Source organism: Simochromis diagramma, unplaced genomic scaffold (assembly GCF_900408965.1).
Source record: "Simochromis diagramma unplaced genomic scaffold, fSimDia1.1 OVJJ01000026.1, whole genome shotgun sequence".
In the NCBI taxonomy this organism is placed as follows: domain Eukaryota; kingdom Metazoa; phylum Chordata; class Actinopteri; order Cichliformes; family Cichlidae; genus Simochromis; species Simochromis diagramma.
This window is the reverse complement of record NW_024386985.1, coordinates 5,835,014-5,945,966: the sequence shown is the minus strand read 5'-3', so window position 1 is coordinate 5,945,966 and position 110,953 is coordinate 5,835,014. Positions and strand designations below refer to the sequence as shown.

Below are 110,953 nucleotides of genomic sequence, written 5' to 3'. Positions count from 1 at the left end.
CAAATATAGAACTAGCTGTAGATGCAAGGACGGCCTCGTACAAAAACCACTTGTCTTTGCAGATCTCTACAACTCTGCAGGGTTTTACTGTCCTTCGGCTCATTGTTTTGGCTTTATGGTCAGAAATATTTTCTGCTTTCATTCATTCTCACTGCTAGTTTCAAGTAGCAGCTCTAGCAACTGTTTACAAGTAGGCTTTGGTAAATCCACTGCAGAACACCTGCTTACTGTTTAATGAGAGACCCCTGGCGAGCTGGTGGAGGACAAAAACGGAGCTAAAAGTAGAATTTTTTATAGATATTTCTATTAGCTGGGCGGAAATAGCCTACCTTAAATTGGATGTTGTTTACTACATCATAAGAAGTTTAGGGTATTGCCGAGGAAAGCGAGACTATAGTTTAAATACATGAAAATAAAATAAATAAATAAAAATCTTAACCAAACACAAACTGAATAAATCAAATAGTAAAATATTGTAGTAGAAACGAATAATTTTGAAATGTACTGAAATGTATTTCATCATTAATACATTTCAATTCAGCTGAGGTGGGCTGAATTTCTAAGCAGGTGACTCTTTTCCGTTTTTATACACGGAACGTGAATGCAGCGCAAAACTGCCAGAGTACGAGAGCGAGAGAGAGAGAGCAGATGAGCCCCAATGATCAGAAGCCGGGTCTTCTTTCAAACACACACACTCATACACACACTTCGCTCTACATCCCTCACACACAAATGCCAGCACACTCACACAAACGCGATCCAGTAACCACAGCTCCATCAGTCCAACCCGCTCGCTAGTGGCTGCCTTCGCCGACACGCAGAGCTGTGGCAGGAGCTCCTGCTGGCTCTGTAGCACAAAGCAGAGGTGAAGGGGAATCCGGGGACTCAATTTGGGTGGCAAGAGATAATTCCGCGACATTGCTGGGAGGAGCAGAGAACGGTGAGGGAAGGTGAGTGAATACACTTCGGTCCAGCTGCTGCTGCTGCTGCGGGAAGAGGAGGAGGAAGAAGAAGCCCAGCATCTGGAGAAGCTGGAGGACCAACACTGTAACATCATCCTGCACAGACTCGGAGGAGACGGCCAGCGGAGACCAGGGTACCTCCAGGCTCAGATGTGGAGGGAGAGCCGGTCAACTTGTACTCCTGGGTGAGTCAAGTACCCATCTTTTCTTGCAATCAAACAAACACTTTTCCCCCACTCTTCTGTGATCCATTAATGTGCCACGAAACGAGACCGTGCACATGGCGTTTATCATTTGTGTCCCTCTTCTTTGCTGCATGTGTCTTTCACTCGTTCTTCCACTTTGCTATATTCAACTCTCACCTTAACAGACAACCTGATGAGCCCACGGCTGCACCTGTAATCATCCACACATCCCATCCCCTCAGACACTTCTCACTCTGTTATGGTGCATTCCCGGCTGATTGATTTGCTCTCTAACTCAGTTGGACATCAGGTCTCATTATCTCGTGCTTTTCTATTGTCAACCTCGGGATGGTGTGCTAGTGCAACCATGCAAGCAGAGCCACTGTGTGTGTGTCATTGGTTACCATTTGTCAATTAGGTTTTGATGATCTAAACGAAGGAAGGGGGGAGGCAGCCTTTGATCGATCCCTGCAGTTGTCTCGGTGTGAGAGGCTCGGTGCCTGTCCTCCGCCTGGCATGTCTTAAACCCTCTGTCGGTGTTTGCTCAGCCCTCTCCCAGCTCTGTTTTTACTGCGCCTCTGCCCTGTTCTTAGTGCAGTCTCTGGAAGACGGATGATTATTTTAGGAAAATTCTGAATATAGTTTTGCTTTAATCTCTTTCCTCCTCTGGTCCAGCAGTGCTTGCATACATACTGTAACTGGCTGCTTTGTTGCTGAAATTGCACATTTGATGTGTTTCTGTTTTTAAGATAGTACAGGAGGGAATTGTAATTCCTGTGAGTTTGATCATCTGAGTATTTTGGGGGTCACTTGTTGACAGAGGAGGATAATGAGATGCAACAAAGGTCCCTGAAAGTACTCGAGTCCAAGCCTTTCGGACTACCCTGTTTTTATACCGTGACATTCACATCTCTCAGCCATAGGCGCACATTTATTACATTGATTCAGTCAGTCTGAGACTGGCCCTTTCAACGATTTTTAACCGTAGTGTCACTGCATGCTTGCCCCAGTTAATTGGTCACCGTTAAACCAATAAGAGGCGGGTAGAGAGCCGCAGAGTCGGTAATTTCACCAACATTCAAATGGAAATCATTTCAAACACCATGTTCCCTCTTTTCATGCGCTGTGACTGAAGAATTATGTTTGGTGTCCTGCAGTGGGGTGCCTTAGCTTTTGTTCAGTCACTGGCTGCTTTCGACCTGTTGAAGTGTCCTTGGACACTGGGTTCATGTTCGTCACTGGGTTCATACAGTAAGGGTCACATTGCAAATGCTTAATCTGCTTAAGGTACTCTAGGTGCAGTTCCTTTAACATCTTACATTCTTATTAATCCCAGGATTATTACTGGATTTATGCTGTGCATTTCGTGCCTCCGTGTGTCATCTTATAGATCTCTGCTGAGAGCAGTTACTTTAAAAAAAAAAATCAAGAAAAAACAGCAACTAAAGTGAAGGCAATTATGAAACAGCTCTTAATGGTACCCGAGGTGCCACTTAGCCTCCTTATTTGACAGATTTATGTGTCAGTAATGAAATGTCTGCAAAGTTCCTCAGAGTGCGTTATTAAAGCAGGCCTGTTAGCCTTGTCCTTTACTACGCCTACACTTACCTTCTCATTTTGAACCTTTCTGTTGCACATAAAGCTGTCATCCAAGCTCAACAGTCACATTGGCTCAGCTTAACAGTGCCTCATTGTTTTCAACTCCACAGTATTTATGAGGGCAATAAAACAGAGATGCATCCACTGTCAGCAAGATGAGGGCATCGCTGCTCTTACAGGGAGGAGAGTGCAGAGGGAGGAAAAGGGAGGAGGAGGCATGCGATGCGGGACTGAAAGGAGAGAGTGCTCCTGCGAGTGGCTGTCCGATACCTGCAGGCAGGCTGGCGTGTCATCTGTCTGCGTTAAGATGTCCAGCTGGAATGATCGTCGGTTTGCGTCCGCTGGCTGGCCTCCCACAGACTACTGTAATGCCATTACAGACATTCAGACGGGGCTGTAACCTTAATGCAGAGCTTAGAGAGCACGTGGGCGTTACAAGTCTTTTTTAAAAATGAGATTTCTTCATTTCGCATTTGTTGTGACATTAGTGCCTGGTTGACCTCGTTATCTTAGAGCAGTAGTCCTATTTTGCCAGATGGACCACAACAGCCCTGTCAGATCAGTCCAATCGCGTCCTCGAACTGAGTGCAGTTGGGATAAAATCTGACCAAAAAGATGGATTTTATTCACCTTCTAGTTGAAGGGAATTTTATCAATTTATCTGTTACTATTAGCTAATTCTGTACTCTGTCAGATGGCTAATCCTTTATTTAACATGTTAAACCAAATATTCCAGCTGCCTATTGCCACTTTTAGCTATTTAACTAATATTTATAGTAGGGATCTAATGATGTAGCTCGGAGATTAGACCTGCTAGTGCTCACAGAGTACTGGCTAGAATTTAATGAAACTTACACACAATGATCAAGGTCAAGGTCATTCTGCTTGTCACAAAAACCACTCCTCCTCTTAGAGTAATGCTCAGCTTGTAGTTTCCTGTGTGTGACTGTTTGCAATCCTCCTTGACTTTTTAATAGATTTAAATTTTCATTAGTTTATAAAATACCTCCAACCAATGACTGCGAAGCCTATTACTTTCTTTCTGTACCTCACACATTATAATGACCTGTGAATTGTGATGATCATGAGTCGGACGAGCTACTACATCAGTGACGTTCTGGTTTAATCATTTATTCATTACTTATAGAGGGTAAGATTTCCTTTATTCATCCCTGTAGGGAAGCTAGTTCTCGTCTTGTAACCCATCCTTATATTAGTAGTAGTTGCCAGCCACCGTGCCTTGTTCGAGAGCACATGACAGGAGAAAAAGTCCTGTATGTTTTTTTGATGCTGGGGGAAACTGGAGCTCCTGGAGCTATGCATTATAATATTTCACTGTTTATATATTACATTCAACTAACTATTTTAAGATTGCTCGAGCAGCTTGACAGTCTTTACGTAACCGTGGTTGCTGCAGAAACACCTGTGTCCCCTGGATGGCAATTACTGATCTCAATATATCACCTTATGAATGTGAACTGATCTTCAAATGGCATCTAGAATAATTTAGTGAAATTAGACTCTTGCATGTGTGTGAGTGTGTGTGTGTACCTTTTTCCAGGGCTTAATCAAGGCCAAATGTGAGCGTTTTTATTCAAAATTATGCTCCCTGACCTGCGGAAAATAGGCTGAAGCTTTAGACGAATTAGTACGGCAGTGCAGTCATGAAGTGCCACACGCTGCAGTTTGTCATTGCAGGGCTGCTTATTTATGTGACTCTAATGGAGCCGCTAGTAACTACAGAGGCTTTCGTTTGATTTTTTTTAAAAGCCATAGAATCAAAGCCAAAGAAATAAATCAACCCAGAACAATACAGATGCAATTTCTGTCACGGCCCACTCAGAAAATATATCTACCTTCAGTTTAAAACTACATTAGCTAATGTATTTTCTTTTTATTGCACAGCCTATTTATAATACCTCAACTTCTTGTATTATCTGTGTACTTTTGAAATTTTGCTCGTTTAAGCTGATGATGATTTTTCTAGAGTGACTTTGGAGGACACAGGCGAGATCCAGAGAGGAAGCGATGGCATGAGAGAAGTGGTTTTTGCACTCTGGATGCTGCATATTTTATGTTTTCCGCGGCCTCTGGATGAAAGAATGTGTGATGAGACGATCTTAGTAGTTACGTAAATAATAAGAGGAATCAAATGAGTCTCACGAGTGTCTGATTTTACACAGTTAAGAGGAGTTCAGAGATCACACTTTGTCTCATGCTTCTTGCATGAAGTCAGTTTGTTTGCCCAGCGCTCCTTAGGATGAGAACGTTTGTGGCGATGAATGCTTGACACCAGACCAGCTGGATCTAAAAATGAAATCATCTATAAAACAACACAGAACAGACAGATCAACTATTTAAACCTCTAATGTGTCTGAGCTGATACTGAACGTGTGTGTCAGAGAGCAAAGAGTCTCCATCACTGAGCTGTGCTAGGGCTTGAAGAGGAGGGTTTCTGGGGAGCTTATATACTTGTCAGACTCTCCGCCTCATTTCATTTTATGTATTTCTGCTGCTGCTGGCAGCTTAAAGTGGTGCGACCGGACGGCTATAAAACAAAATTTCTCAATATGGATCGACAATCATGGCTGAGATTGCTGGAGAAAATGGAGTTCAGGGCTCCTGCTCGGTGTCTCATCAGAGATGTTATCCTTAATAGCGTAAGAAATTATTTAAACAGGACTCCGAGGACTGCATATGGCAGTTCCTCAAAAAGAATCTCCTTAAATCAAGAATAATCCATCTGTCCAGTCAAAAATAATACATGATATATCATTAGCATAGCATTAGCAGTCTTGAATAAACTAATAAGTGACACAGATAACTGTTTATTCAAGTTTTAAATTAGGTTTTAAATTGTATGCCAACTTCGTTCTGCTATTAAAAACGTAAAACATGGGCTCACTGTTGTGCCATCTTTGGGCAGTCTGGTATGAAAACTGTCCTTTTACATCTGAGATATAGATTCGGCATTTGACATCACTTGTTATGAGTTATCAGATGAAATGCATGCAAAAGGAAACAACTAACCAGAGTAAATGTAAATGTATACTGTAATATTGGTTAACCGTCCTTTCTAACTGCTCAACCACCACCATAACACTTTATTCTCAGTCATAGCACTGAGAATAAAGTCACAGGAGTGATCAGCCTACCAAAATTCTCTCAGGAGGTCACAGAAGAACCAGAACAACATCTAAAGACCTGCAGGCATCGTCTGGCTCTGTTAAGGTCAGATGTCATGACTCAACCATAAAAATGAGACTTGGCAAAAATGGCCTCCGTGGGAGAGTCCAAGGAGAACACCACATCTGCCAACAAACATCTGGATGACCTCAGAGACTCCTGGGAAAATCTTCTGACTGATGAGACAGAAGCTGAACTTTCTGGAAGGTTTGAGTCCCGTTACATCTGCATCAGACTAACAGCGTTTCATAAAGAGAACATCCCAGCAGCAGTCAGACACGGTGGTGGTAGTGATGGTGTGAGGGTCTGGGCTGCTCGGTTTCTTCAGGACAACTCGCTGTAACTGAGGGAACCATGAATTCTGCTCCATACCAGAAAACCCTGAAGGAGGATTTCCGCTCATTACTTCATGTCCTGAAGCTCAAAGGCACTCAACAGTGACAAGTCCACCACTGATTGGCTCAAACAACAAATGAATGTTTTGGAGAATCCAAGTCAAAGTCTGGACTTAAATCAGACTGTGCTGCTTCTGCGTGACCTTAAAGACGTTCATATTGGAAAACCCTCCAATGTGTCTGAAGGTATCACAAACATTGCAGTTCTTGCAGCCAAGGGTGGAATAGCCAGTTATCAGGTCCAGGGGGTAATTACTTTGTACACAGTGCAACGGTAGGCTTGGATAGATTATTCCATAATAAATACATCTTTTTGAATTTTCATTATTTATTTACCTGTGTTATCGTTATGTAATATTAAAATTTGATGATAACCTGAAGAATGCCAGTGTGACAAGTAGGCAAAAAAAGAAAGAAATCAAGAAGGGGGCAAACACTTTTTGCGGCACTGTAATTCAGTAGCATGGAAACACTCATCTCTGAAGGGCACCCGGTTGTTTTCATCTCACTGCAGAATCCTAAAGCATTATTTGTCTCCTTTGTTCAGGACGTGTTGAGAAACGTTTTGATTCTTCAAATGAAAAAGTACCCAGACTGTAAGAGATGTTAACTCTCTGAATACAACTTGTTTTAAAAGCTGCCTTTTATCTATTTTACCCGTAACTCTCACATCATAAATTCACATTTAGCCCAAAGTAGAGTTCATGTTTTCAAAAGGATTTCAGAGTGTTTTTCTAAACACATCAATGGAAAATAACTTGCAGATAAAAATGTAAATTTACCTTTTCTACTTTGTATAAAGCGACTGATAGATTCCAGAAATATTATTACTTCACGCTTCGAGGGGCATCAGTCATCCCAGCTCTGTCATTAAACTGCATTTGCAGCAGCTGAGCCAGGCGGTCGCGGCTTACTGTATCTGGGACCACTGCGTCAAGCCAGCTGTGTCCTATGGGCTGACTCAAGTTACACATATCTTTCATACCACAGACCCCGCACATGAGATCGCTTCATAATCAGCTCTCTTAAATTATGTAACTACGAGCACGATTAGATTAACGCATGAGTGTTTGCAGTCGCGACGTTTTCCCATTTTTCTTGCCCTCACATGCATTAAAACACATCACGATTAAACTGCAATACCTAATTAAACTTCCGCAGCTTTATCTTCAAGCACACCTGCACACCCTCATCCAGTCAACATCATCCACTAATTAATATTTAAGTGCTTAATCAAATGTACCTTTTTTCCCCCCTTTATAGTGTTCCCTCAGTCCAGATACGGTTGATGACTTTGGCTTAATGAGACCTTCATGTGTAGTGGTCAGAGTAGAGTATCAAGGAAGGGATTAATTAATCAGTCTTCAAATAGGTCCTGATGTTCACAATAGTTAAGAGTGTGTTCGATCCAGCTGATCTCTGAAAACACTCAGTTAAGTGTTTGTGCGGTGATGCTTATCTTTATATATTTAAATAGTGGCAATGCACATTAATTAACACGAGTGCTTTGGTACATCATGAAAGATTTGGCCACAAATGCTTATTTTCATCTACAGTCCCTGGCAAGTTGATGGCACATAAACATCCATGCATCTGTATTCAGTTCAGTTGCATCTATATAGCACCAAATCACAACAACAGTCATCTCGAGGCGCTTTATATTGTAAGGTAAAGACCCAGCAATAATAATGTTAATGTTAATAATAACGTTCATCCATCCATCCATCCATTCGCTTCCGCTTATCCTTCCCAGGGTCGCGGGGGGCACTGGAGCCTATCCCAGCTGTCATAGGGCGAGAGGCGGGGAACACCCGTACAGGTCGCCAGTCTGTCGCATAACGTTCATACATGTTTATTCAATTCAGGGCTGCTAAATTGGATATATTAATATATCCCGGCCGGCAGTGAGGGAGCTATGAAGAAAGTAGCAAAGAGCTAAATCGAGAAATATAAAAACAAATAAGATACAAAAGCTGAGATGATCAGGAATGGTAAAACTGTGGCATAACCATACGACAGTTAACAATACATTGAATGAAGGACATAAGCACAATTACTAAAGCAAAGACAAATTATCATCGAGTCACACGGATGTTGGTTTTTGGATAGTATTTCAAGACAGAGTGTACTTTCTGTAAGCAGTATTTACAATTCTCTGTAGAAAATGATAAACGGTTCTTTTCTTCTCGAGCACTCAAAGCTCTTTATACAACACGGCTCATTCACAGAAGCACTTTCTTTCTACGTCCAAGTGATTTCTGTCTAACAGTCACACTCCGATAAGCAACTCTGGGTTCAGCATGTTCCCCAAGGATACTTTGGCATGCAGACTGGAGCGTCCAGGGATCGAACCACCAACCTCCTAATTAGTAGATGACCTGCACTACCGCCTCTCCCGAGCCACAGCCACCTGCTTAAATACTTAGTAGATGTGTTTAATTTTGCTCAAACACTTGGATATCTGCACGTTTGGCAGCGTTTTCCCAGTTTAATGTATTATATTTTGTTGAAATTGTAAAATGATGATGCTCATTCTTATGTAACGAGCCTTTTTGCAGATTTTGATGGGGTCCGACGTTGTTGTTTCCAGCTGGTGAGTCCATAGTGCATATCGTAGCGTAAAATTGTTCCAGATGTGTATAAAGTTTGCCAAGCTGAACTGGATTCAGTTGACATCTTGTGTTTTTCACAGGAGCTATGAATCTGTTATTATGCCTAAGTGATTGCATCACTGCAATAGATGGCTTTCTCTCTGCTACTTCAACATCTTGGCCCGGATCAGCTAATTTTGCATTTATATCAAGATCAGTCGTGCAGAATATGAATACTCCGGCGCATCGCTTCCATGTCTACTTTTATCCGTGGAGCTTTTTTAGGTATTGTCTGTTTCTCTTACTCATCCTCATTAAATAATTGTTCTTTGAACCTACTAAAGCTATTTTAAATATCCGACTGAACCGTCTGTATAAATGAAGACTAAACACTCACGCCTCTTTGCATCTTCAGCTCACTCCACGACCTCCAACTCTCCTCTCTGTCTGCTCCGCGGATCACGCTGACAGAACTAAAGCTGACTTTTATCTCCTTTTCAGCTGTTGAACATAAATCAGATAATCAGTTGATCAAATCATTTTCCTGAAGTGGAGATCAGTGGAACAGGGAGATGAGATTGAACTGCGCAGTCAGGCTGCTCTTTCCTTTTATCCTCGCTTCACTTGCCTTATGTGTTGCGTCTTTTGTAGTATATTTTTGCTAGCTTGCGTGCACTTTAGTTGCTCCCTATAGAAACAAGAAATGGGAGCATTCGAACTGTAATTTAAACCTTGTTTATGCATGATTTCAAATCAGTGAACTTCACTTTCGGAATTGAATAACTGTTCATTCACGTGCTCATTGGATGATCCCATTTCCCGAGCTGATGAATCCTTCCTTCCAATGTGGAAACATTTTATTGTCCAGTTTTCGTTTAAATAGTGACTCGGAAATGTGTGTAATGTTTCATTTCAGGTTGTATTTTTCAACACCTGCCGAGGACCACATACGTTTTTCTATTATGGCTTTATACGTAAAACCTTAGAACTGAGAGAGGGTGTGCTTTCTTTTTACTTGATTACTTCTGGTCTGGGAACAATGAGTCTCCAGCAGTTTGCAGGTTTTGTGACAGCAAATTGGACACAGCAAAGCTAGCGGCCTCCCCCTGTTTTCAGTTAATGTAACCTGATGCTGCCTCCAGCTCAAACAAAATTAAATATAATTCTCAAAAGAACCTAAAAGAAGCTTTCAAGCATTTTTTTAAATTGAAATTTGGATCATAATTAGGAAGTGTCAAATAAAGGAATGGATTCGTGGATACAACTCTAACTACTGGCTAACTTCTGCTCCCTAAATATATTCAAGAGACTCCTCATTTTTCAGATTTTGATCACCAGAGGTAAAAGAAAATTATTCCTCTTTAATAAGTCAAAGGAGGTGACACTGAAGTCAAGTAAGACATATCAGACGTTACTGTGTTCATTAGAGCGTTTGAGCTTGTAGCTCGAAGGTGTTACGGCCGTGTGTCAGTGTAATACATAATTATGGAGATGTTAGTTTGAGCTGGTTTCCTTTTTCAAATAGTTTAACAAGATATAGAAATACCTCCACTTTATGAAAATGCTGAAGCTTTTTATAATGCTGAGAATTAAAGGTTAATTGATTTTTATTTACGCATGCCTTGTTAATATTAGTCCACTTAAAACAGCAGCTGTAGCAGAGTCCATAAAAGATGACCCTACTTGCCGTGCACTGAGAAGCAAGTGTGTTATTTTCATGCAGTGGCGGAGAGAGGGACAGTATATTTATAGGGGGGAAGCTTTTTTCCAGGCTGTCATCTGAAAGGAAGAAAATCTCTCCCTGTTTTCTTCCTGCCTGATTTGAACTAATAAATGTGCAGCTGTAAATGTCCGTGTGTAACCGTGACAGATGGGTGTGATGAGATTGGGCTTAACAGACTGTGGTTCCTCTCATCTTCCCCCCCTTCCTTTGTGGGAGTGTACGGATTCGGTTTGCCTGTCAGACGTGTTTGATCAGAAGTAGTCTGCTGAGATTCTTTGCTTTGAACTAAATCACAGCTGTGGCAAGTTTCTTTTCTGTTGTTTAGGTCAATACCTTATGGAGGCTATACTCTACTCACAGAATAGCTGGAACATGGTGGGTACATTTTATATGTGGAGGTGGATTTCATGCTGCTTCTTAGAATTATGGGGTTATGTTTGTCGGTATAGATCACAATCTGTAGATCTGCGTAGCTATAAATATCCGTCCATGCGACTGTGCTGCTGCCTATGTACACAAGTGCATCGTTGCTCATGCTCTGTCACATTTTCGAGCTCTGACAGGTGTACTCTCTGATGTGTGCTGTTTGCCACACTTTCGGGCGAAAAGGACAAGCCGGTTCTGGACATCAGGGGAATGTTATGAATTTATTATGCGAGCCAGACGACTACTGTTGCTTTACCCGTCTTCACGAGCCTGTCGCTCGTCTGTTTTGAATTATTCATCTTTTTTTTTTCTTGGAAAACATTGATCACAGAATCAGGGATCAGCTCGCCTGCCTGACAACACACTGTCACAGCCTCTTTCACCTATTTCAAAGGCAGCCCTGCCTGCTTCCTTTTGCCTCTGTCAGCCTATTGTATGCATGCATACTGTCGCTTTCCTTCAAAGAACTCCTCTGCATCTCACTTTTGTCCCACAATCAAATCCTTCACAACCAATCCCTCATCAGAACCACTTTCAGTTTATCTCTCGACTGTCTCAGTGTGAGGAATGCAGCATCTGCATCCCAGAGTAAACAGTTTCAAAAGAGCCTGTGAATAATTTGTATGTCTGACTGTAGCTGTGGTTCAGTCTGTTTGCACGGGTGAGGTTTTTATCTTTTTTTCTTCTTCTTCTCCTTCTTTTTTTGGTGTGGCACAGTGTGTGCCTCTTACTCCATCCAGCATGCTGTTTCATCCCGGTACATCCGATGCTGAGTTCCTGTGTGATGCCAGAACAGATCTATGTTTAATGTGCAGGCAGGACCCAATTACTGGGTGCCCAAAGCTATGCCTAGAGACTTTAAAGAGGTCCCTTTGCATGGCAGATAAAAGGCCACGATGCCGTAATCTGCCTTGGACTTGGTGAGATGGCGAGGCATGGTGATCTCCTTTAAGGACACTCATTGCTCATCCTTCGCGCTTGTACCGTGAACAGTTGTTTGTTTGCTTTGGGGGTAAATCCCCAGCCCCCAGCCCCCAGCCCTTTCTCTCACTAAGCCTTCATCACAGGTGCTGACAACCTGTGTCATTGTTGATGCCATAGAAAGCCTCATCTGAGAGCCTGTACATGGTTTTTTTTTTTTTTGCAGAACTTATGTGTACCTTACAATTTCATTGTCAGTATGTAAGTGTTCAATTGGGTGCTCAGAGCGGTTCTATGGACAACGGCAGCAGCAGCACAGTCAGTGACAGATTCTCTTTTGAGTTCAGATTTACAACAGAGCGATAAGAGAGTGTGGCTGTCAACCACACACACACACACACACACACACACACACACACGGTTGCAGTCCACGTTCCTCTGAAGTGCCTCACTTTTGACAAATCCATTTCTAAGGCTCTCTTTCTTCTGTGGCTCTGTCAGGATGTATAATCCCTCATCACCTTCCCTAAACCATTTCACATCTCTGCTTTCTGTTTTTATCTGTCACCCTGTAAAAAAAAAAAAAAAGAAAACTAAAAAGAAGAAGCTCTTTTATTTCTATTTATAATTTCTTCTTGCGCACTCCTCTGCTTTCCTGTGCTCAATAACTGCTTTTCTTTCCTCTCGTTTCTCCTCGTTTTCTTGACTGCTTTGTTTCGTTTCCCTCATTGGTCAGCGCCTTCTTCTCTTTCCTGCCACTTGACTTCTTGAGTCCTTTTATCAGGCAGCTTGCTGCCACATTAGTTAATCTCTCAGAAGACGTGGCACAGATACTGAACATTCTGCTTCTTCTGCTTCAGCTCAAAGCTATAAACAAGAGTTTCTTTCCAGACTAAACATCCCCTCCTAGTGCGCACAAATCAAATAAAGGGATGAGCGAATAAATTTGGGATTTAACTTATGAATGATTATCGCCACAAGTTTTGTGCAGGGATTTGTGTGTTAGTGAAGCTTGAAGATTAATCAACAGCTGCTGTGAGACTCTGCGCCATGCAGATTCAGTGCCAGCGTCGATGCTCAAGATCCTCATAATTGCTTCCAAATTCTTACTGCAATTAGCGCTCTCGGATAATTACACCAAAATCCCAGACCACGCTATTCTCAAATTATTAGACCTGGCACAACAGGAAGGAAGACATGCCACTCGCTCACAGCTCCAAACGGCACACAGTCGTTTTTTTTGCTGCTGTTTTCATTCATGCAAAGACTGTAAATTGTGGGCAAAATAACGAGATTTAGTTAAAGTATTTTTTGTTTATCAGAATCAAAAACACACTTTAACCGAGGCTGCTTTTGACTGTCAGCCATCCCCTACTTTGGCGCTCACCATCACCGTCTTAGCCGAAGTGAGATTAAAGCTGAGTGGAGGAGAGATGGGAAGGGGACCAGGCGGCGTGGCAGTTCCCATCGGCACGGGATTAGAGGGTGGGACTGCGAAGTAGGCCATACAAACAGGCTCAGCTGAAATATGAACAACAGGCCATAACATAGACAGAGCTGGATGGCCCAGTACATTTCATCAGCATGTCATTACACTGTAATCCCGTTCAGGCCAGCGGCTATTCCTGCTGCATGTGTGTCAGACAGGGATAATTACTGGTCAGGAACACTTGTGGATATTTCTGTGTCATTTTCACCTTAATGTAGACTCACACTGATGTCAGAGGTGCCCTATTTTATCAGGAAATGCGTTCTGGAGCAAAATCGCTTTGCTCGTGTCAAATATCTGAAAGAGAAGTGATCAATTCTAGCGTTTGTTTGCATTTAAGGGAACAAAGCACTGACGGATAACAGCTGTGGAGATGTCACCGGTCTTGGTGTATTTTTCTTTTTTAAAACAAGGCTAGCTGTCAACGCTCTGTTTCTGCAGCACGGGTTTGTGTTGTATTCATTACTGAACGTAAGACGAGAGTGAGAGCTGGGTCTGCTCACTGCTGTGGAGTGAGCTGCGTAGAAATTCTTTACAGAAAACGATATTAATATAGATGAGTGAACTCGTGGTTACTTCGGATAATCTCTCACATTCAAGGAACGAGACGAGAAAGATATTCAGCTGTATTTTTGTATTCAAATAGGCATATTAAGATGATCTTCCTCAATGTAGTGTGAAACGATAGCAACACTGAAAATATCCAAATTGGCAGAAACAGGAACTGAGATTGTGGATCCTTAATTTGAAGCAGATGTTAGTTATGAGCTGTTGATTTGGATGCTGATGACCTTTTATGACCTACCCTGCTGGAGCAGCAGCCTAATGAGACTCGTTACATGGAACAGCAACATCTTACAAAATATCAGTGACAACGATGAGCCGGTGCAGTTTAGAAACAGGGAGGTCAGGAATGCCAGACACATAGAAAAAACCTCCTGGTTGCAAATTATTGTTCACCTATGGTTTCAATGCCGTATTTCACATAAGCCACGTCAGCCTTATGACTAATCTGTAAAAATGCAATTAGGATATCTACAAAGAGCTGACAAAGCACACGGTGCAGTGAGCTTTACTCTGGAGGTAACCTAATATATCACATCTTTAAGTTAGATTTACTCTGGGTCTGTCTTTGCGTTTTCCAACATCTTGTTCCACTCCTGCTTCGGTAGTCCCAAATAAAATGTAAATATATAATAAAATAACATCATAGGAAGCAAGCTCAATGCCACTCTCATGTCTATATGCTAAATAAAACAGTAATGGCAGCAGTCTGTTAGCCTGACTCAGCACAAACATGAGAAACCATATAGCCATAAAATTATTTATCATTATTATTTATATTTATTTAAATATATTTACATTTTATAGGAAATTTGCGATCATGACACTTAAGATGTTATTGTCACTGATGACACACTACCTAATTTGAAGTGTGAATTTGGTGCCAGCTCAGTAGAGAGTGGAGTAGAGTGGTTGCCCCCATGATCGGAAGGTCGGGGGTTTGAATCCACTGAATGGCTACCCTGAGGTACCCCTGAACACTTCTCCCCGGTCGCGGGATTGGTGGCTGCCCACTGCTTCACTGAGTGAATGGGTTAAATGCAGAGTAATTTTCCCATGGTATACATTACTACTATTATTATTATTACAACATAAGTCAAATGTAAAAGTATCCTTGGTGCTTACATTTTTACTGTAGCAATAACTAAATTAACCACCTTGTTACTCTTTGGGGCCTGCACATTACTGTCTTAACATTCACTTTTACTACCATGTTACTGCATCTGTAATTTGCATCTACTGTTTGCTCTTCCTGTCATATGGAGTGCAACCATTGAGCGCTCAAGCAGTGCTTGACTGAGTCATTAGTTTAGTTTTGGGTCGCACATCACCAGCTGGCCTCCCTTCGTGGCCTTGTTGTACTCCACAGTGTGTTTTTGTTGTTTGCACCTCTACAAACATACTTTTTGTTTGTATACTTTTTTAAAACATATTTTGCATTGTACTTTATTGATTAGAGGTTGTTGAAGTAGTCCTGGGATGCTGACGCTGCTCTCGCTCTCAGACATGTCCAGGCTTGTTTTGCTGTTGCGTGCACTATGGAACCTAAGCACAATAACATTCCAATACAACACTTTTTTAGCACACAAAACTTTATGAGAGTATTATCATGACACAGGCACTATATGCCATCTAGTAGTTCACCACATCGCATCTTTTAAAAGTCCTTCCTTCTTTTTCTCACTTCCACCGTGTCCTCAGCATCAGGACCGTGTGATGTCAGAACTTTAGGGGGGCAGCCAACATCTCTGACAGCCAAAGTCACCTCCACAGTGTGCAGTAGGCTCAGTGTTGTCACTATGCAAACTGCGCATCTTTGAAGATGAGGACATGTCACTGAACTTCTGTATTCAAGGTGAAGCCTCAACACCCTCTGAGTGTAGCTGTTTTCAGGGTTTCGGCATGTGAATTTGTTTCACCTTTTCCTAATCTCTTTTAGGTAAAGCAGTGCTGAGTGTCTAGGGTCCACAAGCTGTCTGAGTGTCTGTCATATGTCTGTCATCATCATCAATCATGCTGACTTGCTGTTGCTGTCTTCCAAAAAATGTCAGCATCAAGCTGCTATAAGGATTTATGCATCTGTCCCACGAGTGAATTAAATCCTCAGCTGCAGTTATGCTCATGCGTTAGATACCTAATTTGAAAAGTGATGAATGATTCAATTTATTTCAAAGAGTTTATCACAGAAACAGCCCAGGGAAAAGTGACTTTTTTATATCATTGAAATAAACTCATTTTACCCTGCCGAGTTTACAAGGATAAAAGTGATGAAGCAGCTGTGACTTATGTTTTTACAATAACAAGGGATTAAATCATCTTTTTTTTTTTTTTTTATCAGAAAATACAAACCCGCAGAGAATTGCAGTGTGATTTGGCAGTTCCTCTGAGTCCGAAGTATCCTCATCGTGTGTTTTGGATGACTGCATTAAACCTGGAACCCGGGAAAAACTTGTGATTAAACATTATTCATCTAAATGATTTTACAGCAAAGGTTTTTAGATATTTTCATGAATGTTGGAGGAAACTTAAAGAGTCAGAGAAAAGTGAATATTGAACTTACCAACCACAAGTGTCTGCTTAAAATGTTTAAGCTTGTTCTGAAAATGTGCTACCAATTATTCCTTTCTCTCGCCCTCGGGGTTTAGTGTAGCAGTTTGACTCCTTTCTGGTCAGGAAAAACTTGAACGCTCCAACTGGAGGGAAACTGGTGCCTTTTGTGAGTGATGCTTGGGTGCTGTCTAATTAGGCTTTTGACAGTTCATATTAGACTGGCAGAGGCTCAGTCAGCTGCTCTCCTCTTGAAAGTTGCGGATGGATGGCTGTAGGAGCTAACGCGGTGTGACTTGCAGCTATCGTCTCCGTCTGTCTCTCTGCTTATAACAAGCGCGTCCCTCACCTGGGACGTTCGGCAACACAATGGCTGATCTATGTGATTCTGTCAGTGCCTTTCAGAGACGTCTCTTCTTGCTTTATTACACATATAGAACAATCTTCACCCCACTGCTGTTGAGTGATGAATTATGAATAGACGTGAATCCAGCTGCACTGCTGCCCAGGTCTGAGGATTACTTTCAATTTGCACACCGCCCCCCTCGCCGCCTCGCACTGGTAGTCAGACTTCGTTTTCAAGGGACCTCCAGGGTATTAGATGGCCATCTGAAACTCTAACCCAATCACATAAAAACTTTAAGAAATTAATCTCCATTACAGATGAAACTAATTCACTAGTGGGTGAAAAGTAAGAAAACACAACATTGATCTGTGTCTAAGTGTGCGGCACTTGATGCTTCTCATAACACTACAGATGGAAAAATGGCAAATTATTCTGTTGAAGTGTACAAATATAGAAACCACCTCTGCTTTGCTGAGTAAAGTCCAGGTGTGCTACTCAGCAGTTAATATCTTGCTCCAGGCACGTCGTTACAAGCCAGTTTCAGCTGACACAGTTCACAGATTTTTCATTTCCTAACTCAGACTCTCTTCACCAGTCCTGCAGCCCGGGCTAGTAGCAGCTGTCTGCTTAGCATCTACATTTATAAAATATGAACATTAGGCTGCCAACTAGCAAAGGACATTACTGTTTAGACAGCTAGCGACTAGCCGTGCACGTGTTCTGTGTATGCTGGATATAGTTACACAATATATATACACTGCATTTCGTTGCCCTGTACCTGTGCATGTGCAATGACAATAAAGTTGAATTCTATTCTATTCTATTCTATTCTACAATATGCTCCTTATTTTCTACACAAGTGGCATCACTGCTTACACGACATCATTTCAGCCTTTCCGTCTGGAAAGAGGGAGCTGCAGTGCGTATGTGACCCCTTTCAGATAGTTCTTGACTCCTGATCGTGCTTGTAATTGGCCCACTTGATGAGCAGGCGGCAGGCAGTGAAAGGAAGTTGAGAGGACAGGGATCCTTTTAATGAATCCAATGAGAAGGACATGGAGAGCCTGCAGGCTTCAAGAAGGATTAAAGCAGGCGCCAGCAGTTTTTTCCCTCATGATGCTTCCACGAGTCTCTCAAACCAAAGGGGAAAAAGATCAGTGTTGAAGTATGTACGATTTACATCTTTTATAGACACCCCACATTTGCCACAACTTGATTTTTAGCTGCTTTCTATTCAGCGTTTATGTTGTAAACAGGGTTGTTATAAAGGTCAGCATCCCTTACACACTAGCCTTTTAAGATACAACTCACACACACTCCCCTGCAGATCGAGGACAGTGGGAGCGTGAGTGAATATGCATGCATGTCTGTTTTCGTATCTCTGTGCATTCGACCATTTTCGTGCGTAAATTGGAACACGCAAATCTCTGCGTGTGTGTATGCGAAGTGCAAAGAACTGCAAGCGTGTGATGTGTGATGCCAGCCTAAAATGCCCCATCTCTGCCTCTCGTCTCTGAATGTGGCAGGCAGTGTGAGAGCGACCGAGAGCCGAGCCAACTGGCATGGAAAGAGCCTGGATTGAAGTGATGGCTGGTGACACTGCAGACAGGCCAGCCAGTCAGAAAATAGATGCCAACAGAGACACAGATCACACTCACCTCCACCTTCTAAGAACTTCTGGCTCTTGTCTCTTTGTCCTCTGTAAAAAAAACAACAAACCCAAAAACAGGCAATATAGATTATACAGCTTTAGTTTTGCATTTATGGGAGAAATGACCTCAAATTAAGGGTCACAGTTAAAGTCTGCTGCCAACAGAGTAGCTAGTAATAATTTGAGCTTGTGAATATTACTCTTATTAACCTTTGACCTCAAGTTTTATTCATGCACAGAAGGAAAAAAAAACCTTTTTCCTGAGGGACTGGAGTCTGCATCATGATTTATTACTGCTTACTTACTTTTTTGGGGGGATGACGGTCCTGAAATTACCCAGGATTTGTTTATTTCGCTGTGAGAATAGAGACCAAGTGATGAATTGTCACTGTTTGTACAAGTTTACAGGCAGAATCTGCTTTATGTGATTTAATTGGTAAAGAGGGGGAAAAACCCCAGCAGTAATGCTCGGCGTTATATTGGCCCAGGTTCTCTATTTCACAGCATAATGGAAACAAAAGAGAACGCTATACAGTAATGGGTTGCATGTGTCATGCATACTAAACAGTCAAACTGGAGCAAATGACAACCAGCTATTTACTCTGAAGCTACAGAGAGACAGTGGATGTTTCCAAGTCATTACGTTTAGCATTTGATCAGGGAGCTTTCAAGGACATGAATCTCATAGTTAAATGGCCCGTGACGTCTTCAAACCACATTGTCTTATTGTATCAACTTACTAGTAATTGCCAGATACAATCAGGGTGCTGACCAAATTCTACTCATGTATTTTTTAAAATGTAAAAACAGTCGTGAAAGATCTGGACAAGGACAAATTAACGTTTTTGTTCTCCTCGCTGAGCACAAACTGTTAGTCCTCCCAATTATGTCTTCTCTTTCCTGGTGGTCTGTCACTTCTCATCCCTGCTGAAGTCGTGTAACTAGCCCGAGAGGCTGCTCCAGGAGGGGTACTGCTGGTTGACTGACACAGTCTGATCACGAGGGCTTAAACAGAGGTTGGCCATTTAATAGGCTAGCTGCCAGTGGCAGCCTGCCTATGCGGAAAGCAGGCCGAAAAGACAGACGGGTGACCGACCAGTGTCGCTCCACTGTGAAACCCATGTCTGTTGCTGGAGAACAGCAGAGCCAGAGGGGTTCCAGATGTCTCCATCATTTTTTTCAGTTGTGTTCATAATCACCTTTGTTGATCAATAACACAATCACGGTTAGAAGAAGATTCAGACAATGGGAGGTTCATTTGTAGATTTTTAAGTAGACTGATATCATGTCTCAAGTTAAGCTAAGCCTGAATTTAAGTAAATTTGAGTTACTAAGCAGAGTTTTATTTATATTTCAAATGATTATTATTTTTGTTTCCAGTTTTCAGTATTAGTTTTAGTTTTTATTAATAATGAGGAGCACATTTTTCAGAATTTGTACAGTAATTGAGTAATTGTACACTTTTTGAAGGTATTCAGTGTTTTGTTGCTATAACAATGTTGATTGTTCAATAAACCTCAGCCAGCTTCATACAGTGTGTATGTGACCGTAGCAAAGCATGTCCCTCTGCATTACAGTGATGGCCTGTGGCCTCTCCGAGCTTGGCATCGAATTTAATGTTCTTTGGAGCCACAGATCCCTTTGTGTTAAATCAAAGTGACTGCGCTCGGAGGGCTCAGATTGTGTGGGAGTGTTTGTGTAGGGACCCCAATATTTGTTTTAACCTTCAGCTGTGAACATGCCTCAGTACAAACTGATAAGATAGAAAACCGGGTCAGAGCCTGTCACGATAGTGTGTTTGTAAGGCATCGTGGCCCCCACCTGTTCTCTCATCTAAACTGAAAAACATCACAGAATAAAATCTCCGTCAGTGCAGTTTGACGTATAATAAAATTAGAAAAAGATGCAAGTCCATTTTGTTCTATGCTACACTTTGTCCTTTGTTATGTAAATAAACAACCAAAACTTTATTATTATGCGTCAGTAGACAAAGGAAATACAAAATGCTGTCATCCGTTTACTTAATACATGGACCGAGAAGCAGGTTGCTATAAGGTATTTCTTTGAAGCTAAGATGTATCATTAAAGTTTAACTATTTTTATATCAGCTGAAGTATAAAACCAGTAACTGACCAATAATAATATTTTTGTTTCTCTATGTCTTTGGATATGTAGCTATTTTAGCTGCAGGTAAGGTCAAAGTTTCCATGTCAGTGGGTCATGACCACGCAGCATAACGTCATCAATTATTTAGCTCCTGGTTGTAGAAGCCTTTATGTCCATAAGCCCTGAAACAGGTCTCTCTTATTAAAGATTCATGGCACACATTCTTAATCACCCCTTTGTGTCCTTCGGTTTCAACGTTCATGCTTTGCATCGAACAGAAATGAAATTTAAGAATCTCCCTGGAACCCATTATAATAATGAGAGTCTTATTTGACATCTTTAGACTAGCGTTTCATATCAATCTGCATCAGATGCTGAGGTGCAATGGAAATATTCGACATAACCGATCAGTTTGTAATGCGGTGCCCGGGGATGAAATCGCTTTAAATAGCTGTTTGTGTACCATTTCTCTCATCCATTCCTTTTTTAGCCTCAGTGTCCACAGAAAGGCCGTGTGCTCGAACACGAAGAGGCGTTTACTCGCGTAAATAAACAGCAATTCTTCTTCCTAAGTTTGGAACTGCTTTTATATGAATGTCACAAATTCTCCACTCCAGCTTTTCTTCTTCGTCCTTGGCTGTGTCGGGTAGCGCGACCCTCCCGGTAACAATGATCCATCACTGTACTGCAAGGTGGAAGTTACAGGAACATTAGAGGGAACAAACAAGTCAGTCGCATTTATCCCTGAGCTTGTTCTTGCTTTCCGAGTGTGTGTTTATTTGTGCGTTCCTTGGAACTTGCACTGCCATGGTCTTCAGGGTTTCCCTGCACAGACTGATGGACACTGACGAAGGCTTCCCTCAGTGTAAATGACTAATGTGTTTTCTCTGGAGGACACTTTCAGCACATACCACACACACAGAGAGAGAGAGATCTCTGCTTATATAAACCGTAATGAGTGGGCACGGTGAAAATCAGCGAGCGCAGCCATTTGAGGAGCTTTTGTGGATGTTATGCCTCGGCCTGTGTGTCTTTCTGGAGGGTGCCTGCTTACACCTACACACTCCAACACGCTTCCTGCTCATTTGTCAGCTGTGTCCTACACCTGCAGATAAGTCTGCCAGTCTCATCCTCTGCTCTGCTTCAGCTGGTTCTGATTCAGGGCCTTGCTGTAGGCAACACAAACACACACAGACTCTTCTTCTGCTGCAGCAAGAAGGACAGTGTTTACATAATGCCAATCAGCTTAAGTTGCTAGTTTTCAAGCTCTGATTGCTTTTGTGTATAGAGAGACCAGGGAGGAGATGAGTTGGCAGTAAAGATAGTAAGTGAAATAAATCATGTAGTGGTTTCTGCAAGAAGAGGTGGTGGTGGGGTTGAGAAGTGGCAGAACATCTCAGCGAGCCTCCCCGCTGCTGTGGCCTCTGCCCACTCTAGTGTCTAATTATGGCGCTGTTGCTAGCTAACCTGCATTTGGTTTTTTTCGAGCTAAAAGCCACACATCTCCTGCTACACCCCCGCTCTCTGGGTATGTGTGATGTCTCAGATGGTAACTGGGCCGGAGTCAAAGAGCACATGAATTCCAGGTCGCCTGCTCCGTCATCTGCACTTTAGAGACTCAGAGCTCAGGGGTTATTTACCACAGCTACGCGTACTAGAAGAAAACAACAAAATCTATCAACAAAAGCAAAACAGGCATGATTAATAAGAGCTAATGGATTCCTGGACATAGACTAAAACAGTGTTTTCAGTGCAAACAACACGCTTATTATCATCCTGATATTTGGTAATTTGAACTAAACACATACTAGAAGTGAGCCTGCTGAGGGTCACATCCTGTGATCCACATATCTGGATCAAAATCAAAAAGTTCTTAAACTCCATCCTGTGGTGATGTGTTAATAAGTTTTAAATCATTAATATTTGTTCAAAATGTTGTAAAACATGCACCCGAAAAGATGACATACACCATCAGGATGTCAGACAGCTGGATACCGCACAGTCAAATTTGAAACGTTTAATTAGTTTAATACTAATTAAATTTGAGTTCAGTATAAAAATTAATTAAGTGTGGGAATGATTCACCCTGAGAACTTAGGGGTCTTAGGAAGGTAGAAATGAAATTTTAATAACACCACATTCATTTTTGTCAGCTCCTGACTAAAGTCTGCTTAAAGCTGATTCCATCCCATTAGACAGACATGTCCTGAATATTGTAACGTGGCTCTTACGAGGCTGTGGTTAATTCATGTGTGCATTAGGGTGCCCTGGGTTCCCCCAGAAAGTTTAATATTACATGTACCTTTGGTGCTCTTAAACATCAGAAATGATAGCTAGTTTCTAGAACTATTTTTTCTTTTTTTTTCTTTTTGCATTTTCAAACAACACAGTGCAGAGCAGCACAGGATTAAGCCATCGTCTGATTTTTACTTGCCTTCTGTATATTCCGCTTTCATGGCAGCACAGTTTGACTGTGTACTCATGCTTTTCATCTCCACAGGGACACTGACACGTGTGTTGATCTTGCATAAGCAAACTGCTGGTATTTTTCAGGTAATTTTTAGTCACAATTAACAGATCATTCCTACAGTTTCCCACATTCCTTTAAAAATATTCAAGTATTAGTTAAATTCAGATCCAGGTAGAGGAACACTCTGTCTGCCTCTTGAATTATCCATAGTTTGACATATCAAAGTAGAAAAGACATGCATGAATACAAAAGATTTAGCCATCATGTGCAAAATCTAATACAAATTGCATGCTTTTGTAAGCTTAGATGTCCAGAAATATAAAGCTGCTGCAGCTAACAGTGCAGCGTTCTCAGGAAAAAAATAAAATAAAATGAGTCCATCCCCCATGCATTTAAACACTGAGTCAACTCTGGAGTAGAAAATGACTTCAGGCAGTGAAGCTTTTTTTTCTAATAGCATGTGCTAAATGTTGCCTGGCAACAAAAATAGTAAAACAAAAGACAACTGACCACTTGTCAGTGCTATGAATGTGTGCACATATTGCACAAGCAATGTGTGAATGTGACAGGCAGTTGTGATGGTGGTAAGTAACAGGAAATGGGACCTAAATGCACCTACACCAAGCAGGAAGGGGGGGGGGCAGAAAATTCTACAGGTATGAAGCAGAAAGGATGTCCTACACATCAGCAACAGCACAGTATAATTGAGCTTAAAATACTTGTTAATAATTAGCAACATTTATCAAAGAGCTAATGAGCAGTGTCTCTGTAAACAGGAACAGCCGCTAGGGGCGGGAAACTTACTGAAGCTATCTGGTGGACAGGTGCATTTGAGCTTGATATGACAAACAGGAGACTGGGAAGGACAGCGTTTCAAGGATGGGTGGAGGGAGATGGTGCAGCTGTTGCCACGGCAACATTAAACACCTACAGTATTGTCCTTTGGAAGCTTTGCGGTTCATATCAGAGCTGCATATTGATTCTGTCTGCGAGGCGTAGCTGATGTATCTCAGCTTGTTGAACATCCTCTGACTTCACAGATGAGTGTTTACATAACTGAACTTTACTGAGCATCTCACTGACAGCCCACGTATCCCATGGACCGGGTATTTTAGACCCTTCAGTTACTTTACTGACTCTAAAATAGTTAAAACTGGGACACGATCACGTTAGCACCGCTGTTCACAAGTTGTTTTTTTTTCTCTTCCTTTGGCGTCCGCTTTTGGAAGTCCTCCGTCCTCTTTAAAGTTTCTGTTTCACTAGTGTCGCTATTAATGACTCACGCCAGTACAATAGTGATCAGTTTTACAACTTGGCTGGTGAGAAACCACAAAATGTTACTCTTTTTAAAAATTCAGGGTGAAGTGAGTTATGAGTAACGAGGAAGAGTTGCTGTCAGTCACGGCTTTGTCAAGAGAAGCCACTCTTTAGCCTGAGCAGCAGCTTCACTGTAGCTCATTGAAATAGCCGAAGGTCAGCGGGGAACATAATAGTGCATAATCAGAGAGATGTGACACTGACTGTGCTCGGTGACTTTATATTTAAAACTCGTGGCATTACACAATTACTGCTATTAAAATAGAATCTTTTACATTATAATATTACCTATAGAAAAAAATAGCCTGTGAGAGTAAGTTTGTGTTAATAAAAGCAAACACTTGTGTGTTTCCTGCTGTTCATTTACATGTGAGTGTAGTAGCTTTACCTCATTGGTTAATAATGATCTCCACCACTGAACAACCATGACAAAATTTCACTTTAGCCACAAAGCTAACCATTGCACCATCTTCATTATACGGAAGGTTCTTAAAAATAGAAAGCAGAGCTCCTTAGCAGCTGACAGGCATTTATTATCACCCAGCAAAAAACCATGCTAATACAGCCACAGTGTAAAGGCCATGCTGTCTGCCCCTAAGCTAGCTGACCTGACTGGCACTCCTATAGGTCTGGGTACTAGTGCTGTGCAATACTGCAAATTTTGATATCGAAAGTAAATACAGAGCCATTATTGCAAATATCAATACCGATACTTTTTTACTTTTATTTATATATATACACACACACACACACACACACACACACACACACACACACACACACACACACACACACACACACACACACACAGTAGAGTGCACACTTCTCTATCCACCTGCTGTTGACTTATGGTGCATTCTCTGGCCAGGGGCCTCTGGGCTTATTAGTGAATGTCTGCTACCAGATATGGGTTTGTAAAGCATGGCTATGTGACTGACAGAGAAACTGGGGACATTTTAAAAGCAGAGGACTGAGGCCAGTAGGACTCTAGGGAGGAAGTTTGTGGCTAATACTCTGGTGGTGAATACTGAAAGAAATATTTTTACTTGTGCAGACGAAGTGAGTTTTTACTATTTTACCAGCATGACCCTGGGTCACACAGTCAAAACATGTCAGACCAACTAAAGACATGCTTGGCATGACATAAAGTCCTTGAAATCATGCAAACAAGTTCAGCAATTCAATTTAGAGGTCTATATGATGTATATTTTCCCCCCCCAAAAAGCAGTTCCCTTCTCGTCAGCAATGGAAAGAATGAAATAAGAAATAGAAGCATCCTTCAGTGAGTGCTTTCCAACTTAAAACGTCATATTCTCTTAAGTTTTGTAAAGATCAGAGTCGAATGTTGGACCATCAAATGAAGTAAGATGATTTGCATTACGTTAGCGGTGCTCTATTTTAAAACGGCATTGTTTATGTCTGTGCCTTGGGAACATCTGCTTTGCCAGGCGACTAAATCTCTTAATTCTTTGCCATTTTCTTGCTACCAAACCATCTGCTGCGATTTGTTTTCCATGCACAAAGTCTGAGCCACAATCTAAACACTACCCATGGGTGCAGCGCGAGTTCTTGCTCCAGTGTCTACTGAGCCTTGTTAGATCGCAGTGAATAACACAAAATTTCTGGGTCGACTGCAAAAGGCTATGTGTCAGGCTGTTGCGTGTGGGTGAGAGTGTGTGGGATGTTTGGTATATCGCTTTCTGTCACAGCGTCTTTGATGGTGGCTCTCGAAAAATCAGTGTCATTAAGTCAATTTTAAAAACAATGTGCTCATTTAGCCCCGTCTCTTATCAGAGCTTTCTATGCACATTTTCAGGTGTGTAACTGTATTTAGTGGCAGGTGGGGTATTGGGAATAATCATCTGTCAGCTAAGATGCATTGTAAATTTTCCAAGAGGAAATAGGTATAAATAATAGGTATTGTTTAAATATGCAATTGATAGCGTGGCAAACTAAAGGTGGCTTTTGATCGTCTCTTAACACACAGTTAGCGTCACAATCAGGTACTAAAACAAGGTGAAATATGGAGTTAATTTCCATCCTACTTGTTAGTCTTTCACAATGGGTTTATAAAGGATTGCCAATCTGCTGTCAAAGCATCAGCAGATAGAGACGTTAGGTGGGAGAGAGGGATTGTGCACGTGCATGTGTGTGTGTCATATGAAAACACTTGCAGATCAGCCTAGACAAGCTCCTCTCATGATAAGCCTCATGCCTCAGAGACTCGTGCAGATGATGTGATGGGAGTTATACTGAAGCACCCAGTCGTGGCCTTCTTCTGCAGTGCGAGACAGTGTCGGGCTTGTACTCAAAGACTCTGGGGTGGATGTACTGTGCTTTATGTCTATTGATTATTCAGTGTCGCTTTGATGTTTTAGTCACTCTGTTCACTTGCTTGTGTTTTCTTCTACAAAGTGTTAAGTATAGCTGTTAGTGTTCTGTTTCACAACATACGCTTTATGTGCACCATTTCAGGTATTTGCTGTTAAAGACTTTTGAGAGCCCACAATCACTTTAGCTTTTCATGCATTTTAAGATTTCTCACACGGGGTGCTTTTAATACAATAGGTTGTCCATTTCCCCGTTTTCATTTACAATGCATGAGTTTCATACAGACAGGCTGGGGAGCAATATACCCTAACCATCATATATCAAATTGAGTCATGGCTATTAGAGGTTTTGTGCCACGGCAAGTGATTATAAAACCAGTAAGCTTACAATGCACAGTCGGCCATTGTAAGCCAAACTGTTTCAACTCAATGCCGAATCAGTCCTCTGAGGATTATCTTGGCGCTCTGGCTTTAATTTCACTGCTGTGTCGGGTCAATTAGAGTTTGTAATTGTAATTCCGCTCATTTAGAGTGTTTGATTGCTGCTGTTTAAAGAGAGCTGACGCTAATGAATTTCTCTCACTATCTGTCTTTTTGTCTCCCCTCTCTTTCTGTTCTTGCCTTATTGGTTTTTTTTCTGTCTAACTCTTTCTATCCCTTCTTCTCGTTTTGCAGGTGTCTGCCCCAGTGATTCGACCCCAGACAGGAAACGAAGGAAGAGGAAGAAAGGATGGCCACGAGGGCGAGCCTGGGTCAGGATGTAGGCTGGCTGCTGCCTTTCCTTTTCTTGTTACTAATGATCACAGTGTCACCTGCCCAAAGCCAAGGATGTCCCCAGCGCTGTGAGTGCATTGCTAAGCTCAAGACTGTGTCTTGTTATGGTAAACGCTTGTCTGCACTGCCCGATGGAATCCCACTGGACACCAAGATCCTGGACTTGAGTGGGAATAAACTGCGTTGGGTAGAACACGGAGACCTGCTTCCATATTCACGTCTCGAAAAGCTAGACCTGAGTGAGAACATGATCAGTGTCCTGGAACCAAATGCTTTTTCTAGCCTTCAGAACCTTAAGTCGCTTTCACTGAGGGGTAACCAACTGAAGCTGGTCCCTATGGGAGCTTTCTCACGTCTCTCCAACCTAACTTCATTGGACCTTAGTGGGAATAAGATTGTAATTCTTTTGGACTTTACTTTCCAAGACTTGAGAAGTTTAAAGAACTTGGAGGTCGGCGACAATGATTTAGTTTATATCTCTAACAAGGCCTTTCTGGGTTTGGTGGGACTGAAGGAGCTGACAATTGAGAGGTGTAACCTGACTTCGGTGTCCAGTCAGTCTTTGTCTTACCTGCATAACCTGGTGACTCTGCGGCTCCGCTATCTCAGTATCTCTGCCTTAGAGGACCAAAACTTCCGGAAGCTGGGAAACCTGAGGGGCCTGGAGATCGATCACTGGCCCTTTTTGGAGTACATCTCTCCTCACAGCCTGCAGGGTCTCAACTTGTCCTGGCTGTCTATCACGCACACCAACATCACCTCTGTGCCCACCTCTGCCCTGCGTAGTTTGGCTCACCTCACCAGCCTCAACCTATCTTACAACCCCATCACTGTGTTGGAGTCCTGGGCATTGCGGGATCTCGTAAGGCTGAAGGAGCTGCATCTAGTCAAAACCAACCTGGCAGTAGTGCAGCCCTATGCGCTCGGTGGTCTAAGGCAAATCCGCCTTCTTAACCTTTCCTCTAACAGCCTGGTGACCCTGGAGGAGGGAGCCTTTCAGTCTGTCAACACTCTGGAGACGCTGCGTTTGGATGGAAACCCTCTGGCCTGCGACTGCCGCTTGCTCTGGATCCTTCAGCGCAGGAAGACCCTGAACTTTGATGGTGCCTCCCCGGTGTGTATGACACCTGTTGAAGTGCAAGGACGTGCTCTCAATGCTTTCTCTGATTCAGCTCTCTTTGACCACTTTACTTGTCAAAAGCCCAAAATCCGCAACCGGAAACTGCAGCAGATATCTGCCCGCGAGGGGCAGGTAGTGTCATTTATTTGCAGAGCAGAAGGTGAACCCATACCGGTGATATTCTGGATTTCTCCTCAGCGCCGCCGCATCACCACAAAGAGCAGCGGCCGCCTTACCGTGTTACCAGAAGGCACGCTAGAAATCCGCTATGCCCAGGTCACAGATAGTGGGACGTACATTTGCATAGCCAGCAATGCCGGTGGAAATGACACATATTTTGCCACACTTACAGTGAGTGGGCTGCCGCTGGATGCAGCCCTCATGGCCAACCGCACCTACTATGCTGGGGATCTTAATGACACAAATCTGAATGATACCAGAGTCTTCTTGAAGTTTACTCTGGACCTCAAGACGATCCTCATATCTACAGCCATGGGCTGTATCATGTTTCTGGGGGTAGTCCTTTTCTGTTTCATTCTGCTGTTTGTGTGGAGTCGAGGGCGAGGGCAGCACAAAAACAACTTCTCTGTAGAATATTCTTTTAGAAAAGTGGACGGGCCTGCAGCCAGTGGAGGACAAGGTGGAGCACGGAAGTTCAACATGAAAATGATTTGATATGTTTTAGTGTTCTCTCCTCAGTGCTGATTATAAGCACACATCAAAGTGGACTGCTGTGCTTGAAGAGCATCAACGTCAAATCTTTGTGAGACCTTGATATATTTCTATAGCTCTTTCTTGTGTATTCACATTATTGTGCAGAGAAAAGCTATATTATCATCGAATATGTTTTAAACTCTTGAACAGACTGTTAAAAGACCAATCGGCAAAGTCCCATCTACACTATCTTCATGCTCCGACCAGCTCAGTTCGAGGAATTCTCCCCCGTTTATCTCAAAAAGAATACACCCTTCTCCTCCGTCTGCTCTGTCTACAAACCGGTGAATACATAATATTAGGGTGGTGCTCAATAAATGCCAAGGACATGCCAATATGTATTTTAGTAGTTCCAGCTATATACTGCATATTTAGACTTATTCACAGTCATAAGTTGAGCGCAACAATATATTCGCTCTGCTTGAAGACATTTTGCTGATGGTGGGTTCGTACAGAATATATTACACTTAGAATACACTCTGCAACACTGCCAATTCGACCGGAAAGCACCAAGTAATATCACTGTCAGTCCAAAGGGACGGCAAAAAGAAGTTTCACATCAATAGTTACGGCTGGAAGTTGTTCAAAATAACATTCTACAGATTTTTAGCTACAGTGGGACCTGGTGCACAGTAATGTGGTGACAAATCAGCACATGCCAATACACGTTTGCTAGTCAGATTTCCCATTGTTGTTCAGTAAAGAACTACAGCTTCCTCCTAATCTGCAAACATGTGTATAAAATGAAATGCATGTACAGAGTTGGCTTCTTACTTTGAATAACTTGTATTATTTGTAAAGGAAACACTCATAGGGGTGCATAAGATGTATTATATATTTTGTAATTACTGACCTTGAAGTTCTTGTGGTCGTTTATAGTACTGTTGAGTGATTAATAAGGTTTTAATGTTATGCTGTTATTAAAGTGTTAAAGTCCTATTCGGAATGACTCATAACAGTTCAGTTAGAAGCGTTTTTATTGTTATTTCGTTTCGACTGAAACACAACCCACTCCCTGAGCTCACTCACTCAGCAAATCATGAAGGGCATTTGCATCAAGTTTCACTTCGTTTACCTATTTGTAGCTGTACAAATAACACGAAGGCTTGTCTGACCTGTGGCTGAAGAAACTCTAATTGCGTTTGAGGCATTCAGTGTGAATGTTTTTTAAAAAAATCTTTGCAAAACTCTAAATGACACCAGCCAAAGTCATTTGAGGAAAGCTTCATGATACAATCAACAACAAAAAGCTGCATGATAACTGTGACTAACATTGATGCCTAGATGCTGATAACAGAGGTCACCCGCATGCCGTTCTGCCCTCAAGCTCTATCTCATGATCTGTGGGTTTAGGGCTGGGACCCAATGTCATCATCACAAACCATTTATTTCTGTTTGGCTTTGACTGCTGATTTCTAACAGTGTTGTTCTGCTGCCCTCTGTTGACTAAGACGAGTATTGTACTTTTCACTATTTCTATAGTGCAAGCAGGGTTTTACTTAATATTAAGTAATTTTTTTAAATTTCTCAAAAGGCAAATGTGGAATTCAGCAATGGTCGACCTAAATCAGCGCTGGAATTAAAAATGAATTTATTGTTGCTCAACAGTATACCCTGCCTCTTCAAACACACAAAACTGAGTCCCGTGTTTCAACAACATAGACACCGCACAACTAATTTTACAAACAAAGTTATTAATACTGAACTTTGAATACATCCGTGGACCGATCTCAAATCAGTTAGCCTTCCTGTTTGTATTTTTCAATATGTAAACACTTTGGTTTCAGTTGTAATTTTCTTTTCCTCCCCCCGATCCCTCCTGTAAATATGGAAACAACTGTGTATGGAAATTGTGCTATACTGTTTTGTACTTTACTGTTTTATAAATAATGAAGTACACTGTTTATAAAGCATGTGATATTATCTGCTACAATCATGTCTTGTCCCCTGTTCCATTTTAATAGCAGCTGGCCAGCGAATCAGTCTGTATGGTGGTGGTCTCAGGAGTGTATCGATAGACCTGTGACCCACCCCCCAAACCCCCATTGAAATTTGTTTAGAAGATTTTGTGCTTTTATTTGCTTCTCTTTCCCCAGGAAGTGCTCATATTTTAATTTCAAAAGAAAGTTGCATCAGAAGGATTGATGTGCTATCAGCACCACAAGTAAAGATATAGAGCTCAGCAGAAAGCATTCTTGTCCGGACTTGATGAATGAGTAAGCATGATATAGTGTCTGGGGAGGGTTATTACTGTTCATTTTCTATGCATTCGTCAAAAGTAACAAAAAATAAATTCATTTTTGTGAGCAGATAAAGTCAACTCTGCATTCACACTTTCAGATGTGTCTGTTGTGGGCTTTCAAGATTGTCTGTGAAGGTTCTCAGTCATCCAGGTCATCGTAGTCAAAGGAGCTTGCAAAGAAAAGCGTCTGGACTTCTTTAAGTTACTTGAAGACGTTTCACCTCTCATCCGAGAAGCTTCTTCAGTTCTAAGGTCAAATGGTGGAGAGTCCCAGATATAAACCTAGTGGGAGTAACCCCCCACAGAGGGACAAAAGGACCCCCTGATGATCCTCTAATCGCCTGAGCCAAGGTGTGAAACTGGGTGTGGGTCCCAATCAGCCAGAGTTTCGGGTGAGTTCATTGTGAAACCTGGCCCCACCTTATCATGCGAATTCCTGAGATCAGATGGCCCAGGATGTGAGTGGGCGTTAAGGCATCTGGGAAGGGATCTCAAAACTGGATTATAGATGGCAGAGAGTTGGTGTCGTAAACCCCCGCCTCTGTTCAAAGATGGTCGCTCACAGTGGACATAGATGGCTTCTTTCACTCCTCTTTCAAACCATCTGTCCTCTCTGTCCAAAATGTGAACATTGGCATCCTCGAAAGAGTGTCCTTTATACTTAAGATGCAGATGGACTGCTGAGTCTTGTCCTGTGGAGGTGGCTCTTCTGTGTTGTGCCATGCGCTTGTGAAGTGGCTGTTTGGTCTCTCCAATGTAGAGGTCTGGGCATTCCTCGCTGCACTGTACAGCATACACCACATTGTTAAGTCTGTGTTTTGGTGTTTTGTCTTTCGGGTGAACCAGTTTTTGTCTGAGCGTGTTGCTGGGTCTGAAATGCACCGGGATGTCATGCTTGGAGAAAACTCTCCTGAGTTTTTCTGATACACCGGCTACATAGGGGATGACAATGTTGTTGCGTCTGTCCTTCTTATCCTCCCTCGCTGGTGTCTGGTCTTCTTTTCTGTGCCTCTTTGCTGACTTTAAGAACGCCCATTTAGGATAGCCGCACGTTTTGAGTGCTTCCTTTACATGTGTGTGTTCCTTCTTTTTTCCTTCAGGCTTAGAGGGAACATGTTCTGCCCGGTGGTGTAGGGTCCTAATTACTCCAAGTTTGTGTTCCAGAGGGTGATGGGAGTCAAAGAGGAGGTACTGGTCCGTGTGTGTGGGCTTCCGGTAAACTTCGATGTTGAGGTTGCCATTCTCCTCAATGTGCACAGCGCAGTCCAGGAAAGGCAAACAGTTGTCCTTTGTGTCTTCCCTGGTGAACTTGATGTTTTTATCCATAGCGTTAATGTGCGCAGTGAAGGATTCCACTTCTTGTGTCTTGATTTTGACCCAGGTGTCGTCCACATATCTGTACCAGTGGCTGGGTACTCTTCCTTTGAAAGAGCCAAGAGCCTTCCTTTTCACACGCCTTCCAGTTTCACACCTTGGCTCAGGCGATTAGAGGATCATCAGGGGGTCCTTTTGTCCCTCTGTGGGGGGTTACTCCCACTAGGTTTATATCTGGGACTCTCCACCATTTGACCTTAGAACTGAAGAAGCTTCTCGGATGAGAGGTGAAACGTCTTCAAGTAACTTAAAGAAGTCCAGACGCTTTTCTTTGCAAGCTCCTTTGGCTTTCAAGATTGTTACTCCTTAATCGTGTGGGTATGATGACTTAATCCATGGCAGTGAGTTTAATATAAAACAAAATCAAGCCCTGTTAGTGTTCACTGGGTAAATGAATTAATTTTGTACTGATATGACCAGTTATCTGACTGATAACTGGTCATATAAATGACACTTAAAGTTCTCAGCATTTTAACACTCAGTATACAGCTTCATACTCATTAACAGTCCCATCCATTTTCTTCTCCTTATCCAGTTCAGGGTCATGGAGTGGAGGGATCAGGGGCTGAGAGGCATGGTACACCCTGAATAGAAAGCTAATCTGTTGGAGGGTTGAGAAAGAGACAGTCTCATATTCACATCTGCAGCCAATTTAGAATTGCAGGTTAGCCTAGCCTGTGCATGTTTTTGGACTGTGGGAGGAAGCCGCAATGTTTGGAGAGTACCCACGTAGGCATGGGTGAGAACACTGAAACTCCACACAGGACCGTGTGAGGCAACAGTGTGAACCACTGCCCCGTTAAAATCCCCGTGCATTAAAAGTTTGTTTGAGTTATTTAGTTAAATTGCTTCCTCATCCAGGAATATTTTAGCATTAAATTTCAATGTTACTTTATTTATTTCTATAGTACCAAATCAGAAGAACAGCTGTCTCAAGTTGCTTTATATCGTAAGGCGAAGACTCTACAGTAAGACAGAGAAAGCCCCAACAAACAGACAAACCCCTATATATATAAGCACTTTTTAACAGGAAAAAACTCTGGGCATAACCAGGCTCAGGGAGGGGCGGCCATCTGCTGAGACCGGTTGGGAGGGAAGGGAGAAAGATAGGGGAGCCAGAGATTAATATTAAATAAAGAATAAATGCAGAGAGGTGTATAAACACATGGTGAGTGAAAAAGAAACACTCAGTGCATCATGGGAATTCCCCGGCAACTTAGACCTACTGCAGCATAACTAAGGGTCACCTGATCCAGCCCTAACTATATGCTTTAGCAAAAGGAAAATTTTAAGCCTAATCTTGAAAGTAGAGATAGTGTCTGTCTCCTGAATCCATACTGGAAGCTGGTTCCACAGAAAACTGAAGGCTCTGCCTCCCGTTCTACTTTTAAATACTGTAGGAACAACAAGTATATTTATAAATTTGATTTTAACACGTTTATGTTCAAGATCTGTGGTATCATTGCTAGTCTGGAAGCCATGAGGGTTTCAGTATTTAAATTACACTGATGTCACGTGGAAAGCTGAAGCCTGCAGTACACATATACTGAAACTTTCAGTGATGTAAGACACATTTTGCTTTTACTCATAGGCCTGTATTATTTTCTATCAAATTTTCCTCTTTTTTTAAAACAAATAGGGTCTCAAAATATATCTGGAGTTCATCTGCAAAAAATCAACAACAACAAAACTATAGATTTTATTTTGTATAAAGGTGAGCAAACAGGTCATAAGATCCCACATTTGCAAACGTGTTGACAAAAACACGCCACACGTTTACTGCCCCTTAGCCCAGATGACATCAAGGTGAGCATTATCTTTCAAAAGCTTTTCCCATAAACGTGAGTCCAAAATCACCCACAGGTATTTATCATAATCGCACCATGTTTGTGCCCCCAACTGTTGAAACCACTCAAACCACCACAAAATGTTTGAAAATGTGCAGAGAAGAGAAGCGTTCCTCAGAACTAGACGTATAAGCAATTTACCCCCAATGCATATCAGACATATCCATCCCCTGGAGGGGGGGAGGTGGGGGGGGGGGTGTCATTCACACTTTAAGAATTTTTCTGTGTTTACCAGTCTAACACTTGGCTACTTATCAAGAATACAGACTAGAGTGACTCATCTCGCCTTATAAGGTTTTTTTTTTCATACCTCTGAAGGCACATGTGAAAGTGAATGGTTTTTGCACCTACAATGACTCTACAATGAGTCACCTCTGATCGTTACGTTCTTGTTAAATTTTGATCATCACATCTCATCCGTTTATATACTAGGAATGAGAATACCTTTACCGCTCATCTGTGTCACACGTGTGGAAGCCTGTGCATTTGTTATGACTGTCCCCTCTTTCTCTCAGGTCTTTCTAGTGATGTCTCACCTATATACACCTCTTAGCCTGACGCAGGGGAAGATATCTGAAAAAAGTGACCATGAACAAGAATTTTGGTATTTAATAACATTTTTAACAACATTTTTTTCTTTTTATAGATATCGAGTAGCTGATTATGTAGGTACTGTATGTAAAAGAGAAAGGACTTATTGATAATTAGCTTTTTATTCTTCAAGACACCTGCTGCAATCGAATCAATAGCGTTTATGCGAATAGATAAAAACAGGCTTCCGTGTTAAATATTATTCTGCTATTTACAGTCAAGATAGGATTTTAACAAAACCTTGTTGAAATTGAATTTTAAATTGTTAAATTTTCTTTGAAAACAAATTATTATGACAGTTTTTTTTCATTTGTAACTTCAAAGTAATATACCTGAAACTCCTTCCGCCTTTGCTGAGCACTGACTGTGGCTACCTATGCAGATTTCGGCGGTCTCTGAAGAGACATAACGAACATGTCAGATGTGTCATCACCTGCTTTAGATGCCAGAATTAGTGTGAAATGACATCAATACTCAGTTGGGTCTGCCTTGCATTTATACCATTTATTAATTTATTTGGAGTAGACAAAAGTGGCAAAATGCAGAGCGTGTTAAAACCCTGCCCTGAACTACCTTCTTCATTTGGCTGCCAGAGGAAATGATGTCAGAATGCACTTTAACACAGAGATACCCAGCTTCTGCTTCAGCAAGGTTATTTCCATCCGTACCATGGGAACAAGCATAAAGTGGCTGAAATGATGTAACACAGTGGGTGTGTGCATGTGTGTGTGTGTGGGGGGGGGGGGGTCGTAATCACACGTTTGTTTGCTACCATGTTGTTGAGGTGTGGTGGTCTAAATGGGAATGCAGTGGTTAGCAGTTGTTAAAAAAACAATTCACCTGCTGCGACATGTGCGCCGCTTTTCATTTGCTTGCAGCGCTTCTGATAAGCTTTTCAAAAAGCACACCTGCACTATGCACCTGTTAATTTGTGCGTAATAAATATGTATTTGCATTCATTATCCAAATCCTGTGCCCCACAAAAAGTTTCAAAGGTTGCATTTCACACAAGTTTAAGGCAAGATCTTACATCTGAATCATTAGTTTGAACAAAGACTGCCGATGTACAGTGTCTCCTGCCACAGCTGCTCATTGGTGAGGGTGAGGGTGAAAAAGAGGAAAGTAACAATTTGCAAGCGCAGGTTCTAGTTTAAGTAGAGAACAAATGCAGGGCAGCTAAACTGAGCCTAGTTTCTTGCTTCAAAATCCCCAAACCTTCACACATGTTCTGATAAAGAGTTTCTCAAAAGTTTAATAGATTACTGTTGATTACTGAGCTAGCATATGACTGAGAGTTGAACAAGAAAAGTGTGCAAATCAGTACTAGTTAGTGTTTGCAATGTGTCATCTCAGAGTAGTGATTTGTCTTGGGAATTGTCATTTTTGTACTGGTTTAGATTTTAACTAGTAGTGAGATGACATTTATTGACACCTGTGTTTGTCAGTGTTATGATGATTTAGTTTGCTACTGTGACTGGAATAAAAAGTCTACGATCAAGTTCAAACAGTTCAAATTGTTTTCAGTTATATCACAACATAAAGTGGTTAAAGTAGTTGTAGATTAGCACGCTCTTTCACACCAGCAGGTCGCACAAAGAATTACCAGCAACCACCGATGGCTACATGTCGAAAACTGTGGTTCTAATATGAATAATACAGAAATAAATCAATAAAGGAAACGTGGAAAAATACACACTGAGATGCAAATAAAAGAACACACTTAGATGCATATCATTCATATTGTAGTCATACTACAAAAACAACACAGCTGAAACATTTCCAATGTGTTTTGAACAAAAATGTGTTCATTTCCAGAAATTTAGAACTGTGGGAGGGAAAGGTGTGTAATACTTCAAAAAACATCCTCTGGAATATCTCACTACTAACTGAAGTTAACTGTCAGTGTCAGAGGGATGGAGTTTCTGAGAACTAAAAGGATTTCCCCGTGCTGCAAAAACACTGTGTGGGCATGAGTTCAGCAATGTATGACAAGGCCTTGTCAACATAAAATTGGTGAATTTATCATCTGTGATGCTTAAACGACTCAAAGATTCTAGAAAAACTTCTGAACACAATAGACAAGGTCAAAAACCAATAAAGGAAAAGATACGTGTGTATAACATGACGCGACTAATTGATTCTGTACCACACGGGCTCGGGAACGTCAATCATCTGACCACAGAACAGCTTTCCACTGAAGCCCAGCCTTAGTTCTGGTCCAGAGGAGACAGCAGCGTTTCTGGAAGTGTTCACGAGCCCGTGCACTCATTCAGAATGACAGAATCATCCTTGTTTTTATGTAGTGCTGCGCGAGGACCCAAATATGACAGTGATCCAGTGCAGACTTTCAGCCGTGTGCCTCCTGCACAGAGATTTCTCTAAATTCTCAGAATCGTTTGAAGATGTTATGTACTATAGATAATCAGATTTTCATTATTTTAGCTGTAAAATTTCACTTTGAATTTGTACATAGAGAAACATCCCTCTAAAATAGTTCTGTTTTTTCCAGATTGCTAAACTTTTGCCAATCTTTATACCCAATCATGTTGTTGACCTGCTGCCACTTAAACTAAATAGCTGCAAAATGCTCATCCAGTTTTCTCTTCACTTAGTTTTCTATTTTTAGTTAGATATGAAGTTGAAATGATGGTTGCTCATCCAGCACTGTTTTACTTTTAGGCTACAGTCTAATATGTTACCTTTAAAAAATAATAAAAATGTAACATGCACAAATATGAAGACCAAAAGCCATTTTCTCTAAAGCTATTGAAAAATGTATTTCAGGCTATAAATATGGTATCACTGACTGCTGGATCAGCACCTAAATGTGAGACTCAAAATTTACGCTAAAGAACAAATAAAGATAAATAAGGTCGAATGCAGAGAATATAAAAATCCAAAATGGGGTAACTAAGCAGGAACACACAATGGCACATTGACAGACACCCGGAAGAAGGAAAAAGGGAAACTGAGGCTACGCATAAACACAAAGTAATCAAGAAAAGTACAAGCAGCAGGGTAACAACGCACAGCTGAAACAAATTAAGACAATAACAAGGAAAGACAAACCAACGGTGAGGCACAAGAGGCTAATAACTAACAGAAGAAAACAGGAAGTCACTAAAAGGGGAATCACATAACATACAAGAGGGTACTAAACACAAGGAGTCGAACAGTAATAAAACTCCAGTCCAACGAAAATACTAAACAAGACACAAAATGTCAAACAGAAGCTAAACCAAAGAGCATAAACTAAAACTCGATGTGAGAAAAATCTACAGACAAATGGAAACTAATATGCAGCAAATATGCTTATAAAATATAGCCTACAGCATTTCAGTATGTCTCTGCTAATTTTATATGCAGTGGTTCTGTACATGATAATTATAGAAGTTAATAAATAGAAAATAAACAGTGTCTGCTCTTTATGTTTGAGAGGCATGAAGTCTCACGGGAGCCTGTCTGCCACTGAATAAAAACAAACAAACAATATAACCCAGATATAATTCTGCACTGTTTTTATATGTACCGGTAGTAGTATTTCAGTATGCCTGACTGTGATGACAGTGTGCAAATGGAAAATTCTGGGCCTTTGAGTTATTGTGTTGGACCAGTCTAATGATAATATACTGATTACTATATTGATATGTAACCAGTACAGAGAGGAGAAATAATTATGATTCATTCATTGCTCATTATTCTTTTCAAAAGATCAAACTGTCATACAGCAATCAGATCTCTGTTTAGAGCACTTGCTCTGGCTGGGCTGACCCAGCGAGGCTGTGATTGAGGTCACAGCTCGGACTTTGTCTGCAGTTGCGGTGACACGTATGATGCTATATGTTGCTTTACTGTAACTTGCTTGCTTTCATTTGATGTAACTGAAGTCACCAGTATATCTCAATCAGGGTTTCACCAAATATAAACTTAGGCCACCCCCACCTCCCTCCAGCCCTTGAAATTGAACTTGCTGTTCTGGTCCCTTGACCACTATAGCAGTGCAGCTTTGCTGTAATAGTTTTGTGTTCATACAAAACTATTTTTAGAAAGCCAAGTTTTATTTAGTGTTTTTTCTGATCACTTCAATTTCACCACTACAAAAAAGAAAACAATATATCATAAACTAGTCTTAATAACAGAGACGCATAAATCTCATAGATCAGAACCACTGGTGGTCAGCTAAAATATAACCCTGGCTGTGTGTAGCCCAGAGGTAAAACAAAGTTATTTAGGAAAAAAATCCCTCCGGTGCTTTATTTTTTATTTTATTTGTTTAATCTAATGTCCACAAATGCTTAAAGAGCACCACGAGTACTTCGGCAGCTTTAAAAACCTGTAAGTGCATCTCACTCTGAAATTACCACATTTTCTCTGTTGTAACTACATGGAAGTTTTGTTTAGCCACCAGATCAGTAGCTTCCTGCGCTGCTTAAGCTCACTGGGATGAGTCGGCGACCACAATGCCGTATGGCTGAGGGCGCGTAAAAATAATTTGCGGCATGCCTCCCCCCTCTTTCTGTCCACTGTTCCTATTTGAAAAAGGCTAAAAAAAAAATAGCTTATAGCTTGCTAGCTGTCCGTCAGACTCCTGTTGGCTGTACTCTTGATGAGAAATATAACCCAGCTAATAGCTTAAAGGGAATAACAGCTGCCTGTTATTTCAGTTGGATGTCTGCTGATAACAAAGTTAGGCGTTACCCGTGAGAGACAATTATGACAAATAAGAAGCAAGCAAACAGGTGGGATTTCTATTGCTCACTCTTTATTGAATGCAAATTGTTTCCGAACATAGTCCAAGTTCCAATTTACTTTTGCTTATCTGATGTTGCTTCGTAATTGATGTTAAATAGCTGGTTAAGTTATTTTAAAGTAGTGTGATATTATAAAAAGAGTTCATCTGCAGTCAGCTGCTGTCTTTCTGTTGACACTGAATGTTTCTTTGAGTTTGTCTTTGAGCCACTGGGACTGGCTGCCTGCCTGGCCAACAGCACTGTCAGGCAATGAGCCAGCAACCTGCTACAGCCGGGGTGGCTGGCTGCTGACTCAAAAACACACTGAAACACAAGCCAAATCCAAGAAAGGGGTCACAGCTACTGTTTTTGTAAATCCTATGCAATAGTTCTGTTTTTATCTCTATGAGGTTAGACTGTCACACTTTATTAGCAAAGCCCCAAAAACCTTAAGCATGGACACAGAGGCCCAGGGGTGGGCAATCTTCATGGTTCAAGTCAGAGAAGTGTTTTTTATCTTTGTGAGCACTGCGTCAAAGAATAAAGCAAAGACTTTGTTCAAAATGCTGTTATTCATCTGTTTTAATCAATTTTGCGTGTAAAAATATTAAAAACAATGTCAGGGTTCTGAAGGTTAATGGAACAATAAAAACAAATTGTGGGCACAGTATGGAAGAACATGACTACATCTGCTCACACGGCAAAACAGATCATCTTATACTTCACTCTTTCCGTTTGGAGGCAGACTGTGGCCTACAGTTTGTAAAGGCAGTGTGTGATATGATGACAGAGAAGTTTAATTGTAAATTCTGCATTAACACCAGTGAACCATCGTGACACTGGACACACATCTGTAGCTCAGTCACAGTTTTGCATAACATTAACAGATTTCTGAAGTGAGAGTGGTGGGCAAAGGTGAGCGTGTGTTGTTATCGTCACTGACCCACATGTGGCTACCCGCCCAATTCTGTGTGCGTTTTATTCTTTGTATACTTTCTCAGGAAAGTACCAAACAGCGAACTGCACAAACACCACAGCATCGTGTTCTGTGAAGTTAAACAGCATGAATGGACTGTATGGAAAAAATTGTACTCCTACTTTAGAATGTTCTTTATGTGGCTGCAATGGGAATGGTCAGCAACTTAGAGCTGACAGCTGATTCTGTAGGAACAAAAAGTGGAGAGGGGGGGAGGTTTGCATGCTGCACACACTTGAAAAGTTCTCGTTTTGAAAGGGCTGCGCACCTTGAGCCGTTAGTTCCCAGCAATAACGTTACATCGTCAGCAGGCATGTATGACAGTACTGAAAAAGAAATAACACATTTGTTTCTTGGTCGATGAAGCTGTACGCTAGATTCGTCCTTCTGTGTTTCACAGTCAGTCAGACATGTATTGTCTTTGTGGAGAATGGGCTCTGCCTGCTCTGGCGATGATTTTATGAGGCGGAGGTGGGCAAGACATGGACAGCAGCCCTGGAACCTGCTGCTCCTCCTCTTCATCTGAGGGGGTTCTGGTTGCCATGGGCTTCAGTAGAGGACCTATGGGATGAGGGGAATGGGTTGGCAGGAGATTTCGAGGAAGCACAAGGGGCTTGAGGATGCCAGAGCCGCTAGTAGCTGGTCTGTTGAAATACGAATAGCCTCTCATCGTATGAAGGGCGTATGCAGGGATCAGAAAGGAGTTAGAAGGCTGGTGACTGGGCAGGACAGAAGAGTCTCTACCACCCCAGTAGTAGTTTCTCTGCAGGGATTGTTGGTGGGTGCTGGTGGTGCTTACAGGCTGGCTGCTGCTGTTGAAATGGCATTGCAGTGGATTACTTTGTTGGCCTGTGTACGCTGCAGGGTGAACCAAGCCAAAGTGAAGCTTGATGGCCATTAACTCAGCACTGAGCCTGGCGTTTTCTTCTTTCAGAGCCATGAGATGAGTCTCCAGCACATAGTCATTCATCCTTCTCTTCTCCCGTGACCGCTTGGCAGCTTCGTTGTTCTTGCGACGTTTCTCCCAGTAGAGCTCATCCTTCTTTTCTTCAGGTATGAACTCCCTCTTGCGACGGGGTCCTTTACGTACCAGATCGTTTTCCACGTGTAAAACATGGTTTTCTTGGCCCCCGTGAAAAGCTAGCGGTAGGGACTCCATGCTAAATGAAGAGCGAGTCACAACAGAGACCTGAAATCGAGTAGAGGAGAGCAGTTAGTGGAGCTGAAGCGAGCAGCTGAGTAAGCAATGAGTTCTTTATCAGGAAACGAATCTGCAGTTTTTTAATGAATAATGAGACAAATTTTAACGAACTGTCAATGTGACACCACTCTACACTCCTGCAAAGGTTGGTCAGAATTCAATAAAAACGTTTTGAAATATCACGTTTACAGAATGACGCACGTGCAAACGCTACTAAAAACGTCCTTGGTGGAGGTAATTATAGATATAGCTTTACATTAAACAAACAGGAACCACAAAATATTTATGCTTTGGGGTTCTTTTCAAATAACATGACGATTTCCTGTATCCTTACAGCTGTACTGTGCGCTGTCAACATATAGAAAGTACCGTGTGAAGATTTAAAATATGTCACATTTGACCTCTGACCTCTCCTTCAAGGTAAATAGATAAGTCGACGTGATAATAATGCTGCGTAGAGCTGTTTAAAACTGTTTCTAATTACCGTTGTTTATATTGACAGCATAAGGGAATATGAGAAATGATATAGGGGGATTCAAAATATTACTTTGGACTTCTGACCTCTTCTTCAAGGTCAAAATTCAAAAATTCTGCTGCCTCTGTTTGTCCTGACAACATTTAGGAGATGATTGTGGTATTTGAGGATTCTGAGTATCGTTTGCATCCAAATATCACGTCACATTTGACCTCTGATCTCACTTTTAATTTCATATCTGCCTTTCTTTCAAGATGATCCTCAAATATGTTAAATATTTAAAGAAAGCATCGTCAAGAGAGAGAATGAGCTAATCAGAGATATGCTGCAGAATATAGTTAGTTATTTACAAATCAGTACCCGTTATCCATTACATATTTTAAATGCATTTTAAAGGAACGAGGAAAACAAGGTGAACATACACCAAATGCAATCCTATTCCCTTAAAAGGAAGTCGCGCGCACAGAGAGAGCTGCCTCGGTGAAGGTTTGAACGCTCTGAGTGATTCTTGTCATTAAACACATTTATAATCTGAATATGTCTTACATTTGGATTCTTACACTTACGGATGCAGTTTCAGGGTCTGCTTAAAGAAAACAGCAGACACTTCTCCATATTTTTGTCACATTGTTAGGGCAAGCTGTGTAATCGCACCACTGAGAAAACAGATTAGCTGCTGATGACAACGGGATGCTGTTGCAGTGCTAGTCCCTAATCTTATAACGTGTTGAGTAATAGAGGCACATATACTTTGTGTATTTGCAACTTTGTGTTTGTTTGTCTCGCTTTAAGCATATAAATGGCTAATGTTCAGATATAAAGGGCTTTTTAAAAAATCGGATATAATTGTATAAAATACTGCACGTGCCTGTAGAGGCTGTCCATGTATGGCAGACCATTTTCATACCATTATGTTTTTTTTCCTCTCCAAAAATATTTAGAGGCTATTACAGTTCAGTACTTTATTACACTCTGTCTAGCACCTCGAGACCCACAACCCCCTTTCCTGAACTAGCCTCACCACCTACCTGTCTCAAATGAAACATATGAAAATAATAAGGCTGGAAACAATACATAGAATGGCAAGATTGTGGCTTTGTGTGTTAGCTCCATATTCCATACTGAGTCATCAGCGTGCTTTGTCTGCATCATGGCTGATGAGGAGCCAAATTAGAAGAGTTTGCATTTGTGATTTTACAGATCTGTGTCGTCAAAACCAAATAAAAATACTCGTCGAGCCTTTCTCTTTTTACTTTTATATCTGTGAAACCAAATAAAACGCTTCTTAACGGAAACTTTTCACGCGAGGTTTTACGCGACCGAGAAGATGCTGTCGCACCAAGCGGCTTTTAGTTCAGCTGAGGTGACCTAAGCTCGGCGTATGCAAATTACGCATAGGTATCTTTAGTTAACGTGAAGTCAAACAATGCTTCATGTTTCTCACTTTGTCTCCCCCTCATCTTCCTCTTTGATCGCCTTGTCCTTCTAGTCACTGCTTCCCCTCTCCAGCACTTTCATCTTTGTGCGTCACTTTGTTGCGTGAACAAACGTGCAGCCAGTAAGAGTTTGTCCATTTTGCTGTACATCTACCTCGAATCCTTCTTTAAATGAACAGAATAGGAGGAATACTGACTGCTGCTAATGAATTTTCTTTTATTCACGTGGGTTTGTGGGTGGTTTTTATGGGAAGCTGTGCAAGATGGGTGAACAATGTGTTAAAAACCACAGCCAGCCTCCTGTACGTGCAATCAGAAACACACATAGACTCATACATGCTAGGCTTACACTTATCTCTTTTAACTCATTGATGTTTCATTCACACCTTATTCTTGCTCACAATATAATACCTGATAAGTGTTTTTTTTAATCATACACTGCACAGTACTTTATGATAGTAGTCAATTGTGACACCTCATAGAAGAGCTGCAAAAAAAGCTGTCACTCAGGATGTCACACATATAGCATGCTCTTAAATGCAAACAATAACTTCACAGCTTATTACTTACTGTGCAATGCCCTGAAAGGCTGTAGAATGGCCTTTTTTTATTTCAGTTGTACAAAATGAAAGTACTTTCTTAGCATGTCGAGTGACCGTACAGTCAGACTTTGCCAGAGGCAACAAAACTGTAGTTTCAAAGAGGCCATGTACCGTGTGTGTAGTGGTGAGAGTACACATTGGTTAAAAATATTCAAACCTTTGCCCAGAGAAACCCCGTGTGTTTCTGTGTGAGAACGTGCACACCTGCAAACTGGTGTCTGACACAAAAACTACTTGTTGTACATTAAAAAAAAAAAAAAAAAAGCAACAGCAGGAAGAGAGAAAACAATAATCACAAAGGAAGACACAGACAAAGAGAAAATAAAAAAAGAGAGGGTTCCTGAGTGAAATCTCTCTTGAGGCCAACCCCGCTCTCTACTCTGCTGCACATTTGCACCTGTTTCTTATCGACTAATTATAGCCCGCCTGCTTTTTAGTAAGGAACTCTCAGACTTCTTCTTTTGGTGTCTATCCGTTTTCTCACACTCTTAACATCTGTTGTTGTGTTGCTCTGTACCCTGCCAAGCTTTGTTAAAATAAGTGCTCATAGGAAAAGTTGGTCAGTCCATATTCTGTGGCTTTCCACCTCAATGTACTCTATTCACATCACCTTGAAACTGCCATTAGTATGAGAGAATTCCCTGTTGGGTGGATAAAGAATTCGCCTCCGTTCTTGCTTTTAACCGTCTTGTAATGCAATGCATTTCTTGATGAGCAGATAAAATACAAACTACCATCCTCACAATGCTTTGCATGCAGTAAATATGTTCCGAAACATCAGGCGTTCTGCCTTTTTTGTAATTTTCCTGACTTTACGTGAAAAATATTATTCCCTCATTGTTTTGTCAGCCATACCGACATAAACATTTTATTATTCAAGTGTCACAAATTATGATTCGTATCACAAAATAAACATTTAGCTTCATGACTGGCTATAAAATTTGCATAAATGTGCTAGACTTGTGATCGCACTACTTTTTGAAACCTTTTGGATTTATACTTGTTACTAGCAACGCTGCTACCAAAGTGCTTGACCTTTATTTACTTCTGAGTGGACAGTGAACCTTCACTTACTAGTAAAATCATTTTATGCTTTCATAAAACACACTTTCACTTTCTGCAAACTTGTGATGTTTGCAGCTCCGATCAAACTCAGGCTTCATACGGGCAAAATGTCCCAACTATATCACGTGTAAAATATTACTAAGTGACCAAGACGCGGGTATCGTCATTGCAGTAAGTAGAATTTTATTAAAAATGTTCAGCTTCGGGTGAGACCACTTCTTAGTCTGAGAAGTATGCACGATGATGGATTGGTAACTTATGAATTAATAAATGTTTAAAAACTCCCATTTTCTCATATCTACAGCACAGCGCAGCATCTAAGAGCGGGCCAAGACATTTTCCTCCACATCACGGTTGAATTGATTGGATCAGAAGCGATTCATTCGTGACATTGTTTTTGAGAACATCACGATTAGTTGTCCCATTTTTTTAAGACTTCAGTTTGATACGGATTTGCTAAAATTGCACGAAGTATCCAGTTTCGCCTTCCCTCGCAATGGTAAAGAATCCCTCCAAAAATGGGGATCTGCATGCGGGGCTAGCTCGGCTTCAAAAGTCAACGATCTCTGAGTTGGGCCGAGCCCCACGTTTGGTCATTTTCATGCAAATCCATCCCGGACTTTTTGAATAATTCCACTAGCAAATAGAGAAACATACAGATACAAACTGAATTACTCACATAAACACAACTGCAGGGATGACATACAACAATTCACATGAGCTATAGATCATCCAACATCATATCTGTTGTTCTGTGCTCTATTCTAACTTTGTATATCTTTTCACCTTTCATGAAACAAACGTTCGTTTTTTCTGAGATAGCTAAATAACCTTCAGAGCGTTCGTATTCTGATATAACTGTGAGGTCATTGCAGAACATCAAAAAGTATTTTTTATTCCTAACCTTGGTAGATTATTTAAAAAAATACAGCTAACAGAAATATGTCATTTGCTGTAGAGAAGCTCCATGTACACAACTGTGCTCCTCTTGCGCATAGTTACACAGTGCAAACACTTCCTCTTCCTCAAACAACTGTCACCAGATAATAGAATATAGAATAAATACCTGATTTAATTTTGAATTAAGAAAATGACACTTTACAAGTCTGGCTGCTTAATTCTGCTTTTGGTCGCGAGTGAAGTGAAACGATTCAAAGGTTTTCTGAGCTGACAATTTCACAGAATACACAGTTATGTTTTGCTGTGATCACAGCAAGACCAGTTGTGCACGCGTTGATAAATGTCCGTCCCTCGGTCACTAACACCTCAACCATTTCCTTCATTCGGTCTTTTTACTTTTAACATACATGGTCAGTGCCAGTATATGTGAGAAAATGCGCTTCAGGCCTTACCTTCTGCAAGCGTATCCACAAGATCTGCTGCCGTCGAGCTGCCAGTGAACTGTTTCAGAGAGGTCTCGCTCTCGCCCTAATGTACAACTTAGAGTGCCGAACTCTTCTGTTAGACACTGTCAAGCAATTAATGCACATATGAGTCGAGTGGGGATCATAATACTTTGTTGCTTTCAGTCCTACCCACTCACCTCTCTCTTTTTTGCTTTGCTCTCAGCCTTTTTTAACGCGCTGTTTTCCTGTCTTTAACTCTGGCTGTCCACCTCTGTTGTCGCATGAAAAGTGTCTGACTGCTTTCCTTGATGTCGATCATATTGTGGTGGTAGTGGCTTGCCCACACAGGGGTCTCCCCTGTATGATGCTGCTTTCAATTTTAGGCATATTTGGTCGATAGCATGCCAAAACTAAATGAAAACATGCATCTAATGCCCTAGAGTTTAGTAAAGCTATATGATTTTTTTTTAAATCTCTAGAGTAAATGCATTGTTAGCGTCTTTACAGCATTTTGTTTGTACTGCAGCTGTACTATGATACTTTGCTCAGTGAAATGTTTTAACCACATGTTAAAATTCAGTCACATACCTGATGTCTCGTTCCAGAAAAGCTTGGGCGCAGCAGTAGTTGCGGCAGTCTTAGTAATATGAGACGTTTTAGAGATAAAAGCCACAACAGCCAGGTAATGATATGACCATCAGTTCTGTGTTGTTCAGATATTTAGTGTAAAGCATAAGTGTGAGGAGACGTGACTAAAACTTTATGTGTGACTTTTAAATAAATCTTTGGCACCTCAGATTCGCAGAAAATGCAGAAGTGTTTGTGACTTATGAGAGTGTATTTCAAGCCTCTGCTCAGTTAATCTTCTTCTTGTCCAAATTTAGAATCCTTTGTTATAATATAATAATTCCTGTGTCAAAGTCATTTTGACACAGGAATTAAAATGCATGCTTTTGTCGTGACTGGAAATTTTACTTCAACGCCCATTTCTATGTATAGCCAGTGTCACATGTAGACAGATTTTTGGCTTCCTGTTGTGATGCGTGTAAGTCCTTAATGTTAGAAAAATAAGCACGAGAGGTCCACGTGGAGGCAAAAATGCTTTCTTTTTCAAAGGGCTGAAAGAGAGTTCCTTTTATGCTAAAATGTTATTTTCTAAACTCGCACGTAAACTTATTTTCAGTCCATCTCTCTGTGTCGGATGGACGAACACTGAGACGCACTCAGTTTGTCAAAGCTGGAACGTGTCTTACACAAAGACATGAATTTGACATCACGAGCCCTGACGGACGAGTTCCAGTACGTTAAACAGGACATTTAGTCATCGTTTTTTTCTGTTTTTAACTTTAACACCTGGGATGCCTTAATTTAGGCCGTCCCTTTTCAAGAAAGGAGGTCAAGCATTTATTCAGGGGAGAGTAAAGTTCAAATCCATGATTGAATTGGGTCGACCACATCCAAACAAATTAAATCTGGGTCAAAGGATATGATTTTGTCTGACAATATAGGTCATGTCACCAGTTTGTCATTTATGACATATCCCATGAAAAGAATTTAACCCATGACACACAAACGCACAAACTATACAGGTCACAGTTTGGGCACTGGTCACAGGAAGGTTAAAAGTTTGTTTTAATGATGAGCTTGTCTTCTTACATTTTTTTAAATGTGACTAACAATAAAAAACCTTATTGCTATTTCAGCTGCTGCTGTGCCTGATACTAATCTTTGGGTTTTAATAGGGATGCATCGGCACGTCTCTTTTTTAACCACAAGTTTCTTCAAAGACTTATGTGTACTGACTTTTGTAAACTAAAACCACTCAAAATGTGGAACAGTGTCTGAGTGTGTTGAGTTTCAGGAGAAGGCATACAAATGTCACATAAGCTCACATAAAATAGAACATCCGGTCTCCTTAATTTAAAATAATATTCTTTCTTTGAAGTCTGAATAAAAATATGCGATGTGAATATATTGGTAGCATTAATATTAGTTTACGTTTACTTTATTTAGTTATTTACTCTAAAACCGGTGTATGTTTGAAAAATGCATACATACTACTGGAAAGGCAGAAATTATTCCACAAAACGAAATCCATCTGCCACACCGTTTGTGTTGTAGCGCCCTCTGCTGGAGGCTTCGAGATCGTGCATGGGTATTTAAGAGCCGATTGCGATGGCACTGCGTAGCAGGTCAGAGATGACATGATGCTCCATTCGCCTAACAAGTGAAAGATCCTGTTGCGAGAGGATACCCGGATCTTTTTTTTTGGGGGGGGGGGGGATTACATCAATAAGGGCATAAAAAGGGATTAAAAAATACAAATAAAAAAGAAATGAAGCAGGCAGAGCCCCCCTGCTGTGGTGACGCTTTATAAGAAAGGGAGCAGCCGAAAGTACTTCTAATAGCAAATCTGCTGTCACATAATCATATTTAAAACATTTGTAAAAGCCAACCATAACTCAAAGAGTGGATTTGAGCTTAAATACCGAACAGAAGCTTACGAAGCTTTCTAAGCACTAATGTTAGCATATTTAATACCAAAGTTATGAGGCTGGAAGGATTATAGGTGGATTTTTCCAGTGAACGTTTTGACCTAAGATATAGACCTAAATCAGAATGTTCCTGATTGTTTATTTGCCTTTACACGTTAACGGCCTGACTTTATATCCATATTTTAAAAATAAAATCTCAGATGTAATTTACTGACCCTTATGAATAAATCATTTTCCCAAGAGTGCGTACTAAATATAGATATTAGTTAGACAACTAAGTTTAAAAGTATTACTTTAAGTATAAAATATACTTAGTGTGTGTGTGTGTGTGTGTGTGTGTAAGTATATTCTTAGAGTTTTATACTTACTTTTGTTCTTAGTGTATATATATATATATATATATATATATATGCACACACATATATACACGACAAGTATTTTATACTTAAAGTATTACTTTTATACTTGGTGTGTGTATATATATATATACACACACACACAGACACACACACACTAAGTATATTTTATACTTAAAGTATTACTTTTATACTTAGACAAGTATAAAAGTAATACTTTTTATACTTAGAGTATATTCTAAGTATATTCTTAGAGTTTTATACTTACATTTCGACTTAAAGCATTACTTTTATACTTGACTGTAAAATGACTAACAGGACTATTCGAATGCATGGATATACATTCATATATTAAAGACCCTATTCTAACAAAAGCATAGCATTTAAAGATTTAAACATTACCCAGATGTGGTGTCTCACTAAAATGTGGTGGATTGTGTCTCACTGAGCTGCTGACCCACAAATAAACGGTTCAACGTTCAGTTTTCCATCGAGTCGAATTGTGCTGGGAAATCACGCAGTGGGGATAAAGGGGAATACCGAGTCAGCACGCACAGTTTCACTGGTGCAGTCGCTGTGTTTTTCTTTTTGTTTGTTTGTTTTTCATCACGGGCAAAGGGTAAAAATGTACAAGAAATACCTATACTGCAATGAAATTAAATAATCTGAATGAAAAAGAAAAGTCCGGAATAATATTAAAAAACAAAAACAAAAAAACAGCTTGTGTGTTTATTACATTATACATTAATATTTCATTGTATAAAACAAATGCAGACAAAGAGCGGGAGCGCAAAAGCTTCATTCAAACAGAATAAAACCACAGAAAATCGTGCCGTGTAGCTCGTGGTAAAATACATTGTTCATGGCTGATCTTTCGGGGAATATAGGCCACGTGAAGGCTGTTTATTTCGTTTTTTAATTGTTCATATTTTCATTATGACCCACTGCACACGTTTCATTCTTTTTGGACTGCATATTTACTGGCAAACAAAAAAAAAAAAACCAGCTGCAAAAGCCTTCACCTCACATCTCATTTGGACGCATATGGAATCACGTTAAGTTTGGGGATTTTTAAAAAACGTCTTGTAAGTTACACCTTAACAGTTAAACTGTCCAGTCAGCGTCCCCCAGAACTGAGGTGCATCCCGAGCTGAGACAAACCAGGCGTTGCACTGCTGAACCGACTCTTCAGCCCCCTCTGAATGTGCGCCTCCACACCGACACCCTGGCTTTGCCTTTCTTGTAAGTGGAGAGGCAGGCCGGAGTAGACGGACGACGGAGCCAGGTAGGAGGACCTCCAGGGCAGAAGAAGATTATTACACACAGCCGAGTGGTTCAGCTGGGGCACCAGCCAGTTTTGGGGTGGGTACGAGAGCGCAGAGGCATGGTGGAGAGTGTCAGGAGAGGACATGATTGCTGAGAAGGAAGAGACGGGTGGGGAAGATACACTGGGGGAGATGGGGATTACATCGACGGAGGAGACCTGGCGCTGGGCATCCACTCCTACCTCCCCTGACCTTCCGCTCCCTAAACTATCTCGGAGCGAAAGGACACCGGAGCCGGTGAGAGGAAGGATGCCTGGCTGTGTCCCACAATTGCGATGGCTTAGTGGATTAAAAAGACCTCTAGTTGAGCCAAAACAAGGGAGCTTGGACTCATACTGGTTCAGTGCAGTTTCCTGTTGTCGCACAGCCCTGATCCCTGCCTGGAAGAGAGAAGGGGTGTGGGGAGGTATGGGCGACAAGGGCAGAGTGGGCGCTAGGACAGGCGCAGTTGATGTCGCAGAGGGAGAGGGTGCTTTGGTTTTTTCTATGCTCAGGGTACTGATGTACTGCAGGTTAAGGACTTGAGCCCGCAGCTGGGCGTTCTCCTCGCTCAGAGCCAGTAACTGGCCCTCTATCATCAGGTCATTCAGCCTCCTCTTCTCCCTGGACCGCTTGGCCGCCTCGTTGTTCTTGCGTCGCTTGTCCCAGTAGCTGGCATCTTTCTTATCGTCTGGGATCATCTCCCTCTTCCGGCGCGTAACGGGGGTGAAGTGGCTACTGTAGGCCTGTAAGCGCATGAGACGTCGAGCCAGGAGGGAGGACCGAGTCCCAGCCAGGAGCCGAGGCTCCGTGTCCGTGTACCCACTGCTCTCAACTGAGGAGGAGGGCTGGCAAGGAGCATCTGTCCCGGCACCGTCAGGGCTTTTCGGGGAGCTCATGACACTATTGGAGGGAAACAAGTGTCAGTCAAGCAGCATGCATACATCCATACATCAAGCATAAATCTGACCCCGTTAGCTGCACCTGAATCACCTAAAGCAATGATTGCTGCATAAGTTTCGATTCATAACTAATGCTGAGAAAAATCTGCGTGAATGAAACTCGTTTACGTTTATTTTGAGCATTTGAGTTGAATGTACTTCAGACATTTGACGAAACGCGTAGTTTACTGACGTTGAAAAGCGAGTTAATAATCTGTAAATTCAATGTGCATTAATCTAAACAGCCTTACTCCACCACAACGTTAAATGATGTCGGCACATACGACAGTGGCGGTGCCTTTTCATTTAAAACAGTTTCTAACCTTCTTAAGATTAAGACAGATACATTAAAGTTAGCCTCGAGGGAACTTTACGCGAGCATACTGAATGTGAGCGTTCACGTTTTAAAGCCTTAGAATTAGACAGCGTCGTAAAGTTGAACTGACACTGACCTGATTGGAAGGATGACACCTGTGGGACTGTTAGAAGCCGGGACTTTGAGCGTCTCTTGCAGCTCTGCAAACACACACACACAAGAAGAGCGACATACAGTTTTACGCGCAGCACTGGGAAAAGTGACTTAATCTTTTTTAAGTTTGTGGGTGTTACATGGGGTGAAACAGAGAAAGAGCTGAACTTACCATTCACTCACAATCAGCGGTGATGTGGAGAGCAGAGCTGCTGGGCGGTGCACACATATAGGCCACACGGATAGCCAATCACACTGTGCTGTCTGTTTCATTCTGTGGAAACCGATCTGGCAACTTTAACTTGGAGTGCGGAAGTCCAAGAGAGCTGTGTGTGGCCACGATCTAACCAACAGGTGTTACTGAAATGAGTCGATTTGGATCAACCGTCCTACTTATTACTTTTGTAAAATTACAGCACATCGGTCGACGTGTCTAGAACAGTCGCACGGTGACACCACTGTTCAGTAAGCTTTACTCATTAGTAGAAAACATGGTTTGGTTTACGACATGATTGTGTTTGACTTTGAGATTTTTTTTGACATGCATTTATCTATTTGTTTTGAATGACGTGATGAAATGAAATAAAACACTGAAACAAATCCCAGAAAGCACGAGCTATATTTAGAGAGATTTAGAGATTTTTTTTTCTTTGTTTTTCTTTTTTTTTTTTTTTCATTAAAAAGTTCGCTCCACATCACGGTGTTGCTCAGCATGTGGCGCATCTTCTCAAATGGAGACTGCGGGAACTGTAACAAAAGCTTTAACTTCTCATGGATTTACCTGCGCCTACTTTGCACCTGTAACTCCTCCTTAAATGAAGGTTATGGTGCACATAACTGCTAATCACGTGCTCACAGTTAAATTTCAGGACGGACTTTGAATGGGTCCAGTCATCCACTAGTCCAGCCTCAGGAAGGATGCAGGGAATCACTAAAGTCCAGATTTGTAATTTAGCGTTCCCTGTATCTTTTTTTTTTTTTTTTTAATTAGACAAATCACATTGAAGGATAAATTGCCGGTCAGTTCAAATTCCTTTTTGCTATATTAAAAGGAAAATTTCAAGAGGCAATTCCTGCTGAATGCTTCAGATTGTGGGAATTTCTTTTCCCATTGCTGGATTTGCTCATTCCAGCCATCTGATAAAGCAGGACTTTAGAATCTGTAAGCACCATCTGTGCCTTGCAGTGTTAATGTTTTATTCTAAAATGTCAGGACGTTGTGGTCATGTTCACATGACCACAATACACACACAACTCTTGTTCACTTCCACACGTGTCTACAAAAATAGGTAGCTGTACAGTGAGTATTTTACACATACAAATCTACTTTAATAAATGTGATTCGTTAAACCCTTTTTTGTGCCTTTGGCGAGTCTCTCCCCAGTATTCATCTATCCATATTTAATTTAGTCACATGGTGTGGAATTCCATTTAGTTATGCGCCTGGTTTTTATTCTAGCTTTTTCAATGTCACTAATCTTCACTGGTGCAGACGTGATTCCCCACATCTCTCATTCTTCTCCAGTTGTTCGTTTGTGTTGTATTTTTCAATTTAAGAGTGGCAAATCCACCTGTCCGTCTATTGGTGAAAAAAACAAAATGTTTCATAACACAACCAAGAAGGCTGTTGTTTGAATCCTGCCTCACCCGAGCTGCCAGAGATGAATCACTGTCTGCAGGGGACAGGGGCAAAGTGCACCAGGGTACATTAGGTTGTCTGTGAAGAGCACTGAAATCTCCAGCCTGGCAGCTGCCTAAGCATTAACAAGTTTGAGAAGCACAGGTGAAACCTAATGATCCACCTCTCCTATTCTGTTCACATTCTAATTGTAGTCTGGGTATTCTTTTGAAAGGCTGCAAAAGAGCAGCTTCTCGCGAGAAGACACAGAAGCCGAACAGCAACCAGAATGGAAAACCACACTGTACAACATCACTCTTCTGCAGTTTGTGCTGAAGACTTCTTTGTAGCGTGCAGAGTGAGGGGGCTGTCCATATCACAGGGGGTGTCCTATCAGATGTGTGTTTGTTAAAAACTCCAGTAGAATTTTCTGTCTGACTCATCATAACCGCATCAGCCACAGTCGCTCATGTTCCAACAGTCTTCTTTTAGTAAGAAAGTTGTCTCCAGATTTTTAAAGACATAGTACCTGTCAGGTTGTATTGGTTCCCAGATATTAGTTTGATGGCTTTGAAAAGAGACAAACTATCATGCACAGAAAACACAGAAACAAACATGCGCACACACATATACATATATGCAGGTGAAGACTACAGTGTAGCCTCAACTTGTAGCAGTAACAGGAAGCAGGTGTTATAAATATGATAGCATCCAAATTATTAATAAATACAGGGCTGATTTCTTTTTAGACAGACAGTGATCCGATTTACTCGACTGTGTCTCTCAGCACTGTGTGAATCTGGACCTTTTCGAGGATAGTTTATTAGCACTGTTAAAAAAAAATACATGCTTAGAAAACATTGTGATATGAAGGGCCTGCATAATTTGTTGCACTCCCACGTTCGTGTGTGGCAACACCCACATCCTGACTGCATGTTGCAGATGATTCTTTTATGTGGATTACTCAGCACCAGCAGTATAAGTCCTGTTGGCTTTATAATGCTTCAGTGTCCAATTGAGAGAACACTTTTGAACGTTTGACCATTATCTGTATTTCTTTCGTACCAGTGATTGCTCGACTGACATCATGCTGCCGGCAGCTTTGATTTTTATCGAAAATATGGATGCGGAGGGCCTTCAAACATATGTTAAAGGCTGTATTCCTTTCACCAATAAATCTATTGAAAAAGCTAATGATTTAGTCATTTCCAGGTTTTAATTACCCAGCCTGTGCACCACTAGTACATTTATCCTCACAGACAGGATTTCTAATTAATTTCGTAAAGGATTCATGAATTGTTTAGACAGCTGGCTGCAGGCTAAGAAAGAAGGATTCTCAAACAGATGTTGATCACATCCGATGATTGTGACAAAGAACACCAGTTCACCTCTATTCCTTATTCTTCTTCTTTCAGCTGCTCGCTTTAGGGTTTACCAAAGAAGATCATCTGCCTCCATTTCCTCCTGTCCCAGCATCCTCCTCAATCACACCCACCCTCTGCACGTCCTCCTTTACTACATCCATGAATCTTCTCTGAGGTCTTTCTTTTTTCCTCCTCCGTGGCAGCTCAGTCTTTATCATCCTTTATCCAATATATCCACTCTCCCTCTTCTGCACATGTACAAAACATCTCAGCCTTGCTCAGCTTTTCTTATTTTGTCTCCAAACTGCTCAGCCTGAGCTATCTCTCCTGATCGCTTCCAACAAAAATCTTCAGCTCTGCCACCTCCAGCTCGGCCTCCTGTCTTTGTGTCACCGTCACCATCTCCAAACCATACATCACTGCAGGTCTCACTACTATCTCCTAAACCTTCCCTTTCCTATTCAACCCTGCCGGCACTCCTTTCTTGACCTCTCTCATACTCTCTCTGTTGCTTTGGATGGTTGACCTCCGCCAACATTCCCAAAACAAGAATCTGTAGGGCTCCTTCTTTCCTATAACATGGTGTGACGCATCAGCTTTATCCATCTGTCCAGCTCTGCACATCACCTTTGTTCTTGAAAATCTGTGCTCACTCTCTAAGATTGTGTTAAGCAGTCTGGTTAAAATGTCCACTGCCCTCTCTCCAAAACACCTCCATACCTCCAGAGGTATGTCATCTGCACCAACTGCCTTTCCACTCTTCCATCTCCTCATAGCTGTCCTCACTTCCTCACTACTAATCCTCTGCACTTCTTGATTCACTAACTGTCCTCTATTCATCCATCCTACTTTCTCATGTTCTCCATCTACCAGCTCCTCAAAGTGCTACATATATCTGCACGCATATGTTTCGTTTTCATCATGGCACAAATCTGAACACATGCGCTAATGTTAACATGCATGCACAAGAATATGACAGCCCAGTCTGCGTTCAACTTTGTGAGTTGTTCAGCTCACTAGAGAATTCCAGTCTTACCAAATCTGTTTTTAATGCCTTGTAGATTAGAATTTTGGGGTACCACTCACTACAAAGCCCTGTAAATCACAAATACACTGCGGACAGATAGAGATTATGATCTTAGTGACTAAGAAAGAAAGAGAAGTAAATGTTCTAAAAGTGTGTTTACACTTTGCTAGTGTTCACCAGGTGCCAAATGCATCTTTCCACAAGTGCAACAAGTGTTTTGCACATACGTGCCTCCCCATCACTCTCCTTGTCATATGTCTAAATGAGGTTGTGAAAAACACAAAGACAAGTGACCTACTGTCTAAATAAAAGAATCAGTGAATTTGAGCTTTACTACACTGGCCATGCGCACAGCAAAAAAGGAAGTGTGATGACTGATGTCTCTTTTGTTGTTTTTGGCACATTATGCCACAAAGAGAAAGTTATTCTGCTTGTTTTTGTCTTTGAATTTCTTTACCTTGTGCATTAAAAGTGTATATATGTATATATTCTTTCTTCCTCATACCCACTTTAAGTGTTACCATGACCTTTCTAAATGCCTCAGACAGTTGTACATAGACATTAGTTTTGTTGGGAGAGCTTGAGTTGTGTTTTCATCTTCATGGTAAATGAACTGACTCTTATATAGCACTTTTCTACTTGACCTAAGCACTCAGGGCACTTTAAACTTGCGTCAAAATCCTCACTCCTACAGAACCAGCTCCTTAATCACACTGTTGCCTCATCTTAAAGCATACTCTGCCTCATTGTCCTTTGTTTTTTACACTATTTACAGAAATGAACATTGTGCTGTAGTTACCAAATCTGTAAGCTGGTTCACTGAGATCATTAACCCATCAGGAAAAAGATTTACTGAGTCTGGCGCTGTTTTTCTGTAGACTTACACAGTTTACCGGCTAGAAAGAATGCCAGTTTAAAGCACTTCTGTATTGTTTTCTATAATGGAGGTTAGGGGTTCCATTACCCTACTCCTATATCTATATAAATGCAGTGGCTCAGGAGTAGAGCAGGTCAACCACTAATCAAAAGGTTGGCTGGGTTGGGCAAGAGCCCCATGTTACAAAGAAACACTTAAAGATCGGAAAAGGTTCTTGTGTGGATGGACGTGACCGGGTGCGTGAGGGTTGTAGAAATCAGTCCGTTCCCAATACGATTCATAGCATAAGCTAAAGAAAAATCTACACATTTATTGTTTGCGATTGAGTTTAGTTAATATTTTTAAGCATTATTCAAGCGATACCCGTAGGAGGTGAGGAATCAGAGACGGAGTGGCTATCCTTCCTGTGTTGAAAAGAAAACTTTACCAGAACTGCAAGTTTGTTGTAAACTGTAGTCTTCACCAGTGTGTATGTGTGCGTGTGTTTTTTGTGCATTAATATTAGGAGCTCAGTTACCTCATGGGTAAATTAGCATGAAAGATAAGGAGAGTTTAGTCAAGCTATTTTTAATATATGTAATTACTTAAAGCATACTGCTTCTGATATTGAATTAATTATAGAAATTTGTACAGTGTATATAAATAAATATCTATTGAAGTCACGCTTGTTTAAAAGTATTTTTTTCAGCATTGTGTCTCTTAGTTTGAACTCAAAGCGTCTTCCAGTGAAACTGACATCATTACTTTTCAGATCACCACTCTGAGTCTCTCAGGTGCTTTTGGACATGTGTGATAACGTGTGATAAGATATCAAATACATGTGTCCAGGATGACATGAGGAGTGTTTTTAACTGTAACTCGTGGAAGGCTAGTTTTGTGTGGCCAGCGAGTAAAATTTGGTGTTGGAAATGAGCATAAATGGTCTCGCTTATATATCGATGTGTTTATTGGTGGTTTGCAATAGACAGGCAGAAGCTAGAAAAAAGGAAAGTGACCTGTGATGTCATGCTGGGTTTTTTCATCTGCTTGTGAGGGTGTTTATCAGCTAGGTTAAAGTAAGCTAAGTGGGGTTTTTCTCTTGTTGTTGTTGTTGTTGTTATTATTGTACAGGAATAATAATATGGAGATTGATATGAGTATAATAATTCCACTTTAACTCAGGCACAACTCATATTCCTTCGTTAGTGTCTGTCAGGACGGCTGTCTGAATATGCAGGCAGCAGAATTTAGCCAATGCAGAGGTCAAGGAGATCCCTTTATGTGCAGTCCTAAGAAAAAACGAGTTGTATCTGTTATTCCATGGCAGGGGCTAAGCTAATCGAGGGTGACTTGTGATTAATGCTGAAACACTCGAGGATTCCAGGGCACACAAGCGATGATGTGTCATGCTGGTGGAAATTTCAATAAAAGGTCATCTTTATCATCAAAGTCACTCAAACGTCACTCAGAGCTAGTGCCCAGATAGATAAGATGTAGAAAAAACATATGGCTAGTGGAACTGTTTACCACTACTGATTCGTTTAGACAATACTACTGTAATAACTTTGTCATAATGATGAATTGAGTAAATCGTTGGACACGTGGGCCTTTGTCTCAAAAGTACTGCGAGAGAGAATGGAAATTTTTTTTTTACAGTGTTTTTACTTTGAGGGAGTCACAGTACAAACTTGTTATATTATTTGGTTGTTTTTCAAATCAGCTCTCGCCCAGGTACCCCTACTTTAAGCAGCACCCTCCAAACCACAGTTTTACCATTACTAACGTGTTTCAGTGCACCCACACAGTTCACTTCACTGTGATACCACCAGGTGAGTCATCACTGGGGTGGTTAGTTTAATCAGTTTGTTCCTGTAAACTTTGATGTCGTTGTTGTTGTTATGTCAGCCCTACTCCCCGCACACCCCCATTCCCCTCACACACTCACACACACGCAGACACACACAGATGTTTTGCTTTTAACAAACTCCTGTCCCCTTTGCTTTTCTCTGGTTCTAACCTGACCTATTTAAGGTGAGTTTGTATGTCATATCAGACCCCATGTCTTCTGCAAACCCCTCCAAGGAGGTAATTTGTGAGATTGTTGAGGTTGATGTTTGCTGGCCTGATTCCTACTCCTTAATTCACAGCTCAGCTGTTAACCACTTTTTACAGGAAGTTGAGCCTCAGCGAGTATGAAGAGGATATCGCCTCCTCATACTCGACTGCAGTGTGACTTTTGTACAGCGTCACATGACAACTTTACAGTAGTAATGTAGGCCCCTGAGAAATAAGGGCATTGTGTAGCTTCCCACAACATGGGGCTTTCTCACACTTACTGTGCTGTTGATACATGAGTGGCCTGAGGATCATGCACTGCTGAGATCCTGTGAGATACAGTAGAAGATGAGAACACACATAAGCTCATTAGGCATGTAATAAAAGCTCTGGGCGTTTTTCCCCCCCGACTATTTGATAAATAGCGCAGTGATAATGAATGTGTCTGTTTTGCCACCTGTGGTTTTTACTGTCAGTGTAAGATTTGTATAAAGTTGTAACTGTGATGTGTTTAAAATAAAAGTCAGCCTAAAACAACCTATCACTTTGCACCCTTGCTTTGTCAAGTAGCAGCAAAGTAACTAACTTATTTAAAAGTATTTCAGTCATAATCTGCCATTTTTAGAGCTCAGCACGTCAGCCATTATAATCTCCTGAAACGAGTTGTGTGTTGATTGCTGCGGTCGTTATTGCAGTGTTTAGCCCCCTTCGGGTTTAGCAGTTTGCATGTTTCCATTTTGTATTGAGCAAGATATGAGGAAGTTAAACTTGTCATCTGTTTTTCTCACTAACTACCGCAGTAAGACTGTGAATCTAACAAGATGCAATCTAAATAGGGTTTTTTTTTAATATTAAGTGATGTCTTTATCTATTGGTCACTTCTGGGTATTTAAAAGGTGTTAAAACAAATAAAGGGATCACTAATGTTTGCAGAGGCTGGTTCTTGTTGGCAGCTAGCATGCATACATACATGAGCAATACCCCATAATGTGCTTTTTGTTTATTTTTTATTTTTAGCAGTCCAGCTCTATCAGTGACCACTAAGTGACCTCCAGTCTGGTATCAAGGCCTCATCTTTGCGTAACTGGCAGTGTTTTTACCAATGTGAAGTTTAGGAGAGCACGTTTCTGCTTAAAATGTCCACGTTTCATTATTTACTTTGATGATTTTTGTAACATAAGCTTTTGTGTTGCATGACTTTGAAACGCTGTAATTTCTAATATTCGCGTATTTTGACATATTGCCTTGAACCTTGACCAAACCCGCAGGCTCGAAGAGACAAATCCACTTTTCGTTAATGGCTCTGAGGTTTGCAGCCGTGTTGGCCAACGGTTAAACTGTTGGTGGGAACAGTCTGGCCTATTGATTGTCATTTGTTTGTGGAGGCCTTGAAGCACCCATTCCACACCACTGGCACATCACCTTAACCACTCTGCGTTGCAGCCCAGCTGTAAAAATAGATAGGAAAGATTGCCCTAGATATGCACACGCACTCACATAGAGACACATATAAGAAATAAGATACACACACACCTTCAGGTGTAGATGTGTGGCGTTTGTGGGGGGGACCTCACTTAGGAAAGAGCAATGGAGACAAAGAGATATGAAACCACAAAAAGTGCATTTAACTGACATTGAGTGAGCATCAATTCAGCAAACTGCCTTTTGTTCGGGGTTGCCACTGTTTATAAATTCACCCCTTTTGACCTTCAATTGATGCTTGATCTGCAGTGGGTGCTCACCTCCACCAGGTGGCATTAGATTCATGAGGAAGTTCAAAACACTTGTTAGAAAGGCCCTAAATAAGAGGAGGAGACAGGAGAAGACTGGTGTATATCAAATCATTAAAACGTTCCTTTACTTACATACATTAGGTTTTCTAAACTATCAAAGAAAAATGGATGAGCTCATACTTGAGCTGGATTGCTTAAGATCCAAATACATACATATGCAAATATCAGCAAAGGCAATAAAGCTTTAAAAAAAAAGAAAAAGAAAATCTGCTTATAGAGCATTGAGCAAATACTCAAGGCCAAGATTCACCAAAAAAATCGCTAATTCAGCCGCTGTTTAAACTCAGCATTCGGAGACTGACACCTGTTTAATTTGTGTGCACATTTAACAGTATTTTGCAGATAGAAAGAAAGACTGTGTGTCGGCCGTGCCTGCCTTATCTGAAAGTTTCACAGCGTTCACATTCCTGTAAACTGATACTCCCACTGCTGAGATAATGGCCGTACTGTCATATCCTCATGAGAACATTCTGGCTCATTCAAGTTATTTGGCTTAGATTCTTTTAAAATCACTAATTGTGCTTTACTCACATTTGTGATTTAAACAGTGATCTGTTATGCATGTGAGGGTTTAATGCCCCTCCTACGTTACCTTCTTTTTCCTCAGGTACAGTGCTCGGGGAGTACAGTCTGTTACTGGAGTCTTCACATGGGAGAACGAGAAAGGTGGAGTCATGTTGCACAGGGATAAAGGAGGGAGACAGGTAGCGCAGATTTGAGCTATGTAAAGCAGCTGAAGAATGGTTGTGAAAACACTCGTGTTAATGTCTGGTCGTGGTCTGTGGAGTCAGTATTAATGACTAAGCTAAACAGATGTTTGTAATGTTTTTTACACAGGCTCGTGGACTGTGCAGCAGACAATGGAGGTAAATTTGTGACTTAAAGAAAACTGTATGTTTATATGTTATTACTTAAGAATGACAGAGTTACTGTTCACAGCAGTACAAACAGGATTAATGATTAGTCAAAAGAGTTTAATATTCTCCCAGGCTTTATGTTATTCTTATTTTTTAAAAGGCTCAGACGGTTGTTTCTTAGCAACAGGTAAAATTTAGCATACAAATCTTCTGTTGATGAGTCTGTTTTGTCTTTGTTTTGGTAAAACTTTGCAGATTTAATGCAGCTGGTTGGATCTGAAAATCCTCGCGCCTCTCTCACCAGGACTGCTCGTTAGCTTCCAGATTCAGCAGGAAGATCAGGTACTCGTCTCAGTATTTTATCATACATGTGTCAGCCTGCTGTTGCCCTCAGGTTGCCTTAGTAACCTGTTGTTTATGTCAGAGGGTAGTTAATCAAGTATGAGTACGCTTTACAGAGAACTGTCTTTTTAAATCAGCAGCAGGGATTTATAAGTAACATAACACAGTGTAAGTACACAACTGATAAACCAAGAACGTACTACCGAAGGGTGTGAACGTCCAGCACATCTCCCGTATCCAATCCAGCCCATTGGTATCTTTGTAAACAGTAGAAATTGCAGAGATTTCATTAATAATTCAAATGATTTTACATAAAATAAACATTCCTACTGTGGCCATTCCAGCACCATTGCGCAAGAATGGAAAAGTAAGCAAAGGCTGAAGTATTCATAGATCTTGACAAGTTGCTTGAATAATGTGGTAAAATACTCAGTGTGAATGTTTTGCCTTAGGAGATTCACTGGGTTCTATAACATGTGATTTATGTGTAATAAGGGCAGGTAGACTTACTCTTAAAAACTGAGGTGTAGAGTTAAAATTTGCCTTATTTTTCTTGAGACATCCCACAATGTTTATCATCTGTTTTGTAACAAGGTGGTTCATTAAACATGTTTTCACACAGTGTAGTGGAATGGTGTCAGGTGTTGTGTATATATTATGCTTTTTTCTCACAGATTTCGATTCTATTTGTGGGATTGGCAGTGTTGTGACAAATAACATTTCCAGTGAGTCTTCCGTCCTGTGGATGAACTGTTATTGGTTGCTCTTGTTGTGCTTTCCGGCCTGAGATAGTGGCAAATGAACCAGTTCCTGCTGTTAGTTCTGTTAGAGTGACCCTCCAGAGAATAACAAAGATTATAATCATGAAATCCAGCCCAAGATGAGTCTGTCTTCTAGCAGGATGAGATACGCAAACACCTGAATAACAGGTGATGGCTGAAGCTTGCTACATAAACGACCTAGCAAGCTGGTAAGGAACACATGAGCTGGTTAGCGGCCACCAAATGTCCAAAAAAAAGACAAAATTATCTGCTCATAGTTTGTTTCCAGGATTTCAGAGTTCACAAAAGATAAAAAAAGACAAGTTGTTTCTTATCTTCTTCAAATTAAGTCAATATTGCTAAAGAATCATGGTCATGAGATGGCAAATTCTACTAAATTTAGTTATTAATTTTTTTTGTTATGTGTTTTTTTCCCCCCTGGAAATAACAGTGTTTATTGAAAAAGGGTTCCTGTTTATTAAACTGAGAATTTTTTTTAAGCAATAAAAGTGCTTTAATAGATTTTTAATGACATGCTTTAATATGAGACACTACTGAGGCCCACAAGTGGAAATAGTCGGTGTTCCTTTTAAATAAGCAAGTATGTAATTTGTACTGTTCATAATTTCAAAGTGATATTTTACAATTAAAAGCATATTTTACGTCCAAATCTATATGAGAACCTCACTTTTAGGGTTCAATTTTGAGTTTAAAGCGCTGGACTGCAATTCAAATGTTTTTTACAGGTTAAAAATGAGAGTTTTAGAATATTTCACAATAATCAACAATGATGTAAATGAAAATACAGTACTGTAAATGAATACACAACACAAGCGTTTTTAGCACAAATACAGAAAAAAGTACCATAAAATAAACTGCAGTAATAATGCTATAGATGAGTTCACAGTTAAAATACTATAATCAGTGTCAGTGGAAAATACAATAAAAGTGCAGTAAAAACATTAGAGTAAAAATACTGTAAATGAGATTACAGTAGAAGTACTGTGAAAGATATTAGAGCAATACTCTAAATGGAACGTACAGTAAAGTACTCCTTAATTTGTAGACAAGTTACCTGTAACTCTGTGAGTGAGGAGCAGTTAAACGAGTTTAACATCCTCCCAAACTTTATGGCTTTCCAATTTTTTAAATGGCCCAGATGGTTGTTACTTAGCAACAGGTAAAATTTAGCATACAAATCTTCTGTTGATGAGTCTGTTTTGTCTTTGTTTTGGTAAAACTTTGCAGATTTAATGCAGCTGGTTGGATCTGAACATCCTCGCGCCTCTCTCACCAGGACTGCTCGTTAGCTTCCAGATTCAGCAGGAAGATCAGGTACTCGTCTCAGTATTTTATCATACATGTGTCAGCCTGCTGTTGCCCTCAGGTTGCCTTAGTAACCTGTTGTTTATGCCACGGTGTAGTTAATCAAGTATGAGTACGCTTTACAGAGAACTGGGTAGTCTTTTTAAATCAGCACATCAGCAGTAACAAAGTGTAAGTACACGACTGATAAACCAAGAATGTACTACCGAAGGGATTGAATGTTCCACAGCACATCTCCCGTATCCATTGGATACACAATAATATTCAAATGATTAAATAAAATAAATCATAATTCCTGCTGTGGCCATTCCGTACCATTTATCATCTCCTCTCTAACTGGGTGTTTTTTCAAGTGTAAATATGTTTCTGTTTTTGTGTTTTTTCCGCTAAAACATGGTGAAAGAAGGTGAAAGAAGGTGAAACCTACTTTTCCAATAGGTTATTTTGATGAGCTCAGCCCTACTCAGATCAAATTGCTGCCTGTGTGGTCACTGAACTGCGATGAGTTTGCATGTCGGCTGATAAAACATATTTCTACTTTGTGTAGCAGCAAACAGGAGTCTACAAGCGTCCAAGTCTTCATCAACATCATGGTCAATGAAAGTGCTGAATCTGGTACGTCTCTTTTGATCTTTGTACTTTATTTCAGACACCGTATTCATATCTGTGTTCATAAGATCCGTCCAGAAAGGAATGCAGTTGGCTGTCAGTTTTGATTTGCAACCTTCACATCCACGTTGATTTTTTTTCTTATAGTAGATAAAGTTTCTTTAGCAGATGTTGTTTGAGTATTTTTTTTTTAACTTTCTTAAGACTCTAAGTGGGGGATATGAGGAGAGGACTGACAGAGGTACTATACAGCATCCACCTGCATGAAAACGCACAGTGCAGGAAATTCTTTGCATCTGTAATCACTGTTAAAAATGACTCATAAAAATCACTTTATGTAAATGTTGTCTGAGATCACAGAGTTTTTCTGACAGGCTTCACATGGGAGGTGAAAGCAAACAGCCGCCACTACCACAAACCAAAACAGAAGAAATCCTTTCTTTGCTTCCGTTGGGGGAGATCCGCTGTGAGTCAGCCATCCCACACGAAAACCTTACACCTGCTGATACATTCAGAGTCAGGCTGATGCGCTGATGTTTGCATGTGTGTCTTCTTCCTGCCCCTCTCCATGGCTCTCCACATCGGTTGCCAGGACAATGTGGTGCGCAGCTACAAGTACACCCCCTTGACGTTCCTGCCCCTGACGCTATTTGAACAGTTCCAGCGAGCAGCCAATGTCTATTATCTCCTCATCTTGGTGTTGCAGGTCAGATGAAGGCTCTGCTGTGGCGTCTCGCTTTGTTTTTACATGCTATGAATCCAAAAATCCTGCTTTTGAAGCTTTTGCTTCTGTCAGCTCAGCTTTAACAAATGCATAATTTAATATGCTGACATTTTTACATTTTACACCTGATATAGCCTGCTGCTAATTTTCTATAATTCACTTTTTTTTTTTCTTACTAGTGAGCGTGATCACAAACCAGCTCGTATTTGGTTAATGTAGCTTGTCAAAATGAACTTAACTCAGCAGACATTTGCAAGCATTTTGCATAGTTTATAATAATGGTGGAGGAACTTTATCTGGATGATGTGGCTGACGCGTGCTTGTGTTTGCATGTGGTTTCAAGTGTGTCCCTGCCATCTCATCAGTACCATGGTACATCACCATCATCCCGCTGATCTCCATTCTCTCACTGAGAGGGCTGAAAGACCTCAGCAACGACATGGTGAGGCTGCCCGTCCCTCTCTGAGCTGCATGTTTCCACTCACACAGATGCAGGAGTTTGAATATAAGTATGTGACCGGGCTCACGCATGCTTTTATGCCCATGCCACTTACTTGTTTCTCTCCTTCACTGTCCTCATTGACTCCTTGTCCTCTCCTCATTGACGGAACCAGTCATCCCAGTAGCATTAATTTATCTCTCCCATCATTAAAGCCTTTCCTTTTAAATGCAGGTGTGATGTTTTGCATGGAGAATTCCCTGGTTAAGTGCATCGCTGAGTTACGGTCGTTAACAGCTCTGGGTGAAATGCTTGCTTGACCCCTCTCTATTGACTAATCATTTAGTGGAGGGTGTAAATCTCCCAGCTGGTGTCACTGTAGAGCCCCATAATGGCATTTCTCCTTTCTCCTCTTTTCTTCTCAACCTTTCATGGCCACCCTCACTCCCTCTCGCTTGCTCCTTGTCCATCACTCTTACCCTCCACCCTTGTCATGCTTCCCAGCAGTTGCTCATTCTCTTTTACTCTCCTTCCATCTGTCTCCGTCCTTCTCTCCCTACATCCGATACAGGCAAGAAGACGCAGTGACTCTGAGATTAACTCCAGACCCTGTGACATTCTCATTTCCCAAAGGTGAGGACAAAGGCGGGGTTATTCTCTCAGGAGCCAACACATCTCCACTTTGAAACAGACCTCTAATGAACCTCTAATGAAGTGTGAATGAGTGAATCCCTGGATAGTCCCGTTTTCGCATTAGAGCAGGGCAAACGCACTGAGCAGTTTCCCCACTTATTGAAAGATAAGAACTATGACCAGCCTCTTAATGACGCATGTTTTTTAACTTCTGCTGTTTCTGAGAATATTATGTTGCAGATATTACACATATTACAGAAGAATTGTACTATTTCATGTAATCATCGCTGTCCTACAAAGACCTAACAAACTAAATGCACAAAAAAACACAACCAGTGTAAAGATGATTCATTGTTTTTGTAATTAAACAGTATGAATCTGTAAATTCCTGCCCTGAACAAAACTTTAATTTGAATGTTGGTTACTAATTATGTTTTTATGTGATGCTTTTTAAAACATTTTGCTTGAGTTTGTCTAGAAAACCATTCAAAAGGGTTTTTTCTTCTCAATCGTTCAGTTCTCGTCTGTTCTCTGTCTCAGTTTTCAAATGAAGAAGTGGAAAGACGTGTGTGTGGGGGATGTGCTGCGGATCCACAAAGACCAAGTCTTCCCAGTGAGCTTCTTGAATCATAAAACGTAGAAATGTGCAGCAATTTTTATTTGTCCTTGTTTCGAGAATATAATAACAATAATATTGTTAGAAAATACAGTACACGGTAAAAAAAAAACCCAGTATATTCTTAGGATAGCTGGATCCAACTGGATTTAGTGCGTGCTTTGTGTCAGTTTGTGTTTCCACACCTTCGCCCTCATCACCCTCTCTGCTTTGTTTTAATGTTTTCCCACCCAGGCCGATCTTCTTCTTTTATGTAGCTCAGAGCCTCACAGTCTGTGTTACGTGGAGACGGCTGATATAGATGGGTAAAGAGACACAATCAGTCCGGTCCCTGAATAATTCTCTTAAAATGTATTGGCACCACACACACTGATGTAAATGTAGAAACGTTTATGATGCTTAAAGTAGACAGTAACAGTAATGATACATTTTTTAAGTGTTTGAACAGGACAATAAAAATGCTTCAAATATGGATGTCAAAAAATGTTTGTGAAGGAGAAAATTTGAAAACATGACATAAATGTAACATCTTTATTAATAGAGGAGGCAGAGGTGTGACTGTATGTGTCAGTGCATACAAATCGTCTTTTATTGAACTCATAAACTACAGAATTAAGACCGTACGACTGCCCTCATCCATATAACCAAAACATTAATTTGTGTTTTCAGTATTTTCAGTGTATTGATGCTCTTTTGTTTGACTTTGTAATGAACACTTCCGTTTTTTTCTTCATTTAGAGAAACCAACCTCAAGTACCGACAGGCGCTCAGCGCTACACACGAAGATCTGACCTCTAATCCCTCAGAGGAGGCCCTCAGTGCCTTTGATGGTGAATAAACCTATTTTTATTAAAAATACAGATGTGCATTTATAAAAACCAAATAGTAAGAGTGAGATCTAATGTGATTTTTTTTTTTTCCCCAGGTGTTGTACGCTGTGAGGAACCCAACAACCGCTTGTACACCTTCAGAGGTCAGCTGCAGTGGCGGGGAGAGGGTCTCCTCTTGGACAGCGAGCACATCCTGCTGAGGGGAACAGTCCTACGCAACACAGCCTTTGCGTACGGCTTGGCTATCTACACCGGTACTCTTTAGATGGGAAAGAGGAGTGGAATGATGTCATCTGTGTTCAGAAAACTGTTACTTTAGTGCACAGCGATATCACTTTTACACAATGTTCCCAGATCTGCTATGTTCACCTTGCACTCTTGCCTCCACTCACTTCAATGACAAATGTTATTATGAGGAATACAATCTACTGCTAATAATGGTCCTGATTACCTCACTCTTATAGCTGTGGGCGTCTGGCAGATTATAGGCTCTTCCTGTCTTTTGAGTCATCATTGATTTGACATTATTGGACGAGGCAGAAGTGTCACGGATTCCATAGCTTTGACCCTTCCCGTTCTGGTTAAGCAGATCAGTACATCAAATTTATCCAGAGATGAGTTTCATACTATTAATCTGAAGCTGCCCACTGGTGTAACCCCAGTTAAGCCTGACAATAACTCTAAGTAAACTCGCACTCGACATAACCTGCTTCCATCAAAGCTTGCATGTTGTTGCTGTTGTAGGGCTGAGTTCAAATCAGTTTTCTGCCCTAGAATGGTTTTGTCATTTCTGCACACAAAGTTCAGCGACTTTCCACAGTCTGCGAGATTGAGACAGCATCGTCGGAAAACATAATGTGATACTTTATTGATCCCTGCAAAGAAAAACTCTCTCTTCCCCTGACCTCCCTGCACCGGGGTCAGAAACCCCCGGATCTGCTAGGAATTCAGCATCTCGCTCAAGGGCACATCAGCAGAAGCTTGTTGACATGCGGGATTGAACTCTCACCCTCTGGCTGCTTGACCGTCTACTCAATCAGCCCGGTCAGCAATAGCATCTAATAGTGGTGTTTTTAACGGCAGGCGCAGACACGAAGATCCTGAGGAACAGCGGGAAAGTGAAACTGAAGAGGACTCAGATGGAAAAAGTTTTTAACAAAGTGGTGATGGGGGTGAGTGCATGGAGGGCATGAGAATAACAACCACGAGACATTTTCTGCAGTTTTTATATACCCTGTGTGTCTGTGCTCTGTCTAGATAGTCCTGTGTGTGCTGCTGGCAGCTCTGTTCCTTGCCATTGGCAGCGGCGTGTTTTCTGCTCAGCTCATGAGACAGAATAGCGTTCTGTCTGCTCTGGTGTTTAACAGCAATGCTGTCTACACCGGATTCCTCATCTACTGGAGCTACATCATCCTTCTCAGCCCAGCCATGCCTATAGCCCTTTACATCTCGTTAGTTCCATCTACAATACTGCAATCATTTGTGGGTGGGGAGAAAAGTGGGTATGCACATCTGCGTGCGTGCGTTGGGTTATTATGCATGCATGTGTGTGTGCCTGCAGGTTTGAGCTGGTCCACACGGTCCACAGCCTGTTTATTGGCTGGGATTTGGAGATGTATTGGCAGCAGGCAGACAAACCGGCTCAGGCTAGGAATACCTCACTGAACGAGGAGCTCGGCCAAGTGGGATACCTGCTGAGTGACAAAACTGGAACACTAACCCAGAATCGCCTGCTCGTCAGACAATGCTGCATAGCTGGGGAAATCTATGGTAACAAGAGCTCCTTCTTTTACAGATTACTGACCTGAAAGTGTGTCGTGACTAAACAAAACACTATATTTAATGTGATATTTTAATTTTTCAGCTTAAAGCAGGCCAGACCAATACATGTTCTGGTCATGCCACATGGGCAGGTGGATGTTTGGACAAGCCAAATACTCTGCTTTACAAAAGCAAAACTCATTAACAGAGAATACATCAGATGATTTTGCACAGATGTTTAGAATCTGTGTTTTAAAATGTAATTGCAAAGTGCCCAGTTATGCAGTTTTTATTTGGATGAAGCCACCATGTCTGGATTGGTTGAGAGATAGAAGTTGTCAGTTAAGATTAGCAATTTTGGTTAATGTCATAAAGTGTGGCAATTGTTATTTTATTTTTGCTGTTTGCACTTCCTCAAGGCTTTGTAAACCCACAAAGGTTTTTATGTTGTTATCTTCTGTGTTAAGCACAATGAGTTTAGGTATAGTGAAATGTGCTATATTAATAAAATTGGCATTTAAACATGGGATCGACTCACTTTTGGAGTCAGCTTAAAGTAGCACAGAAGTAGCACAGAAAGAACTGTGTGTCTTTGTTGCTCAGCCGCTGATACAAAGTCACACATGAAAGCTTTAAATCAGTTTTTCTCATCAGCGTGACACAACTTTAGCAGCAATGACACAGTTTGTTCCCCTAAGAATACTTTGTTAGCAACTAATGGTCCAACAGTACAGCCTGTGCCCAGTAATGTGTGAGGTTACATGCTGAGTTATTATTTGCAGCAATTTCCTTCATTAAAAACTCGTACAAGGTAAAGGTAAGTTCAAATTAGACAGCAAAGATTTACAGTTGAACAAAGACGACTCTGGAGAAAGATGCTTACATCATAAACCTCATCCCTCGAGAAAGGCCAGCGGAGACTCCTAACATGCTCAGTGCAACAGTAACCCCAACATTCACCACCACAGGAGAATATTAATACCAACCTTCACCACAGATGACACTTTCTTTTTTCTTTCTTTAAAACATATATATTAATAAATAAATGTCTTATTTTATACATTTACAGGTGATGCCTCAGTCAGGGCAGAGGATGTAGAGGTAAACAATTACACTTTTTTATATGTACTTAACCTTATTCTAAGGTATTCCCTAAAGATCTTTCAGTATGTTTGAAATGATATCATCTTATATTCTGCCTCTTTCCCCGCCTTTGGGCAGCCCATGGATTTAAGCTGGAATCCTTTCTCCTGTGGTGGCCTGTTTATGTCAGCCCCAGCCCTCGTGGACAGACTTAGAGGGAACCAGTGTCTGCTCAGCAGACAGTTCCTTACAGCGCTGGCTTTATGCCATACTGTCATGACAGAGTGGAAGAAACGTAAGGCTTTGCACATGTCGTGAGTCCGTAATGTTTTTTACCTAAGTTGTGAATTTTGTCAACTTAACTAAAGTTAAATAAAGATTAAAGGTTTTTTTCTCTGCTATTATCTAAGAAAACCTGTAAATCACTAATCTGAATGTGCATGGCAGAATAACTGTGGTCCTTTTCTGGAAGACAACATGTTTTCCTCCTTTGTGCACTAACCGCGTTCCCACAGAGACTCCAGTTTACCAGGCTGCGTCCCCAGATGAGGAAGCACTTGTTGGTGCTGCCAGAGAGCTGGGCTGGGTTTTTCTTTCTAGGGCGAGAGATTTTATTGTTGTCTCAGAGCTGGGCATCACTCGCAGGTATCAGCTCCTTGCACTGCTGGACTTCACCAGTCAGAGGAGACGCATGTCTGTATTGGGTGAGAGCAGCTCTTGTTAAACACACGCATATAATAGCTTTTTTTCATTTGGCTCACACAGGTTTGATTCTAAGTCAAACAGCCTTTTGTTATTTCTTAGACATCCTTTTGTTTAGTCCATACTAAGAGGGGTTTTTTTGCCTTTAGTGCGGGAGCCAGAAGGTGGAATAAAGTTGTACTGTAAAGGGGCAGATATAGTGATCCTGGAGAGACTGCAGAAGGACTCTCCACACCAGGAAAGGACTGAAAGAGCTCTAGAGGTAAAGCATGTCCCTCTTGCTATTAATCCTGTTTTTAATCACTATGCTAAGCTAAATTAACGTAATGTTTTTTCCGTCCTGTTAACAGTTATCACGTACTCTGCATTTGCTCTCAAATTTCTGTGACTGCGATGTGTGCAAGTCTACACGGACTAAAACTACATTATCTTCCACTACAGTTATCATTTGTCACATCATCAAACCATCTACACACTATACTGAAGGCTCTTAATCAATGATTAGTAGGTTTTCAAGAACGGATCCAACCAGTCGTTACTAGCTGATGAGATAGCTGAGGCATCCCTGATTATCGCTTGTTTTTTTTCTTCCAGTTCTGCCTGAAGGATTACTCAGTAAATAACGTCAGCCTATCAAAAACCAATCTAACTTATCTTCTGTCAGCTGTTTGCCGAGGCCTGTCTGCGGACACTGTGCGTTGCGGTTCGATCTGTTCCTGAAGCATCATGGGAGCAGTGGAACAAAACTCTGGCTCAGTCTGCCACCATGGTCACCTGCGACCGTGACGCGCTGCTGGAAAAATTATATGACGAGATGGAAATGGACCTGCAGGTGGGCTCGTGCTCAGTGTGGTTTTATATATTGTCAGTTCTTCATTTAAAGGGTTCTAATAATGTTAATGCTTAAAGAGTTCAGCCCTTTATTTTCCCCAAAATTTATTTTCGCATTTGTGGAGCTGAGCGCAGACTGATTTAAATTATTTTTTTTCTTCATTAAAACCTGTTTTATGAGGTTAAACTTGACCAAGTTTCTCACATTATTTTTGAACTCTGATGTAGTCATACAACTTTAGACTACAATCACAAAGATCTGGTTTCATCATACACCATTTTCAGTGAATGAATCTCATGCAAAGCTTGAGGTCAGTCATGAGTTGTCCTACCACGCTCAGCACATCAAAACAGAGTTCCACTGTGACGTCCAAAATTTTAATTTTTTACTTTTTACGTTTCATAATATTTAAAATATTCTATATTAAAATGCAAATGTGTTTCTTTTTATCTATATTTGTTTATTATTTTTATTGCCCATTGTTTGGTTTAGTAACAGCAAATAGATTACTCACTTGAAGCATGTTTGTAAGTGATTAAACGTCTAACCAAACTGCACTGGGTTTGCAAGAAACTGTTGATTGACCACAGTCCACTCAGCATTATCACCACAAGCTAAAAACAGAAAATTTGCCTGCATCAGTAAAGGGGGCAAAAGTCGCAGGTCAGACCCGTAAGCTTTTTGTGTATTTCCCCTCATAGCTGAGAGGTTAACTGCATGAGGATTTGAGGCAAAACACTGCAGTGTTATTGCACTTTATGCATCAGAAACTGTTCAATAAACTGCATTTTTAAACATACCTTTGAGAGATATTTGTAGACAGTTAATTAAGATAACAAACACTGGGGATGTTTGAAAGTCTGGTAGTTTGTGATGGCGTCGTTTATTCTCAGTCTGCTCTCTGCTGCATCACTATTTTGTGGAAACTGCATGAACTGCAGTGCATGCAACAAGCACACAACACATTGATAACATTATTGCCTGCAGCAATACAGTCTTTCTCACTGTGACTGTGGTTACTTCTCTAAAATGATAATCAATTTGAAGGATGTCTGTTCCAACACATTGCAGGAGTTTTAGGGCACGCACAAATGCACAGGTAGGCACTCTTCCCCGGAAGAAGTCTTTAGTCTAATTTAAAGGGCTGATTTCATATTTTTATGGGCACAGTCATAGAACTTTGTGGTATGAAATATGTATGTAATATTTAAAAATGTGAATATGCTGTATGGATGCTGAAATTAAGTCTTGCTTTAGCTGCTGGGGGTGACGGCAATTGAGGACCGACTTCAGGATGGAGTGCCTGAAACCATTGCTCTACTTCAAGAGGCTGGGATTAAAGTATGGGTACTGACTGGAGACAAAAAAGGTATTGTGACAAGCTGTGACACGACAAGGAGCATGGCATAAATTCTGAACGTGTCATAAAAATAAAGTTTCACAGCGGTTTATGTGTTATTCTGATTCCATCTGTGACTTCTTTCCTTGTGTTTGTAGAGACTGCAGTGAATATTGGATATTCTTGCAAACTACTGGATCCTGATAGCAGAATAGTAGAATGGGACGAGCTGAGGTTAGCAGTGTTAGAAATACACAGACACATCCAACCACATGCACATACACACACTCACACCATCCCATTGATCTTTGTTTGTTTGCCCCTGCAGACAGATACTCCAGTCCCCAGATCCACGGGTCAGTTTCTTTAAGCCCAGACAGACAGAGCTGTGGGCTGTAGACAAGGAGATGGCTGTAGCAAAGACTTCCGTGGTCCTCACCGGACCTGAGCTGGTAAACACACCAACCTGTGCTATACATAGACAATGTAAAGTTTTGTAAATCTTATGATTTGCGGACGATTTGGTTTCATGAGAAGTTGTATTCTGCAGAGACATGGAGAGGCGATATTAAAAGGTGTTGAGCAGTAGATTCTTCTGTTTCTTCTTCTTTTAGGACTAATTTCTTGCGCCCAGTGGAATGATCAAACAAGAAATCATTAGTTTTACATTAATTGGAGATAAATTATCTGAATTTCAGGAGCGGGACCACAACTCCAAACACGCTGCTTCCAGTTCTCATCTATGTTTGTTCCCCCACTTCTACAAACTGTTCGTTCTCGTTTTCGTGCCTCACCCTCTCTCAACTTTTCAATTCTTTAACTCATTCACTTCTATTTAGTACATGAGGATCTGCAAGGCCCGGGAGCTGCCCCCAGTCCCCTTCGAGGGTTTTGTTGTAGGGTTATGTACAGTGAGGTGGTTAAAGTAATTTTTTAAACTCTAGAAAGTCTTCTGTTTGTTACTATCAGGCCTTTATTTCTTTATTTCAGTTCTTGTTTATTATTAAGCCTGGATTTGTTGTTTTTGAGAATTCTGATTGGTTCCTTCATAGTTTCTCGGTTCTTAGTTTTGTTGATCATTTAGCGTTGATCTTCATTTATTCACTAGTTACTTGTGCCTTCAGTTTGCGTTAGTTACTGCTTGTATTTAAAGAGTTTCTTAGTTCCTCTGTGTTCTTCCTGCATTATCTCCTCTGTAAAGTTCAAATTTCTGTGTTTCCTTGTTTTTAATCATGTTTTGCTTTACTTTTGACTTCTCTCCTGTTTCATACCTTTAGTTTTACTCCCCCCTCTGTCTCTGTCTAAATTAAGCTCAGTTTTGTCTCATTACCCTCCTGTTCCTGCTTCCTTGATTACCCTCTTGTGTATAAATAGTCCAGTCCTTCCCCTCACTCTTTGTCTGAGCATCTGTTAACGTCCTCTTTGAGTCTATTGCCTTTTGGATTTTGTATCTTGGACTTTGCATCAGCCATAATAAATGACTTTGTTATTTAAGTCTCCCTCGCATCTACGCATTTGTGTTGTTTTCCCCAGACAGAGTTTGACCAGAGGCCAGAATGGGGGGCCACATTCATGAGCCTGGCAGAACATTGTCAGTCTGTGCTGTGCTGCCGCGTAACACCTGCACAGAAGGCCGAAATCGTCACGTTGGTGAGAAAACATACCAGCTCAGTGACCATGAGCATTGGTGATGGTGCCAATGATGTCAATATGATCAAGAGTAAGGGTTTATTTGTAGTTCTACAATATAAAAAAGTAAAAATAAATCAGTGTGCTCTGATCATTTGTGTTCATGTTTTAACATTTGCCTCCTTCCTCTTTCCTCAACACCAGCGGCTCATGTTGGTGTGGGTCTGGCAGGAGTGGAGGGAGGTCAGGCGGTGCAGAATGCAGACTTTGCATTGGCCCAGTTCAGGTTTCTGCAGCGGCTGCTTCTCGTCCATGGCCGCTGGTCCTACCGCCGCATTTCCCTCTTCTTGCGCTATTTCCTGTTTAAGACCTGCAGTTTTGCCCTTGTGCATCTATGGTTTGGTTTCTTCAATGGCTTCAGTGCTCAGGTTAGACAAAAACAGATATTAAATTATGCCAGTTAAAGCCTTATAGTCACGGCATGAAGTGAGGTTCAAAAAATTACCTTTCTCTCACAGTCTCTGTATGAATCATGGTTCATCGCTTTATACACGGTTTTCTACAGTGCATACCCAATTCTTTGCCTGGCCTTTTTTGAACAGGTGAGCTGGAGAGTTTATTTTAAACTAAAAGACGATAAGTGTGAATGTCTAAACAATAAAAATTGCCTCTTTCTTTTTTAGGATGTCAGCGCAGAAAAAAGCTTAAATTTTCCCGAGTTGTACAAGTGTGGACAGAGACATGAGCTCGTGAGCCCTCTCAAGTTGTCCTTGTCACTCCTGCATGCTGTGTATGCATCGCTCGTTTTCGCCTTCATCCCGCTTGGCGTTTTCGACAACACGGTCTTTGACTACCAGACGATGGCGATCACGGTTTCCATGGCAGTTACGTTCACTGCCACGATTGAGGTCAGGATGTCTTATGGTTTTGTGTGTACATGGGCAATGACAATAAAGGGCTATTCTATTCTTTTTTCATAGATGCAGTTGTCACAGTGAAACAGAAAGTGTAACATTTTTAACTGATTTATATTTATAATAACCACGGTTAAATGTTTTGTAGATAGTTAATTAAGTTTTTTGTGAATGTTATGTTATGAAAACTTGATAATGTTTACAAAATGTTTTATAATTAATTACCTATTCATCTATAGCCACTGTTGGAATACATATTTAATCATTTGAAAGCGATCATTAAAAGTGAAGGCCTTCCCGCTGAAGGCAATCACTTTCTGGCAGAGGATCACTTTTTGGCACAACACCTGGAGATAAGGGGGCAAAACAATCGCATTAATGCTGCTGTTTGGTTGAGGCAGAATAAAGTAGTCGTGGTAAGACAATCACACGACCACTTTAAGATGGCAAAGCAACAAGGTGATATATACCACGTAAAACCAGAGTCATAATAAACAATATATACACAGACATATATACACACATATATAGTTTCGTCACGTTTACTGTCTAAGGAGAGCGCTAGAAAGCACTCTCTGCTTATGACCAAAAAATAAAAAAAACAAAACAAAAAACAGCCCGTTTGTGTTGGTGGAAAAATGCACCATGTCGACCAATCAAAAAATGATATGGCAACATGACATTTGGTTGTTTAGGTAGAGGGGGAAAGAGCGAGAGAGAGCGAGTTTTAAAATCTGAGAGATTTGTGACGTTTAGCGTGTTTGGAGTGTGTAGTTAATGTGTTGTCTTGTGTATCTCCAAAAGTCGATTCTGTTCATCTGGACGTAGCGTTTTCAGTGGGAGAAACGTTTCGTCACTCATCCGAGTGACTTCTTCAGTCTCAGCTGACTGCAGGCTTCTTATTCTGAATTCTGCAAATTCTCATGAGCATTGCATAATTATGATGAAGGGACTGACCTCCCAGCCCTTTGTTCCTTCAGTGGGCTGGTTTCAGTAATTAAGCAAGGGTATTGTTTATAAGGTTGGGGAAACCTGCAGTCAGCTGAGACTGAAGAAGTCACTCGGATGAGTGACGAAACGTTTCTCCCACTGAAAACGCTACGTTCAGATGAACAGAATCAACTTTTGGAGATTTACTTACCTGGATGATTGAGCATGCATCAAGACGTTGTGTTGTGTAGTTAGTGTGTAGTGTTGTGGATAGTTTTGTGTTGAGTGTCAGAACAATGAGGCGACTGCCGTCTCCAGGTAGAAAACAGGAGGAGTGATACACCTCTCCTGCTGTCAGACCTGCAGGTATCAGGCTGAGATGTTCTCCTTTATAGTGGACAGAAATTATTTTTTTGGAGCGGCACAAATAATTTGTGCGGCATTTTATTGAATGCAGAACAGCTGATTGTTCTGTAAATAGTTTGAAATGGTTTGAAAAAAAGGGTAAAAGGAAAATGGCTGCAAATAACTTTGTTGTTTGCAAAACTTGTGCATCTGATTTTAAAATTGACAATTTATATTTGCATTTAAAGTTATAAAATATGATTCAATAAACATGTTTGTGGTTATTACAGTAAAAATATAACTTTTTCTACTTGGATTTTATGTTTTTTTCTCTGATTTTAGATCAATTGTGTTAATACAGTATGTCAAAATGAAAACATGACTGTAAATTCAGACACGTGAGGTTGTGCTGAAAAGAATGATACCAAACAAGGGAAAGTAAATCGTTTTAAAAGGTAAAATGTAGAGGTAAAAATGGCCAATTATACCCTGGACCCCAGAGAGTGAAACTTTTTTTAAAGTAATGCAATAATTACTTTTCGAGTAATTAATAACTTTTAGAATCTTGTAACTCAGTTACTAACTCAGTTACTTTTTTGAAGAATTAACTAGTAACTATAATTAATTACTTTTTCAAAGTAACTTGCCCAACACTGGTGATCTGAACGTAATTCTTTTTATACCAGCTCTGATATAATACATAATATATTGCTCTAATTACTTTTTTTCTAACACTGATCTAAATAGGAATGATCTAACCTTAGAAAACTTAATTATAATTTCATTTTTATTTACAGTAATTGAACTATCTGCTGGTCCGTTATTTCGTATAGACTTACTATATGATTATATAAATGTTTACTATTCGGTCTCCTTTCTGACATGAACACTGTACTGCATATCCAGTTGGACTTTTATCCTTTAATGTGTTTCCACGTCTCAGATTATTCTGCTGACCAGACACTGGACCAAGTTCAACATAGCAGCTGTAATTGTCTCCGTGGGGCTGTTCTTCATCTGTACCAGGATCACCCACAACCGCTTCCTTTTTGAGCAATCACCCAAGGAATATATATTTCTTGGTATTCAGCACAGGCCTATTATTATTTGTTTGTCACTCTTGTGAGATTTTGCTTTAAGATGTGACATAACATCCCATTGTTGGACTAAAAATCAAAAAAGAAAACATGCAATAACAAGGAGCTGATTTCAATTTGTCTTTAGAAAATTGTGGCTCTCTATCCATTTCTGTCTAAAGATATAGTTGCTCTATGTTTGTCCTTTTATCAGGTGCATCTGATTACGCCTTCACTGATCCAGTTGTGTGGCTCACAGCTCTGCTTGTTGCCTGGACAGCTGTTTTGCCCTCAGTGACTGCTCACGCCCTCAGTGTCATCCTCAACGTCCAGGACAAACACAAGGTGATCTTTTTGTGCATGGGAGAGTATGAACGGAAGATCTACTTGTGTAACTTTTTGAAAAGGAATACTTCTCAAAAGGAAAAGTTAAAAATGTAAATTGTATGTCCATTTAGGTTTCGAGTCACTGAATGTCATGCTCCATATCTCACAGTTTGCTCAGTTTATGCCATCTCTCTGTCAAAAGAGAGAAGGTGTAAAAAGGGCCATAAAAACTGAGAAAAACTGTAGACTCATAAACTGCAGCTCTTGACAGGAAACACACAGAAACTTTGTCCTCACAGTCAACAATCACAGCACATACCACGCCAAACAACCTGCAGCAGCTCGTAAAAACTCCGCCAATCTCAAGTTATTCTTTCTCTGTTATTATCTGATCGTTTTCTAGTCATGTGCTGCAGTTTATTGTGAGCTTATTTTCAAAGAACCGGCAGACTCAGATGCAGTACACTAGACCAGAGAGCGAAGTTCAAAGAATTACTGAATAATGCAGCAGTTGCAGCGATGATCAGAAAATCATCAGAGACGGGATTCAACAAAGGCTGCATGGAGCACGAGGGGATCCTCAGACCACAGAGGTTGACAGAGAGTCTGTTGAGAAGTGGGTTGGCAAAGGGGTTGTGAGTACAGCATGCTGATTAGCCGATGCACCCAAGGTGTGCCGCCTGAGGAAAAAGACAGGAACCGGACAACACAGAGACACAGATACACCTGTAGGTAAACAGGTGCTGTGCTGGTGCCCAAGTCCAAAGCAGAGGTGAGAGAGCGTGAGAGACAGAGGAGGGAAAAGAGGATCAGAGAAAAGGAGCTTTAATAAGAAGACACTGGAGACAGAAAGGAGATCATGCTTGCAGTTGTAGCTGCTGCTGACATGCCCAGCCATCATCTCCGGTTCAGTTTACTGAGTTTCTTGTTACTCTTGGGTTAAAAGAAACAAAAAACACCCCCAAAAACCTTATATAAAGTAAACAGTCGCTGATATGTTTCTCCCCTTCTGTGACCCAGGTCCACAGTGTATCCCATCAGTCAGTGGAACTGAGGTCTCGTTTCAGAAGGGGGACGCCTCTCCGCCGTTCCTCTTATGCTGTCTCTCAGGGAGCTGGGTCCGGACGCCACATCACCTCAGCGACACACATGAGAAAGTGACTGCAAATCATAACCGCGCTGTCTCAAAGGCGAAAAGCGACTGACTGTGTGAAACATACATAATGGAGAGCTGCATTAAAAGTTTTTGTAACAGATAACATCTATCGTCTGCTCCTGCAGCAAACTTTTCTGTGTCTTTCAGTGTTTTGCGTATGGTTCTGTGGGCAGTTCTGTTACACTATTGTACAGATACTATTTTGAAATAAAGTTAATGATATAATGTACAAAATATATTATGCATCATAAATCTTGTTTATTATCTTCGCATTGGCACTTTGGATCTGTTCAAACAGAGGTAAAAATCAAATCTCCATCTGCTGAGGTTACAGCGGATTTCCTTTGAGGATCGAACCAAACACAATAAACTGACAGCATAGCCTTGTTTTACAATTGTTTTATTTGTTAATTTATTTCAAAACACGCAATTTACCCATATTATCCTTTTAAGTTTTTATTTTTCTGTAACAGTTATTACTCAGATTATTCTCCTTCTCAAAAGTCTCAACTAGAATGAAACTAAAAGTCCTCCACAGGCTCTCCGGCTTCTGCAGTGGGAGGAGGGGAAAAAAGGCTTTCTGAATAGACGTGAGTGGGTTTTTCCCTCGTTTATGTGGGTGCGGAGATGTGTGACGGGTTTACGCTGGGGTATGTGCACGTACACGTGTGTTCGTGTGTGTGTTTAAGTGCAATAAGTGGAATGTCCACACGGCCGGGAAATCACAGGACCCGTAGAGCTGAACATTGTCTTCTAGGTTTGGCAGCCAGATTGTCATACCTCTGATTTCATCTTTGGTTTCAGCAAACACTCTCAAAAGGCAGACTCACCCTCTCCAGCATGTGCCTGTGTCTGTTTGTGTGTCTGTCTGTCTGTCCGAGTGCAATATAAGCCACCATCTCCAGACAACTTTGTAAACTTAAGTAGGTACAATGAAAGTGTCTTTGCATTGATTGTGGCCCTTCCTTGGCGCTGGGGACAAAGACAGTCGAACATTGTAGAACGATGGAGCCATGAGTGTGGTGGATCGGCTTGCAAACATCAGCATGGACTCCATTTTGATGTCAGTGGCAGTTTGGGGCGTTCGTGTAAAGTTAAGTGATCTCAGCGTGGTGAAACATGGGATGCTGTAGTGCTCTTGTGTCCCCAGCCACTCTCACCATAACCTGAGTGACTGGGGTTACTCCGCCCACACTGGGCTCATGGGATTGGTTAATTGGCCGAGTAAATGGCTGTGAAGGTCGAAATGAGTGGGAGCGTTTAAATGTCGCGGATGGATGGGAGAGGGGGTTGAGGGTTACACTCTGACCCAGCAGCAACAATTAGGATTGGGGGGGTCAGGTGTTTGCATAGTTCTCTGTGCAAAAGCCACCAACCGGAGCCATTTTTTAATTCCTCGCGGCTGGTTACATCGTCATTACATTAGCAGGACATTGTGGTGGGTGATGGGAAACATGGTCTTTGCACCACAGCTCTTTTTTGCACTGCTGCGTCGGACTACAATGGTGGCGGGGAACTGGTCATGCGATCGTCGGTTCGAGGGGTTTGAGCTGTGAGATCTGGTCGAGATGGGACGAAGGATGAACGAGTGAGTGGGGCAGTCGTTTGGCAGTCGGGCACTACAGCATGTCACGATTCAGAGAGCCTCTTTTCCGCGTGATTTTGTTCTTCCGTCCTTCCCTTCCTCTGGCCTGCCCTCTCTCTACCTTTTTTCTTGTTTTGAAACTGATTGTCTTCTACCATCACAAAGACACTTGGTTCTGATTGATTAACAGGTAACAGAAGAGGGAGAGCACAGTGTGACTGGGGGTGTCTACATCAGTCCCACCGGCAACCTATTCAATCCCACAGAGAAATGACACGAATATGCTGTTTGACAGTAGATGCGGACGACACTTCAGGCGGGATGATCGGTTGCCACATGGTACTGCGGTTGGTCGGTCAGTAAGAAATGGTTTCAGATTTTTGCATGACAAATATTGCAACCCATAGCAAAGGAACAGAAAATAGAAATAGTCTTCCACATAGGTACAAATGAACACATATACATTGTACACAGACCGAAGGAAAGCATGTAGACAGACGTACAGGTATCGGAAGGCCGCTCAGGTCTGAGTGTGTCCCTGTGATTAACTCCAAGTAAACAGCCCGTCTTTGGAAAAGCAAGACACACGTTTCAGGACCCGAGTGAGGACCGCAAGCTGAGGAATGAAGATTGAATGCGATTGATTGGGAGGAGAGGAGTTTGACCTCCCCCAGCACACACTGCCCCCTACTGTTTGGATTTATATACATCAAAGAAACATTGGGGAAAGGGGAAGGGTTGCAACAACACATGCACACAACCAGTGAATCCAACAGTGACAGAAATTCTAAAACAAAGACCCCTCCAACGCCTAAAACCCAAATCCTCCCACCCTGTTTTGTTTATTTTTGATAACCAAACTATTACCCCCACCCTTCTCCCCCCACACCCAAGTCTTTCCATCCTCCTCCTCTCCCCACAAAATCACAGGTCATTCCTGTTGGTTTCTATACAGTTATACAATATCCATGCACAAAAGAAAAAAAAAGTGCACCTTCTTTTCAACAGGAGGTGCTGGTCTTTAATATTCTAAGAACATCAGGAGCACTTGAACACACCCAGGAACCTTCAGAAGTAACTGTGAAACTGTTTTTTTTTCTTTTTGTTTTTTCAGAGAAAAGACAACTGAAAGGCAGAAGAAAGCTAACAATGGATATAAGGTTATTCCTCCTTTGGTTTAACATCAAATTTTTGGTTTATAATTCAACCCAAATCACATTTTTGTCATTTCTTTCTCTCTTTCTTTCTTTCTTTCTTTTTTTGTTGTTTCTTTGAATGTAGGCGTCTGTGAGAGAGCTTTGAACTAAACATCTGAAGCGAGCAGCTCTCGCTCGTCTCCCTCTATTCTCGCCTTCTCTTCTGTCTCTTCTTTTCTCGCGTGACCCTCCACAGAAACATTCACAATGTCTTTTCCTTTATGAAAACAGTAAGTACATGCCGTAGCAAAAAACAAACGAGAGAACGTACGAGAAAAATAAGCAAACGAATAAAAGGAATTTAACAGTATAAAGCTTCAAGTCACAAGTTCCAAAACTAACTATCATAGTATCATACTTTCATAATCATTGTTATCATTAGCAGTATTATTTTCAGTTTAAATTACATAAAGTTTACATGAAAGGTTTTTGAGGTATTTCAGAATTAATTGTCAACACACGCCTACCAAGTCCTAGCACTAGCCAGGGGGAAAGTTGACTGGACAGACAAGGTGGAGGGAGGGAGGAGAGAGTGTGTGTCTATAAACTGTCAGCGAGTCTTCCACACTTTTCCAGTGCAGCCTCTGTGCTTGCACGCAGTGGGGAGAAAGAAAGCCATTTGGCATTTAAGATTTTATAACAACAGCCCTCTGGGTGCTTACAGCCGCCGCCTCTTTACCCTTCTCTTTCTCTGTTACACAAAAATATCTCTGATGTGAGGAAGGTAAAGCGGCCGAGAGCGTAAGCAGGCCGGGCGGAAAGCAAAAGAGAAACACGAAGGCTGAGAGCTAGCAGAAGATCGACGATACGGCAACGAAGACTCCGACAGATTAAGGAGTAACATATAATTTTGTTTCAAATAAATAGCGTATAGAAAATGTTTTATAGACTTTCTACATGATAAAGTGCTTGTATTCTAGTGTATCAAGATGGAAAGTCAATATGGGAGAAAATGCTGACACAGCCCCCACTCTGTGTCCCTCTCTTTGGCCCCCCTTTCTGTCCATCCAATTATGGGTGCATTGTCTGTGTGAGCACACGCTTGTAAGTGGGTATGCCGCTATATGCATGCATCTGTGTGTGTGTTTGGTGTGTGGGTGTGTGTCCAGTGCAGTCCCACCCGTGGTTGAAGGGAAAAGGCACTCAACTCTGTCTGCAAGGCAGCCACCTCCTCCTATGTGGCACAATGCAGTCTGACTGCGCTGTTAGTAGGAACATGTGTGTGTGTGTGTGCGTGTGTGTGTGCGTAATATCATCAGTGTGTTTGTAACAGTTTGGGGCAAAGAGGGGGGGCTCTCGTTTTTTTGGTTTGTGTCCCCCTAGGCAGTTTGTGACTGGTAGGCTGCAGTATCTTTGGTATTAGTGGCGGTTTCACAAACCACTCAGCTTAGTGAGGTAGCCACATTGGTTCTCACTACTACAAACGTCATTTTGTCAGTGTCATTCCTAAAGCTGAATCTAGCTATTTATCTATGCTCACTGAACTGTATACCACAAGTCAATTTAAGCTCATCATCCTTTGGCGACGTTAACTCACTGCTTACAGCAACGTGAAGTTAGTCAGTACCTCCTGATCAGCTCCTCTACAATGACCACCTCTTATCTAATCTGCACTGCTAATCTGACTACATTGTTGGAAATGCTACAGTTGCATCTTAAGACCACACAGATAACTACGGAGTCCCAAGCGTAAACGCCCCGCGCCACCACCACCCCACCCTCCAATAAAACATAGCGAGTCAGCCAGGACATTTGGAGGTCATGTTTTGTCCCTCTTAATTTTACCCCATCCTCAGGGCTCAGCTTTAAAGGGGCGGGGGGGCTGAGAGTACCACAGTTCCGACACGAAATGCCAAAGGAGAGAAAGTGTCTGTCATTTATTCTTCTCTTCAGCAGCTCCCTGTTTCTCTTGTCTTTTCTCTTTCTTGTGGTAAATGTCCTGCAGGTCTATATTCACACAGAATGCAAAAAAGAAAAAGAAACAAAACCACGTCCTTCGTTGGCCTCAGTCCTTGCATCCTTCTTTTTTTTCCTTTTAAAAAGTCCTTCCTTTTTTTGTTTTTGATTTATCAACAAGGTGCCTTACTTATGCACAACAGAGCACAATAGTAACAAGAAATAGAAACTTTGTGTCTATGGTACTAATTAAATACCCGCATCAATATAGAGAGGAAGGGGGCGAGGGGTTGGAGGGGGGAATGGGGTTAGAGGGACAGAGGAGGTAGAGAACCAAAGATAGAATGAGAGATTTTCTTCTGCTTCAAAATGTGTCCAGTTATGCGTTGGAAACATTTTGTGTTGCACTGTATGTTTGGTGTCTTTCTCATTTGAGGTTTGGTTATTGTTTGCCTTTAAAATCAGATTCTTGTTTTTTTCTTTTCTTTTACTAAAAAAGTATAATTTCATTCAGTTAAAAGCTGATTGTTGGGCGCTATGGCACACACCGCCCATCATCTGCAGGGCGCACTGTAACCGTGTGTTAACCATCGCACCGTTTTCTCTGACTCGCATTAAGGCAGTAAGCATTGGCACTAATTGTTGTAGCATTTTAACAGCTGAGTGTGGTGTTTAGCTTTGGGCTAGCTACTGATAACCCTTGTGTGGGAATAACCAGGTTTGACAGAAATCACATCTGTTGAATTTTTTTTTTTCTGCAAGCAGATGAAATGAATGAATGGAAAATCAATGATTTCATAAAACCTCTGAAAACTAATCTAAATGAAACCTCCACTGCACCACTGATGTGTCTTACTTAGGATGCCTTTCTGTTACATTTTACTCTGTTGTACTTTCCCCTTCCTCTCTTTGTGTAATTTTCTTGTATTCCGTTTGGATTGCCCAAATAAATCCCTGCCTTTGCAAAATCCCTGCATTTTCAGCATTCAGGCTAACCATCCCCCTCCTCCGGCTTCACCAGTGCTGGTTGGATGAGGAACAACAATAGGATAATGGTTAGCTATTGATCTGCCTTCAAAGAGCTGCGAGGCCTGAATGTGTTGTGCCATGACTTCTCCTCAGCATCTAGTGGCTCTTCCCTCCCTCTTCTCCACTCTGAACCCCCCTTGCTCTGCTGGATGCCGGTCTCTGCTTTCAACAGCAGGGGGCACTGTTGCTCTGCCAGCGCAGGCAAGGCTGGCGAGGTGTGCTTGCTGCTGATGCTGCTAATGCTGCTGCTGCTGCTGTAGTGAGGCCTTTGTGTCCCCATCTCCACTGGGTCTCATGTGCTCCTCTTACATTCTGCTTTTCCTATGCAGCTGTAATGTAGTTGGCTGGATGCCCGAGCGTGTTGTTGTCATCGTTCGGTTCTCAGTTATTGATTAGAGGAAAAGCTCCCAGCAGAACAAAGAGCATGTCCAGACATCTCACCCGCCTCTCCTGTTGGTCAGAGAAACGCAGACTCTGGGCTCAGGCTAAAAGTAACAATGACACGTCTCCCTGCAGGCCTCCCAACATCTGTGCAAAAAATATACGAGACCTGGGCCTGGAAGACCTGAGTATCTACTGGCGAGTGTCTTGAGTTTCACCTTCATGAGGGGGTCAAGGCCTCGCTCCCTCTCTGTCTGCATCGATTCATTTTTCAATTCATTAGTTTGCCGTATGATCAGGCCGAGCTGCTCTCTGAAATGGCTGGCCATCAGGGAATACCTTTGGCTGAGGAATGAAGGAGACTGCGGGAGGAGGAGGAGGAGGAGGGGGGAGGTAGAGGCAGAGAACTGGAAAGCCTTGTTGTTTTTTTCATGGGCTGCGTTGTTTTCTTCATGACGGCCTTGTGTGTGTGCAGGATGGGGCTCTGATAATAAGGCTATGTGCTGTTCTGTTTTCAGATTTATTGCCGTTCTTTTGCCCTTGTTGCTTCCGTGTGCCGCTGTGTGTGTGTGTGTGCGTGCGTGTGTGTGTGTGTGTGTGTGTGTGTGTGTGTGTGTGTGTGTGTGTGTGTGTGTGTGTGTGTGTGTGTGTGTGTGTGTGTGTGTGGGAAACAGTGAGGAGGCAGACACAAAGGAGGTGAGTTGAGAGGAAAAGCAGAATCAGTGGCTACTTGGGTGGTGAAGGAGGAGGCCAGCATCATGTAGATACCGCCCAACAGAAACGTCAAATCTTTGGTGTCGCTTTGCTTTGTCAGATGCCATAAAAATTATTTTCTCTCAAAAAAGAAGGAAAAAAAAAAGACAAAATCAATGATTGTCCTTGTGTGTGAGAAATGCAGAGTGGACCTGACTTCACACTTCACCTTTTTAGATTATGCTTGTTTCAGGTGAGAGCTTGAAATTTTAACTGACGTAAAAGATGATTGCATGGCACAAAGGATTTTTATATCGTGTAGAGGACACCTTCAGGCGCTCCGGGCCTGGCAGGGCTGTTACAGACAGGCTTCGCAGGGAATTTCCAGCGTCGCCTGTTGTTCCGGCCTGGTCCCTCGGCCCGCCGAAGGCCCTCTCCTGCTTCTCTCAGGCCTTGGAGAAGGTGGTGGCAGAGGTGCCTGGCTGCCCGGGGCTGGTACCGTGGTCATCGTGCCAGCGGTCCACACAGCGGCGGCGAGCATTCATGAAGAAGTTGCTGACGGTGCTGAGCTCCAAGCCGAGCTGCTGGGAGATGGTGATCTGCATTTCCTTGGATGGACGCTTGTTCTCCTTGAAGATGGCGATGAGTGTGCGGCGCTGCAGGTCAGTGAAGACTAGACGCTGTTTCTTGGGCGCCGTATTGCGGTCCTTGTGTTGTTCCTGTTCTTTGCGCTTGCAGGCTTGGTGTGGATGGTAGAGGTGGGAGGGATGGGAATGAGAGTGGGAGGCAAAGAGGAGAAAGAAAACACAACGCAAGGTAAATATACAAAAGTGATCATTTTCATGAACTGAGAGCTGGAGGTGGAGGGAAGTAAAGTGCGTAAACTATAATTACCCAGTACTTAAACACATAAAACTGGTTCATACACCAGTGGAGTTGCTATGGCTCCATCTCTATTGCCATATTAAAGTTGATTTAAAGCTAATCCATGCCTCCTGCCCAGTGGGAATATTCCTTCCATCCTGCAGAGTGCAGACAGGGACCCAGCCTGCGGTGAGAGAGAGAGAGATTGGGGGGGGGGGGGGCGCACTGGCTGTTGCCTGCTAGCTGGAGACACTGCTGTTTGATTCAATATTAATGCAGTTTGAGTCGCAATGGGGGACTGAGTGACTGTTGCACAAAAGTAAGCATTTTGTGTTTGAGTGTGCGTGCGTGGAAATGAAAGATAGAGGAGGGGCAAATGCAGGGAAAGAATAGGTTGGAGAGAGAAGAACAGAAAAGAAGCAGGAGTAAGACAAAGTGTGTGTGTGTGCGTGCATGCGCGAGTGTGTGCAAGAACTAAAGAGAGTAGCTGAGATGAAGAGGGAGGGGCTGCGAGTGAAGGAGAAAGCGAGATATTGACCGACTTTGCTGTAGGAATTGGGGGGTTCTCTGTAGGGACTGAGGTCAGAATCCCCCCCCCAGCAGGTCTACAGTCTGCTACTTCAAACAGAGCCCACTGGAGCCCACTCTATTGAGCTCTGAGAGGGTATTTATAACACCCCCCCCCCCCCCCCCCCCGCACACACCCCCCCCCTCCCAAACACAAACACTGGAGAGGTGCTTGCACTGGCTGCTATGAGCCCCTTCCCATACACAGAGCAATTTTCAAAAGAAAACACGCTGAGTGTACTCTTCTACGTTTGGGAGGGTGTCCGAGGGGGTGATGGGGTTGCGTGCAGCAAACGCAGAAATTAATAGTTAATGGAATGTAGGTAAGTGTGTTGTAAGTATTTGTAGGAGACGGGTGGAAAGTAGCAGACAGGTGGAAGGTAAAAGGGAGAAATGGCGCCCAGAGATGGTGTAGGAGGAGTGTGTGTATGTGTGTGTGAGGTTAAGGCACCACCTCTGCAGCCACATGTTCCCCTGCTGACTGAGGATCGAATCCTGCCAGAACGCACTGTGTGTCCCTCTCAGCTTCCCTACTGTCTCAATAAAACGGGAGCAAATTGGAGAGAGAAAGCGAGCGGGAAAGATGCCATCCCTATGGGGTCTCCACCTGCTGCTGCTGGTATTGTCTGATACTTTCATACTCGCCTTCAGTAATGTCTCACTCTCACGCTGTGTGTGTGTGTCTTGATGCATTTAAGGACAGATTTCTTTTTTTATATTCTCCTTGCGTGTGTGTGTGCGTGTGTGTGCGTGTGTGTGTGTGTGTGTGTGTGTGAGGAGGCTGTGATTATGCTGAAGTGGCTGGAGCCAAGCAGTGGCGCTGTGTGTCTAATTACAGTGGAGCAGAGCCCATTGATCAGCCATTGCAGTCCAATCTGTTTACTACAGATGTCTAACCTGCACACTTGCGCATCCATCATATTCATATTTCACATCAACACTGCTGCTATATATATCAGGCAAACATGCTAATATGCCACATACAAATTTTTCCATGCTTGTACGAACAGCGAGCGTATCATCATGTATAATACTTTGATTTATTAAAGGTTTAAGAGTAGTAATGATGGTGAGAAAAGGGAGGAGGAGGATGCCACTTCTTTAGTGTCTGAAATTATTCACAGTAAGAAAAAAGTAGGACACTAAAGAATCAGAAAGACTACAACGAGAAAGCATATTCTCACTAAGATTACATCATCATGTATTTATTGTATTTCTCTTTCTTGAAGATACTCTAAAAATGCCAAAGTAAATCCCACCTGGTAGTTCCAGGGATAAATATTGACAGGCTAGCTTATATCCCGGATTTCTTTGTCTCCTAAACCAATAAAAGTTAATATTTAAGATGTTTTCTTTTTCCCAATAAATGGAGCTGCTTACTTCATTCTAATGTATATGAACAGTTCATCATTTGTGTCTTCCTTTATAAAGAAACTCTGCTGAGAATTACTCTTTCAGTCACGTCAGAGTTTGAACATCAAGGTTCCAGTGATAAAGCTTAAGTGCTCAAACATTTCCAGGTGTGATGAAATCTCTATTTATTCTATACTCGACAACTTGTACTGGATCATCACGGCCATCGGGGAGAAGCGTACAGCCCATCGGAGACATGCCAGACAGTATGGATTAAACGTGTGTGCAAGAGGATTCGTTTCCCAGCAGGACAATGAGCCTAACATGTATCTAAGCTCCACCAGGCTTTTTTGAAGTCCGAGGAGGAGCAGCAGAGCAGTGCTGACATGTGTGACATGTCTGCTCCTATTCGAAACACAGAACCTCTGGAATGGTCGTGAAGAGTGCTGAGTTAATCGTTTTTTCTTATAAAAGCTAAAAATACTAAATAACATTCAGCTTCATTTAAAATAGTTTTTTCAAGCTGCATTTTTAAATACGTTCCCAAGATACCTGTGTTTATTAATGTAGCTCCTCGTTACACATGAGCATGGACTGCATCTCATACAAGAGTATTTTTGTTATGGATTTTGCTGCTTTTAGTACAGATTCTTCTATTTTTATCAATATAGATTGATTACTGTCTTTAGGTTAATAATAATAATAATAATAATGATATTTAATATATATTACAACACTCAGTTCTCCATTTATCTTATGCAGCTTCCAGCTGGTATGAGCAGCTTTACTTCCTCCTGTCTAACTTTATTCTTCTGTGGTTTGTCCAGACACACACACACAACCTCACACCAAAAATAGGACCCCTGTAAAAATCCCATCCAGCCAAATACAACAGCTTTAATGTTTTAAACACTTTCAAAAATGTTTTCTCATTTATTTGTATTACGATTTATCAAACCGCATCATATCTCAAAGAGTTCCTAATGGTTAAATGTTCTCTCCAATGCCTAAAAGGTAAGAAACACACATCCAGACGTTTTCGCCGTGAGTGCACCTGTGCGTGGGGAAGATGCAGAGTCAGCAGGACGAGTGTTTCTCTCTTAATGTGCCTCCACAGCAAGCTGACACAGTCCCGGACTCTCTCCACATCTTCTCCACCGGATAGTCACGTTCTGCCACCTCATCGACCGCTTGCTTTGTTCCGTTTCTGTCGGTAGGTGTCGCTCTCGTCGTGGCCCGGCTGCACGGGGCGCCATAGCGCGCTGCCTTTGCTACAGGCGCTGGATTTAGTAATCGATATCGATCGATCGGTGAGGAAGGGGGCCCTGATTACTGAACCAAGCTCGGCGTAGAAAAGAAAAAAAATCGATCATTGCAGCTTTTAGAGCTACAGTAGGCACCGAGCAGAGAGACGGACATAAACTCATGCACAAAGAGCAGCCGGACAGGAGCAGAAATCCTGATTTGGCGCTGGGTGTTTTCCGAGGTGCGCGTGATGCTGATAAAAAGAGAAATGAGATTTCTATTTCTCGCTTTGGAGCTGAGAGCAGGAGCTGACCTACTTTGGAAGAATCCCTCGAGCTCCTCGCTAACATAGAAAGATTGATTCTCACAGCCACGTTTGTCCCGCGTGCCGCTATTTTACACACGTACATCATATACAGGCTACACAGGTGTAATATCATTGCCCATGAATATGCGCACGCAGTGGAAGTCCAGTTAATCCTCATGAATGTCAGCGAATGTCCCCGCAGACTGGCCCGTGCCTCCAGACATCTGGAATTCTTTAATAATGCCTTTATGCGCGGATGAAAACGGTATAAGTTAGACCCATTTCTTTTCCACTGATGACATTAATATTCTTTACTTCACGACAAACCAAGCGAGGTTAAGAGAAAGGCCCTGGGTGTCCAATATCGATCGATAGATTCGTGAATAATTCGTGTGTGAAATTCACTTCGTCCAATTAATTATGCCTCGAAGGGGGGAGTGGGCCTGGAGAGGAGATTCATGAAAGGGGCTGGAGACGTGAGAGCGCACCGGGCAGGAAGCGGAGTGATGATCCAGCTTTCTGTGCTGCTGAAACCCGAACAGGAAAAGGAGTAAATTATCATCACCCGCTTCAGCTGTGATTTCTGCGCCCGGCTGAATACTCACAGCTGTCTTCACGAGGCCTCCTCGATCCCTGCAGATGTGAGCTCATCTGGAGCATTAATCATTTATCGATCATCGCTGCCCTTCCTGCTCATAATGAGAAAGTCAAACCGCCTAATATTGTGCCTGTATGAAACCACGATTACACATCTGCATAAAGAAACAGCTCTGCTTGTTTTCTAAACTTCTCTGGTTGGCCCTGTTTGTGATCCCTGGAAAGGAGACGAGGTCAACAGCGTATGCTGATTTAATTAATTTACCAATAAACATGTTTACGGGTTACGGTTGGGTGCCTTTATATCTATGCATACACACACACACACAGTGCCTCCTCTTTATTGTTGGAATGCAGTGCTGTCCTCACTAATAATCTATGCAGGCTGCTTGTAGCTGCACTCTTCTTCACATGGAGCATGCGTGATTGGGCAGTTTGGCGTTAAAGCTTCGGCCTGTTTATTAAGTGACGTCTCTGCTGTTTTGCATGGGCTATTGCTCTAAAGATTGATAGCAGTGTGCATATATATCCACACGGCCCTCTGCAGACTGTGGCATTCGGTTGCAGGGAAGTGCCAAGCTCTCACTCTCTCTCTCTCTCTTTCTCTCTCGCCAGGCCAAAACACTTCCTGCTCAATACTCCTTAATGTAATGAGTGAGAATTGGTGTTAATATACTGATAAAGCGGCACAATTTGTTTGTTTGCCTTCTCCTGCGACTCAGCTGCGAGGCATTTCTGTTCCAGCCCTTCAATAACACTCAACCTGAACTCAGTTACACCTTCGCCCACATCCCACCTTCAAGACTCTCTGCTGCCTGAAACGTTTGAAGCTAGCCTTTACCTTTAGATTTGCTGTATTAGCTCTCACAACACTCTCATGCATGCACTGGAATTTGGATTTTCATGTTAATTAGAGGATTTTTTAAAAAGACATTTTTTTAAAGATCCGTGTCAGCCTGAGATGCTCGAAAAGCTCTTTCGGTGCTGTTTTCATCCCAGCTCGTTATTAGTGAACCCAAGAAACTGCGCAGCGCTAAGAACATTCAATAATGAGCCGAGGCTGATGACTGTGATCATCACGCTTCTTATGAGGTTTTGGATAATTAAAAGCACTCAGCCATTTAAGCGCTGGACCGAGAGCACGGAGCTGAAATTTACCCCGCATTACTTTTTTTTTTTTTTTTTGTTTAATAGCAGCCCTGTTCTGCACGCGCCATTTATTGTTATGAGTGGGTCCATTGTTAGAGTGATAATCTTATCTGTGATTATCATCGATTTCAGTGATAATTGCTTGAGTTATGTGTGATAGCTGTAATCATGATTCTTTTTTTTATTATTACTGTGAATGTACAGACAGGTGGCCATAGGGATGTTTTCCCACAAACAACAGGTGGGAGTTTATTTTTTTTCTTTTGAAAAATAATATTTTTGGAGGTTTTTCGGTTAAATTTTGCTTTCACTGAATTCTGTTAAATTAACTTTCATATTTATGTTAAATCTTGTTAAGTAGTCGAAATGATAAACTATTTAATTTCTTTAATTTTTTTTATATAATTTCACCCCAGCAGCAAAATATTCTCATAAAACGAATCAGCATTTAATTAATTAAATAACCATGTAGTTTAATATTAAACCATCACGATCATTTACTGTAAATCAGATGTGGGGTGAAAATTATAAAAGAATATTTACCGACTTTGTTTTCTGTTCGAATCCCACACCATTGTTTTCAACTTTTAAATCTCGCGGGACTAGCAGGATCTGCGGACTTTAATTACCTTATTTTTATATTTGCACTCCTGAGTGGATGTGTGCACATTTGTGCGCCATTTGAGGGTTTCATATACTTGATTTCTCAGAAACAAAATATCTTCAAATGTCAGCTGGCCGCCGAGCTGTCACTTCTCTGCTAATTTTTTATTTGTCGCAGGAGAATCATCACACTGATCTGCAGTCGGATGATACTGTTTACTCTCCACGGGGACGCAGACAGGTTTTCAATATGCAGGATTTTCCAGATTCAGTTCAATACCGTCCTCACTCAATCATGTGAAGAGAGAGTCAACACAAATATTTCCAGCCCTTATTTTCCAGCCCGTTATTGCACCCATGTAATTGCATTTATCTGATTTATTCTCTCCAATGCAAGACAAAGGATATTAAAATGGAGAAAATATATTATATAATAAAATAAGGCGATGTGTCTTTATCTGTTACAAAATGCACATTTTGAATGTAATGTTTAATTTTATATTATGTAGTCCTTTTAACACTGATGTATCGCTTGAGTTTTACTTTAAAAAGTGTGGAAATTATGTTTAGGTTTTTATTTTTGTACAGATATAAAATATATTTTATTTAACTGGTTTTCTATTTTTGTGTGCAAAGTTTTTGATCAGCAAACAGCAGCAATTATTATTGAACGGTAGTTCAATAATAATACCAGTAGCAGTAATAAAAATTATAGTAATAATATTAATTAAAAAAAAAATAATGATGATAATAATAATTTTGTTTTGATACACAAGGATATTCTATAATAATCTCTCACACACGCCTCAAAGTCAGAAATCCTGAAAAACGGAAATGCAGCGTCAGCGCATTCACGTCCCTCACCAAAGCAACAAATTAACCAAATTATTAATTTTAGCTTAAACCCGAAGGCAGTTCGTTATATTTAATAACATGTAACACAAAGGCTGCAAAGGCTGACATCGATTCATTCATCAATTGATTTCACAGTCGTTTTGTTCCTTTGTTGATCTGTGTGGGGTTGCCCAACCGGAGTTTCGGGTTGCATCTGTGGGTACGATAAGCGGTGTTCCTGTGTGTGTGTGTGTGTGTGTGTGTGTGTGTGTGTGTGTGTGTGTGTGTGTGTGTGTGTGTGTGTGTGTGTGTGTGTGTGTGTTGCGGTTTGGTTGTGATCGACCCCAGGAAGACTTAAGGCTCCGTACATACGAACCATCTGCAGGCTTCTTTCTTTCTTCCCAGATATGATTTTTACCTATTTTTTATTTTATTTTTATTTTTATTTTTACATCCAAAACATTGTTTACAAACTCTTTTACAGTGTGAGCTAAATGTCAGTTAAATCATTTAATCTTCTTTTGTGCCTGTCAAATATTTTTCCCCCTTGGCGAGAGAAACAAATTTACAAAAGATGAATTTTTGCGATTATTTCTTATTTGAGTTTTTCACTCAAATTCATAATCTGTCTTTCTACCTTATGGATCTCCTTTAATGCGATGCTATATTACTTATTTATTTTATTATTATTATTATTATTTAAAGTCTTACAATGATCAAATGGATATCCGCCCTTTTCGTCTTTAATTGCGCGGACAGTGTCCTTGCCTTCTGTTCTTATCCTGCGCATTAAACGAGCCATTATCGGGCCTTTAATAACCGATGGCCTGTCAGAGCGCCAGATAAGAGGGGAGTGTGCGGAATCGCTGCTGCTTCGACGCCGCTGGACACTGATTTATAACTAGCGGTGGTTTTGGTTACTCAAATCCCTAATCACCCCTAAAAAAAGTAATCTGTTACTTATTTCCTGAAGTATCAGAGACATTTGGAAAATAGCACAGCGAATCACTGCCTGGAATAAATCAGGGCTGATGACGAACTTGAACAGATCACGATAAAATTAACAATTTGGAGCGAGTGAAAAGACGCCTGGCAGAAATGTCGGCACTGTGCACGCGCACAGGAGCTAGCAGAGCATGTGTTTTTTTTTTCGGGGGCACCCCGGCGTTACATAACTCCGGTCAACATTTTAATTGCTCACCAGCTGCTCTTTGGAGTCCTCACTTACTGATGCTCTTATGCAAACCACCACAGCCTGCAGACAAAGGCCCGCGGTGTCATTATAAAAGGTGTTGTTATAATAACACCTGTTATAACGACATTATAACGGCGATATTGTCCGTTATCAGGCCTCAGCTCCACTGACGATTAGCTCATTTCACATTTAAAATCCTTTTGTGCACCTATTGAACTCCAAAGCGCGTGCACGAACAGCGAGATTAAATTAGGATTATCTTTGCTTTGGACCTTTTGTGTTTTTACTTGGAAGAAGGGGACGCGCGCGGTGCCATTAACCCTCTGATGCGATCCGCGTGCATGGCGTTGACTCTGCCAGCAATTTGATTTAAAGGTCATTCTCTCCTATCGATCCGGTTTGGAGAGGGGGCGACTGAGCAGCGTAGGAATTGATCATCTAAAATAGAAGAGACGGTATTGGAGACTGTACGGAGCGCTGCTGCATTTATAATTGCTAACCACGCACCCCGTGTGAATTGGAACGTGCGCGCGCTGTGAGAGGAACGGGTGAAGACGTGGGAGAGACGACGCGGGCTCCGGCTTCAGTCAGGCTAATCTGATTTCTATTAAAATGACATTATTTTGAATAATAAGGTCGACGTGGTCAGAGCCGGCTATGCGGGACGGCCAGTGTGGGTGGGATGTGTAATGAGCAAAAAGAGGTTAAACGACTGTGAACTGTGAGTCGTCTCTCGCTGCTAATCCCACCATAGCACAGCCTTAAAGGGAAGCCAAACTCTCAGACTTTCACTTGACAGCTCCGTAAGATTCGTCCTGTTATGTGTTATGAAAGGTGAGCTGTTAATGGGAGGGAAGGTGTTGCATGGCGGAGATGGAGGGGGTTGCATGGCCGCATGGCGCAGCTCCAGAGATGGGAAGGAGATGCCGGGGAATGGAAATCGATACAGATTCAGGGCTCACCAGATCGGCCTTAACAATTGGCGCAGACGCACTCTGCATCCCGATCACACACATACTGGAGAGAAGAAATGGAGGAGGCGACAATTGCGAGGTGCTGGTGGTAAAACACTATCCTGTGGGAATTAACGTATATGGTTTTGCTTTGTGCTGTTTCGCAGTTCCAGCATGACTCCAGCGGTGCATTATTATAAGTCCTCATTTCACACTCGAACATCAGGATTCCTCTAAATGTGTTTGTTTAGGAGTCCAGCCAGCCTCTCCACACGAAGCTACAGATAATGTCATTTCATTTGGAGTGAGCTTCACTGAACTCGGGATTTAAACAAAATAGCCTCGAGGTATAACCTCAAGAAAATGACTGTTGCCCTCCCACCAGGGGATTGAAAAGGCGATGCTTGTACACGCGTGTCTCAGTACTTACAGCACATGATGCTGTGCTTAACGAACAACGAAGCTCTGAAACCACAGCTGCACTGTTTACTCCCCTATCTTCCCCTCATACATCAATTATTAACGTACCAATCGATTATTTCGCAGGCCAGCATCAAGCCATCTTTTCATGTAAAAAAAAATGCTGTTTGAGATTATCCCTCATCAATCACTTCTTAATGTTTCTACCAGTGAAAACGGTTATACTAGATTAAAAATAAAAAAACATCACACTTTTTAGGCACTTTTATTACGTCAGGATATTTCCGTGAAAATACCAAAATAAAGATGACCTCCACTTTGTATCTGCAGCTGCTAAAAGAAGCTGGAGATGTGATTTAAATGGAAACCCCGATGGGCTCCGTGCTGGACTGGAAAGTAGGATGCGTGGTGGTGTGATTGACGCGATTGTGGATTGTAATATTGATCGTTGGGTGGAAGCTGTTGGATGAAATAATGGTGTTTAGAGGCCACAAGAACGGTATCAAGTATGTATTTGGAAAACTCCAGATCACCACCTTCGACTGTCCTCAAACCTGCGGTGGATATTTCAGCACTCTGGACAGCGCCAGAAACTGACCAGCAGGAAAACGCTTTGTAGACATAAACACAAAGCTTTAACCACCTTCTGTGTGCCACACACAAACCAACACACATCGATTTAATTTAAAGAAAAGCAACAATTTAATTAAAATATACAAAACACCCAGAATTCATCAGTTTGATATAAAAGCCTGAGTTTATCTCAAAATGATGAACCCCTAACCAAAATGAAGACCGTGCGTTGTAAGGAATGGAAATGGGCTGGGGATCTTAATAAATACATATATTTACCCAGGAAAATGACTGGATTAGTGTAGAGAGGAAAGGGCGCAGGGTGACGCTGATGGGGGGGTGGTGGTGGATGAGCTGGAGTATAGCTCCAGGATTAGACCTGTGTAAACTGCATGTAGTCCATTGAAACATGAATAGAGGCCTCCCACCGTCATTCTCGACAATGTTTTTCCTCTGTGTCCTGTGGGTCTTGACCTCCACACCCTGGCACGTGCTCCGGCCATTTAGATGGAAATGAACCTACTGCGCTTTTTTTTGACAGAGAGGGAGAGAGAGAAAGGGGGGACCCTGGCATGCCATGGCACATTATCACTGGTAAATGGAAGGAAACGAAGCGGGTATTCCTGGAAGGTAGGAATGTATTTTTTCTGATGATATTTTCCGTGTTGTCCAACATCTGTTGGAAAAACGTGAACATTACCCGGGTGCACGAACCCCCAAAGAACAAACAAGGGATTATACACCGCATAAACAAACAGAATATGATAACAGGAAAGAAAAATATGTGCCGGGGCGTTTTTTTAAACCAGCTGTCCCCTTTCCCAACCTTTTCCGGCTCCCGCCTTCCCCCCCTCCCTTCTGCTCCAGGGGAGAAACCAATGGGAGAGAGTGCTGAGGCGGGATAATTGATAGATGCACTGGCTATCCTTATCGATCAGGGCTGTATTGACTCGACCAAATACATTGAGATGGAGTGTGGAATTCAACACAGATGCAAAGACGAATTGTTTTCATCGTTAATGCGATCTTTAAATGCCCCCCAAACCTCACTCTGCCCGCGTCTCTCTTAAAGCTGCCCGCTTACACAACAGCCGTCTGCATAATATATGTTCAGAGTGTGGAAATGCCTTTTGTTTACGTGGCCTATGTGTTACAGGTCTGCATATGAAGAACACAGTAAGTGGAGAAAGCATTAGGAGATGTTAAGCGTGAAGGACACACATCCCCCCTCCAAACGTGCCCACCTTTGCTCTGCTTTTCCTGTCGGCAGTGAATTGTCATGTGTGTGCGCGCGGACACTGGTATTTTCGCATTAGCTAAGCAGGGCAGCTGCATTGATTCGTGTGACTGTGATGAATTTGGAATAGTAATTTGAATTTATTGATTGATGTGGCCGAGCGAGTATGGCCCAGCCTCACTTTCAGCATCCAAACCCCCACCCGCCTCCCCCAACTCCCACTCCCAACCCACATGAAAGCCGAGGATAATTGTGATTTTAAATGCAATGAGTAAAATGTTGCTCCCTGCATTTACATACGAGTCATTTGTCATTTTAACCCACCTAGAGTGTCCTTGCTTCTGCTGTGGCAGCAGGTTGATGCACAGTGAAGGCTTAAGAATCAGCTTTTTCCAAAAAGAAGTATTTATTAATTGTGTGCTGGGAATTTCGAATAAACTTCATTTATTCATTTAATGTTGATAACATTTGCACTTTCTGGAAAACTAAAATGTGGTAAAACACTGCAGCTCTTATTTTCGTTCACCACTGAGCACCTCTAGTCTGTCCTGGACCTGAGCACATTCAAATATGCGGCAGCCGTGTGCTGCACAGGACTGTGCCACTCCAGCACGCTAGTTGAATTGAGGGTTTTATCCTGGTGCCGGGTGTGGAAGATATAAAACCCCACTGCCCAATTAGCTTTAACAGCAGTGGCACTTAAAGAGACAATTGTGGAGTGTTTAAATCTTTATTTACCAGAACCCCACTAAATACGCAAAGGAACAATTTACATGCCATTAAGTGCTTTTCAATAGGGCATTGACTGGAACTAAAATATGCCACTATATCTGCTTAATTGAACTGTTCACTGAAATACGACGCAGAAGCGCTGATTGACGTTTGGAAGAGCAGCGCGTCTAAACAAGGCCTTTACAGAAACATCAATGATGGGGGACCTTTCACTCACATCTTTGTATTAACTCCACCGTGGAGCTTGTTTTCATTTATATCCTATTAATCAGGTTGCAAGTGTTAAAGACTTTAAAGTAGGCAGAGATTTGGGTTCAAATCACAGCCTTTAATGTGACAATCTTTGCGCGATAAAAATCGAAACGATGGATCAAAGTGGCGAACCATTCAGAAAACCGAAATGCTGAGGCAGATAGGGTTTGTGCCACATTTAGTATTTGTCCTGTTAAGCTGAGATCTCATATAACTTCACAAACCGCAATAAACAATTTATCAGCACAATGACTAAATAGGCCTTAAATCAAATTAGTAGACAGAGATCCCAGAGAGAAGAGGGGACAACACAGACCAGAAAAAGACGCATCTGTTTGTGTCTTACAGATCCAGATCGATCATTTATCACTGCGCTACTCTGAAAGGGGACGCCTGGACCTGGAATATTGATCCATAGGAGGTCATGCTCCCCAGACTCTTTGGCCAGGCCTCAGACGATCCTTGTTTGTGACCACGCGCATATTTGACAAGGAGAGAGCCAAAGAATTAGATGAGGTTTGTTAAATAAATAAAACTGGGTGTTCGGGGCACAATGATATCAAAGTATAGCGTTTACCTTTCAAGTAAGATTTAATCAATTTCACTTCTCGCTCTGAGTTCCTTTGTTTCGCCTCTTTCTGCGTGCATGCGTGCATGCGTGTGTGTGTGTGTGTGTGTGTGTGTGTGTGTGTGTGTGTGTGTGTGTGTGTGTGTGTGTGTGTGTGTGTGTGAGAGAGAGAGAGAGAGGGGGGGGGGGAGAAGAGTGAGACAGGGGAAGATGGATGCACGCATGCATACTGTACTTGTGCGTAAACGTGCGTAAAGCCAAAAGTGTCTGAGCAGACTCGGTTTGCTTTGGAGTCTGTCTGTTTATGACAGACAGCGCTTCTCTTTTGTTTATCACACAATGTATGTTTATACTACTGCGCATTGTAGCATCAATCAAAATATAGATCTCCCTAAACATTTAACACCTCAACTGTCATGATGAACTTTTACTCGATACAATCGACTAATAACTTCTACTAATGTCTATTTGAGCTGCTATTGACAGTCTCGCCACATTGACTTCTAATTGATCCCTCCACATCACTCAGGCTGTCTCCTCACTCACCTGCAAGCCTCAGCGCTGACATCCGCTGGAACTCGGGCTCCTGGAGCCACTTCCACATCCTCCTGAACGTCTCTCGGCCCGACTTGAGTTTACTCCAAGGTTTAGGATTCCGCAGCAGGTCAGACAGAGTTCCCTGGGACCGACACAAGATCCTCTGAGCAAAGATGGCCTGGGGGATGCTGTAGCGCTTGAGCTCTGCTGTTATTCGCTGTGCCACCTCCTTGGTGTTTATCTCTTCCACCTGCCCTGACCCAGCACCTTGCCCGCCTCCCACCACCGTCTGCCTGTCTCGGTCTGAGAGCATGGATCCGTTTGCCTGAGAGTGCGGATGGCTGTGATGGTGTATACCGTTCAAGGAGGTCATTAGCCCGCCCCCGTGACCCCCGAGACCGCGGGCCAAGTGCTCTTCACCCCTGGACAGCATGGCTGCGTGAGACTCGAACCCCCCCGAGGAGAGCATCTTGTCGTTGGAGAGGTGAGCTCCGGGACCGTAGGCGCTGAGAGTCTGCTGGGAGCTGTGCAAAGACCCGAGCCCGTTGGACAGGGGTGACAAGGGCTGCCCCATCCCGGACATATCTTTGGGGTAGTGGCCATAGAGGTTACTCATAGAGGCGAGGCTTCGGTCGTCTCTCATCAGGGTGAAGCTGCCGCTGACATTCCCAGCTGCAAGTCTCTGGTGTGCTGGATGGTGGTGAGCATGCGGGTGTGGATGGTGAAATTTCTCCGAGACCGTGGATATGGGGGGCAGGTGCTGTAGCGGCGTCAGCGTTGTGTAGGTGCTGCTCAGGCTCATCCCGGAGTCGCACGACATGGTCATAGCCGGATGCAGGGGGCCAGACAAAGCGTGGTCTGGGCGATAGTCCCCCGCTCCCTCCAGTATCGAGGCCATGCTGGACACCATGGCTGACCGCCCGTGCGACACCAAGTTCCGATGCGACGCCGACGACTGGCGCGCGTGCGGGGAGTTCATTAAGTCGCTGGTTTGATGGGAGTGAGATACACCGTGCAGATTTCCGATGTTTTCCATTGTCAGCTCCATCGTTGAAAGGATCTTTATTTCCACCCCTCGCGCCACTCTCTCGCTCTCCCTCTCTCTCCCACTCCCTCTGTCGCTCTATCTCGCGCTCCTTTCCAATAAATTTGAAACGATTTCAAAGCCAAGCCATTGATTGGAGTTGCCTCTCCGCAGTCAATCCAGCATGGTTTTAAAGGATCGGGTCCCGGCCGCCAAACAAACCGCTGCTCGGTGCGTGAAGGTGTCTGCGCCTGCCTGGTTTCTCTCCGCTGAGCACCTTCTACTATACCCAAAGCGCTGCTCGGCTCGCTGTGTGTATATTGACGTGCCCGCGCTCCTGTTAAAATGAGACCGAGCCTGTGCGCAAGTGCGCGCCCCCGTGGCCTATCCTCGCACTCGCGAACCCTGTCTGGGGCCAATCTGACGTCACTGGCCCCCGTGTCAGGGCTCGCTCGCGTTGTAAAGCGTGGACCCTCAAATCCTCGAAAAGATTGCGTTAGACGTGTTAGATAAAAGACAGAATGCGCAACATTTACACTCAGATGGATAAGAAGGACCCGCTCCTTGTTTTGTCTGATAAAAGTGTTTCACAGGCGCCAGCAGCACATGTGATAGCTGTGTTGGAAGTTAAACATAACGCGTGTCACAACAGATCACGAGGGCAGGTAAAAAAAAGCACATCTGGAAGTGCAAGTCATGCCTAACAGTCTTGGTTTTTCCAACTGTAAATTAAGCATGCGCTATTTAGTGCTACATATTCAAAGGATTGTGTTTATATAGACAATAAAATATTTAACAGTGCAATAAAACGTGTGAATTACAGCCTTAAGACCCGTGTCTGACCTTTGACACGTACTTTACAGCCACTTTCCTAAAGCACACATCTGAAATTTTTGCTTATACTCATAACTTTTTAAAAGAAAAGTTTTGGGGTTTTTTTTCCTCTAGCAAATGTTTCTGAATAAATTTGTCGAGCTTTATTTCATCATTGCCTCCAGGCTTTGACCCCTTTCGCTTCTTTGCTCCACGAATTCAGGCCACGAAAATCAAACTCTCTCACACAAATTCCGACATGATATCCCTTCAAAACTTCTGCGTAAAACTTGCTTGCTGCTCGCTGGTGTCAATCCAGTTCAGCAATCTATCAATATCAGCGTATGTATGGATCAGGGGATCCATCGATAGGTTGGTGCCTATTGCGGAGGCCCGCAGTATGGATACCATATAGCAGCTTGTTGAGATCGAGTGATTGGATTGTGTGAAATGGGAGAAATAATAGGTCGTGGAGAGCATAAACTTCACTGAGGTCGTTAAATACTTTTTCAGCTACTATAAGCACCGAGTACATTTATTACGTTGTGTACTGCTGCTTGTCACTAGGTAAAATCTGTCGCATACATAACTAATAATTCAATAATCAATTTGTTAAAGCAACAGCGTTTTTGACTTGATGACCTGTTACAGTGGTGATTTTCCGTTACGTCACCAAATGCCCAAAATTTACCGAATGAGTCTATGGCAACGTGAAGTTCAGTAAAAAAAAGAAATAAATAAGAAATAAAATAAAATTAAGAATAAGTAATACATTTTATTTATTTTATATAAATAAATAGATAAATAGGTGCATACAATAAACTGCCGTGTGCAGTCTATATATGCAGTTGTGTGAGGACACATAGAATGAAATTTGCTCATTAATCTCCTAAAATCACAACATAAACACCTCTGTGAAATCTGTAAACGCTCTGTGTGTGTGTGTGTGTGTGTGTGTGTGTGTGTGTGTGTGTGTGTGTGTGTGTGTGTGTGTGTGTGTGTGTGTGTGTGTGACAGTAACCAGCAGTCCTGTGTAAGTCGTTAGTTGTTGCACTCTGTGAACACAGTTATCAAGTGAGGAGCCATGGCATTTACACCGATGTTATGTAAAATGAGCCCATTAGGATTTCGACCCGAAGCTGGGGAAAAAATAGTCTAACACTCCAGAAAGTGGCATCACTAATCATTTGCAAATTGCATAAAATAATTTCCCTGAGCAGTGTTTACCAACTGTTAGGTCACGGCCATCCATTACTTCACTGATGAATTGTGATATCACCGTGGCCTTGGCACACAGCTCTCCTGCAAAGGATGACCCTAAAAACTGTGTCTTTGCTGATTGCCAACGGGGGATGGTGGCTTTTGGCTTGTGCCATCAGGAGAACAGCAGTGTCCGCTTGGGTTAATGTCCCTGTATTGATCCCAGCAACCACTGCTATCGAAAATGAATTACCGAAGCCCGCACAGCAGCGAATCCGTCATCTGTGCTCAGCCAGCCGGCCAGAGCAGCTTATTGGTCGCGGTGGTGATGGATGTTAACTTTCATTGTTGGCTCCCTGCTCCTAATTCACCAGGGTTTACAACCCAAAACAACGCGCTGAAAAGTTTTATGCTTTCACCAAGAACTTGTAAACTCAATAGCTAAAGCTCCCCCTTCGTCTGTCAGTCTTCTTTCAAATCTGAGTCTGTTATTAGGCCACATGTGCGGGTCATCTTTACTCAGGTGAGGCCTACGACTCCAGCAGGGCGTGGGGAAGTGAAGTGATCAGGACACGTCGCGTATTCCAGACAGTTCAGACAGTTCTTTAGTTTTGCGCTACTTCATCAAACCTCGTTCACAGAAAGCCAAAATAAAATTTGAATTGAAAAAAAAAAAAACAGCCATTCCCCCGGCCCCCCTCAAAAATCCATGCATGCGCCTAGAGCTTAGTTTTAATTTGTATTTTAATGTACTCTTTTCGAATACCTAAATAAGCATATCCTATGGCAAATACAATATGAAATATTAACTGTGTCAATACCTGCGGTGTGACTGGGGCGATGCCGCGCAGACCCGGTGATTTATTTCATATTAATAATAGCGGGCGAAGCGGTGGCCTCAGCACCACGTTGGCATCGACTTTACACACACACACACACACACACACACACACACACACACACACACACACACACACACACACACACACACACCGCAACGATTGCACAGCAATGTTTGTGTGTTTTGATTTCCTTGTTATTAACATCAAATTATATTTTTAAAAAGTTAAACATTTCTAAAAGTATGTGTGAGTTTGTAAAGTCACCGCTGGAGTCTGTAATGAGGCCCCAAAGCGTTTTGTTTTTATCTTTAAGCACTGCTGTCCTCTGCTGATCAACTAATCAATAGTGAACCCTCAACCCGGAGCTTCGATCAATGTATTTGTGAAAGATCGATAGTGGCCAAAAAAATGTAACCTGTGAAAAAGGCTCAAGTTACGTCTGTCCAGTGATGTGTTTGACCTGTGTCGACAGGCATTTTCATTACAGGAAGCAGTTTAAGCTGTGCTACTCATGTGTCTGAGTGCTGGAAACTGCAGACTGCACACCACAATTTATTTTTCGCTGCGTGAAATTCTCTTTTGAAAATTATTATTATTATTATTATTATTATTATTATTATTATTATTATTAATTTATTTTTAAAACAAAGCCACACATAAGAAAATTTCCAAGACAAAATTTCATTTTATGTAATTGTAACACAAAGACTTTTTGTTTTTTGAATCGGACCAGCGCTTCTGTAAGCTTGTCTGTTTTCCCAGGAATCACTCGATAAAGACAGACTAATCTTTTCATGACTTCTTGAATGACTCCGTGGCTGATGCATCACGCTTAATGTATTCTAAAGTATATTTACTTGAAACTGGCTATTGGCAAAAGTTAAGTAGCAGTGTTTAGTAATGTCGCATTGATCAGGCCTCTGAGCAAGTCAGCGGGACGGGGCTCTGCTGCACTCATCCCAGTACACACACGCGCGCGCGCGCGCCGGTGTGGCCTTCCTGGAGACTAAACTTACCACATGTATCTTGTTTGCCATTGGCTTTACTTTAAGTAAGTGTGTGTGTGTGTGTGTGTGTGTGTGTGTGTGTGTGTGTGTGTGTGTGTGTGAGAGAGAGAGAGAGAGAGAGAGAGGAGAGAGAGAGAGAGAGAGAGAGCGACATAACTGTTTAACAGTCACAAATACGACATCATAATTTCACATGGTCGGCAAAACGCCAAATGTATTCCAATTATTCAGCGTTTGTGTCGCTCAGCTGTGCACGCGGTGCTTTTTCAGTGCTGGATTTTCGTCCTAATTTTATAAACCTGATCTTTTTTCTACAGACCTTTAACTTTTACAGCCTCGCCTTCAAACATTTTCTGTAAAGTTTCAATAAGCTACAGGCCAAATCAATGTCACCCTGCATTTTGAATGTTCCATGTTTGTCCTGTTAAATCTTTAAACGGCAGCCCACTGTTTAACAGTTTGTTTCACAGTCAGAGCTCTGCAGCCAAGTTTAAAAGACCTAAATGCTGAAAAAAAGAATCGCTTGCACATTGAATAGCTGTGTTTGTAAAGCGTTTGCCTGCAGTTTGTTAAGGAATTAGTGTGTTGCCATAGATTATTATTTAGGTACATTTGCATTTGAAAGCGTCCAGCAATAGAGGACCATAGTGATCAACAGCCCTGGTGCCATATTGATCTATCCGCAGTCTGATCGATTGGCAGAAAGAATTGGACGCACGTTTCTTCTCTGCTCTCGGTTTCAATAGACATGAAAACAAACTTGTATAGAAACGGAGCGTACAGCAGGCCGCTTCGCTTCTAAAAATATTTAGGACAACAGATGCCAAAAACCGGCCTGATATGCCCCCCAAAGACTAATCAATAACCAGCACGGTAAGCTGCTTCTTCATATGGTTTTATCATAAATTATACTGAGACATATAAAGCAGACTCTGAGATGAAATGCTTAAAACTACATTTGATTTTTTTTTAAGAAAAAAAAGATTATTTGTATTAGAGCTGTTTTTAGTTTAGCTTTTGATAGTCCACGCTTTCCTGAAATTTCCTTGTGTGTCTCTTGTCATTCAGAAAGTTCGGTTACGTTACATGGCGTGCAACAAAACAGGAAAAGCGCGTCTTTGTCACGTGATTTAATTAAAACAAACGCAATTTGAAATAACTGCACCGAAAAAAAAAATTCCAGAATTTAAACTAAAGTTAAAAAAAAAATCTTAAAGGTCATTTAACTCCTGGAGATATATTCTAATTCCAACCAGCCTGGCGAAATAACCATCACTCAGGTATGTTCACGTGATGTCACTGCAATCAATAGAGCTACTAATCACAAACACATTCAATACACTATCGATCTGATCGGGCTAAATGTTATACGGATTAACTCGCTTTTTCTCTCGGATTCATCCAACTTCTGCTGGCAACACCACGATGCTGCGTGTGATGACAGCACGACACGCAAACACATGAAATAAGAGAGAATTCAACCTGTTAAACAGCTTCGTTTGCTTCATTTGCTGTGCATATAATATTAGTCTGTGCACTTCCGGTCTTATCAAAAATATCGAAACCGAGTAAAGGAGACAAGCTATTGAATTTCTTTCATGTTCCACCGTGAGATAATTTCCCAGCGTTTCTGAGAGGATGTCATTTATATGAAGTGGGGAAATATATATTTTGCAGTATTAAATGAAACTTACTGCACAACTCTACTGTTTTTCAAAAAACTTTTATTTTTATATACATATAAAATACATTAAGAAAAAGGCACAACGCTTAAATTACACTTCTTACTCATTCACATTAATCTGCAAACTGAGAGAACATTTGGGGAACTTCACAGCGCCTGGGGGGGCTGCGTGGGTGTGCGCATCTGTAACTGACTGCTATGGGACTAAGATTGTAAGTGATACTACTATCTGTGTGTTTGTGTGTGTGTGTGTGTGTCCATTGCAACCCATAGTCCTTAATTTAAATTTAAACTTGCTGCCTTTATATTTGTGTTTATGAAGCAGTATAATTTTAGTATGTATTTCTATGATAGATAGATAGATAGATAGATAGATAGATAGATAGATAGATAGATAGATAGATAAACGGAACAACAAGTAAAGTGACTTGGTTTGAACCAAACTCAAGTGCCTTTGGATTTATTTATTTTATTTAGTGTTTGCAGTCCTTTGCTGTGTGTACCTGATTGACGATATAAGTGGTGGAATAATTGTTGTGAGCAATACACACGTCAGTGTGTGTCTGCAGAACTATGTGTATTAATGTGCACATGTTAACTGTAGGCTACCTGTTTAATAGATGTAAGGTATATAGTACATAGTACGGTGTGTTTATAATTTTTCTATACATATAGGTTTGGATTTTCCAAATCTACAGATATTTTTATTTTTGTGGTTTAACTCCAGGATTAGAGGCAAAACAGACATCAATGCCGATGTGTATTATCCTACATCACCTATAGGCCTTAGCTAATACGTCCATACATTTATTCAGCTTTTTAGATTGTAGATTAAAATGATTATAGATTGTAATGTGTATGTATTATCTCACAAGCTAGTTAAGAGCATTATACATTGTTCTTCTCCCACTGCCCCTGTGGTTTTAAACTACACAGCTTTTCCCCCTCTTAAGTACTGCTAACGCTGGATTTATTAGGCTTAAAGAATAGTCTACACATCTTCCTCAAAGGGGATCAGACATTAAGTGTAGATCAAAAGGATAAGGTCTTAAAAACAGAACAATGCTTCTCGCACAACACTTTTTCTAATTCCCACATGCATGTTAATTCGGGGATTGTACATAGACCTTTTAGCCTTTTGTTTCAATTTATACTCACGCGCACAATAATTCTCATGGACAGAGGGGTTTTACACTCCCCGTGTTTTTATAAAAACTGTGCCCAAGATAGTGGAAATATTTTGATTTGCATGAAAATCTTGTCATAGGAATTCTGGTTATGATACAAAGTGAGGGAACAGCACAACCATGTGACCTAAAAAGTAATATAAATGCTGTATTTAGAGCCCAAATACTGCAAGTGTTTTGTTTTTTTCTTCCGTTCTCATTTTGTGGAGACACGGAAGAGGAGGCGTTGATAAATTTAAAGTGCAGGCTCAGTCCGCTGTGCTTTTGTATTTTCTCAGAGACGGCTCACTGTATGAAACAGTGACACAGCTTCAGGGAAAGTGATGGACTGCTCGGTCGGATTTGTAACATTCACAAACACAAAACAGAGCCAGTGACCTACTAGTCATTCTAGCTCCGAGATCAAACATTTTTTGGTTTACTGCGAGCGCAGCTCATGTCTGCTTTTATGAGACGGTGTAAATGGTGAAATATTTCTCTGCCAGTATCATTTTGTTTTCTTGTAAACTGTAAGTTGTAAAACCTCAGAAGCAAAGTGTGAAGGGGAAATGTGAACCACTGGCTTTTGGTTTAAACCCCCCCCCCCCAACTACCCATATACACAACTATACGTGCCCCCCCCATCCTCCCCCCCCCCCAACCCGTCTTTTCCACCTAACCACCCACCCCTCCCTCAGTGAAACTCCCACCCTACACACCCGATCGAGCAACCGTTGCTAAGCGACAGAGGGAGAGATGGATTGAGGAGACATAGTCAATCAATTCTACAGAGAGAGGGTGAGAGAGGAAGGGAGGCAAGGGGGAGAGAGAGAAGGGAGGGAGGGAGTGAGAAGGTAAAAGAAAGAGAGAGAGAAGAAGAAGAAGAAGAAAGCTAGAGGAGAGGAGGGGAGGACAGGATGCAGAGTGATTGCAGTCGTATTGAGGCTCCAGTTCGGTCTGAAGACACTCTTTTGAAACATCTATCTTTGTTAACTGTACCATGCCTCCGAAAATAAATCCATCTCTGCAGCTGTCCACCCTTCCATCTTTGTCCAAGTGCTTTACTTTAATACTTTTATCACTACAAATTACAGTCTGCACAAGCAGCCTGTGTTTAATATTCCCTCACTCAAAAGAGAGTTAATTGTATATTGCATGCACTCTTTCTCTCCGGGCTCCCTCTCTTTCTCCATTAGTCACTGCTGCACGCACACACATGGACACACAAACACGCAGACGCCCGGCAACACCACATGCCCCTCTGTGTGTCTGTGTGTGTGCAGAACTGGGTGTTGAGCGCATCGACTGAGTATCGATCCCACCACTCACCTCCCTGCAGTCAGCTCTTGTCCTACATAGCATGCCCTGTCTGATTTCTCCCTTAATGGCTTTTATCCAGCTCCAATCTTTATTTAAACTGAAAAGTAGGAATTAGCACCCACTTCTATCCTAGTCTCTCTTACCTTTTCTTTTCATTGTCATCGTGGAGTGAGTATCGGCAACTATCGGTCCATTGACCCTTCTCTCTTCCTCTTCTGGCTATGACTGCCTTCCCACTTAGAGGTGTGCAAAACAGTAGTTTGTTTCCTGGCTTCTTACTGTTCCTTACATGTGCTATATACAGATATGCCCCATGTAGTA

The 110,953-nt window shown here is 41.8% G+C and overlaps 5 protein-coding genes across 13 annotated transcripts; 2 read left to right on the top strand and 3 right to left on the bottom strand.

Annotated features, from left to right (window-relative positions):
* Positions 1-540: 540 nt before the first annotated feature.
* On the top strand, positions 541-30,584 carry lingo3a (leucine rich repeat and Ig domain containing 3a). Its single transcript, XM_040040314.1, has 2 exons — positions 541-1,147; positions 27,484-30,584. The coding sequence occupies exon 2, from the start codon at positions 27,539-27,541 to the stop codon at positions 29,375-29,377; it is 1,839 nt and encodes a 612-aa protein (XP_039896248.1). The 5' UTR covers positions 541-1,147; positions 27,484-27,538; the 3' UTR covers positions 29,378-30,584.
* An 8,705-nt stretch (positions 30,585-39,289) lies between these two features.
* On the bottom strand, positions 39,290-49,587 carry nfil3-4 (nuclear factor, interleukin 3 regulated, member 4). Of its 2 annotated transcripts, XM_040040483.1 has the most exons (3): positions 47,499-49,587; positions 47,308-47,423; positions 39,290-42,365 (listed from the first exon to the last, which is right to left on the bottom strand). In XM_040040483.1, exon 3 carries the CDS (start codon positions 42,333-42,335, stop codon positions 41,577-41,579), a length of 759 nt encoding a protein of 252 aa, XP_039896417.1. In that variant the 5' UTR covers positions 42,336-42,365; positions 47,308-47,423; positions 47,499-49,587; the 3' UTR covers positions 39,290-41,576. The 2 variants fall into 2 exon arrangements, with proteins under 2 accessions (XP_039896417.1, XP_039896416.1); XM_040040482.1 differs by having other exon boundaries at positions 47,308-49,587.
* Positions 49,588-51,226: 1,639 nt separating this feature from the next.
* On the bottom strand, positions 51,227-53,267 carry si:dkey-172o19.2. The gene is made up of 3 exons (XM_040040572.1): positions 53,039-53,267; positions 52,850-52,913; positions 51,227-52,359 (listed from the first exon to the last, which is right to left on the bottom strand). Exon 3 carries the CDS (start codon positions 52,353-52,355, stop codon positions 51,270-51,272), a length of 1,086 nt encoding a protein of 361 aa, XP_039896506.1. The 5' UTR covers positions 52,356-52,359; positions 52,850-52,913; positions 53,039-53,267; the 3' UTR covers positions 51,227-51,269.
* An 8,787-nt stretch (positions 53,268-62,054) lies between these two features.
* atp8b3 (ATPase phospholipid transporting 8B3) lies at positions 62,055-83,206 on the top strand. 8 transcript variants are annotated; one of them, XM_040040241.1, is made up of 31 exons: positions 62,055-62,245; positions 62,417-62,445; positions 62,692-62,778; positions 64,788-64,874; positions 65,413-65,480; positions 65,849-65,940; positions 66,067-66,180; positions 66,542-66,640; positions 67,209-67,270; positions 67,811-67,883; positions 68,121-68,191; positions 68,625-68,716; positions 68,812-68,970; positions 69,800-69,888; positions 69,974-70,167; positions 70,278-70,486; positions 71,547-71,578; positions 71,699-71,855; positions 72,076-72,264; positions 72,412-72,524; positions 72,927-73,094; positions 74,352-74,463; positions 74,592-74,667; positions 74,762-74,885; positions 75,967-76,153; positions 76,267-76,490; positions 76,581-76,664; positions 76,746-76,970; positions 79,195-79,333; positions 79,542-79,672; positions 80,675-83,200. In XM_040040241.1, the coding sequence occupies exons 5-31, from the start codon at positions 65,456-65,458 to the stop codon at positions 80,813-80,815; spliced, it is 3,381 nt and encodes a 1,126-aa protein (XP_039896175.1). In that variant the 5' UTR covers positions 62,055-62,245; positions 62,417-62,445; positions 62,692-62,778; positions 64,788-64,874; positions 65,413-65,455; the 3' UTR covers positions 80,816-83,200. The 8 variants fall into 8 exon arrangements, with proteins under 8 accessions (XP_039896175.1, XP_039896174.1, XP_039896177.1 ...); XM_040040240.1 differs by having other exon boundaries at positions 62,055-62,283; XM_040040243.1 differs by lacking the exon at positions 62,055-62,245 and having other exon boundaries at positions 62,298-62,445; positions 65,416-65,480; positions 80,675-83,201.
* Positions 83,207-87,103: 3,897 nt separating this feature from the next.
* onecut3a (one cut homeobox 3a) lies at positions 87,104-102,851 on the bottom strand. Its single transcript, XM_040040249.1, has 2 exons — positions 101,586-102,851; positions 87,104-88,329 (listed from the first exon to the last, which is right to left on the bottom strand). Exons 1-2 carry the CDS (start codon positions 102,622-102,624, stop codon positions 88,037-88,039), a joined length of 1,332 nt encoding a protein of 443 aa, XP_039896183.1. The 5' UTR covers positions 102,625-102,851; the 3' UTR covers positions 87,104-88,036.
* Between the last annotated feature and the right edge of the window lie 8,102 nt (positions 102,852-110,953).

Coding starts and splice junctions, on each gene's coding strand:
- si:dkey-172o19.2 (XM_040040572.1), bottom strand. CDS start 52,355: ATGAGCTCCCCGAAAAGCCCTGACGGTGCCGGGACAGATGCTCCTTGC.
- nfil3-4 (XM_040040482.1), bottom strand. CDS start 42,335: ATGGAGTCCCTACCGCTAGCTTTTCACGGGGGCCAAGAAAACCATGTT.
- onecut3a (XM_040040249.1), bottom strand. CDS start 102,624: ATGGAGCTGACAATGGAAAACATCGGAAATCTGCACGGTGTATCTCAC. Junction 88,330..101,585: donor GTCAGCGCTGAGGCTTGCAG/GTGAGTGAGGAG, acceptor ATCCACACCAAG/CCTGCAAGCGCAAAGAACAG.
- atp8b3 (XM_040040242.1), top strand. CDS start 65,456: ATGGTCAATGAAAGTGCTGAATCTG. Junction 74,464..74,591: donor ACTGACTGGAGACAAAAAAG/GTATTGTGACAA, acceptor TTGTGTTTGTAG/AGACTGCAGTGAATATTGGA. Junction 76,154..76,266: donor TGATGTCAATATGATCAAGA/GTAAGGGTTTAT, acceptor CCTCAACACCAG/CGGCTCATGTTGGTGTGGGT.
- lingo3a (XM_040040314.1), top strand. CDS start 27,539: ATGGCCACGAGGGCGAGCCTGGGTCAGGATGTAGGCTGGCTGCTGCCT.